The sequence below is a fragment of the Narcine bancroftii genome, chromosome 1 (assembly GCF_036971445.1).
Source record: "Narcine bancroftii isolate sNarBan1 chromosome 1, sNarBan1.hap1, whole genome shotgun sequence".
Classification (NCBI taxonomy): domain Eukaryota; kingdom Metazoa; phylum Chordata; class Chondrichthyes; order Torpediniformes; family Narcinidae; genus Narcine; species Narcine bancroftii.
In genome coordinates this window covers 10,410,332-10,542,051 of record NC_091469.1, presented here as the reverse complement: position 1 = coordinate 10,542,051, position 131,720 = coordinate 10,410,332, and the positions used below count along the sequence as shown (strand labels likewise).

The 131,720-nt window shown below is 42.1% G+C and overlaps 1 long non-coding RNA gene across 2 annotated transcripts; it reads right to left on the bottom strand.

Annotated features, from left to right (window-relative positions):
* Window positions 1-11,747: 11,747 nt before the first annotated feature.
* Window positions 11,748-124,146, bottom strand: LOC138763230 (uncharacterized). Of its 2 annotated transcripts, XR_011357433.1 has the most exons (4): window positions 123,916-124,146; window positions 122,783-122,890; window positions 16,174-16,271; window positions 11,748-12,010 (listed from the first exon to the last, which is right to left on the bottom strand). It is a non-coding gene; the product is annotated as an uncharacterized lncRNA (long non-coding RNA). The 2 variants fall into 2 exon arrangements; XR_011357455.1 differs by lacking the exons at window positions 11,748-12,010; window positions 16,174-16,271 and adding an exon at window positions 119,658-120,008.
* Window positions 124,147-131,720: the final 7,574 nt, after the last annotated feature.

Sequence of the window (131,720 nt, the reverse complement as noted above, 5' to 3'; positions counted from 1 at the left end):
ACTTCATAGGCATCTTGGGAGTGTCACGTGCTCTATCACAGTAAAAAGAAAGTAGTGTCCTAGTTTTGCAGAGTCACACAGAGTGAAAACAGGCACCTCGGCCCAACTTCCGCATGCCGACCAAAATGTTCCACCTATACTTTTCTCTCCGGCTTGTGTTTAGGTGATATCCCTCTGAATCCATCCTATCCATGTATTCATTACCATTTTTCTTAAGCGTTGCAAGACTATCTGCCTGAACTACCTTTTCCATACACTCACTACCCTCTATGTAAACAAGGTGGGGTGGGGATCTATCAGGAGTGTACAATGGCCTGGGCCAACTCTTCTGCTTCTCTGGGTAATGAAGACATGGATTGTGACAAGGCTTCTTTCCTACTCTCACCCCAGTTGATCAGGTTGCGTCCTCCTCTATTTCAGATTGAGCACCCCACAGCAGACAGTGGAGGCGTCTCTGCCTGCCATATATGTGCTGCATGCACCGCCCTCCTGGACTGATGCAGGGCACCGTCAGTGGTGAGGCTGAGTCTCCACATTATTTTCATTGTAGGATCACTGAATGAATGAATTATGATGAGAACAGCCGCCCCAGTGAGATGGTGCAGTTCATTTTGTATTAAGATGGCCTCATTCTTAAGTGGGCAACTATTTAAATTGGCCAACATTTCAAATGAATCACTGCATTGTTGAAAGAAGAGCATTGTTTTATTAAAATAGAATGATGTTTGGAAGTCAGGGTATTATCTTTGTTTGTAAACGTGAAAAACCACAGGGACTTTTATGTACAGTAGAAAATGGACAATGTTGGAAAAACTCAGCAGGTCAGTAAACATCTGTAGAAAGAGGTAAACAATAAAACCTCCAAATGATGCAGTTACACAAAAGTGCAGGAGAAACTCAGCAGGTCACACAGGATCCATCTGCCTGATTGGTCAGCATTCCCAACGAAGGGCCCAGTCCCAAAATATGACTGTCTTTTCCTTCCTGTGGTTGCTGTGTGACCTGCTGAGTTTCTCCAGTGCTTGTGGGTGCTGCATTCAATCCCAGCATGTGCAGATTTTCTTGCTTATTCTTTCCACAGATGTTGCACGACCAGCTGAGTTTCTCCAGCTCTTTAGTGGACTGCACAATATCATTTTTGTACTTTCTTGAGACATGGCATTTTATTCATTCCACCCCTTTACGCTCCTGATTACTTGGTTCAGAGTTTCTGTCCTGGGAATGTTACCGAAAACATAAGGGTTTTTTTTTTGATGATCTCTTGATCACTTTTCTTGACAGCAGATTTTTAATGATAAGTTTAAATTCACAAACCAACATAGTGCAGTAATGAGACATGATCATTAAACCTTCAGCACAACTTTTGTGATGCAATCATCTAAATTTCACATCAAACCTGGAGACAATGTTAAATTTCCTTCAAAGCAAGAAACAGGACATGCAGATACTACAGTATTGAGCAGGTTAGGCAGCAAACCAAGGTGAAGGGAAAGCAAGAGTTAATAGCCCACACCAATTCCCTGACTGTCAATCTGACAGAAAGTCATCATCTTGGAGTATCTTCTCTCTCGGTGGTTGCTCTCTCACCCACGCAGTATTTTCAGCATTTCTGTCATTTTAATTTGTCCGTGGTGAGTTAGCAGTGTTATGTTTGATAAATGAAGAGTAATTAGACATGCCATGAAACACAGTTTTAGGCTATTATTTTAACCTTGACTGCACAAGTTTATGGCACTTTGCATGGTTCCATTTCAAGGCAGGTAAACAATAGTTGGGTTGATCTTACTCATTCGCTAAGAGTAGACAAAAATGGATTTATTCAATGCATTCTATTTTTAATTTCTGTGATTCTTCAACAATAAACATGGAGGAAAACCCTAAAATGAAGTAAGGATTCTCTCAGTGCCGATCAAAGACAGGGGTGTGTGCTGAATAGTTGGGAAAAGCAGACTAATATTTTCCCAGTGATATGTCAGCATGTTAAAGATGTGTGTGTCTGTGTGTATGAGAGAGAAAGAGACTGTGTGGGTGTATGTGTGTGTGGGCATAGGTTGCTCTGTGTGTGTGTGTGTGTGTGTGTGTGTGTGTGTGTGTGTGTGTATGATGTATGTGTGTTTGTGAGAGAGTGTGTGGTTGTGTGTGTGCGTGAGAGAGAGAGAAACTGCTTGTGCATGTCGGTGAGACTGTGTGGCTATGTGTGTATGGGTGTGTGTGTTACTGTGTGTGGGTGTAGGTCACTGTGTGTGAGAGAGAGAGAGAGACTATGTGGCTGTGTGTGCGTTGCTATATGGGCGTAGGTCGCTCTGTGTGTGTGTGTGTGTGTGTATGATGTGTGCGTTTGTGTTTGTGTGTGAGAGAAAGACTATGGCTCTCTGTGTGACTGTGACCATGGGTGTGTGTGTGTTGTCTTATATGGTGTGTTTCACACACCATTTATAAACACGGTATTTTAAATTTTCTCCAGAGTTCTCGTGAATCAGACAACCAGCAACAGAAGAGGCTGGATTGTTGGTCTCCTCTAATACACTGTGCTACATTTTCAAACTTCTTCCATGATCAATGTCCTTCATGAGGCAAGAAAACATGATCAGTAGGATTGTGGCTGACACCAAAATTGATGCTGTCATGGATAATGAGGAAGGTTATCTCAGGTTATAACAGTTTATATACATCGGCTTAAAAAGTAGTGAGAAGAAGAGAAGATGGAATTGAACTAAGACAAGTGTGATAGATTTTGGGAAGTTAAACTGGGACAAGATATAATCAGGGGTGTTTTAGAACAGAGGGACCAGGGGGTAAAGTTGCATAGTTCTTGAAAGCGGGGGACACAGGTAGACAGGGTGGATAAGAATACATGGACACAGTTAGCTTTGTTGTAAGGGGCATTAAGTATAGGGACTAGAACATCATGTTGCAGCTATACAAGTGAAACTGCACTTGAAGTCCTGTGTGCTGTTCTGATTATTCGACAAAAAGAAGGAAGTCATTAGCCAGAATGGGTGAAGAAAAATAATTCACAAGGATGCCTCTGGGTCTTGTAGAGAATGCTGTGAGGTGAGGTTGGACGGGTTGAAACATTTTTGTGGGAGTGAGGAAGGCTGCTATAGGCAGGAACAGCTCTTCAGACTTCAGACCAGGCTGGGGTTTGTGAGGTATCTCAACATTGTGATAGGTGTGTCCTCTCCCAGAGAGCAGACAATACGAGAGAACAGTCATTTCCTACTGGACAAACAAAGGTGAATCAGCCCATTGGTAGTTTATTCTGGGTTGTGTATTTACACCATTCTCCACTTTGTCCTCTTGTTTAAACATAATACATTAGTACTATATTAAACAGTATTGTGCCTTAATCATGACCATCTTTAAGAAAGCATACAAGTTTAATTCTGCTAATTACAAGTGAGTTTCTCTCTTGCCTGCCACAGTGGATGAGGAGCTCCTCCCAGGGTTGGAATATGGGCAACGTGATGAACATGACCTTCATAGTGACAGATGTCCAGGCACTCACCACTGCACACAAATTCCTCAAACTCACAAAAGGCAGGGATCCTTTACAAATCTGACTTCCTCAAAAGTCCATCATAATCCTCTCTCCGTCAACAAACTGGCTGTAATCCTAACTGATGGGGCTGGCTCTGCACTAATGCAGACAGGGATTTGGTGACATTATGTCAGCTAGTATCGGCTCAGTTTTGGAATCCTTCCTCTTCTTCGTGATCCAGTAACTGATCTTCCTGTAAGATACCATAGTTCTGCAGTGTCATAGATCTTGTCACCCATCCTAGAAAGCATCCTCAATGAATCCAAAGGCCTCGCTTAAACTCTTTCCAATGCCTGACATCTTTCCCCACGCTCAGAAATAGACACAAAACTCTGTGCAGCTTCACTAATTTTTTTTGAATATTTTATTTAAGTTTTCCATAGATGTATTTATGTCAAAATATAACCATGTCTAATCCATTATACATGATGGTTTATATTCTTCTTTCTTTGGCTTGGCTTCGCGGAGGAAGATTTATGGAGGGGTATGTCCATGTCTGCTGCAGGCTTGTTGGTGACTGACAAGTCCGATGCAGGACAGGCAGGCACGGGTGCAGCGGTTGTAAGGGAAAATTGGTTGGTTGGTGTTGGGTTTTTCCTCCTTTGTCTTTTGTCAGTGAGGTGGGCTCTGCGGTCTTTTTCAAAGGAGATTGCAGCCCTCCGAACTGTGAGGTGCCAAGATGCACGGTTGGAGGCGATATCAGCCCACTGGCAGTGGTCAATGTGGCAGGCACCAAGAGATTTCTTTAAGCAGTCCTTGTACCTCTTCTTTGGTGCACCTCTGTCTCGGTGGCCAGTGGAGAGCTTGCCATATAACACGATCTTGGGAAGGCGATGGTCCTCCATTCTGGAGATGTGACCCACCCAGCGCAGTTGGGTCTTCAGCAGCATGGATTTATATACCCTCCCAAAAAACCCATCAGCAGCCTCCCTCAAAATAATGACACCATGAAAAACAGAAGAAGAAAGGAAGAAAGAAAGAAAAGAGATTAGTAAGAAAAGTAAAAGAAACAGACATGGCTGCCAAGATATCACCACCAACCACTCAATTCTAGCCTTTTCAGCTTTTGTTTATTTATTTATTTATTCCAAGGCATTAGTGAGGTTTCACAAGGTTTAGGGAAAAACCATTTATAAATTTATACCTAAAATGTGCAAATATAGGCACTAAATATTTTTAAAAGTGTCATATTTATTCCTTAAATTATATGTCGTCTTCTCAAGAGGTATACAACTATGTATTTCTGTGTGCCTTCTTTCCGAACCTAAAAATGAATCCAATTTCCACATCACTGCTATACATTTTCTTGCAACTGCTAATGCAATTTTCACAAATACTTTTTGATATAAATTCAATTTCAATTTGGGTCTTATCACTGAAATATTACCCAATAAAAACAACATTGGATCCTGTAGAAATTTAACTCACGTGACCTGTTCCAAAAAATTTCCTAATTCTATCCAAAATGATCTTTATTTTTGACATGACCATGTTGTATGTAAAAATATTCCCAGTCTCTTGATTACATCTAAAATATTTATTTGAAGATTTGACTTCAATCTATTAAATTTTTGTGGGCTAAGATATAATTGAATTAAAACGTTATACTGAACCAATTGAACATTTATTGTATTTGTTATACTATCATAGCATTCTAACCAATTTTCCTCCCCAATAAAAATATTTATATCTGTTTCCCATCTCTTTCTAGATCTATGGAATTCATAGCGTTCCCTTTTGCAATAATATATACATGGGTGAGATAAATTTCTTAATAAATCTATTTCAAATCAAGGTTTCCATTTCAATCCTTTTAGATAATAATATTGTTGGACCCAGTTTATCTCATAAATATGTTTTTATTTGATAATAACAAAATATAGTATCATTTTGTGTTCCATAATAATTTTTTTATTGATCAAATGACATTAAATTTCCTCCTTCATAACAGTCTGCTATGTTTCTAATTCTCTTAGATAACCAAACATTCAAAAGTTGATTATTCATTGTAAATGAAATAAGTCTATTTTGCTTCAAAAGCATTTTAGATAATACCATATTCCTCATTCCCATTTCAGTATTTATTTTATTACATATATTAATCAAATGCTTCAACAGTGGAGTTTCCCTGTCACCAGATATTAATCTCAACTCCCATTTATATATAAACTCCTCTGGTGTCTTCAATCCTATCTTTTCCATCTATTTTAATAATTCTTAAAATTTGGAAGTTGTAGATCTTCTCATTTAAATTTCCTTCCAAAGAAATTTTCTTGCTTCTTTGTTTAATTCCTGAAATAAATTTTGTGGCAAGGATATAGGCAATGTTTGAAAAAGGCATTAAACTTAGGAAATATGTTCATCTTAATGCAATTAACAGTAATGTTATTGGCAATTCCATCCTTTTTGTTTTAAAAGTCTTCATCAATTTTCTTAAAGGGGTATAGTTCACTTTAAATATTTACATTGTTATCTACCCATATCACTAAATATTTTATTCCATTTATTGGCCATTTAAATTGGGTATCTCTTTGATACTGAGTAGACAAGAGGCATAATTTCACTTTTATCCCAATTTACCTTTTAACCAGATACTATTCCCTATTCTTTTCATCTTAAATATAGTTTACATAATGATGCTTCTGGTTCTGTCAAATAAATTAATACATCATCTGCAAATAAATTAATCTAATATTCCACTCTGTCAAATTTAAAACCTTTAATATCAGAGTCAGATCAAATCAATTCTGCAAGTGGTTCTATTGCTAAAATAAATAATGCTGGAGATAATGGACACACTTGCCTACAAAACCTAGTTAAATGGAAAGACACCGATATTTGTCCATTTGTTACAACCTTAGCTTTTGGTCTATTAATCAAATTTGCAAATGATTATCCAACCCAAATTTTTCAAGCGCTTTGAAAAAAAAATCCCATTTTAATCTAACAAATGCTTTTTCCACATCTAAAGCCACTGCTACTCTTTTGTGCCAAATGTATTATACTCAATAGTCTCATTACATTATCTGCTGATTTTTTTTAACACATCCAGTCTGATCTATCATTATTAACTTGATAATCTGCATTTATTAATGAAATAGGTCTATATGATGATGGCTTTAAAGGGTCCCTATCTTTTTTTTAATTAATGTTATTATTGCTATATTAAAAGATTCTGGTAAGGTATGTGTTTTTGCCACCTGTGCTAGTACCTCCATAAAAGGGGAATTAATAAATCCTTAAACTCTATAAAATTCAAGTAGGAAACCATCTTCTCCCATAGACTTATTACTTTGTAATGAGCTCAGTGCTTTCCTGACCTCTAGTGGGGTGAATGGGGCATTCAGTTCTCTTTGATCTTCCAAATTTAATTTAGGTAAATTTATTTGTGACAGAAAATTATCTATTTTATTCTTTTCATTTAGAGACTCTGTTATAGTTTTGTATAAAATTGATGGAAATTTTAATTCATTCCTTGAAGTTTATAAGTAATTAAACTAAAATCATTTTAGTTCCAATAATCATTCTTAATATTTATTCTCTTTTTAACTACTATGCAAGAACCTTATGTGCTGTTTCACCTAATTCATAATGCCTCTGTTAGTTCTCATTATCGCTTTCTCTGTTCTATATGTTTGAAAGTATTATATTGACATTTCTCATTAGTAAATCATCTCCACTTCTCCTCATTAACTTGTCTCCGTAAATCTTTTTCTAAATTTGTTATCTCTATCTCCTATTGTTCCACCTTCTTCATATAGTCCTTCTTAGTTTTACAGTAAAACTTATTATTTGACCTTGTAAGTATGCTTTCATCTCATTCCACAATATAAATTTATTATTAACCAAATTAGAGATAGTTTCAAAAAAGGATATAATCTTCTAATAAAATAACAAATTCCTTTTCTTTTTAATAGCATAGTGTTAAATTTCCATCTATAAACTGATTCTTCTTTATCCAACATTATTGCCGACAACAACAAAGGAGAATGACCAGATAAAATTATTGCCTTATAATCAGCTTGTTGGATTCTACCCTGAAATAATGCAGATATTAAAAAACAAATCTATTCTAGAATAAGAATCATGTATGTTTGAATGAAAGGAATAGTCTATTTCTCTTGGATGAATTTTTCTCCATGTATCTATTAAATTTAAATTGTTCATCAACAACAATGTGGATTTAGCTGCTTTTGTCCTTGTTACTGGTCTTGTTGATCAATTTAAAACTGTATCTAAACAAAAATTAAAATCCCCACCTATTAATATGTAGTCATGTGCATTTGCTAATTTAAGAAATGTTTCTTGTATAAATTTTCCATCGTCTACATTTGGTGCATATATATTCATAAGTGTCCAAAGTTCTGAAATTATTTGACATTTAACTAGAAGAGTCTTATTTATTAAAATTGCTACTCCCTTTGCTTTTGAATTAAATGAAGAAGCTGCAACATATCCTACCCAATCTCTTTTTAGTTTCTGATGCTCTCTTTCAATTAAATGAGTTTATTGCAAAAATGCTATATCTACTTTCATTTTCTTATTATGTGCCAATATCCTTTTACTTTTCATTGGGTTACTATTAAAATAAAATATTCAATATTTTACTAGTTGATTTTTTTTTCAGTCAACTTCAACACTATCTTCCCTTCCACCTCTCTCCTCACAACTCCTTGGCATTTCAAACCAATCTATTGTGCCAAGACATGTCCATCTCATCATTCCAGGTAAAAAAAAAGAAAAGTAGAATAAAAATAACAACAACAAAAAAAACCTATTGATGTTGTTTAAATAGTACACAACATTACCCTTCTTTACATGTTATGGCCCAAGCCACAAATACACACATGATTCGATAGAAGTCAGTCCATATCCCTCCAGTCCTTCTGGATGTTCATCATAATTCTAAATCCATTTTCATTTCAAGAAGTAAAGTAAATGTAAATCACTCTTTATGATTCAAGAAAATAAATTTCATGTGCCAGCCCCTGGATAGTTGTTAACATATCTGCATATTCTTGTGCATGAACAGAGAGTTGGTAAAGAACTTATTCGGTCCTCCTTGCACAAAGATCTTGAGAGTTGCAGGATGGCATAGGATAAATTTATAGCCTTTTTTCCACAAAGTATTCTTTACCAGATTAAATTCCTTTCTTCAACAGTTCAAAACTTATATCAGTATAAAAGAAAATATTATTTCCATGAGATTTCATTGGACTCTTTCTCTCTTTAGCTCATTTTGCTGCTAATTCTAATATTTTTTTCTCTGACCTGGTAGCGAAGAAACTTTATTAGTATAGACTGTTGTTTCTGATCTGGCAATTGTTGTGGTTTTAGTGATCTATACACTCTTTATATTTTAACAACACCTTCAGATTCATTTTGTCCAAGAACTTCAGAAACCCAACATCAAAGAAGGCTATTATATTGTCCCCTTTTTCACTTTCTTTCATATCAACTATTTTGATATTGTTTCTTCTTGTAAAATTCTCCAACAGGTCTACTTTCTCACACAGTTATTTATTTACGGCAGCAAGTGCATCAGTTGAATTTTCCATTTTATCCATTCTGTCTTGAGCCATTTCCACACCAAATTCCACATTTTTAAACTCTTTCCTCCATATCTTTAAATTTTTTTTGTATTCTATTCACTATTTCATAATAATTCTTTGTTTTTCATCTGATATTTTTAATATCAAATCTTACTTGCTTCAACTCTCTGATTAACATATATGCTTGTGTAATTGATCCCTATGGTTTTAAGTTTACGACCTTCTTTAGTAGCCATGGCTTGAATAATTTCTTCTTCTTCTTGATTCTCATCTTCATCACCTTCATCACTGGCCTGAAGTTCAGTCTCATATTCTGCTTCTGTAGGTAGCGTTTCAAAAAGGCTACTTTCTCCAGCAACATCTTCATACTCTTTTGTTCTGCGCATGCGTAACTGCTCATCCATGTGCAGTAACACACTTCTTCTTCCTCATCAACATCTCTCTGTAACTGAAGCTGGGCTGGTGCTGCAGATCATACCCTAGGAACCCTCATCGTTCATCGAGGAGCTTGTACCACAGAGCCAGGATCCACCTCTGTGGTAGGCCTTCTTCTTGTCCTTGTCCTTTTCCTTGTTGCGTTCCCGACGGGCCAGTGAATGTTTCTCACCCTCTGAGGTGACATCGAAAAAATACTTCCTGTTTGTCGTTAAACAGTTTCCAATACTCTGGTTTCGGTCTTTTTGCCAATTTTACACTTTTTTTTACCAATCCCTGGGAGAACCGGATTTTTACTTCCTGACTAACTCATTTAAAAAAAATATTTCATTATGAGAATTTTCAATCAACATGCAGTCAAAATGAAGAATAATAAAAAATCAATATCCATAATGTTAATAAAATTATACAAATATTGATCCGATATTTGAAAATTTTAAAATGAGATAAAAGAGTCAACATGTGATTCATTTATTATAAAGAAAGAAAAATTACAATAATCCTACAAAAATGCCAATTCAACGTCCATGTTGAACTAAAGGGACAAAAAGATAATAGAGAGAAAAAAATACAAAATAAGAGGAACCCTCCCTCACCCAAAACAAGAAGAAAGAAGAAAAGAAGAAAAAGTAAGAAAAGAGAAAGAATAAGAAAAAGAAAAGATTGGCTTCACCACCAACCCCACTCCCATCAAGGGACAAGTAACATGACTCATCTAGGGTCCTTGGCACTGTGATCACCGGGGGGAAGAGATGGGGGAGGGGGGGAACCGTTTAAAGATTTACCCGATATACCTTAGGTTTGAATTCCATATCCTTGAAAATACATCATACCTGTTTCTGAGGTTCTAGGTGAACTTCTCCAGGCAAACACGATGATGCATTTTTATCTTCCAGCAGGATAAACCTAGTTTTGAATCAGATTTCCAAATAACTGCTATGCATTTCCTGGCCATTGGTAAAGCAAGCTTAACACATTTTAATTGATATTTTAACAGCCACATTTCACTTTTTGTGTCTTCTAAATTCCCCAATAAAAATAATTCAGGTACCTGAGGGTATCGAATTCCAGTCATTTTTTTTTCCAGAAGATTACCCAAATCTTCCCAGAAAGGCCTCACTTTAGGGCATGACCAGGTTGAATGCAAGGAAGTACCTATTTCTTGGCCACATCAAAAACATTGGCCTGATATTTCCAATTTTAATTTCTATAACTTTTGTGGAGTAAGGTATGCAAGAAATTGCATTGCTCCAGCCACTACCTTCATTTAATCATGTTAATCATGATGTCCCAACATAAGTCGGACCAGCAAAATGGATCAATTTCTATTCCCAAATCTGATTTGCACCTTTGTCTTGAATTATCAAGCCCTCGTTTAGGGGTTCCTGTCTGAAGGAAGGAATACATTTTTGAAATTTTTTTTGCTCCCCTTTCGAACCAGAGTCTCTATTTTGCTGCACCGTGGTAAGGTCAGTGCTGGACCTAATTTTTCCCTTAAATAAGATCTTAACTGAAGATAACAGAAAAAATATATTTTTAAAACTCCATATTTATTCCTAATTTATTCAATTATCATAAAAAATTATCCCTGCTCATTACAATCTTCAATACACTTGACTCCTCTCTGGGACCAAGTGTCCAGGATTTTATTATTAATTGTCAATGGAATTAACAGATTTTGAGCCAGGGGTGTTTTAGGTGAAAGGCCTCCCTTGACCCCAATTTGACCATTAATTTTATTCCATATTGTAATTACATGCTTTAATAGAGTCAGATAATAATTTAGAATTCCATTTATATTTTAAATTTTCTTCTATCCTCTCACCAATGTTATACAACTCCAATTTTACCCATGAAGACTTGTCTCCTCCATCAAAGAGGGAGGGGGCAAACTTCAATTGGGTTGCCCAAAAAAAAAAAATTTGAAATCTGGGAGCATTAATCCTCTCAATTCATAATTCCAAGTTAATTTATCAATAAAGGCTCTGGAAGACTTACCTTTCCACAGAAACTTCCTGATGCCTTTATTAAGGTTTTGAAAGAACCTCTGGGGTATAGGAACAGGCAAACTTTGAAAAAGAAATTGTGCACCTGACTCTACCTGATCACGTGACAGCCTCCGCTTCACTAATAAAGATCTTGACACAAGTGTTCGCTTTGAAATGAACCTCCAGAGCCATTAGTTCTCACTCACATTCCGTCAAAGAATTTATTTGTATACAGATTTGCAATGTGGTTTTTGGTTAGAAGCTTGAAATGGAAATTGAGTCCAAATAAATTATTGCACTGAGCTGGAAATTATTTCTGTTCTCTAGTGGATCAGGAAACATTCTACACAGACTAGTCTTGAAGCCCAGTCAACAGTGCACGCATCCTTGGGTGCGGTCTTCAATTAATTTTCAATCTGTGCTTCCATGAGTGGACTTTTAATAATGTACCCAGGCCTTGAGGTCATTCTCATTAACATATGAATAGCCTAGCACTGGAAAAGAGGAATGAGACATGAATGTCAGGGCAAAAATGTTAATAACTTGGATGCAAGAACAAAAAAAAGAGCTGGCTATTATCATTGTCATTTTGAACTTGTTAATCATTTCCTACATTTGAAGGAAAAGCATTAATTAAAATGTCATTGCAGCTTTTAAATACTAATAATTGCTGAGTGTATAAATGGAGGTTCCTCCAACACTCGCAATAATTCTGATCCTGGGCGAATGTATCCTTTATACTGATCACAGCAAGAGTCAAGACCAAGATAATACAAGTCAAATTGTTGATAGTTTAAAAAAAATGATAGGTGGCTGCTTACAACTCCCTCTCTCTACAACAAGCCCTGTCAAACCTCACTTTGGGATTGACCGCTTTCCTCATCGACTCTGCCACAATTACAAATCGGAGTTCAGAACACTCCTTATAGTGGTTTAAAGTTCAAACTGTTGACATACCGCTCAACCCCAAACATGAGTTTATATAAAATAAACGACATTGTGACACACATGAGCAAGGATGACATCCATCAATGTGGTATGGATTTTGATTTGACCCAAATATGGGAAACTTGAGCTTGTACTCAAAAATTATTCTGGTTTTAAGAAGGAGTTTTGCTCAAGCATTCTGCAAACCTAAAGCTTTTCCTGACAAAGCACAATTAGGCAGAGCTTTATAATGGCATGAAATTTTTAATTTGCTCTCAAAAATATTTGATGATAAAACAAAAAAATAGTGGCTATAATTTTATTAATTGAGCTTAAAATTAAGTTTCGGCCAAAAAATTCCACTTCACCAATGTGAAATATGATTTTAAGTATCTAAAAACAGTGAGCAAAATCCACATCTTTCAGTGATAGTGAGATGAAGTAAGTTGTTTCTTAGCATTTTTTTTTAAATTCAGGAGATTTTAAAATGTTCTTAACAGTATCTTTGTCTGCAAATAGTAGAAGCCGATTCTGGCCATTGAGACCTGTGCTGCCCCAATTACAACCAATTAAGTATGTTTTGGAGGGTGGGAGGAAACCGGAGCACCCAGGATAAACCCACGGCAGTCACGGGAAAAATTTTACAAGGAGTGCCAGATTCGAAACTGCGTTGCTGGCATTGCAATTAGTGTCGCGCTAACGACTAATTTAAACTGGATTTGAGGTCAGTTTTGTGCGTGGACACAACTTTTGGGGTGATGTGTCTCAAACAACTGCAAGATATTGTGGAAATTAGGTCTACACTGAACATAACTTGTACTTCAAGTGATCATCGTTTGTGTAGGTTTTGTGAATTTTGGGTAGATGATGTTGAAATAAACAGTGCATCTGTGTAGAAATGCCAGGAAAGACTCCACATCCATTTGTCATTGACCTTTCCAATTGAATCATTTATGTTCAAGAAGGTAATTGTCCTAGACTTCTTATTAAAACATAATATGTTACTTGTGCTAATAACTCATGGTCAGACATGACACTATCTGCTTTATATGCAGATTTCATAATGGCACTAAAATAAAGTCATAACAGAACTGGTTTTAGAGCAATGTTTTAGTGAATGTTGTTCATGAGAACTTGTCTGAAACAGTACAGTAAGTAAATTCAAAGTAGCTCACCAGTGTGAATCAATTATGTACCTTTTACAAAGTTTTATTACTGTCTTCATGTACGGTGTGATATTTTCACTGTAAATGACTGTTCTTCATGTCTGATTTCCTGCTTTATGTTCACCTGTACTGGTAACTTGCTTTGTGTAAGATGCTTTCTGTCATGCTTTTGTTTCTTCTTGCCATGTTTATTATTGCATTCATGTATGATATGTTCACTGTAAATGGCTGTTGTTCTTGTCTGATTTATCATTTTTTTTTCCATCTCTACTGGTAGCTTGTTTTTCTAAAATGTTTCTGCTATAGCTAAGCTCCTTTTATTTTCTCTTGTAAATTACAGCAGTATTATTATTAAAAAGATTTTTCCTGTTATCCTAGTTGCATGCTTAGTCCAAGATTTTTTTTCTGCTATACTGTAGCTACATTTCAACAAAATTAAATGCTTTTCTGTAAATACACTAAAAAAAAACTTTTCTCAATAGTCCCTACTGAAATGGGGGGTGGGGGGTGGCGGGTTGTATGCCTATGGGTCTTATAGGCCATCAAATACAGTACTTTAAAATATATTCTGGAGGGCCGTGGGAAGATGGGAAAGAAATGAATTGCTCCTCTGTGTTGGGAGCAGTGTGCTCCTAGAAAAAAAGCTGGAGCTCCTGGAAACCTGATTTGAAGACAGAAAATGATGCAAACTCTCAGCAGGTCAGGCAACATGTGTACAGAGAATTGGAGTCAACGTTCCAGGTCGAAGACCCTTTGTCAAAATCCTATTTTTTTTCTTTCCTTTATGCGTGCCCTTTTTTTGCCTTCCTGTGCCACCCAACTACTCCAATGAACCTACAAGCCCCTGTATGTCTTTAGAATTTGGAAGGAAACTGGAACACCCAGAGGAAACCCAAACAGACAGGGAGAATGCAAAAACTCCATGCAGACAGTGACAGACTCAAAATCCGGACAGTGGTGCAGTAATAACATTGTGCTTACCACTACTGTGATGTTATTTCAGAAAAAAACACCTCTCGACACAGAATTTTGTTCACAGGCAATGCACCTCAACACTATTTGGTCTGTCTTACTCCTGATCTGATTATCAGACCAGTTTTATGTTTTTACATTTTAAAAACAGACAGTTAAACTGCAATATTTTGCACGCATTATAGTAAATTGTATATTTACAGGGCATCAAAGGCTTGGGGAGAAGGATGGGTAGTGGTGCTGAGTGACAAAATGGATCAGCTCATGATTAAATGATGGGACAGACTTGATGGGCTGAATAGCCTATTTCTACACCTACATCCTTTGGTCTTATGGTCAAAAAGTGATGAATTGTTTTCAGTATGCAAGATGATGTGTCTGCATCTTTGTACAGCCAGTTATGGAGGCAATTGCATGTCAAAACTTCAGATCTAATCCACAATTTTTGACTGGCAAGTACAGTTGGTGGTATTTATCAATTTGCAATTATGACATATTGTCAGCAACATTATGTTGGAGTATAGTTCTTCAGTTTATCCTTTGCTTATCCTTCAAGTGAATCTGTACTTAGCAGCAGAGGACCTCCTCTCCTGGACCCACTTAAAAAGAGCCTTCAACTACACAGTTGGTGCTGATTGATTACTCCCAGCTGGGCGCACAATTCACCAAAGATCATTGCTTGCTCATGTTCTTTAAAGTTGTTAAAGTCTCTTGAGTGTGGCAGGCCAAGTGCTGAAGAATGTTGCCCTGACTTCAATACATTTGCTCAAGCGTTCCCTTTGGTATATAAAAAAAAATCAACAGAAGCTGCTAGAAGAGAATGGAGGAGGAGGATTTTCTGCAAGAGACCATTTCTGTCCAAGGTTCACTTCTCTTATCTGAAGCCTCCCTGGTGCAAGAGCTGAAATGTTCACAGTTGTGGCCTGGTCCTATTTTTCCCCAGACTGGCTGGGAGAGATAATATTTCAAAATTGGGCAGCTGTCTCAATTTATGCCAGAAACATAATTTGGAACAAAGGAAAAATAAAACACAGAAAATACACATTGGGTCAGGCAGCATTGTGGAGTGAGAAACAGAGGTAGGTCAATAAGGCCCTTCACAAGTCGATTTACCCTAATTGTTCTTTCAAGCAATGGAGGATGATGAGGGGATAGACAGCCAGCACCATTTTCCCAGTGTGGCAATGGCCAATACCAGAAGACATCTGTTTAAGGTGACCGGATTTTTTTTTACATAGAGTGTGCTGGGTGGATGGAATGATTTGCTGGGGCTGGTGGTGGAAACTGGTACAATAGGGACATTTTGATAGGAACATGGATGCAAGAGAAATGTGAGGTTATGGGCTGTGAGGAAGGGAAGTGTTAGATTGAGTTGGGGTAGGTTTATGGGGTTTGGCCCAATATTGTGGGCTGAAAAGCCTCTACTCTGCTGGACTATTCTATGTCCTATGTTCATTCTGGTTCTCTGTCTGATCTACTGATGGTATCCTGACATATTCTACCTTTGTTTCTGATCTCAGCAGGTTTTTGCTTCAATGACTTCACATGGTAAATGATACATGTTTTCTGGAGCATTAATTATACTCACACACCATTGGCCTGGATATTTCTGAAGTGAATCTAATGAAGTCCATTCTTAAAAGATTGAGTGCAGATCTCTACTGCCTTTATAAGTCATGGTGGAAGCTATCTGAAATAAAATAATTCAAAATAAATGTCATAGGTACGGATTCCATGCTCACAAAGTATAAATATTTGAAATATTAGAGCAATCCATGCCTGGGGGCAGTAGGATTGGATAAGCATGATCTGATAACTGGAGAAACACAAGCTCTGTGGATGCTAGAATCTTGAGCAGATAAGGGAGAAGCTGAAGGAACTCCACGGGTTAGTCAGCTTCCATGGAAAGAAATGGATAAAGCAAGGGTCCTGACCTGACATGTTGACTGTACAGTGATGCTGAGTCCCTCCAGCTTCTCTTTGACTGCTTAAGATCTGATAATTGGCACCTTGTATCCTTAATGAAGGTGAGAGATCTCAACAAGAGCCAGGCCTTCTTCAGTAAGGGGTTCTCTCACCACCTCGCCAATATTGTTACTGTCAATATTGCTGGGGTGACTCTTGATCACAAACTCACTGGTCCAATCAGATAAACAATTCAGCTACAAGAGCAGGCTGGGGACTGATGGTCTATGATAAGTAGCTCACCTCCTTGCAAACTGTTCCACCCTCAATCAGGCACAGTTATGATTGAACTCTCCATTTGACAAAATGAATGCAACTCCAGGTTAGTTCGAGTTCAAGTTAATTCTCTTCTGACTGTTTATATATAACCAGATGAAACAGGGTCTCACCAAACAATGGTGTAAACACATTCACACACAATACACAGCACATTAATAATAACAAACATACTTAAAGATATTTTACAAAATAAATAGGAATATTTTTGAATAATTTATTTGTTTCATTTATAAGATACCTAAGATTACTAGTTACCATCCATCAATCTCACAGCCTGTGGAAGAAGTTATTTCCCAGCCTGACAGTCCTGATGGTAGTAGGGATCCTCAATAATTATTTGAGGCTTATTTAAGCCATGCTCCTGTTAATGTCATCAATAGAGGAAAGGGAAATCCCAGTGATATTCTTGGGTGTTTTGATGATTCTTTGCAGCTACTAGTCCACACAATGATGGAACCAGAAAGGACACTCACAATTGCCTCCACTGCCTCATACTTCCAGTGAGCTAGGTTGAATCCTGACCTTTAGTAATGTCTATGTGGAGTTTCCTTGGGTGCTCCAGTTCTCTCCCCCACCCCCCCCCCCCCCCACACACACACACACCCCAACATCCTTTGAGTTCTGACTGTATAGGTGAGCAGTAGAAAGTAAAACCTAGGAGGGAGATAGAGGGAGCAGGTGACAAGGCTCGCAATGATGCACTTGTTTCTGCACTTGTGTCTCTATGACTCCAGACACTACCATATAATCTGAAGAGAAATAATTGGCTTGATTCAACATTGTAAACATTTACACCCTTCACTACCACTGCTCCATGACTCCAGTAGGCACCATCCCCAAAATGCACTGTAGATCCTTGACTAAAATTTTCCAATGGCACCCTGATGCCTCTGTCCTCTGTCACCAAGCAAGTCCAGAGATACATCATCACTTGTAAATGGCAATACACAAAGGTGGTGGTGAAACTCAGCAGGCCACGCAGCATCCATAGGAATTAAAGGGTAACCCATGTTTTGGTTCTGGAGTCTTTGTCAAGGTATGAGTCAAAACAGGCATATACCTGAATAAAAGATGAAGATTACGGGGAGGAGGAGAGGATGAAGAAACGTGTAGAGGGAGGATCACAGGCTGACAGGTGAGAGGTAATGCGGATACAGCTGGGAGGGTAGAAGAGAAAAAAAGCTGGAAAGTGATAGAGGAGAGAGTAGTTCTCTGATAGATGAGGGAACCAGGAGGAAAGGAGACAGAGGGATTGGGGAAGAGAGACTCTGTGGAGGGCATTAACCGAAATTGGATGTCAATGGCGATGCCTTCTGGTTGGAGGCTGCCCAGACAGAATATAAGGTGTTGTTTGATCTTGTAAACCCACCCCCCCACCCAACAAATTATGCACCTTCCAAACCTGTACACATTTCTTTCCTGTTCCTTCATTGCTTCTTGTTTAAAATTCACCTCGGAGCAACGGATCAAAGTGTATCTCTCCACTTTCCTTCTCAATGACAGATACAAGCAGAAAATAAATGCCTGATCGTGAATTTGGAGAAAAATCAACACAAATACACATTGCAACTTTTACTGCATATTTAAGCTCAGTAAAGAACATTTCTCCTTGGAGTATTGTTTGACATTTTTAAGCAGCTTAGATTTAATTAAATTAGGTGGAAGGAAAGGGTTTCATTTGTGAAAAAAATACTTTGCTGAAGATGTTATTTTACCTGCCCCCTATGGAGAATCTACCCCTCAGGGTTTTAAGCAACTGACATTAGAGAGTGACTTCTTGCTGTGTCTTAAAAGCTAAAGTGGAAAGTCTCCCAGAGGAAAGGTAATTAAACCCAAATTCCAGATTACATACACTCTCCAACTCAGCTACTGTAATTATCATAGAGTGGTGATAAACTTGTGTCTATTTTTGTTAATACAAAAATGTGCTGGAGAAATTTAGCAGGTGTCACAGTGTCCAACAGAGGCAAAGATATATAACCAATGGTTTAGGCCTGAGCCCTTTGTCAAGGTGTGAGCAAAATGGTTGGGTGAGGAGGGAAGAAGGGTCAAAGGAAGGAGCATAGGCCAACAGACAAGAGACCATAGTGGACATGGGTAGGACGGCAGCAGAGAAGTGCTGAGAGTGGGTTAGCTTTGTGAATGCAGAGCTGGAGGAAAAGAGATGTAGGGAGAGAGAGAGATGGTGGGGCGGGTAGGGGGTTAACGGAAACCAGAGAAGTTGATGATAATGACATCTGGTTGGAGGGTGCCCAGACAAAATATGAAGATATTTCTCCAGTTTGTGGATGGTCTCAGTTTGGTAGTGCAAGAGATCATGGACAGACATGTTGGAATGGGGATGATTTTAACATTCCAAATGTTGACATTGCTCAAGACACACCAGAAAGATTATGTGTCAGAGAAAATCTTTAGATTTGATTCTTTACAAAAGATAAATTTCTCTTTTCTCTCAGCTGTGCCAATTGAAAATACCTCCTAGAAATTTGGGCATGTACAGCATTCAATTAACCAAAGAGTATACTGGCTGAAAATGACTCTCAAATGCTCAGCAAGTGTGTAAAGTCAAGGGTGACCCACTAAAATGAATAGTGGTGCTTCTGGAGTTGCTGTAACAGCAGCGCCACCACTGGTGTGGATCTGGGAGAGCGGGGAGCGGAAACACAGTGCTGCTCCGCAGGATTCTACTGCCTGTTCCTGATGCCAATAGCTCAGTACAGGCGATAAAAGACCTGTTACAGGAGCTAACTCTTTTTGGGCTCAAGATGGCAGTGCCTGTGCTGGACATGTTACCATGAGGGGTGCAGACACCGGGGATGCAGTGGACTGGTGCAAGGCACCAGAAATGGGGAGACCACACCGCTGTTGTGAAGGAGAAGCAGAGTCGATGGCTACAGGACAGAGACCTATGAGGGGCTCAATGGCTGAAGGTCCCACACAAGTTGCTGGAGAATGTATTATTGGGAACCAGGTATTGGAACCAGGATTTAAGAGGGTGCTGAGGTTGTGAAGGGCTCCTGAATGCCCTGAAGACTTCCTGACTGTATCAGAGTTTTGGACCTGGAGCTCGAATTTTCCGATGCTTTAAACAAGAGCAATGGTTTTCAAACTGCCCCCCTAAACTCACATTACACCTTAAGCAATTCCTGGGTCATAATTGCTCTGAGATTAGTAAGGGATTACTTAAGGTGGTAAGTGAATGAAAAGAAAACTTTTGAAAACCACTGTTTTAATTGGACTTAATTGTCTTTTTATGTGCACGGTTTCATAACTCCAAAGGAAATGGGCCAATGATAATTTTTCTCAAGCAAAATATCTCAGTAACAATTGGGTCTAGAGCAGTGATTCTCAGCCTTCCCTTCCCACTCATATACCACCATAAGCAATCCCTTACCAATCGCAGAGCAGTTTTGGCATAGGGATTGCTTTAAATGGAATGTGGGGTTAGGGGGGCAGTTAGAAAACTACTGAACTAGAATCAGTGTGGCTGCCGAAGATGTGGGAATGCTGGAGTGTCTCTGAAGGGAGTCTCTTTTGCTTTTCTTTCTCCTATTGTTAGAGGTACCAGGCAATGCTTATGGTGACTCTTTGTTTGCCTTACAGTTGCAGTAGTTCATGCATACAAGTATTACATTTTTAATGTATCATCATGTGCAATAAAGGAACCTTTGAACCTTTAATCTGTGTTGGCCCTACTTTCTTGCTGGAAAATGTGTTCTAAGCTTTGTGTGAGTGTGTCTGAGTGCAAATGCATGTGTGCGTGCGTGTGTATATGCGTGAGTGTGTGTATATACATTTGTGATAACAATAATAATAATAACAAGAGCATATTGTCATACATGTAAACACAATGTGTAGATGAGCTGATACTCTTAATTGCGGGAGCCACATATGTACATAGGTACATACCAATTACAGTGATATAAATGAAATTATCACAAAATGCCAAGACAGAAAAAGAGATAATAAATATAAAACAATAAATAGATAAATATTCACAGTTACAGTAGCTCAAGGAAAAACAAATGTAATGTTTCAGTAGTGTAGAGAGTAGTTTACATTTGGAATAATTAGCTAAGGTTCAAAAGCCTGATAGGTGTTGGATAAAAACCTTCTTGAACTGAAAGATGCTGAAGTTCAGGCTTTTCCATTTGCGGCATGAAGATGGCAAATGAGAAGAGGAATGGTTATGGTGCTTTATGATGTTGGCTGCCTTTCTGAGGCAGTTCCTCACATAGATACCTTCAATGGATGGGAGGTAAATGTCTGTGTTGAACTTAACTAGGTTTGGCACTTTCTGCAGCCTTCAGTGATCGTCAACATTTGAGTGTCTAAACCAGCCAACCTGTATCTGCCTGGGTTTTCCCCAGGGGCTCCAGTTTCCTCCCACCATTCAAAAGCGTACCAGGGGTGTAGGTCAATTGGTCTGCATGGACTCAAAGGGTAAAATGGTCTGTAACCATGCTATAAATCTCTCTCTCTCTCTCTCTCACTCAATAAATATAAATAAATAATTAAACAAACAGACAAACAATACCTAACACCATAGATGCATTGCGTTGTGGAGTTTGGAAACAGGCCCTTCAGCCCAACCTGTGAAAACCAACCAAAATGTCTCACCCATTGTCCATCTTGAACAGATAAAATAGTTTGGTCTCACCTGCTTTCTTTAGTTGAGAATTCCATAGGCTATTGGGAAAATAATTTCTCCATCATCTCCACTCTAAGTGACTCGCCTATAAACCTGAGTGAACCCTGATCTTGGGCATCATGAACATCCTTTGTGCATCAAATCTGTCCAGTCCTATTAGAATATTGTGGTTTCCATGTGATTCCCATTCATCCTTATATACTTTGGCAATATAAGCCTTAAAACATGGTAGCTTACATTTTAAGTTCTGGGCATTGACAAAGAAATTGTACCCATTATCTTCTTCCACAAAGACAATCTGATCCAACATTGACATCTGAACTTGCAACTCTTTAGAAAGAATGGATGGCTGGAACCTTTTCACTGATAGCTTCACCAAAATTAAATTTGACAAAGCTATATAATTAGGTGCTTTAAAAATAGAGGCATGTTTTCTGTCAACATTTCCATGAACAATTCTCCATATCTTAATCCCACACTGTCCACAGAAATCTGTGAGAAATGGAGGAACATCCCACCACTCCAACATATCTCCCACTAAGTATAAGGAATAATTAGAAAATGCATCAGAAATTCAACCCCAAAGCAATTCCAGGGGAGTGCATGCTGGAACATACCACATTTACATTCTCTTATAAAATTCCTCACTCAGAACCTTGGATCCAGAAATACATCTAACAGGGGTCAGTAATTGTTTGTAACCGGAGAGATGATCTCATGGACTGACCCCAGCTGGGTGAATCTGAGGAGATGATCAACATCTTGGTCAAGTAGAGCAGTAAAATAAAAGAAACATCACAACAATCTGAGCCATCCACTATCATCAGAAGTCAAAATTCAAAGTTCAAATTTCAGATTTATTGTGAGAGAACACACATGACATCACATACAACCCTGAGAATCTTTTTCCAGCGGGCCAGGCAGAATTTCTACTTAACGGTAGTGTAAAAAAACTCTACTCAAGTAAAGATACATATTCAAAAGAGAGAAATATAAACAAAGAAAAAATGTAAACTGTCTGTGCAATAATGAAATTAATATTCAATAATAAATAATATGCAATTTATTTATATTATTAGAATGACTCTCTGATTGTTGTTTAAGAATCTAATGGTGAAGGGGTAGCAACTGTTCCTGAACCCTGGTGGAACACATCTTTCCTGATGGCAGAGTGCATCCTTGGTGGTGTGGATCCTTGGTAATTGCGGCTGCTCTCTAACAGCATCATACCATGTAGGTTTTCTTGATGGCGTAGAGAATTTTGTCTGTCATGTACTGTGGTGTGTCTACTACCTTTTGCAAGGCTTTCCACTCAGAGGTATTGGTGCTCCCATACAAAGCCATGATGCAGCCAATCAGCATACTTGCCATTACACATCTATAGAACTTCGCCAAGGTTTTCCTGTTATACCCAACCTCTGCAAACTCCAAAGAAAGCAAAAGTGCTGATGAGCTTTTCTTCATGATGATATTCATGTGTTGGGTCTAGGAAAAGTCCTCTGAGATAGAGACTCCTAGGAATTTAAATTTGTTCACCCCGTCCACCTCTGATCCTCCAATGCTCACTGGATCGTACACTCTAGTTTTCCTTTACTAAAGTCTACAATCAGCTCCTTGGTTTTGGTGGCATTGAGTGAGAGGTTGTGGTTAATACAGCATCCAACCAAGTTTTCAATCGCCCTCTTGTATGCTCACCTCTTTTTTGTACAATCTGCTACTGTGTTATGGTCATCAAATTGGTAGAGGGTGTTATTGTTGCACCAAGCCACATAGTCAAAGAGCCGGGAGCTAAGAATGCAGATTTACAAAGATTGTTGGTAAGTGTAGGGCAGTGAATGTTGTCTGCATGAACATGAGTAAGTCATTTGACAAGTTCCTCCACTGTAGGCTGATTCGGGAGATGCTGGTATATGGGATCCAGAGTGAGTTGAAATTGGTTTACTCATATAAGACAGAAGGTAGTGATGGAAGTTTGTTATTTGGATTGGATGCCTGTGACCAAGGGTGTTCCCCAGTGTTGGGATCCCTATTGTCTGTGATATACAAAAATAACTTTGATGTAAAAGTGTGTCGGTAGGTAAGCACATTTGCAAATGGTAGAAAGATTGGTGGAGTTGTGGGCAGTCTAGAGGGCTATCAAAGAATATAACAAGATGTAGGCCAGTTTCTGAAATGGGCAGAAAAATAACAGAATGCCATACATAAAAGTGCTGGTGAAACTCAGCAGGTTATGCAGCATCCATAGGAAGCAAAGGGATATAACCAACATTTAAGGCTGAAACCTTCATTGAGGTATGAGCAAAAAGCTGGCAGATGCCTGAATAAAAAGGTGAGAGGAGAAGAGGAGAGGATGGATCAAGGGGCAGGGTGGAGAGCTCAGGCCAACAGCTAAGAGGTTTCAGGTGGATACTGGTGATAGGGTAGAAGAGAAAAATAATGATAGTAGTTGGGGGAAGGGGTAGCTCTCTAAATGAAGAGGGAAGGGGATAGGGAGCTGAAGGAGAGAAAACAGATGGAGATGAGTATCTGATGTAATTTAATCCAGACAAGTGTGAAGAGTTGCATTTTGGGAGTCAAATGTAAAGTTATCAACAGGGCTTTTAAAAGCATTGATGTGCAGAAGGATCTGGGAGTGTAGGTCCAAAGCTCACTGAAAGTGGCCATACAAGTGGAAACTGATCAGATTGTTGGGACGTGAACTGGTAGAAAGATTGGTGGAGTTGTGGGCAGTCTAGAGGGCTATCAAAGAATATAACAAGAGGAAGATGAGGCAGCATCAATGGATAAAGTGAGCTCCTCCTTGGTGATGACAGCTGAAGGACTTCCATCATACCAGCTTCAGCAACCACTTCAGCCGACTTCGTGAACAGACTTTGAGAACAGAGGTCAAGAAAATGGGATGGGGGCTATGTACGGGGACTGGAGCTTGGTGTTGGTGGTGGCAGAGGCTGAATGATTCTTAACCACTCGTTGTCTCTGAAGGGACTTTCTTTCCTTGGAGTTATGCGGTCATACAGTAGGTGCTTCAGACCAAGTTATCCATGCTGATCACAGTGGTGTTCTGGCTGAGTCCCATTTTCCTGGATTAAATCCATCTCTTCAATCATTCTGATCCATATATCTGCTCAAATGTCTTCAGAACATGATGTGGACCAATAAGCTTAATATTTTAATTGTCAACTTTTTCAGTTATTTTCATCAACGTTCTCTTTAATAATTGTGGCAATAACCAGATTACCCAAGTTTTCTTCATTCCGTATCATAGCTCCCATTAATTCACCAAACCAGAAATAGATGAACTGTGCCTATTGGATAATGCCAAAAGTCTCAGCAGAGGTCCGCAGGAGGTATATTCTTCACGGGTGCCTACAGTGAGCACCCAAGTAGGGCTAAGTACTGGTGTCCTTCAACAATCTGTAACAGTTTTTTATTTTTGCAGGCTAAATATTTGCTGAACAGAACAAACAAAACTGCCAGTGGATGAAAGCCAGGATGTTGGAATTAAGATGTATCATTAGGCATGTTTACCAAACCAAGTCATCTAATCTGTGAAGGTGTCCATGTCTATACAGCTGGAAACAATGTTCTCATCTCTCCATTGTATTCATTGACTGCTGGGTAATATCTGGCAGGAAGAGATATTTCCTATTCAATCCTTACATACAAAATAAAGTTCACCAGTTCTAATTACTGAGCTGAGAAAGGATGTATCGTAATTACCAAGCTGTCTGACAGTGATGGTTATAGATCCAAGCCGCCGGTCAGAAATGCAATAAAGGAATAAATTATGCCAACAGCACATATTCTGAATCAGAAAGTTGACGCATCTGGCATTATCAAGGCATTTCCTACTGCCACTTCATCATTCACACCTCACTGGGCGTCATGGAAATGGTCAATAAGCCACTACGAGTACAAATAGGCTTACTGAGATAGTATTAATGTGCATTTTGATATAATAACAATTTCTGTCAAACTGATCTATTGAAAATGATTAAGGAATGTCATGGTCAGAATAGCTGTACATTTGCAATGGCTGAGTGCACACTGATTAGTTTCTTAGGTGGAGCCCTTAACGAGCTGGACAAAAACACCAAAGTCTAGAAAGATTTGGATTGAAGGAAATAATCAGACAAGTATTCAATACCTCTTTGTAGTATAACGAAAACTCAAAGCTAATTTGCTTGAACCGAGAACATAGAACATTACAGATTATTCAGTCCATAATGTTATGCCAACCTAAATAAATTTATTTTTAAAAAAACCTTCCCTACCTCATAACCTATTTTAATTTTTTCCATGCACCCGTCCAAGACATTTTCAAAAGTCATGATTGCACCAGGGCTCTACCACCACTCCTGGCAACACACTCCAGGCACTCGCTATTCTATTTGGTAAAAAATTACCCCTGACTTCTCCCCTAAACTTTCCTCCCTGAATTTGTACTGATATTCTCTGGTGCTTGCTATATGCCATATAAAGGTGGTGGCTGTCCACCCTAACTTAATCTTGAAGATAATCTTGAAGATCTCTGTTAAGTCACCTGCCATCTTTCTTTGCTCTGCTAACTTTGCTTCATCAGACACGTTCTCAATTGAAGCAACATCTCGGTAAATCTCCTCTGCATCCTCTCCAAGCTTCCACATCCTTTCGTAATGATGCAACCAGAATTGAACATAATATTCCAAGCTTTCATAAAGGTGAAACGTTTAATCTTGACTCTTGAACTCAATCCTTGACTAATGAAGGCATACCATAAGCCTTCTTAACTAACCTATCAACCTGCCTGGCAGCATTAAGATATCTATGGATTTAGACCCCAAGTTCCCAAAGTTCTTTCACATTCTGCCATTAACCATGTACTCTGCCTTCAAATTTGACCTTCCAAAATGCATCACTTCACACTTATTCAGTTTGAACTCCATCTGCCACTTTTACGCCTAACTCCACATCCTGTCTGTATCTACAACAACCTTCAACACTATCCACAACACCTCCAATCTTTGTGTCATCTGCAAACTTACTGACCCACCCCTCTACTACTTTGTTCAGGTCATTTATAAAGATCACAAAGAACAGGGGTTCCAGAACAGATCCTTGTGGAACACCATTAGTCATGGATCTCCAGGCAGAATATGTTCCATCCATTACTACTCTCTGCTACTGCAGGGAAGCCAAATCTGAATCCACCAACCATGTTTCCATGGATCTTATGCCTCATGACTTTCTGAACGAGTCTACCACTTGGGGCCTTGTCAAATCCACCCTACCTTCAACATTTTTTATTTACATAGAACAGAGGACATAGGAAATGGAACATTATAGCACAGTGAAAGCCATCGGCCCATGATGTTGTGCCAACACATATATACATAGCAAAAAATATGGAATCCCCCTACCTAATAACGTTCTATTTTTATTTTATCCACGTGCCTGTCTAAGAGCCTCTTAAATGCTCCCATTGTTCTACCCTACACCACCATCCATGGCATTGCGTTCCTGGCACCCACAACTCTCTGTAAAAAAATTACCTCTAATGTTTCCCCTAATCTTTTCTCCCTTTACTCTATGCAGATATCCTCTGATATTTGCTACTCACATCATAGGAAAAAGTGCTGATTGTCTACTTCATCTATGCTTCTCATAATCTTGTAGACCTCTATGAAGTCACCTCTCATCCTTCTTCTCTCCAAAGAGAAAACCCCTAGCTCTGCTAACCTTGTCTCATAAGACATATTTTCCAATTCCGGGAACATCCTGGTAAATCTCTGGATCCTCTCCACAGCTTCCACGTACTTCCTATAATGGCGTGACCAGGACTGAACACAATATTCTAAGTGTGGTCTCACCAGAGATTTATCGAGCTGCAGCGTTACCTCATGACTCCTGAACTCAATCTCCCAATTAATGAAGCCCAGCATGTTATAGGAGTTCTTAACTGTCCTATCAACCTGCATGCCTTGTGGCTTTCTGAACGAGGCTCCCATGGGAACATTATCAAAAGGCTTTGTAATATTCATGCACACCACAACTATTCCTTTACCTTTATCAATTTATTTTGTTACTTCCTCAAAAAACTCAATTAGCCTTGTGAGGCACAACCTTTCCCTCACAAAGACATGCTATCACGAAGAAGACTGTTCTTCTCTAAATGCTCTTAATTCCTGATCTTAATAATCCTCTCCAATATTTTGCCTGCCACTGATGTTAAGACTCAATGGTCTCTAATTCCCTGGATTCTTCCTTAAACAAGAGGATCACATTTACCAGTCTCCAATCCTCCCATGTCCAAGCAGATGTAAAGATCATCGTCAATGCCCCTGCAATTTCTTCCCTTCCTTTTCAATGCAACCTGAGGTATATCTCATCCAGTCCTGGAAATGCACCAATCCTAATGTTTTTTTAACAAGATCCAACACTTCCTCTTTCTTAACCTCAATATGCTATTGCTCATCTGTTTGTCCTATTTTGACCTCACCTTGACCAAGGTCACTGTTTCTGGTGAACACTGAAGCAAAATATTAATTTAGGACCTCCTCACCCTTCCTTGTTTCCAGACAGATGTTGCCTCCTTTTTCTTTAAGCGGCTCTACCTTCACACTCATCCTTCTGTTCTTCATGTATGCATAGAATGTCTTAAGGTTATCCTTAATCCTACAGGCCAAAGGTTTCCCATGACCCCTTTCTAACACTCCTAAGTCCTTTTTTACTGTTCCTATCTGGGCTACAATATAATTCTCCTGATCCCCTCCTGTCCTTGGCTTTCTAAATCTTATCTATGCATTTTATATCCTCCTAACTAGCTACCTCAGTTGTTTTGTAAACCACGGTTTCCTTACTTACCATCTTTTCACTGCCTCAGTGGGACAAACCTATCAAGAATCCCACACAGTGGAATCTAAACATCCTTCACATATTATGTGTGCTTTTCCCAGAGAACATCTGTTCCCAATTTAATTTCCCCAGATCCCATCGTAATTAGCCTTTCTCCCAATTAAACATTTAACATTTTGTCTCCTCTTATCCTTATCCATAGCTCTGCTAAAGGTCAGAGAGTTGTGGTCACTTTCACCAAAATGCTCCCCTACTGAGTGGTCTGTCACCTGACCAGGTTCATTACCCAGTACTAGATCCAGTATGACCTTTAATTTGGCTTGTCCACATACTATCTCAGAAATACTTCTTGGACACACCTGATGAATTTTGCCCTATCTATCTCTCTTGCAGTAAAGAGGTGCCAGGTCAATATATGGGCAGATGAAGTTTACCACGACAACAACGCTATAATTTATGCACCATTCCAAAATCTGCCTAGCTATCTGTTCCTCAGGATCCCAAGGGCTATTTGGGGGCCTATAGACTACTCTCAATGGAGTGATCACTCCCTTCCACTATTTGAATTCCACTCACATCGACACCGTAGGCAATTCCTCTATAGTGTCCTCCATTTCTGCAAGTGAGATATAATATCCCTGACCAGTAATGGTACCCCAACCCCTCTTTTACCTCCCATCCTATCTCTTTTAAAACATCTAAACTCCGGTAGCTGCATTAACCGATCCTGTCCTTGTGTCAGCCAAGTCTCTTCAATGGCCACAACACCTCAATTCCACGTACCGATCCTTGCTCTAAGTTAGGGATGGCAAACCTTTTTGATTGTGGGCCATATACAGAAAAATAATCACAAGCCAAAAAATATCAAGGCTGGCTGTTTTCAAAAAAAATGGTGTTTTTAGATGAGAAAAAGCCTGTGCCATTGAAAATCAATTTTATATCAAAATAACTATACAACACCATTGAACAGTTTTATTAATGTGCTCACACTTTAGAGTAGAGTTTTCTGTATCTGCTGCTCTTAAATTTAATTTAAATGAATGCAATGTAAATGTTTTAAACTCTCTTTCAAAAATTAGTCAAAATAAAAAGCTGAATGAAAAATAAGAGCAGGAGAAAAAAATCAAGTAAGGGGCAAGATCCCTCCACATCTCTCAGTGAATATAGTTCATGGCCCAAGTGCCCACCTTAATGATTGTGATGCAATTTGTATACCTGTAGATAGGTTATTAAAGATAGGATATTAAAGTTAACAGATACCTTGAAAATCAAACAAACACACTTCTCCTTAACTTATGAAATTTTTGGAACTCCTTTGTTATTTTCTGTCTTCTTGGTTCTGTCAAGTTTAATCAACTGAAGTAAAAATTTTCATCAATGAATAACAATGGCAGCAACATCTAGTACTGAAACTAAGATTGGCACTGTACATACAGTGCAATTTGGAGACTATGTTCTAACAGGCCATATGCAATTTTATTTTTAAAATTCACCCTGGGCCACTTAGAAATGGGCAATAGACTACATTTGGCCCAGGGGCCAGTTTGGTTCATCTTCGAGTTTATCTTCCTTGTTCCAAATTACCTAGTTCACAATGTTTATTAAATAAGAACAAAGAAAATATTGCTTGTAGCAGTTATTCATTATATTCATTATAATTTGGGCAATATATAATTTAAAAATATTTATTCCTGGAAACTAGAGAAATATTCAATGTATTATGAACATGGTCTTTGTCTTCAAAATGTTGAACTGCATGGATCATACAGAGGAGCTGTCTGTTGTATATATGTTTGGGTCTACCATGTGGTTTTCCATTATAATTCCATTGGTGAATAAAGTTCTGATGAAAATTTAATGAACAAACACTTAGTTTTCTTCTGGGAACTTTATGCTGAAGGGCAGAAATGGGCAAGGAAGGAAAGACATTGGCAGAGAGTTGTGGAAGTAAAGAGGCAATGTAGAGGATATTTACCAGGTTGATTCCGGAGAGAAAAGATACGATGGAGTCACTTGGAGATTTACTTGCTGGAATTCAGAAGAATGAGAGGGATTTTATGGAAACATAAAATTCTGAAAGTAATTGAAGCAGGCAAGTTTGTACTATTAGGTGAGACCAGAACTGGGGGACATAGCATCAAGATTCAGGGGGAGTTGGGATTCTAAGAGTATTAAAGTGGTGGATGATTGTTTAGAAGATAGAAAGTTTCTTTCCTTTACTAGACTTAGGGAGAAGTTTGGGATACCGTCTAATTCCTTATTTGTATATTATCAGGTGCGAGCTTTAGTGATAGATAATTTTGGAAGAGAAATGTTGCTACCTCAGTTAACTTAAGTTTGAGACTTTAATTTCAGATGCATCAAAAAGGGATTTATTTCAGAAATATTTGTTACAAGATAAGATGAGTAAACCAGATTTAAGTAAATCTAGAATTAAATGGGAGAAAGATTTATCTTTTGATATATCCCAGGAGGAATGGGAAGTTATGTGTCAAGAGAATGAGACTAAATTGATTAATGTAAGATATAGCTTAGTCAATTATAATTTTTTACACCAGTTATATTTGACTTCTGAAAAGTTAAAAAAAAATATGGTTTTAGTAATTTAGACTTGTGTTTTAGATGTGGGATTCACACTGGAACATTTTTACATGCAGTTTGGTCTTGTGACAAAGTTCAATCATTTTGGATAAAAAATTAAAAACTTTTTGGAAGAGTGATTTAAAATTAAATTACCATTGGATCCATTAATTTTTTTGTTGGGTTATACTGTATCTTTAACTTCTGGTTTAAAGTTGGATAAGTTTGAGATGGCATTCGTTTGTCTGGTATTGGCGGTAGCGCAGAAATGTATTGCGATTACATGGAAAGATAATGTGGAATTGAATATGGTTCATTGGCATAATGAGTTAAGATCCTGCATTATTTTGGAGAAGGTAATGTATAACTTGTATAATAATGACTCTTTCTTTGTTAAGATGTGGTCACCTTATTTGAAATTTATGGATTTGGAAATAACTTAATTTTTTTAAAATCTGGTATTGCTAGTTTGACATGTCACGCAGCATATGTAATTAACTGAGGGGTTAGTTGGGGTTGGTGTGGGGGGGAGGGTATAGTGGGGTTAATTGTTTTTTTATGTATGTATCTTAAATCTATCTATTTATTTATTTATTTCAAAACTTTATTTATTAATTTTAACATATGAAGAAAGTAAGTAATTCACGTACAGAAAAAATACAAAATAAAGTAATAAAAGTACAAAGTAACATAGTTAATACAATATCAATCTCGGCATCTCCCCCTAACAACTAAAAACTAAGACTAAAGTATCTTAAATTTATAAATAAAGTTTTCAAAAAAAAAGATTCAGGGGGAGTAGATGATGAGGAGGAATAGCTGGAATTTTCTACCCAAAGAAGCAGTAAAAGCTGTCTCATTAAGTTATATTTAAGGCACGGTAATATATAGCTTTGCATCGTAGAAGAATGAAGGTTTATGGGGAAAAGGCAGGAGGTTTAGCTGAGTCCATGCCCAGATTACCTAATGAATGGCAGATCAGGCGTAACAGACCAGATGGCTGTAGAAAAAAGTCCACTTTTAATAAAAATATAAATAAGGCTGGTCCTGAAAAGACAACGGAATTACTCTGTAGATAAGCTGAAACATTAAAGATGAAAATAAATCCCAGAGTTTAATTCACCCCATCAATGAATTTTCATTTAATTGGTTCTGAAACAAGTGGATGCCTGTCTGCTTTGGAATATAGGGAGACAGTTATAAGTACAATTATAAACTGCATGCAATGATATTGGAAAATTGAAGGAATAGCAGCTCTTCTCTGGCAGCACACTATATTATTACAAATGTAACTTTGAGTTTGACCACTGGAGATAATAGCATTTCCAGATTTATTTTTAGATTTCCACCCTCTGCAAATATTTGGGTTTGATTGGTCCGTGTGTTATGATGTTGGGTTATGGGCAAGGGAGGTGAAATGAGGTGAATATGTTTCCAGGAAGGCAGACATTTTCAATTGAAAAAAGCCAGCTCTAATTTGGGGGAAAATATAAAACTGCCTCTCATGATGAGATATGAAAAGGATAAACATGAAATAGGTCAGAATGCATATTTTCTGAGCCATTATTTTCCAACATTACATTTTCAAGGCAAGTATTATTGAAGCATTGCACAGCCTTTGACCATTTTTGAATGGATTCAACACTAGAAGGCTTTCCAGCACATACTGAAATCCCAACACAAGGCTCCCCCAAATTGCACCTTCTTTCATTTCAAAAATAAACCATTTATAAAATGGATACAATAAATTAAAAAAAAAACAGTGTGTGGTTTCTTTGCATCCATAGTGTTGCTCAGTCTGATATGTTTGGCCTTTTGAAATGTTGTTGACATTGACTTGATGTAGGGTCTTGACTTGAAGTCTCGATGATTCTTTCCCTCCACCCACCCCCACAAATGCTTCTTGACCTGTTGAGTTCTTCTAGCAGATGCTTTGCTGCTCTAGATTCCAACTTCTGCTGTTTCCTGCATTCCCTTGCAATCAACACACCTGCAGTCTCAATTTGTTTTGAGATAGAAGAATTCAAGTCAATGACCTCTCGTCAGACTTCAAGATATTTGCATTAACAATTAAACAGAAAAAACAAGGCAAAAAGCCATGAAAACAATAAAAAGAAGGCAGAAAGAGGGAATGGAATGTAAAGAGCAAGCCAACGTGGTGATTTAAGTTAACATTGAGATACAGCATCGGAACAGGACGTTCCAGCCCCCAACCCCGCTTCACCCAAATACACCCATGTGACCAGTTAACCTTTTAACTGCCACATTTCTTTGGAATGTAGGAGGAAACAGGAGCACCTGGAGGAAGCCCACATTGTCATGAGGAGAACCTACAAAATCCTTACCAACAGCAGTGGATTTGAACAATGTACATCCACTCTAACAACCATTACAACTGTAATGGTCGTGCTCTAGATGGTAAAAGTCTGGGACCACAAGAACAGATGAAGGATTAACTTAATAATGCAGCTCCCATGTTTGGGAATGTGTCTGATAAAAGCAGGAATGTGGAATAGTATTGTCTGCAGAAAAATGTGGCTTACTCATAGATCTTCTGAAGGTGCACATATGATCCATTCAGTCCAATATTGGTTTGATCTGAAGTACTTGATTTATTCTTCTTTCCTCTTTCTCTCCTTTAAATATTTTTCCACTGAGTTTAACATATAAACTTACGTACAAAATTTTAAGTAAAACACATAACAAGTCAACTTCTACACATAAAAATACAAAATAAAATGGATGAAATTACATTAGACAGTTCCTTGATCCACATAAGAAACAAGTTATTGAATTAATCTATGATCACCCTGTTAAACCTATATTTTCCAAATTAATCCAAATAAAAATTGATAAAAAGAAAAAAAAACCCTAAAAACTAAATCTAATTTACCTCCTCCCTCTAATCAAGGTAACCTTTGTAAAAGAAAGGGGAAATTATGGATCTGATGGCAACCTCCAGACATTGGACAGAGAACCTGTGGAACATTCAAAATTCTTAATTCTGCCAATCATGATAGAATCCTATGAATGGGCCCCATTTCCTTACAAATTGAAACTTTCTATCTTTAATATTATATATAATTTTCTCCAAGCTTAAATAGGACATTAAATTATGGAACCACTGTGTATGTGTAGATGAAGAGTCATCTTCTTCTTTCCTTTAATCAGAATTTATGAGCAATTAACTTTCAACTTCATCAAACATTTTAAAATGCCTCATCTCAGATTATCAGAGAAAAAGAGACTCTTAACCGCATAAGAAAGCAGAGCATTCGACCAAAAGTGCAGTCAGAATGGTGGATGTTAGCGTTTAGAGATTACCTTATTGCTATGTGAAAAGCTGAGTTTTGCCTGCTATCCAGGGTTCATAACAAAGGCGCAAGCTAACACCATTTTGCATTTTAAAATTCACATAAGACATAGTAAATTAACAAGCATGATTTATCCACTTGTTCTGCATAACCCTTAATTCCCCCATTATTCAAAAATCTATCTCTCTGTGTCTCATGTACATTTGAAGAGGCAGCCTCCATTGCTTCCTTGGGCAGAGAATTCCACAAAGGAGCTGATGTTATCCCTTTGGTTGATGTTGCCAAAGGTGAGATGAGAAATCTACAGGGCAAGCAAGGGTATATCTTCAGGACACTACAGGGGGATAAGGATTGATCTATGGCATACCAGAGATGACTTTAGAATAATTGAGCGAGTCAGGCCCTTTGGCCCAACTAGTTTACATTGACTGAGTTGGCATTCTGGGATAGTCCCATTTGGTTCATAATTTTCAAATCCATTCCTATCCATAAATAGTTCCAAAGTCTTTTGAACATTCATTTGGACCTGCTTTTACAATGTACATCAACTCTAACAATGGTTCCATAAGACTATTAGACCATAAGACAGAGGAGCAGAAATAGGCTATTCATCCCATCAAGCCTGCCCCACCATTTTCCCACCCAGCCCCACTGCCCAGCTTTCTTGTCATAACTTTTAAAGCTCTGGCTAATCAGGAACCACTGTAGATAATCAAGAATCAAGTTCCACCATGAACATTCACTTTACCAATGCTCCTCCTGATTATAAAATCATTTGTAAAGTTACTCCCTGCCTCCTTTGCTCTGGGAAATAAAAACCCACCCTGCTTCACCTCTCCCTATGACTTAAGTCTTGCCAACATCCCGGTGAATCTCCTCTGCACCCCTTCTAATTCAATAATGTTCATCCTAAAGCTGGGCAGCAGGAACGGCACACAGTTCTCCAAGAGTGATCTCATCAAAGCCTTGTAAAACTGAATCATGAGGTCCCAACTTTTGTTCTTTGTACACCACCCAATGAAGATAAACATGCCCAATGCTTTCTTCCCCATCATTTTCACCTGAGCTCAGATTTCCGATTTATTATCAGGGTACATACATGACATCAGATACAGCCCTAAGATTCCTTTTTCCCTGAGGGCGAGGCAGAATTACCACTAACTGGTAGTGCAAAAAATAAACTGTACACAGTGTAAACATGAAAACAAATAAAAGAAATGTAAGCAGATCATGAATGTAAACAAACTGACTACAATCCAGAGAGAATAAAGAAAATCAATAAAGTGCACAAGTAGAGTCCTTAAATGTCTCTCTGATTGACTTTGTCACTGAGCATTCTGATGGTGGAGGGGTAGCAGCTGTTCCTGAACCTGGTGGTGTGAGTCTTGTGGCACATATGCCTCTTTGCCGATGGCAGCAGAGAGGTCAGACCATGTGCTGGGCGGTGAGGGTCTTTGATGATTGCTGTTACACTCTGATGATTGCATTCCGTGTAGATATACTCAATAGTGGGAGGGATTTAAATGTGATGTCCTGGCCCGTGTCCACTATCTTTTGGAGGGCTTTACATTCAGGGATATTGGTGATCCCATAACAGACTGTGATGCAGCCAGTCAGCGCACTTTCCACCACACTTTCGCAGAAATTTGCCAGGGATTCTGGTGTCATACTAAACTCTGCAAACTCCTGAGCAAGTAGAAGTGTTGACGTGCTTTCTTCATGATGCCATTGGTGTGTTGGGTCCACAAAAGTTCCTCTGAGATAGTGACTCCCAAGAACATAAATTTACTCACCCTCCCCACCTCTGATGCCCCAAATATCACTGGATTGTAAATCTCGGGCTTTTCTTTCCTGAGGTCAACAATCAGCTCCTTAGTTTTGGTGACATTGAAAGGTTGTTGTTGGTTCAACATTCAGCCAAGTTTTCACTCTCCATCCTCTATGCAGACTCACCCCCTTCCTTTATACAGTCCATGATCATAGTATCATTGGAAAATTTGTAGATGGCGCTATTGTCATACCAAGCTACACAATCATAGGTATAAAGTACAAAGAGCAGGGGGTTAAGAACACATGATGGAGATTGTGGAGGAGAAGTTCTTACCAATCTTCACTGATTGTGGTCTGGAGGTGAAGAAATACATGATCCAATTACACAGTGGGATGTAACTCCCAGGTCTTTGAGTTTTCAGGTCAGTTTTGAGGGGATGATGGTATAAAAGCTCTCACAACTGGAGGGAAAACACATGCTTTTATTAGCTTATAACAAGGGTCTTGCAATGGTCTTCAGTAGGGCTCCTGGTTTAGGCAGGAAACCTGGGTTAAATAGGCGGATCCTGGGGGAGGAGCCAGCTATCTTCAAATCCATCACCAGTAAATCTCAGTTCACTGCATTCACCACCAATTAGGGCTTGTGGATGAAGACAGAGAACACAGACTCATTAAAAAAAAACAAATCAGAATATATACAATTATTTAAAGATTTAAATAATCCAGGGGTCTGGAAATCTTGGAGTGCCTCAGCACTGGTGGGCCTTGGGATCCTTGGGTTTCCTGGTCTCCTCATAGGGGAGGTACAGTTTGTGGTAGGGTCTCTGGTCTGGTTCTATGATGGAGGGGGATGACTCTTCCTCCTGAACCAAATCTCCTGAGGCCCTGATTGGAGGTGGTGAGGAAGGGTTCTGGAACTTGTGGGTCACCTGAGGCAACGGATTCTCTGTTCTGGTGGGTGTCAAGTACCTGATAGAGACAATGTCTTCCCTGCCATCCGGGTATTCCTCATAGGTGGACGAGGGATTGGCAAGGAGTAGTCTCACCCTCTCCACCAGGGCATTAGTTTTGCTTCTCCTCACATGCTTTCTTAGAAGGACCCAACCTGGAGTGGTGAGCCAGGTTGGGAATGTGGTTCCTGATGCTGATCTTCGCTCAAAATTGAATAAAAGCTCATGAGGAGTCAGATTGGTCACTGTACAGAGTAGGAACCAAATGGAGTGAAGCGCCATGGGTAGGACATCCTGCCAGTATGAGTCTGGAAGGCCTCTTGACTTGAGGGCCAATTTGACAGCTTTCCAGACCGTGGTGTTTTCTTTTCCAACTTACCCATTCCCCCGGGGGTTGTAGCTAGTAGTCCTGCTGGATGTGATGCCCCTTGCCAGCAGGTACTGACATAGCTCCTCACTCATAAATGATGATCCCCAGACACAATGGATATAGTCGGGATACCGGAACAGGATGAAAATAGAATCTAAGGCCTTGATAACCAAGGAGGTGGAGGTGTCTAGACATAGGATAGCAAACGGGAAGCAGGAGTACTTATCAATGATGGAGAAAAAGAATGTGTTACTGTACGTGGAGGGGAGAGGTTCCTTAAAATTGACATTGAGCCTTTCGAAGGGCCGGGATGACTTTATTCGGTGTGCCTTTGCAGAATGATAGAAATGCAGCTTGCACTCCGCGCAGATCTGGCAAGACCTGGTCATTTCCCTGATATCTTCCATTGAGTGGGGCAGATTGCATGCCTTGACAAAGTGAGCCATGCGGTTAACCCCTGAATGGCAGAGCTCATTATGCAGAGGCACAACTACCTCTGGATAAGGCATCTGGATACCTGGCTGATAGGCAATGTCATAATTGTAGATGGAGAGTTCGATCCTCCACCTGCAATTTTGTCATTTTTAATTTTGCCATTCTTGACGTTATTGAACATAAATGTGACTGGTCAGCGAGGAGCGTAAGTTTCCTACCAGCCAGATAGTGCCTCCAGTGCCTGATGTCCTCTACAACACTTGAGCCTCTTTCTCCACAGAGGGATTCCAAAGCTCATGGCCTTGCAGGGTCTGGGAGAAAAATACAGCTGGACTATCCGCCTGGTTAAGGGTAGTGGCCAGAGCCATGTCTGAAGCATCGCTTTCCACTTAGAAAGGTACATTCTCGTCCACCATGTGCATGGTGGCTTTCACAATGTGGCTTTGGACATAGGTAAAAGCCACTTGGGCTTCAGGTGAAAGGGGAAAAGTAGAGGGGGTGAACTTTATTGGTTTATTGAGGGACCCATTGGGTGTAATATGAGAAAAACCACAGGCATCTCCTAAAAGCTTTCATGGTCCTTGGAATAGGGAGCTCTAACAAGGGCCGCATTCTATATGGGTCAGGGCCAATTATACCTGAAGTGCCAGTTGATGAAGTCAACTGATCAAACAATAATGAAAGACAATAGATGCATATACAGTTATATCCAAGGGGAGTGTCCTTATCAGTAGAGATAATGCACAGCCAATGTAGTACAGTAAGGCTCGCAAGAGGGGGGAGACAGGCAGCTTGGAAGACATTCACCAGTTTCCCCCTGGCAGAAGAAGGGTTAAAATCAAAAGGACAGCTGCTAGGAAGGACTGAAGCAAGCAATACATGGATACCATGTTTGGCCTTGAGATACTCTAACAGCCAAAGTACGCCAGTATCTAGCAAGCAATTGAAATATAATGAGATGTTTTATGAATATGTCAGCCTATCAGGTTGTTTATGAATTCTTGTGCTTCGTCTCAAAACAGGTGGCTCCTTTGCAACCTTGGGAACTGGTACAGGTCCTAGGTCTGTAGGACCTGCACCAGAATCGCCAACGTGAGGCAGTGGAGCCTCAGCATGGCCATCTGAAAGCTGACCAGGGGTTACAGGCCGGGGGGGGTTGAGTCCAACCTTTCAGGCTCACTCTGAGTAGGGGTGTGAGGAAGGGCAGAACCAGGCAAGGACAGATCTCTTAGGGGTACAGTGTCAGTACTCCCATTTGGGAATCTAACATGTGTGTAGTTGGGGTTAGTGTGCAGTAGCTGAACTGGTTGGACTAGGGTGTCTGTTTTACGCTCCCGAGCGTGGCTCTTCAGCAGCACGGTTCCGGGTTCAGATAAACAGGCTGGCCAGCCAGCCCATCACAGTTCCTGATTTCCTAGGAAAGGCAAACATATATTCATGAAGTGTTTGATTTGTTGCAGTACACAATAAAGACCTAATAGAATGTAGTGCCTCAGGCAGCACCTCCTGCCACCGGATTATAGGGTAACCATGTGTTTTTAAAGCAAGATTAATAGTCTTCCAGACTGTAACATTAGCCCTTTCAACCTGCCCATTGCTCTGCGGGTTGTAGCTTGTGGTACGGCTGGTGGCAATTCCTTTTCGTAGCAGGGCTCACCGCAGTTCAGTGTTCATGAATGCTGAGCTTCTATCGGTATGAATGTAATTGGGAAAACCAAAAATGCTGAAAATTCTGTCAAGTGATTTAATGACAGACGCTGACGAGACGTCAGGGCAGGGTATCGCAAAGGGAAACCTGGAATATTCATCAATTACAGTAAGGAAATATATATTTTTGTTGTTGGAAAGTAAAGGCCCTTTAAAATCTAAGCTAATCCTCTCAAAAGGTCGGGTTGCCTTGATGAGAGTGGCCTTTGGAGCTCTGAAGTATTGCGGTTTGGATTCTGCGCAAACAGAACAGCTTTTAGTCAGTTTCCTGACTTCTAGAGAGTAAGGAAGGTTGTTAGCCCTTATGTAGTGGAAGAATCTCATGACTCCTGGGTGGCACAGTCTGCTATGGATCTCTTATAGCCCCTCCAGCTGAGCACCAGCTGCAGATCGTGGTTCCATAATGTACAATGCGTCAGAGGGATCATTTAACCTGCCCGGTCTTTACTGGATCTCATAATTATAAGTTGAGAGTTCTATTTGCCAGCGTGCCATCTTATCATTCTTGATTTTACTTTTGTTATAGTACTAAACATGTAGGCTACAGATTTCTGATCAGTGACAAGAGTAAATTTTCTGCCGGCTAGAAAGTGTCTCTAGTAGCGAACAGCTTCAATAATAGCCTGGGCTTCTTTATCAATGGCAGGATGTTTAAGTTCAGTTCCACGTAATGTGCTGGAGAAGAATGCCACAGATCTGCCCTTTTGATTAAGGGTTCCTGCCAAGGCACAGTTTGAGGCATCAGTTTCCACTTGGAATGGGACATCCTCTTCAATGGACAAGAGTGCAGCTTTGGCAATATCAGCTTTAATTCTCTCAAAAGCCTTCAAGGCCATTGGAGAGAGAGGAAAAAATTTAGTGTCAAACAGAGGGCGTGCCTTTGTGGCGTAGTTCCGAACCCATTTGCAGTAGAAGGAAAGGAATCCCTCCCATACAACTTTTAAGGGCTTTTGCTGAGTTTGGGGGTGGTAACTTCTTAAGGGGGGCCATTCTTTCTGGGTCAGGGCGGATTTTGCTCTTGCGGACAATGTAGCCCAGAATGGGTAGCTCTGTCGCATTGAACACACATTTGCCCTCGTTAAATGTAAGGTTGAGTTCTTTAGCTGTTGCTAAAAATTTCTTTAAGTTGTTGTCATGCTCAGCCTGTGTTTTCCCACAGATAGTGACATTATCCAGATAGGGAAACGTACCCTGTAACTCATACGTCCTAACAATCTTATCCATTTTCCTCTGAAACACTGAGACACTATTAGTGACTCCAAAAGGTACCCTTTTAAACTGGTATAGTCCCCCATCAGCCTCAAAAGCTGTATAGGGTCGTTCCTTTTTTTTAATGGGGATTCGGTGATAAGCTGAATCAATAGTGGAGGTCAATAGTGGAGTACACTTTGAATTGCGCTATCTGATTAACCATTTCATTGATGTGTGGCAAGGGGTAGGCATCTAGGTTAGTCTAACGGTTGATTGTCTGGCTGTAGTCAATAGCCAGTCATTTCTTAGAGTGAGTTTTCACAACTACCACCTGGGCTCGCCACAGACTCTTACTGGGTTCAATTACTCCCTCTTTAAGCAATCCCTGGGTCTCAGCTTTGATAAACTTATTATCCTTTTTGCTGTAAGAACGGCTCTTAGTGGTAAACAGCCGACACTCGGGGGATAAATCACTGAAAAGGGAGGGAGCTTTGATCTTTAATGTGGACAGACCGTAGTAACTAGCACAGGGGATGGTAAGTGTATGTAGTGGCCCACCAAAATTTAACACTACACTGTTCATCTGAGATTGAATATCTAACCCCAGTTCCACAGGGGCGTAGAGCTCTGGCATAATAAAGAGCCACACATCAGCCAGGCAATGTCCCTGCAAATTTAAAGTAACTTTACACTTGTCCCATACAATTTTTGTAAGTTCACTACAAGCCATCGATATCTTTCGGTTCACTGGATATCTCCGCAAATTTAAGGCTCTGGCAACTCTCTCGTGGATGTAGCTGTCAGCACTCCCCGAGTCCATTAGACAATCAAGAGTCTCACCATTCACTTCCCCCTTCATAGTCGACCGTTCCAGTCCGAAACATCCCCCAAGCTTTGTAGTCAATTGAGCTATCACAGTGGATCTCACCTCGCCATCACTTGAAGTCGATTCAGCCTGCTCATCTGAAGATTCTCCCTTTTCACATTTGTCTTCCATTCCTGCAGCTCCAGAACACATTTTCTTGGTGCTTCTCTTCCTCTTCTTATCAGTGGGAGTACTTTTCACCTTACATGTTTAGCAAAGTGACCGAGTTTCCCACAATAGCTGCAGGTAGCAAATCGAGCCGGGCACTTCTGTCTGGGGTGCCAGCTCTTATCACAGAAGTAGCATTTTTATGGAGTTCGCCCTTTTCTTTCCTTCGGGATTCCAGCACTCCTGGATGTTTCCTTTTCGGTTTCTAGCATTTCACTGGAACGCATGGCACTTCTCAGTGTTTTGGCTAGAATGACTGCCCGGACATAGGTTAAGGGCTCTGTCACCAGCAGCCTCTGTCGGATGTAACTGGAGTCAATCCCGTTGACTAAAGCATCCAGCTTCAAGGCATTGCAGTGTTGTTGCACATTGACTGCCCTGACATCACATTCATTTGCCAGTGAGTCGAGAGCCAGTGCAGAGGAAGCATTACTTTCCCCGGGTTTCTGGCATCTAGTTAGCAACTGGTGTCGAGCAAGAACCACATTCCGTGGCGTTGCACAGTAAGTAGTCAGATGTTCCCGGGCTATAGCCAGAATGGTAGCTCCTTGCGTTATGACGAAAGGGACCTCACCCAGCAGAGAGTTCAGGTGGCCCCACTGTATCGCCTCATCGACCACGTTGTTTCGAGACACGTAGTAATCAAAACAAACAATCCAGTGATTGAAAATTTCTCTGGCCCTCGGGGCAGACTGGTCTATTATCAGTCGTTCTGGCTTGAGGGCTGCATCCATTTCTGCTAATAAAATTGAAGTGCTAGTTGATGAAGTAGACAAAGACGATGTGGTCAAACAATAATCATGGCTTTTATTAGCAGAAACTCATGGTACAATAATGAAAGACAATAGATGCATATACAGTTATATCCAAGGGGAGAGTCCTTAACAGTAGAGATAATGCACAGCCAATGTTAGTACAGCAAGGCTCGCCAGAGTGGGGAGACAGGCAGCTTGGCAGATATTCACCACAATATCGTTCTCCACCATATAGCCAAGGATAGCCAGTCGTTTAGTCCTGAACACACACTTGTTTGAGTTATAAGTGAGATTCAGGATTTTTGCCGCATGGAGAAAGCTTTGAAGGTTGGCATTATGACCCTCTAAGGTATTGCCGCAGATGGTGACATTATCGAGATAAGAGAAGGTAGCTGTCAACCTGTACTCGTCCACCATTCTGTCCATCTGTCTCTAGAAGATAGAAATCCCACTGGTAATACTGAAAGGGACCCTATGGAACTGATAGAGACAACTGTTTGCCTCAAAAGCAGTATAGGGACAGTCGTTGGAATGGATTGGCAGCTGATGATAGGCAGTCTTCGGGTCAATGGTCGAATAGACCTGATACTGCGCAATATCATTCATCATGTCTGAAATTCGAGGAAGGGGCATGCGTCCAGGAGTGTGAAACAATTAATTGTTTGGCTTTAATCAATTACTAGCCTAGAGTTATTTTCCCTTTTTACTACCACCACTTATGCTCTCCATGGGCTAGTGCTAGGTTCGATGATTTTGTTATTGAGCAGGAGTTGAGTCTCTGATTTTATGAACTCCTGGTCAGCAGCACTGTGCCACCTGCTCTTTGTAGCAATCGGCTTGCAGTCCGGAGACAGGCTGGTGGGGGGGGGGGGGTGGCGGTCAATATTAAGTGTGGAAAGGTTGCATGTGGGTTCCAATTTTAATGGCCCTCCGTTCCAAGCTGTAATAGGAGGGTGGGGACCAGAATACTCCAAGGTCACGCTTTTAAGATGTCACAAGAAGTCAAGACCAGAACGTACAAATTATTAAGCACATGAAACTGGGGTTTACAAAATTCACCCCTTCAAAAGACAAATGTACAGGACAATGTTCCTGGATAAGAGTAGAGTGCGAATGAGATGCTAGAAATATACGGTAATTGGAAGAATACTATTTAAGTTTGTATTCCCAAACAGTCTGAGAGACTATGAAACTTTCTGTAGAGCCAGTTTCAATTAAAGCATCTAGTTGTGTATCCATTTATCTTGACAGTCACGATAGAGTTGCTGAGTTGATGTGGTTTGTCTTGGTCCAGAACCATCGATGCTAGGACTCCGGAGACTCTGTAGACCTCCTCGCTCAAGTAGCCCCTCCTTCCTGATGAGCTGGCAGACAAGATGGCGTCGACCTCATGGCATGGAAAGATGGCTGCCCTTCTTCCTCGTCTAACGATGATGGTGCTAAATTCGAATCGCGGCAAGATGGCCACTGAAGCTTTTCACGCCGTTTTCCCACTGCCACCTTCCTTTGGTGAGTAGGCTCTGGTGAGTTTGGAGCTAAGGGTGATGGTTTGCAGCTGGAGTCAGAGTTGGGAGCTGTGCAGGCTGTGGATTTCCCAGGGGTTCCCTTCTCGTGGTAGACCAGTGTCCCCTCTTTACCACAGCTGGAGCAGACAGAGTCTTTCACTGGCTTCTACTGCAGAAGAAGCACTCCCTAGCATGGGGATACTCCCTAGCACGGGAGGCGGCTGCCGTTAGGGCAGGGGTAGCGGGAACTGCCGGTCCTGGGAAGGATTCGCTGGGGAGAATGTTATCATTGTCTTTGAGATCTTTGGTCTCGAGCTGGGCTTGTTCAAGGGACTTGGCCAGTTGAACGTAGCTGGCTAAGTCTTTCTTACCTGACTCAAGTAGTTGCTACATCTCGTTTCTTGAGCAGACCCTCGCGACTAGGGTGTCCCAAATCTGCTCTTCCTCACGAACACGGCCAGCAACTGTTGCATACTGCCTCTTCTTGGAAAAAGTCCACAGGTCAAGCAGATAGTGGTCGATGGTCTCTCCAGGCCATTGCTGACGTAGAGCATGTTGATGCCTCGCTAGGACCTCAGTTTGTGACTTCTGGTACGGAGTCTTCAAATTCTTAATGGCAGCATCACAGGTTGCACAGTCCCAAATGACTGCATACCCCTTAGTCCCTACCCTGAAAACGAGGGCTGACCTGTTTAGTTCATCCGTGTTGAACACGTCCCTAGTAGTGTTCATGTAAGCCAGGAAGTAGTCCCGTCAGTAAGCAAACTTCTTGGCAGCATCTGGAGACTGAGGGTCGATACACAACTTGAGCAGCGCTTCCATCTTCTTGTTATTAAGCTAATAAAATTGTAGTGTGAATAAAAGCTCTCACGACTGGAGGGAGAACACACACTTTTATTAGCTTATAACAAAGGGTAGGATCTTATAATGGCCTTCAGTAAGGCTCAGGGTTTAGGTGGGAAATCTGGGTTATACATGGGTAGATGGGGGCGGAATCTGAGGGAGGAGCCAACCATCAGCTCAACCCATCACCAGTGAATCTCAGTTCACTGCAGATGGTGCATGCAATGACTTTGTGGAAGTAGGACATATATTGGTTCTTGTGGTTCCCAGTTTAAGACCGAACAGATAAAAACAGAATCAGGCAGGTGCCAACATTTTTATTTTTTTTAAATTTAGACATACAGCATGGTAACAGGCCATTTCAGTCCACAAGTCTTTACTGCCCAATTTACATCCAATTAACCTACCCCTCCAGTATGTTTCGAGCAGATTCGAGCATGTTGACGCAATCATGAAGAAGGCCCATCAATACTTTGTGAGGTGCTTGAGGAGGTTTGGTACATCACCAAAGACTCTTGAAAACTTCTACAGGTGTCCCGTGGAGAGGATTCTGGCTGGTTGCATCACTGTCTGGTATGGAGGTCCTAAGTCTCAGGACAAGAAAAAACTCCAGAGGGTTGGTAACTCAGCCTGCGACATCACAGGCACCAGACTTCACTCCATCGAGGACATCCACATGATGCGGTGTTTTAAAAAGACAGCATCTCTCCTCAAAGACCCATCATCACCCAGGCCATGGCCTCTTCATTCTGCTATCATTGGGAAGGATGTACAGGAGCCGAAAGATGAGCACTCAGTGACACAAGGACAGCGTCTTCCTCACTGCCATCAGACCCCTGAATAATCAAAGACACTGCCTTACTTTCTGTGCACTATTTTTATTTTCATTTTTCTTATATATTATTGTTGTAAGCTGCTTCATAGTATAAATGTTTGCACTGTAACGCTGCCGCAAAACACCAAATTTCATGACTTGTTCATGACAATAAAATCTGATTCTGATTCTGATTCCAGGAATTGGCATTAATTCTGCCAACAAATTACTTTTTTAGGTGTGTAGACAGAGGAGCAGGCCACAATGTGATAGCTTTCCAATTATTATTAACATCGATCCCTCATCTAGGGCTCCAAAATGGCATTTACAGCTAAATGAACATGTCTCTGCGATGATCTTGCCAAGGTCATTAAAATGATGGTGTTTGAACTTAATTTTGATTTGATAGCAGGCTGCACTTGTTCACAACATGCATTTGATCTCTTTAAACAAATTCCACTGTGATGCCATTCTCTTTCAGATGTGCTCAGAAAGAAAATAAAATAGAATTCATTGATTACAAGATTGAATTCTAGATGGCAATTTCTGACCTTGTTGCTATCTCTATTTTCTGCTACAATGACTTTGTGAAAGGCTTCGCGTATTTTCCGCTTACAATGCCGCACAGTCACACTCATTAAATAGTGAGCAGGCCACAATTCAAGCAACGGCATAAATGTCAATGGGCAACAAAATGCTTTCAGCATTGAGCAACATGCTGCTGAGCTCAGACTCTGAAATACTCTGCAAATAAATCAGACCATAGTTATTGCCCACTGAAAGTTAGGGCTCTGCAACTTCTGCACATTGAGTCTGCAGCTCCAGGGGAACAAATGTCAGTCACCCTCACTCGAGAGGAAATACTTGGAGCTGAATGACATCTTGACAAGCTGGCAGATCTGCTGGGTTCATGAAAAATGTGGGCACCATCACTCAAACAACACCATGCTTAAAAATGTCAAAATATGATTGACTGGGAAAAGAAATGGTTTTTACATATGGCAATATGTAAATATCTGCATTGGTTGAAGCTGTAAATGCGAGACACAACAAAAATTTGTAACGTGTTTATTTTATGAAGTGCAAAATATTCAATATTTCTTTGGGTCATTGAATCCATCCATGAATTATCCTAACTGTATTAAAGATCCAATTGTAAGTATTTCAGCACCAAATTTGCCCACATATCCTTGCTGACATTTTGCCCATCCACATAAAACACATTTGCCCACATTAAGACACTCTCCTTCTGTACCTTGCCCATTTAAACATCTGTCAAATTACCTCTGAAATTTGGTGATTTTATCTTATTCCCCCATCTCCTCTGGCAGCAAAATTCCAGATAACATCCACTCTGTAAAAGAGCTTTCCCATCAAATCTTCTTTAAATCTCCTTCTTCTCTGCTTATATCTATCCCGTGCCTGTTTTGGTACCACAACCATGGAAAAATGAGTCTGACTATCCATCCTGTCAATATCTTTCACCATCTTGTGTACCTCTGTCGGTTTCCCTTCCGCCTCCTTTGTTCCAGGGAAAACAAACCCAGTCTAACTCATTTAAATCTAAAGTCCTGCAATCCTGGCAACATCCTGGTGAACTTTGTTTGGATACACTCTACAGCTCAATCAGATAATTCCTAGAATTTGGATAGTGCAAAAAAAAATTCAACTGCACTGGACTCCAGCATCTACAGGTTTTCTTGTTTACCTCCATTTGTGGTCTAAACAGTATTCCAGCTGTGACTGGGGTTCATGGTAGGAGTTCGGTGGGGCGAACCATTGGCCTATATGATTTTATCCTTTTGACATGCTTATTTACTTCTTGCAATCCCGCTGAGCCAGCTTATGTTGGTTAAAACTATAACAGAAAAATATAAAAGTAGGAGCCCATTCCGTTTTTCACATTTCTACATCATTCAGAACTATCAAGGCTGATCCAACATCAGTTACAGTAAAAATACAAAAATCTGGATGCCAGAAATATGGACCACCCAAGTATCCAGACTTTTAGAAAACTCTCAAGTTTAAACAAATAATTAACGGGCTTTTGTGTCCGAGTGTGCATGCATAAGTGCCACAGATGCACAACGGCATTTATATTTTTCTTTAGAACTGCTCGTTTTGATAAATGAAGCATGCTGAATTTTCTAATGAATAAACTATTAAAATTTACCTGTTCACCTCTTCTTTATTTCCTCCTTAAATCTGAATTTTAAAAGTACTCCGAAGAATCTAGAAAATCCAAAAATCCGGACCCACCCTAGCCCCGAGAAGTCTGGATTTTCGGACTTCTACTGCTCGCTCTTCCTGCTTTGCATCCATACCCCTTGATCCCCATAGCCATAGCTATATATGACTCCCTTTTAATATATCTAATAAATCAGCCTCAACAACTTTCTGTGCCAGGAAGTTGAACAAGTTCACAACTCTCTAAGTGAAGAAGTTTCTTCTCATCTCATTCCTAAATGATTTCCCCCTTTTTCTGGGCTTTCCCAACATTGGGAACATTCTTCGTTCATCTAAACTATCTTGGCCTGTCAGATATGAGATGGTCTCTTCCAAAGATTAGCAGCATCAAAGCACAGCATCCATGCATAATGGCATCTGGTGGCTCAGTGGTAAACTAACACTATCTTAAGGTATTTCAATAGTTTACCTTTCATCATTCAGATGCCTTGCCATTCAGCGTGGGCTATCATCTCTCTCCATCCATCATGATCCTCCGAACTGTAGTTGTTGCCTCCCTTTTTCCTCCATTGGTGAAGGCTGCTTCTTTGAGCTGAGACCATAGTCGATGTTGAGTTCATGATTATACTTTGGAAAAATACTGAAGTGGTTTGTGTTACCTTCTTCAGTTGCAGTGTCCATACTGGACTGGTAACCCTGGCTATTGATCTGCAGATTCATCTGCTCAGCATTTTTTGTTTTTGTGTGAATTGACAGCTGCATCACCTAACCTGCAGTTGTCCTCATGGTCTGCATACCCATCACTGAAACACTGTTCAGGTTGTGCACTGAGCTGTTGGCCATTGCACTCTGCACTCTCTTCTCTGCTGCTCAGGCTAGGGCTTCTGAACCTGAGAGAAGGATTGGGCGACCTGCCTGATGAAGAAAGGTTGACCAAGCTCAAGCTTTTCTCTTTGGATTGATGAAAGATGAGAGGAACAAAAGATTATGAAAGGCTTAGATAGAGTAGTCATCCAGCACATTTTTCTTGGGATGAATCTAGCAAATACTAGAGGAACTAAAGTGAGTGGAGGAAGGTTTAGGAGAGATGTCAGAGGTAGGTTTTTTTTTATACAGAGAGTGGTAGGTGCTTAGAATGCATTGCCAGGGGTGGTGGTGAAGACTGGTACAATAGGAACATTCAAAAGACTTTGATAGGCAGACAGGTGCAAGAAAAATGGGTGTGGGGTCAGGAAAAATTAGATTTTCATGCTGTAATGTTCAATGTTTTAAGTTCTATCTAGAATCTTGAAGTGACAGCATTGGAAGTAGTGCATTAGAGGTGCTTCTTTGCAACTCAATGAGGCAGCATTGCATGGGGCAGGTGGGTATTCTGTATGAAAATCTATAACATTTTATTATTTAATATCTGCAGGTGGCCATTTCCAATATTGTTCATTTCTTAGAAGAAAATAATAGGAAGCCCAGACAAGACGTGCATTGAGTATGATGTAATTGGACTGTCAGGAGAACTCTGATAAATTGCCACAACAGATTGTATCATCTTTAGGGTTTAAGTAGCAGACAGAGTAAGAGGACAATGACTGGAAAAGAAAATCAGAGAGTGAGTTGAATTAATTTTGTCAAACTGACATAATATGAGATGATATATCTCATTATGGTTTTGTACAGTCACACTTTGAATTTGGAAAGTGGAGATATCACATCAGAGTTTCATTTATCTAATTTAAAATTCACCAGGAAGAAGGGCAAGGTGTAGGTGTGGAAATGAGAGAAAGTACCTGCACTTGTCTGGTCATACTGAAGGTGTAGCGTGCGTGTTGTGCGAAGTGTGGAGTAGGAACGACACACACCAGTTGAATCGAGGTCGAAGACTGATTTATTGCACAGCCAGCTCTGTTTATATTCACTCCTGGGCGCTGATGACAGGATCGGCATCACTATAGTGCCGGCCTTCGACTGGCTGGTGTTCCCGCCATTGCCCCTGTTTCCCACTGTGTGGGAAGTCACATGGGATGGCGGCCGTCAGTCCCTGTGGGCCCTCGTGATTGCTGTGTTCATTGGCTATTTTGTGAGCTGGGTTGTGCCTCGATTAGTGAGTCACTACAATGGCATGATATTTTTAGATTTAAATTTTATATTTAGACATACAGCATGGTAACAGGCCATTCCGGCTCACGAGCCCATGGTGTCTAATTACATTCAAATAACCTACAGCCCGTACATTTTGAAGGGGTGGGTGGAAACTGGAGGGCCCAGAGGAAACCCACTCCATGATGGGGAAAACATACAAATTCCTTACAGACGCTGGATGCAAACACAGATTGTTAGCGCTGTAAGAACATTGCGCTAACTGCTACGCTAACTGTGCTGCCCAACATTCTTAGGATTCATTTCATCATGGTCCTGTGTGAATCTGATAGGATCTGGCATCTCTGAAAGGCCATCAAAGTCCAGTTATTTCTTGTCTCCTGCTGTGAAACTGACATTGGATGGAACGGAGTGTATTGCTGGCACCCTCTCACTCAAGATGTCAGAAAGGAAGAGAGCCCAAGGTACATGAAAGCATGCTGAGAAATCTTTACTGTGTCAATCTCCTGTGAACAGTGTTGGGCTAAAATTGAGCATGAAAAGTCATGTCCTACCCAAGTTGTGACTTCCATTTTCCTTACATTTAGAGAGAAGCTATTGATCAAGAGATTAAATGAGGTTTTTGATCTGAAAGATCATTGTTTAAATTGTGAAGTGCTCCTTTTCATTGACTGATAGATTAACGATGATTAATTTGTTTTATTCATATTTTGAATCTCAATGAAGTGTCTTCACCCAAAATGTTCGCTGTCCATTTCTCCCTACGGATGGTGCCTGACCCATCTCTCCAGCAGCTCACTGCTTGCTCAAGTATCTGCTTTACTTGTGTTTCTCTTCATTTTGTTGTTTGTCCTTTCTTGCTGCATCTGAAACATGTTGATTTTATGAGGGCACTCCCAGAATCATGAGTCTTGACTTCATTATATTCTTAAATACACTGAGAAATCTCAAAGTCATAATGATCAGAGGACTAAAAACATTCACTGATCAAATGGAAGATTCATGTCAACTTAGAGTTTGAGGCAGATGTTCCATTAAGAGTACAGTGCTTGAAACAATCTGTATGGGGTTATGACAGAGTGCCACCTGTCTCAGATGGAAGGAGAACAGGCCTGGCCTTCTTAGAAGATATTCATCTGAAGGAAATATGGACAGAGATGGTTGCAGGCTTGAGCAAAGAAACATTTACAGCTTCAAAAAAGGTTGGCAAAATAGAAGAATTTAGTCTTGGTAAAAATGAAATGACCTGATGTGTGGGTGGATTTGTCCTCAAGACCATTAAATAATGTGGAGGAAAGTGAAGAATATTTTAAAAGGTGAAATAACAATAGTATTCATCTAAAGCTGGATGTTAATTATTCTAAATGTACAATAGACTAGGATCGCGAAGAGAAGGAATTCCCGAAATATACACACAGAAATATGTTTCAAGCTCAATTAAATTAGACAAAATCAGAATCAGAATCAGAATTTATTGTCGGGAAATTCGGTGTTTTGTGGCAGCATCAATGTGCAAACATTCATGTTATAACCATCTTACAGCAATTATTATAAAAATAAAATAATAGTGTATGAAAAGTAAGGCAGCATCTTTGGTTCATTGATTATTCAGGAATCTGATGGCAGCTGGAAAAAGCTGTCCTTGTGTCGGTGAGTGCTTGTCTTGATTCTCCTTTTCCCTGATGGCAGCAGAGCGAAGAGGGCATGGCCTGGGTGGTGGGGGTCTTTGAGGATAGAAGCTGCTTTTTTAAGACACCGATGGAGTGGTCTGGTGCCTGTGATGTCACTGGCTGAGTTAACAACCCTCTGGGATTTATTCTTTTCCTGATAGTTGGTGCCTCCATACCAGGTAGTGATGCTCTCCACGGTACACTTGTAGAGGTTTATGAGAGTCTTCAGTGACGTACGGGTACATGATCCTTTATCTAGAACCCTTGGGAGAGAGTGTGTTCCGAATTTTGGATTTTTACGGATTTCGGAAAGCCAGATTTAAGCCAATCTGAATTGTGCTGCAGTATCCACCCCCACCCTTTCTAGTCACTCTACCGTCTCCCCCCCTCGCCTGCCCGACTCGCACTGCTGGTCTCCCCTCCTCGCCCGCCCGACTCACGCTGCTGGTGTTACACCCCTGGCCCGCCCGACTCACGCTCTCAGTCTTCCCCCCCACCCATCTGACTCGCGTTGCAGGTCTTCCCTCCTCCCCCAGCCCACCTGATTCACGCTGCCGGTCTTACACCCCTTGCCCGCCCAACTTGCGCTGCTGGTCTTCCCCCCCACCCACCCAAGTCACACTGCTGGTCTCTCACCCGCCCGAGTCGCGCTGCCGTTCTCTCCCCCCTTGTCCCCCTGACTCATGTTGCTGGTCTCACCCCCCACCCACCCAAGTCATGCTGCCGGTCTCTCGCCCGCCTGCCCGAGTCACGCTGCCGATCTCTCCCCCTCACCCCCCCCAACTCGCGCAACCAATCTGTCCCCCTCCCCCCCCCCGCCGACTTGCACTGCCATCTCTCTCCCCACTTGCCGGATTTTGGAGCTTTCCGGATTTTAGATGTTCGGATAAAGGATAGTGTACCTGTACTAAATCTCCTCAAACACCTCATAAAGTACAGCCGCTGGCGAGCCTTCTTTGTGATTGTATCAACTTGGAGGCTCCAGGACAGATCCTCGGAGGTGTGACACCCAAGAATTTGAAGTTCTTGACCCTCTCCACTAGTGGACCCTCGATGTTGACTGGGTCATTTTCCCCTGTCTTCTTCCTGTCCCATTATAGTCATACTCATAACAATTGAGAAATGTGGTGGGGAGGGGTTGGGGGGGAGCAGTTGGCTCATTGAGTTCACACCAGCTCCCAGGAAAACAGTCCTACTTGCCCTAATCCTTTGTAGCCCCCTCCCCTAATTCATTCTCCCTCATAAATGCTCCTCATTCCCCCTTATCCTTTGATATTATTTATTATTGAATTGCAGTAGATAGGAAATAGTCAATGTCCTCTCCAAATGGCATTCTCCCCTTGAGTCAGCCACAAGCTCTATGGTCACTGTCATATGCAGCCAAATCCCATCACCTTGAAAGGGATCTAGCAACTGATCCCCTTATTCTGTTCATGCCCCATTCCACTCACCCTTGGCCTCACTTCCCCATGAGTTCTCGGATCTTCCTTCAACCTGGGACTTATCACGAATCTCTTGCGCACTCCACAGCTTGTGGAGGAAAGATCACCCGTTTGCAAAGCTGATTCACTCAGGCGCATCTAAAATGGGATGTGCAGTATGATCAACTCAACACTGCCGAGCTGACAAATTTCAAATCGCAGAATATTTCAACGAGGGACTACAGACACGCATTTTCACCAGCGTGCTGTTTGTTGTTCTTGCTTGCGCTTCTGCCAGTTATCTTTTTAACCAAAAATAGACTTTATTCACGATAAATTAATTACTAAAGGAAAACTATTCAAAATCTTTTCCACCCTTGTTTTCGTATCCATACATTTCCATCACTGTACATTGATTGTTAAACTCATTTCTATTGAGCAGCATTGCCACCGCTTGTTATTCCTCAATCTGTTGTTTGAGGGATTTCCCCTCAGTCTCACCCCTCCAGTGCTCAGTCACGGAAGGACTCTAAACTATTCCAAGCCTCAATGCATCCCTCAGCATGTATTACTGGAGCCTGAAATGTGCCAGTTGGTATCATTCCTGCACTGACGTCATGAAAGACCAACAGTTTTCAGGCAGACCAAAGTGCGTCTTTCACCATAGTGATGATCTTTCGGCAGTTCTGGATGTCTGTCTCCATGCCATCCCCGGGAACAGCCCCTAAATCAGAGAGTCTTCTGCCATGCTGCTGCTGGGAATGAACCATGACAAGTACCCTTGCATCCTTCTCCAGACAACTTCTTAGCGAATCTGCATTTTGCAGAGAGGTAGGCGACTGTTTCCTCTCCACTGCAGTCATCTAAGAGACAACACACATTGTGGGTGACGTTCCATTTGTACAGGAAGGATCTGACTGTGAGGGCTACTCTCACCATTAAATCCTAATATTTGGTTACGAGCACTGATGATGATGGATCCCTTCAGATGACCTGGATGGTCTCATAATTTGATTCCAATGTCCAACTGGATGTGGCCACACAAAATGAGAGCCATGTTAGGTACACCCTTGCCCCTGTTGTTTGGCAACTTGTACATGGTGACCATTCGGACCCTTTCCATCTTGGATCGCCCTAGGAACTGGAAGACTGCTCTGGTGACCATTTGGGCAGAGGTGGAGTGGATGGGCCACACCTACATCCTGTTCAGTAGTACCAGGACATCTTGCACCTTATGGCCAGGTTCTTCCTGTTATTGAGAGTGGGTGACACACCCTCCTTCTGTCAGTGATCTTTTTTCCCAAAAATTCACTTTATTCACGATAAATTCATAATAAATTATATACAATACAGGAAAGAAACTGTTCAAGGATTTACCGGCCCATTCACTGATTCCATCATTTCGCCTAAATTATTTACAATACAAGAAAAAGGAACTGTTCAAATATATTTTACATGGTGATAACCATCTCATCACAGTATGTTTATATTTTACTTTCTTCCTAATGCTCTGTTACCACCCCTGTGGAACCTTGTTGTTCCTCCCCCTCTCTGTTGGTTTAAGGAGCTTTCCCTCAGTGTCAGCCCCTCAGAGCCCAGTAATGGGTGGGGGGGGGGGTGGTGGTTCTAAACTGTATTCCTTCCCCACAGTGCCCCAGCATTGGCTATACCAACCCTTAGCCCATCCCTCAGCATGTAGTCCTGCAGCCTGGAATGTGCCAGTTGGCAGCATTCCCGGACCGACATCTCAGTGTGCTGAATGACCAACAGGTTTCAGGCTGACCAGAGGGTGTCATTCACTGAGTTGATGGTCTTCCAGCAGTTGTGGATGTTGGACTCAGAGTGTGACCCCCAGAACAGTCTCTAAATCAAAAAGTCCTCTATCACTCTGCCGCTGGGGATGAACTGCAACAGAGCCCCCTGCATCCCTCTCCACATCTTCCTTGCAAACTGCATTTGGCAAAGAGATGGGTGACGGTCTCCACCCCACCGCAGCCATCCTGAGGACAGTGTGTGTTGAGGGTGTGGGATGGCTCCTCTCACTGCCAACCAGGCCAAATCCTGATGCTTGTTTGTGAGCCCTGGCGAGGAGGCATTCCACCAGATAACCTGGATGTTCTGCTCAGGGAAACCATCCCACTGGATCCATCAAGTCCTCCTCTCTCAGTTTCTGCAGGATGTTCCTTGACTAATCCCTAATGGCCTTGTGGTTGAAGGTGTCATCCTGGAAAAACTTTTCCACAAAGGATAGGTAGCGCGGCAAAGTCCAATTAGCTGGGACATTGTGCAGCAATGGGGCCAGGCCTATCCTTCGTAACACCTGGGATAGTTAGAACCTCAGCATGTAGTGGCAATTGGTGTCCCTGTACCTTGGTTCCACGTACAGCTTAATGCAGCCACACATGAAAGTAGTCATCAGGATGAGCATCATGTTGGGTACACCTAGTCCTTAACTTCTGGTGACTTGTGCATGGTGCACCTTCTGACACTATCCATTTTGGAACCCCAAATGAATCTGAACACTGTTCTGGTGACTGCCAAGGCACAGGTGTGGGGGATGGGCCACAGCTGTGCCATGTACAGCAGCACTGAGAGCACCTCACACCTGATGATCAAATTCTTCCCTATTATCAAGAGGGTGTGCCTCACCCAGAGACCCAATTTTTGGTGCACCTTAGTGATCCGCTCCAACCAATGTTTGGTACACACCTCCAAACCAGATCCCCAGTACCTTCAGGTAGCTATATCTGACTGTGAAGGGAATGGTGGACTGGTTGGGTCAGTTACTGAAGAGCATTGCCTCGCTTGTCTTTTGGTTAACCCTGGTGCTTGATGTAGACTCAAATTGCCCTCATATGCTGGTCAGTCTCCAGGCTGATACTGTATCTGAACAGAAGACTGTGATGTCATCCATGCACAGGGAGGCCTTGACCCTGCCACCTCCTCTGCCTGGCAAGGTCACTCCTCTTATGCCCTCAACTTTCCTGCTGGCTTCAGCAAGGGCTCTATACAACACACAAATAAGACGAGAAACAGAGGGCTGCCTTGCCTAACTCCAGTCTTGAAGGCAAAGCTATCTGTTTCTTATCCTTTAATTTGGACTGCACTACATATTTCTGTATAGACCAGTTTAATCCAATTCCGAATTCCCTCCCCAAAGCCCATTTTGGAGAGTACATCCATCATGTATGTGTATGAAATCCAGTCAAAAGCCTTCTCTTAGTTTAAACTGACCAGGCAGGCATCCACCTACTTGTCCTGCATGTAGGCAGTGGTATCCCTCAGCAGTGTGAGGCTGTCAGAAACCTTCCTGCCTGAAACCATGCAGGTTTGGCCAGGGTGGATTTCTAGAGCAGGCTTGACTTGATTGGTGATGGCTCTGGACAGAATTTTGTAGTCTACATGTAGCAATGAAATAGGTCTCCAGCTCCTGACATCCTCCTCCTACCCCTTTTTTTGTAGATGAGGGTGATGTTGCCTTTCTTCCTTGAGTCTGACATGCTTTCTGACAAGAGAATAGCATTGTATACTTCCAGCAGGTCTGGGTCCACCAAGTCACACGGAGCCATGTTCAACTCAGCCGGTAGGCCGTTGCTTCTGGGAGTCTTACCCAACTCAAAGGAACGGATGGAGCCCGTCAGCTCCTCCAGAGTAATTAGCTGATCCAGATATTTCTGCTTGCTGGCATCTAAGACTTTCATGATAGAGGATAGGAAGCTTTTGGAGGTCATTCTGTATATAGACTTCATGTCATACAGGCTGGCACTAAAGGATCTGCTGATATTCTGAATGCCCATCTGTGAGAATGTGACTGAGCTGTCCTCATCTTTAAGGCTGTGGATCACAGAGCTTACTCTGTGAATCTTTTGGAAGAAGAAACGTGAGCACGTCTCATCCTGCTCCACTGTATGGACTCTGGATCTGAAGATGACCTTGGAGGACTCTAAGGTGAATAGCATGGCTTGCTGGCTCTTTACCTATTGAAGTTCCTCCCTCACATCTAACCTTCTTGACTGCAATAGGAGGAGTTGCTGCAGGCCATTCTGGAGATGGCTCAGCTCCTTCTGTCTGTCTTGCTCTCCGTATACCTTTGAGGATAAAGAACCTCTTGATATTCTCCTTGGACGCTTCCCACCAGGACAATGGGGAATCAAAGAAGGGTTGCACGGTTCTCCAACCAGTGTACTCCTTCTTTAGCTTGTCTATGCTCTCTGGGGATAGCAACTTCACATTGAGCTTCCACGCCCCCCTGTCTACCTTCTGATCCTCCTGTAGGTGGCAAGAGGTGTGAAGGAGGCAATGGTTGGAGAAGAACACCAGCATTTTATGTTTGTGGCTCTGACCATGATCGCCTTTGATATGAAGACGAAGACTATCAGGGAATGGCTTGAGCCATCTGATCTTGACCAGGTAGGCTGTGGAGCAGGGTTGCAGAAAGCGTCACACAACTGTGCATCATTTACTGTCTCCATCAGGAGTCTGGAAGAGCTGTTTAGTCTGCTGTCAGCACTGTCAGATTGTCCAGCTGCATCTGTTATGCAGTTGGAGTCACTGGCCAGACGACCGACCTGGATGTCACTAGCAATGGTAGGAGCTCCTGGAAGATGAACAGCCTCTCGCTCCACATGGGCGAGGAGTACATATTGATCAACCAGATCAGGGTTGCAGGTCCACCATGAGGAGATTTCCCCCAACCACCTCTTTCACCTCAGAGATTGTGAAGTGCCTCCCCACAGTAAAATCCCCAGAAAGAAAGTGCAGCAATTATTCCTCCTTGACCACACGAACAACCATGGGGCCACCATTGTGACCACCTTCAATAGTTTCAGAGACATGGCAGCCCACTCTCCTGTAAGAACATGACATCCTCTTTCACTTTGCCCAAGTATTGTAACACATTTACACAGCACATAGTGTGTTTACTGCTACGCATGTTTAGGGTACCAAATTTAATGTCCATTTAATTTGTTTGAATCCATTGTCCATAATGATTTTAGTTCAAACAGTGTCCATTGGCCTGAGTCCACATACCCACTGATTGGGTGAACTTCAGTACTGACTGTGGGCTCAGGAGCATTGTCTGATCCTCCTCTTCTGGGGAGCGGACTCTCCTTAGGCAATGCTGGTGGTGTCACCAGGGGAGGTCTGACTGGGCTCCTGCTCTTCCATCTCTTGGTTCGTCAATGTTCTTTTCCCATAGCTGGGGGGGGGGGGCATGGCATCTGGGCTGCTCCTGGTCTCCCAGAGCAGGGAGCAACTGCCCCTGTGCTGCTCCCAGTCTCCCGGGCCAGGGTCTGCCGGCCTCAGCCTTGCTCCTGGCTTCCCTGGGCTGGGTGCCGCTGGGTATTGTATCTCTCCCGGACAGCCTTGGTAGTAATCATGGATGTTCCTTTTTTTCCTCTGCTTCCTTACACTTCCTCTGTCTGCGTCCAGTGCTTGTGTTGGCTTCCTCCTCAGATGGTGAGAGGCTGCTGGCTTTGGCCTGCACTTTTGCCCTTCCACCCGCTTGTGGTTTCTTTTGCCTGTTTCTTTCATGAGGGTTCCTTTTTCCTTTCCTCCCCCATCTGCCATTCCCCTGCCACCTCCCATCTCGTTCTCCCCCCCCCAAGCTCCCTCCTCCATTGCTTCTGACCTCACGAGGGGCCTCCACACTTGCGTATGAGGTTGGAAGATAGATGTGTCTGGGGGTGGGGGGGGGTCTCATCTCCTCCCCTGCTCTCAGACTCTGGCACTGTCTCTGAAACTCTTGTGAGTCTCGGTCTCAGTTGCGGTTGAGGGGGTGATGACCTCGTTTTGGGGGTGGGGGTGATGTTGGCCATTTTCCCCCTTAGTGCTTGAGCGCAAGTGGCTACATATTTTGGCCAGGCCTTGTAGAGGTGGCCTGCTTCACCACACAGATAGCAGCACTTTCTCTCTCCACAGTCCTTGGTCTGGTGGCCCTCCTTCTTGCAGTTTCTACTGCCCTTAATACAAGGTGACCTGCTGTAAACCTGTACTTGCCTCTTTTGTCAGTAACACCAGCTGTAACTTGGAGCATGATCTACCTCTAGTTAGTACTGCAGAGCACAATGAAAAAAAGCATGAATGTAGCTTTTCCACTGTAGCATTCTCATTAAGATATATTTTGATTCTTATCATTAAAATTGGCCTTTGCAGAACCACCAACAGCTCACACAAAATGCAAACTGTTTGTAAATATGCTATTTTCATAATTACACCTCATTTCACTTTTATTGGAAGGAGGGCTGTAAAATCAACAAGTGCAGGAAACCCACAATGTTTCTAGATTTACAAGCTGCAGGAGGTTTATTTGTTTGAATATGTTATCCAGTTTTGGAATGCAATTGTCATGGCGTTATTATCTAATTGGCATCTCATCAAGTCCCTAAATATCTCCCTCTTCCAGCATCATTGCAGCTGAGAATATAATCCAAGGTTCTTTTGTTATCATGGATGTAAATGCACATTTGTCAATTTTGTTACCATAAAGTCACACAGAGTGTTCACACTAGCATTGCCCAGCACACCAACCAATAGGAGAAAGAGAAGCAAAAGAGAGTCTGTTCAGAGACACCAAGTGCCCATGGATTAATCTCCTGCATTTCTGCAGCCTCTGCAGCTGCACGGCCTCCTGTCCTCTCCAGCTGTGAATCCGAGCTCCCAGTTTCAAACTCCGGATACAGTCAGGAAGTCGTCAGTGCCCGAGGCCATTTAAGAGCCCTGCTCGTCATTGGCACCCTCGTAGAATCCAGTCCTATTGCCTAGTTCCCCATGAGCCTGTCTCCACAGCCCACTGAGCCTCACTAGTTTGCTGCTGTTGTCTCCCATCCAATAGTGTCCTTTCTCATCCTTCCCCTTCTCAACACCCTCTGATGGTCCACTGGTAATCTGAGCCCGAATCCCTTGTGGTTGTTGAACATGGGTCCTAGCATCTTGGAGATGGACCTCCATGGGTTCTATGATGTTAAAAAAAAAACCCCACCACTAGCCCCATTAACAGGCTGTTTACACCTGAGTTACTATCAAAGTCCACAAAAAAAATGACAAAGGGACCAGTGGTCAGGATCCAACTTGGGCCTCAGGTGCTTTGAGTCAGGAGCTCCACCATCTGTGCCTCCGTGTTTCCCTTGATAGCTCTTCCACAATTCATGAACTCCATCATTAGAAGGGCATGGGGATACCAAGTTCCTTTATCAGCCTCCACATGGATCAAACTCACCATCTCTTCATTAATGTGGTCGGTTATGAACCTGGGTTTCTGGCTCCATAATGGCATCAAGTTAGCCTCTATGCTATCTGTGCTGCCCCTAAGATGCTAAAAGTGGAGGGGGATCCGTGTGCAGTGATGGAATCTCACTGGAATATTCCCTGCTGTCGGCACTTTTCAGTGAGCACCCTGGTTTTCTTACTTTACATCTAGTTTCTCCCCTTGCATGATAAGCAGAAGCAAATGCATGTTCACTTTAATTCTGCTGTTTATATTGGCAGGTAAAATACCACAATGTGCTTTTCAGCAAAGACTTGCTTGTACCTTGCTTCTGAGATGAGCGAGGTGAACAGCTGACAACCCAGTTGAAACACACTCTCTGTTTTACTGACCTCATTTGTCTGGAATGATTTCTAAGCTTTGTAAACTCGCATTTAGTCTGCACCAACAACAATGAGTGGCCAGAAGCTCCTCCTTCAATTCCACAAATAACACAAGGGGGTGGTCATTTTAAACTGTTCTTTTCTTCACCACTGAAAGTTCAATTGTTTGGCTGCAGCATTCCCTGTTGAGTGGTACTTTGGTTAGGTTTCTTCCAAGTCCTTTAAAAATCCAAATGGTGTCACAAAGGAGAGTTTCCAACAGTCCAACAAAAGCCATGTTGCTCATCCTAGCTAACAATGGTGCTGCACTGGGGAGTGAGAATGCTTCAGGTCAAAGTGCAGTGATCTTCTCCACCATCAATGAATAAATTTCATGGTCTTAATTTTGTGTTTGAAGATGGTGACGCCAATTGGACTTTCTGCAATGACTGTGTAAAAAAGAGAGCAACTTCCAACAACTACAAGACCTCACTTATGTAAAGTTGTGATGCTGTTCAATGAAATGATGCCCCTCTACAAGCTACGCCATGTAACCGTGTTCCCGTGAGACCTGACGTCCTCAAGGACATAGCAGGTTGTGTTCCTGTGACAGGTGCCAACTCCTACATAACAGTTACAGCTTGCAGCTGAAATTTTAACAGCCTGATGTATCTTGGTTACTGTTAAACATTCTAATCAGCACTGAGGAGATTCTTACCCTCCCTACTTACGTCTCAGTGATAAATATGCAGATGTTGGGTTGAGATGTGGAGCAAGCTGCATGAAGGAGGAGCATTTAACAAGCACCTGAATTTGAAAGGCATAGAGGGCTATGGGCTAAACGATGGCAAGTGGATGATGGGCTGAAGGTCCTGTTGTGCAGTGTTTGACTAATTTACCATCCCATTCTGACCTCTGGGTCAGTGGCCTTGTGTACTGTTACAAGACACAACACAGTCTCTTCTTCTCATCTTCCATCTGGCAGACTTGATAATCCAGCATCCTGCCATCTATATCACAACAATTTATCCCATCCATCTCTTTTTCTTTTTATCTCTCTATGTACAGTCGAGCCTGCTGGGCATGTTCTACATGAACAACATATTGCCGTCATGGTAGCTTAAACATAACTCCCCCCCCCCCCCGCCCCCCTCCCCCCAGCTCAGGGTTAGACCTGCAATCCGAGTGCACTGAGAATTGATGAATTTTCTTGGTATAATTTACCTTTTTCTACACCCAGATTGTTTTATTTCCCTCCTTTTCAGTTCTGACGATGGGGCTTTCAGTTGAAAATGTAACTGGCTCCTTTTCAACAGGTGCAGTGCCCAAAAGCAATAGAGACATTCTGCAGGTCATGTGCTGACTGGCTGCATCACGATCTGGTATAGGGGCACAAATACCCCTGAGCTCAAAGCCCTGCAAATGGTAGTGGACACACCCCAAGAAATCAAAGACAAAATCTCCCCACTATCGAGAACATCTACCGTCGAGGGCAGCGGCAATTACCAAGGATCCACACCACCCAGCGCACAATCTGTTCTCGCTGCTGCCATCAGGAAAGAGGTATAAGTGCCAAAAGACTTGGACCTCCATGTTCAAGAACAGCTGTTACCACTCCACCATTAAACTCCTCAACAACAAACTCAATTGGGGATTCTTATTTTGCAGTTTATTAATTTCATTTCTCTCTGTGTATTGCATGGTCAATTTGTTTACATTTTTTTTCTGTTTATGTTGAGTACAGTTTTTTTTTTGCACTACCAGTAAGGTAGTAATTCTGCCTCACCCACAGGAAAAATATACACTGCACTGTATATGATGTTGTGTATGTTTTTAAAAAAAAATAGACATATAGCTCTGTAACAGTCCAGTTGGGCCCTACAAGTCCGGGCCACCCAATTTACACTCCATTAACCTAAACCCCCGGTACTTTTTTTTTAAAGGGTGGGAAAAATCCGGAGCCTCCAGAGAAAACCCATGCAGACACAGAGAGAACGTACAAACTTCTTGCAGACAGCGTGGGATTCGATCCCAGATCGGGCACTGTACAGGTATTGCTCTAACCACTACGGAATCTGAGCATCCATTGTAAATAAACGGCAGTCAGCTGACTGCAATCACTCCTGATGAAGGGCTCAGGCTCATAATGAAGATGGCCTTTTAATTCCGATGGGTGTTGTGTGCCCTGCTGTGATTTTCCAGCACTCTTGTGCATTGCACTTGATCCTAGCATCTGCAAGTTTTCGTGTTTACCTCTTTCCACAGATGTTGCCTGACCTGCTGAGTTTCTCCAGCTTTTCCATTTTCTACTTTACACAAAAGTGCCATTTGCCAGATGGCTGAAGAAAAAGGTGGATGGTTAGGGGGTGGGGAAGGGGAAAGGGAAGGGAGAGGAGCACAGGCCAACAACTAAGAGCTAATAGGTTGATACAGTTGGAGAGTAGAAGCAAATGAAGCTGATGGGGAGGTGGGGGGGGGGGGGTGGGGGGTGGTGAGAGGCCAGAGGGTTAAGAAAAATAGCCCTCTGAACAGGAAAGGCAGGAATGGGGTGATAGAGGAATGAAGGAATGAGACGGGAGAGAGTTTTAATTAAAAATGGAAAATTCAGTGTTGATATCGTCTGCTTGGAGCTGCAAGGTAGAATATAGGGTGTTGTTTTCTGCTTTTTTTGTAATTTTGCTGTTTTTTATTGTACTTGTTAAGTCTAGTCTCTCACCACCTAATCATTAATAACTCAATAAATATTAGCCATTGAGCCATGTTTTTACTCTCCCTGTTACCTCCCCCCCCTTCTTCTTTCCTAGTGAAAACTAGTATTCATATCTCTCCTTTGAAGATCTAAGAAAATGTTTCAGATCAAAACTTTGTCTATTTCTCTCACTACTGACCGGCTGAAAGAAACTGCCCCTCTCATACATGTTAATCTTCTTCCTGTCAGAAGGTGGGGAGGAGAGAATGTGACCAGGGTGGCAGGTGTCCCATAACATGTTGACTGCATTCCCGAAGCAGCAGGGTGAAAGTGGAATCAATGGGGCGGGGGGGGGGGGGGGGGGGCGGGGGGAGGGGATGGATGGTGTAGCGTGCCTTGTGCAATGGCCTGAGCTGTCTTCACAACTCTCTGCAGTTTCTTGTAGTCTTGAGTAGACCGATTCCTGTACCAAGCTGTCACAGGATATGGTACATCTATAAAAATTGGTTGGTAACATTGGAAACACCCGAGTTTCCTTAGACTTCTGAGGAGGTACGGGCATCAGTGGACTTTCTTGGTTGTCGGGCTTCCTTTGAATTAATGAATTGAAATAGGGTAGCACGGTTAGTGTAGTGGTTAGCCAACACTATTGCAGTGCAGCAGTTTGGGTTAGAATCCGGAGCAGTCTGTAAGGAGCTTCCACATTCTCCCTGTTTCTGCATGTTTTCCTACAGGTGATCTGGTTTCCTCCCACTTTTCAAAGCATATAGGGTTGTAGGTTAATTGGTGTATTTTGGGGGCAGAGGCTCATGAGTTGGAAGGGCTTGTTACCGTGCTATATTGTATGTCTAAATTTAAATCAGTTGAAAGTGGTGCCACACCAAAAGCTCACATCAGATTTTGAGCAAGACTCCCTAGGAGTGTAAAGTTACCACATGCGAGGTCAAGGCAATATCATCTTATATAAGAACATCAGAAGATAAGAAATAAGGAGCAGGAATTCTCCATCTGGCCCATCAAACAATTCAAAAAGATCATGGCTGGTCTGGCTCCACCAACCTGCCTGTTTTCTATAACCCTTAATTTCCCTTCAAACCAAAACCCTACCTGTTACTTAAATATATTCAATGAGGCAGCCTCTATTGCTTCTCCATAGCAGACAATTCCACAGTTACACTGCTCCCTGGGAGAAGCAGTTCTCCTCATCTTCATTCTAAATCTCCTCCCAAGCTTGAGGCTACGCAGGGTCAGTGTCAGAACAAGTCTAATCGGGGGGGGGGGGGGGGGGGAATTATGGTAACAGCAGGGGATACAATTTGCCATTTGCAAACTTGCTCAGCCCTGGGGTAAACTATCATGAACAACCTCCATGTGCCTCTGATATCACATTTCCCCCTCCCTCCTTTGTAACAGGTCAAATGTGCTGCTTATATCGTGTGGAGGCCAGTGATGCTAGTGACGCTAGTGATGCTAGTGATGCATTGACACCTAAACACCAGTGACTCTAGTGACTTAGTGATGATAGTGACTCTTGTGACACTAGTGATGCTAGAGATGCTAGTGATGCTTGTGATGCCAGTGATGCTAGTGACTAGTGAGATAAGTGATGCTTGTGCCACCAGTGATGCTAGAGATGCTAGTGATGCTAGTGACACTAGTGATGCCAGTGATGCATTGACACCTAAACACCAGTGACTCTAGTGACTTAGTGATGATAGTGACTCTTGTGACACTAGTGATGCTAGAGATGCTTGTGTTGCTAGCGATGCCAGTGATGCTAGTGACTAGTGAGATAAGTGATGCTTGTGCCACCAGTGATGCTAGTGATGCTAGTGAGATAAGTGATGCTTGTGCCACCAGTGATGCTAGTGATGCTAGTGACATTATGATGCTTGTTACTCTAGTGACACTAATGATGCCAGTGAAGCTTGTAATGCTTGTGACGCAAGTAATGCAAGAAATGCTAATGACATTAGTGATGCTAGTTATGCTAGTGATGCTTGTGCCACGAGCGATGCTAGTGATGCTAGTGATGCTATGATGCTTGTGAATCTAGTGACACTAATGATGCCAGTGAAGCCTGTAATGCTTGTGACACAAGTGATGCAATAAAGACTAATGACATTAGTGATGCTAGTTATGCTAGTGATGCAAGTGATGCAAGTGATGGTAGTGACTCTCATGATGGTAGTGACTCTCGTGATGCTAGTGACGCTAGTGATGCTAGTGACGCTAGTGATGCATGTGACACTAGTGATGCTTGTGACTAGTTATGCTAGTGACATTAGTGACACTAGTGATGCTAGTGATTCTACTGATGCCAGTGATGCTAGTGATGCTAGTGACACTAGTGATGCTTGTGATGCTAGTGACACTAGTGACACTAGTGATGCTAGTGATTCTACTGATGCCAGTGATGCTAGTGATGCTAGTGACACTAGTGATGCTTGTGATGCTAGTGACACTAGTGACACTAGTGATGCTTGTGATGCTAGTGACACTAGTGACACTAGTGATGCTACTGATGCTAGTGACTCTAGTGATATTAGTGACACTAGTGACTCTAGTGATGCCTTTGATGCTAGTGATGCTTGTGATGCCAGTAATGCTTGTGATGCTAGTGATGCTTGTGACTCTAGTGACGATAGTGATGCTAGTGACTCTAGTGACATCAGTGACACTAGTGACTCTAATGATTCCTGTGATATTAGTGACACTAGTGACTCTAGTGATGCCTTTGATGCTAGTGATGCTTGTGACTCTAGTGACTCTAGTGATGCCTTTGATGCTAGTGATGCTTGTGACTCTAGTGATGATAGTGACTCTAGTGTCATTAGTGACTCTAGTGACTCTAGTGATACCTCTGATGCTAGTGACACGAGTGATGCTAGTGATGCTAGAGATGCTAGTGATGCTAGTGACTCTTGTGATATAAATGACACCAGTGACTCTAGTGTTACCTGTGATGCTAGTGACACTAGTTATGCGAGTAACACTTGTGTTGCTAGTGACGCTAGTGATGCTAGTGACTCTAGTGATGCCTTTGATGCTAGTGATGCTTGTGACTCTAGTGATGATAGTGACTCTAGTGACATTAGTGACACTAGTGACTCTAGTGATGCCTTTGATGCTAGTGATGCTAGTGACACTAGTGACGCTAGTGATGCTTGTGATGCTAGTGACACTAGTAATGCTATTCATGCTAGTGACACTAGTGATGCTAGTGATGCTAGTGATGCTAGTGATGCTAGTGATACCAGTGATGCTTGTGACTCTAGTGATGCTATTGACTAGTGACACTAGTGACGTTAGTGATGCTAGTGACACTATTGATGCTAGTGACTCTAGTGACATTAGTGATACTATTGACTCTAGTGATACCTGTGATGCTAGTGACGCTAGTGATGCTAGTCACTCTAGTGACATGAGTGATGCTAGTGATGCTAGTGATGCTAGTGACACTAGTGATGATAGTGACTCTAGTGTCATTAGTGACTCTAGTGACTCTAGTGATACCTGTGATGCTAGTGACGCTAGTGATGCTAGTCACTCTAGTGACATTAGTGACACTAGTGACTCTAGTGATGCCTTTGATGCTAGTGATGCTAGTGACACTAGTGACGCTAGTGATGCTTGTGATGCTAGTGACACTAGTAATGCTATTCATGCTAGTGACACTAGTGATGCTAGTAAGGCTAGTGATGCTAGTGATGCTAGTGATACCAGTGATGCTTGTGACTCTGGTGATGCTATTGACTAGTGACGCTAGTGATGTTAGTGATGCTAGTGACACTATTGATGCTAGTGACTCTAGTGACATTAGTGATACTATTGACTCTAGTGATACCTGTGATGCTAGTGACGCTAGTGATGCTAGTGACGCTAGTGATGCTAGTGATGCTAGTGAATCTTGTGACATTAGTAACACTAGTGACTCAAATGATACCTGTGATGTTAGTGACACTAGTGATGTTAGTGATGTTAGTGACTCTAGTGTGACTTTAGTGACACTAGTGACTCTAGTGATGCCTTTGATGCTACAGACACTAGTGATGTTAATGATGCTAGTGATGCTAGTGACATTTGTGACACTAGTGAAACTAAGGACGCTAGTGATTTTAGTGATGCTAGTGATGCTCGTGATGCTAGTGATGCTAGTGATGCTAGTGATACTAGTGACACTAGTCACGCTAGTGACACTAGTGATGCTAGTGATGCTAGTGTCTCTAGTGATGCTAGTGATGCTTGTGATGCTAGTGATGCTTGTAACACTAGTGATGCTATTGACTAGTGATGCTTGTGAATCTAGTGACACTCATGACGTTAGTGATGCTAGTGATGCTTTTGATACTAGTGATGCTATTGACTAGTGATGCTAGTGATGCCAGTGTTGCTAGTGACACTAGTGATTCTTGTGACTAGATATGCTAGTGATGTTGGTGACTCAGGTGGTTATTGTCACTAGTGATGCTAGTGATACTTTTGATGCTAGTGATGCTAGTGATGCTTGTGACTCTAGTGACACTAATGATGTTAGTGACGCTATTGATGCTTGTGACACTAGTGATTCTATTGACTAATGACGCTAGTGATGCAAGTGATGCTAGTGATCCTTATGAGTTGTGATGCTAGTGATGCTAGTGACTCTAATGACATTAGTGACACTAGTGATGCTAGTGATAATAGTGATGCTAGTGACACTAGTAACACTAGTGATGCCTTTGATGCTAGTGACACTAGTGATGTCAGTGATGCTAGTAACGTTAGTGACACTAGTGATTCTAGTGACACTAGAGACGGTTGTGATGCTTGTGACTCTAGTGATGCTAGTTACACTTTTGATGCTAGTGATGCTAGTGACTAGTGACTTTAGTGACACTAGTGGTCCTAGAAATGCCAGTGATGCTAGTGATGCTAGTGATGCTAGTGACATTAGTGACACTAGTGACTCTAGTGATACCTCTGATACTAGTGACACTAGTGATGCTAGTGATGCTAGAGATGCTAGTGAAGCTAGTGATGCTGGTGACTCTTGTGACATTAATGGCACAAGTGACTCTAGTGATACCTGTGATGCTAGTGACACTAGTGATGTGAGTAATGCTAGTGATGCTAGTGATGCTAGTGACTCTAGTGACATTAGTGACACTAGTGACTCTAGTGATGCCTTTGATGCTAGTGACACTAGTAATGCTAGTGACGCTAGTGATGCTAGTGACTCTAGTGACATTAGTGACACTAGTGAGTCTAATGATTCCTGTGATCCTAGTGACACTAGTGACACTAGTGATGCTTGATGCTAGTGACACTCGTGATGCTAGTGATGCTAGTGACATTAGTGAGTCTAGTGATACCTGTGATGCTAGTGACACTACTGATGCTAGTGACGCTAGTAATGCTAGTGATGTTAGTGATTCTAGTGACATTAGTGACACTAGTGACTCTAGTGATGCCTTTGATGCTAGTGACACTAGTGATGTTAATGATGCTGGTGATGCTAGTGACACTAGTGATGCTTGTGACACTAGTGATTCTATTGCCTGGTGATGCTAGTGATGCCAGTGATGCTTGTGACACTAGTGATCCTTGTGACTAGTGATGCTAGGGATGCTAGTGATGTTATCGACACTAGTGACGCTAGTGACACTAGTGATGCTAGTGACTCTAGTGAAATTAGTGACACTAGTGACTAAGGTGATGCCTTTGATGCTAGTGACACTAGTGATGCTAGTGACGCTAGTGACACTTGTGATGCTAGTGATGCAAGTTATCCTAGTGATGCTTGTGACTCTTGTGCTGTGTGTGTCACTTGTGATTCTTGTGATGCTTGTGACACTAGTGACGGTAGTGATGCTATAGATGCTAGTGATGGGGGGTGGGGGAAATGTCCGTGAATGTCCCCCCGGCACCAACCACATTCCTGCCTCTATCTTATCTATCCCTTTTCATAATATTTTTTCTATAAAATCCCTTTTCATTCTTCAAAATTCCAGTGAGTATAGTCCAAGGCAACTTAATCTCTCCTCAAAGTCTGGACCCTGATATCTGGTGTCAACCTGGTTGGCACCACCTCTGAAACCAGTGTATCCTTTCTCAAGTCAGGAGACCAGAATTTCTGTGCTTTGTTTACACAGAACTCTTTCTTTTAGTATTTCCAATAAGCTGAAGCTGTCTGAGGAAATGAATATGAGAGGTCATTGAGCCAGTTATAATGTTCAGAAGACATTTGGACAGATACATAGGTATGATTTGGACCAAAAGCAGGCAAATGGACTAGCCCAAAATGCCAACTTAGTCAGTATGGATGAGTTTGGTCGAAGGGTCTGCTCCATCATTCAACTCCATCATTTAAAATGGGTTCAGCCTTTAGTGGGACATATGATCAGTGAGCAAGGATGTTGGATGTGAGGTGGGCAGGGAGTCCAGGAATGAACACTAGGTTACTTGAAGCCTGTGAGGTAATGCAAGTCTTAGAGTCATCACCAGTGAATCCAGGTAATATCAAGTCCTCTTAGTCAATGCCAAAGCAGGTCTGAATGGTTGGTTTAAGTTCTTTGGAGGGAATGGCTGGCACAATCTTCTAAGAATATATTTTGAGGAAGTGAGTGTATGGTACAGCCACTTGATGTCATTGAAAATGTGCAAATAGTTTCATGAATTTTTATGTCAGGCTCAGAGAAAACAACAAGCACAATTCTATACTCACTCAGGAAATATTTATAGATTCCTATAGCTCAGTCTTACATGACCTGATAATATTCCTAGACTATTTTTCCATGTAAAACCACCATCAAACTAAAGCATCTATTCCTCAGATATTGCTCTGACCTTTTATCATTTAATTCAGAGAAATACCATGGAAACAGGCTTTTCTAGCCCATGAGTCCATGCTGCCCAAATACTTTGCCTACTAACCCTGAACATTGGGAGGGTGGGAGGAAATCAGAGCACCTGGAGGAAACCCACGGAGACATGGAGAGAATGCATAAACTCCTTGCACGTTGTTGTATTTGAACCAGGGTCACTGGCGCAGTAATAGCGTGGCGCTAACTGCAGCATTAAACTCAGTATTCTTCTGCTTGTAATCTTTTCTCACCTTTGGTATTTTTTTTCTGAAATGTTTATTTTTACCCCAGTGAGTCCACAATCTTATAATTTGGGAGCCATAACAGTTCATTGTCTGACCAAAAGTTAAAACTCCATTGCACCTTGACTCTATCCCTTTGGAATTTAATTTGAGTGTATTTTTTAATGACTCCCTTCGCCCGTTTTGATACTTTGAGTGATTTGTCTATCTAAAATTCTGAATTTCCCCCATTACTTTATTTTAATCTAAACTTTTATTAACCACCAACATATGTCCATTAGATTTTTCCTTCCAAATACCACCAGTTCAGACTTAAAAATGTTGAGGTTAATTTGATAAATATAAAATCATTCTGTAGATTATTAATTTTGTTCCCTTCCTTGATTTTCCTTTATATGAACCTATAATCTAATTTGTCATCATCCACAGTTTATGTACCTCTGATTTAGAGCCCTAAAGTAGATAATTCTGAATTCTGTGATAACGTCTCCCATTGGAACACAATTTTCCGGTTTGATGTTGAAAGTTAACTATGCTAAAAAAAAATGTCAAAGGGCTTATTTTGTCTTTTGACTTTAATGGGCAATATGATCTTGAACAATTTGAGGGCAGTGTGCAGGCAAGTTTCCATGAAAAATGACAATAACAGGTGAAGGTTTTAAGTTATTGCATATTGTTTTACAAGCTTGACAGTTAAATCTACTGCATCTGGTACTCTCGTTGTGGCCTTCTCGACATCAGAGTGACTGGATTCAGACTGTGAGATCATTTCATTGAGCACCTTCAATTTGTCCTCTGCAATCGTGGGGACTTGTCCATTGCCAACCATTTCAATTCCACAACCCATTTTCACACCAACATGTCTGTCTATGGCCTCATGCACTGCCAAACCAAAGTCACCTGCAAATTGGAGGAACAACATCTAATATTCCATCTGGGCCCTTTCCAGACAGATGGCATTAACATCGACTTCTCCAATTTTTATTAGTCGCCTCTCCTGTGACTCTCTCTTTCCCTGTCCCTCTGTCACCTTTCCTTCCGCTTGCCACCCCTTTCCCTCTCCATTCTCCTATTTCCTCCCCCTATCACTTCTCAGCTTTTTCTCATAACTTGACGAAGGGCTTAGGCCCGAAACATTGGTCATATATCTTTGTTTCCTATTTTGGGGCTTATAGAACTACTCCAGATTGAGTGATCATTCTCTTCCAGTTTCTGACTTCCACCAATACTGACCCAGAGACAGTCCGTCCACAATGTCCTCCTTTTCTGTGACTGTTTCTATTCCTGATTAGTAATGCTACTGCCCCCCTCCCCCTTCCCCCTCCCCCCTCCACTTTTTTTTAGCTCCCTTCCTATCCTTTTGGAAACATCTTGATCCCCATACCTCCATCAACCAATCCTGTCCTTCCATCAACATCGTCTCTGAAACAGCCACATCATCATAATTCCAGGCACTGATCCATGCTCTAAGTTAATCTTCCTTATTCTTAATACTTTTTGCATTGAAGTAAACACATTTCAATCCCTCCACTCAATGACCTTCCTCAGAATCTCACTCCACATTGCATCAACCTTTCCACCATCTGTTCTATTCTCATTTTATGCTACACCCCCCACCCCCTGCCAAATTAGCTTAAACACTTCCCAGCAACTCTAGCAAACCTTTCCATCAGGATATCGGTCCCTTTCTATTTCCAGGTGTGAACCATCATCTTTGTACTGAGTGTACTTTCCCCAGAAGAGATCCCAATGATGTAGAAATCTGAAACCCTGGTCTCTGCACCAATTATTTCACCATGCATTCATCTGCCACATCATCCTATTTTTACCCTCACTGGTGCATGGCACAGTCGGCAATCCTGAGATTACTCCCACTGAGATCCTGTCTTTCATCTTCCCAACTAAGTCCCTGTATCCTCCCTTCAGGACGTCATCTTTTATTCCTACTTATTTCGTTGCTACCAAGATGTACCATGACTTCAGGCTGCTCACCCTCCCTTCTCTAGATTCCCTGGACCTGATCTGAGAAGTTCCTGTCCATGGAACCTAGGAGGAAACAAATCATTCAGGTGTCTCTTTTGTGTCTGTAGAATCTCTTATCTGCCCTTCTAAGCTATTGATTTCCTTATAATTTCTGCTCTCCTTTACTCCCTCCTTCCCTTTTGAGCCATGGGGCCAGGCTCAGAGCCTGAGACCCAGTCAATGTGGCTTTTCCCTAGTAGGGCATCACCCCCAACAGTATCCTTTGGGGTATTTATTACTGAGGGGAACAGCCACAGGGTTATCCTGACTACCTCCTGGCAGCTCCCATCTAAGAAATTCTTATCCTCCTGTACAAGATGAAGATGAACTCCTTCACCATGGCTTTGCATACAACTGGCCTCTCACCATGAGGCCATAGTCATGGTGTGTCTTGCAGTAGAGTTCAGAGCAGACAGAAGCCATCAAGACTCTTGAGCTTGTGCAACAGTTATCCGGACCATGCCGAATCAGGTACTTTAGTCATCCACTGAGCATTGTCTTTGATCTTCATCCATATCCGGTGGGCACAATTTCACAGCCATATATACCTCAGTCAGATCCCTTTATAGTATCAGAACCATAGAACACTACATAGAAACAGGCCCTTCAGCCCATCTAGTTCATGATGAACTTTTATTCTGTCTCATCCCATTGACCTGCACAAGGGTCATAGGCCTCCAATCCCCTCCCATCCATGTACCTATCCACAGATTGCTTAAAGGTCAAAATCGAGCCCACATTCATCACTTCAGCTGGCAGCTCGTCCCACACTCTCAGGACTCTCTGCTTGAAGTTGTCCTTCATGTTCACTTTAAGTATTTCACCTTTTACTTATGTCCTCTTATTCTTGTCTCACCTACACTCTGCAGTTAAAGGAGGAAAACACAACCTGCTGGAGTTTTTCCCAAGATTCCAACACCTGTAGACTTTTGAGTATCTGCAATATTATTCAGTTGTTCTCTTAACTTAATTCTTGAAACCCTTTTATTCTGCTAGTCAATCTGCATAGAGATGCTCAGTTAAAAACTGCTATAGAATATATGTTCAGAATCTCCTGCTCCAGTGGTTCTCAACCTTCATCTTTCTTCAATCCCGGAACTTTTTGTAAGATGGGAGGAAACAGAGTCCCCGGGGAAAATCCACACAGAAACAGGGAGAACTTACAAACTCCTTACCGACAGCACCGGATTCAAACCCCAGTCCCAATTGCTGGCGCTGTAAAGGTGTTGCGCTAACCACTACATCAACTGTACTGCCCCTATGCCATAGGTGCTCTGTGGTTAGTATGTGAGTAGAAAAATAATGGTTGAGAATCACTGCCCTTGGTCATCGATCCTAAAAAGCCCTGTTATCTAGAATCCAAGTAACCAGCAGCCTCAAGCAAACAGCAAAAAAATTACAGAAAATAAATAAGTAAAACATACAGAAATTTTAAATGGGCGCATCTCGCCATTGGTTCACTAATCATGTAACACGTAATCTCAAGCAACCGGAAAGTTCACTTATTTGGCATCTCCAAATCCCCATAGGTGCCGGATACCAAGGGTTTTTACTGTATCTTGTCCAGGTTTACAATAGGCATTCAATGCCAGGTATGCATGTGCCAATGTTTTTTCCGATGGCAGGAAAAGAGTATTATTGCATTCCATATTTCTGATAATACACTACCATCAGACGAGTAACATCTGAGATTTTCCTTTTGCTGCCTTGTTTGTGTTCCAGTCCTGCATCAATATCACCAAGATTCTGTGCATTCTGTGACAGCTCAGAAACTTCAAGATTGAAAGTGGGAGATTTTTATTGGAGTTAAACAAGAAAGTCTGCAGAAGCTGGCGTGGAGTCCAACGCACAGATGTGCTGGAGGAACTAGACTGGCCATGCAGCATTCATGGGAGGTAAAGGGTAAGCACTGTATTGTGTCTGCGGCCCTTGGTCAGGTAGAGTTGTTTGTTTAATGGGGTCCTCCATTTGTTCCCCAGAGATCAGCAATTGGAGGAAGGCCAAGACCTGCCCAACAGCAGTGCAGAGTGAGCTCCTCCCTCATCAGTTCTCAATCATTTTGATTTCCAACGATTATATCCACTTTGGTCCAGTCGTTGATTTCTGTTGTCAGCCATCTCTCCACACACGCTGAACGGTTTGGATCAGTCGTTTTCAAACTGCTCCCTATACTCACATTCCACCTTCAGCGATCCCTGTGCCATAAGTGCTCTGTGATTAGTAAAGGATTGCTGAAGGTGGTATGTGAGTGGAATGAAAAAGGTTTGAAAACCACTGTTTTAATCGTACTTAATTGACTCGTATTGTGCGGTTTCATAACTCCAAAGAAAATGGGGCATTTTTCTCTCAAGCAAAATATTTCAGTAACAATTGGGTCTAGAGCAGTGATTCTCAACCTTCCCTTCCCACTCACATACAACCTTCTGCAATCCTTTACAAATCACAGAGCACTGATGGCATAGGAATTGCTTAAGGTGGAATGTGAGTATAGGGGCAATTTGAAAACCACTAGATTAGATTTACTGTTTTAACTCAGATTCCAAGCCATTTGTCTAATTTTTATTCAGTTTTGAAGGAAGGGTCTGTTCTTCACCTGCTGGGTGAATTGAGTGGAACTGACTGCTGATCATAAACTTCTCAGATCCACTGGAGCAGCGCACAACTCAAGGGGTCAGGCAGTGTCTGTGGAAGGCAATAGACAGCTACTGATTCGGACTGGCAAGAAAGAGGGTAAAAGCTCGAATAAAGGGTGGAGGAGGGGAAGGAGCATGGGCTGGCAGGTGTTGATTGGATACAGGTGGAAGGGGGAAGAAGATGAATGGAGAAAAACATGGGAGTGATAGGAGACGGAGGGCTGAGGAAGACACAGTAAATCATGGAATGATGGAAAGGAGATGAAGAGCCAGAAGAGGGAAGGTATGGGTTATGGGCAGGTCCAGAGGGTGGGAAAGAAAAGGAAAAAGAGGAATCGAGCCAGAAGGATCAGGAAAAACAAGGGAGGATACAAAACAAGTACGGGGGTGTGTTACTGGAAACTGGAGGTTAATGTTGCTTCCTCTCTAATTCATTGTAAGTAATGAATTGGCCCTTGGATTTTAACTTCTCTGACCCAGCTCGAGGAAAGCCTTGTGCTCCACTTATAATTGTCAGTCATACAGTTTCATACAAATCTCAGCAGGAGGTCTGAGGAACCCGGGCATTATGTTACCAAGACCTGCGGAGAAGGTCTGGAGCATTTTTAACCTTGCAGTTTCCTTCATAAATCTTCAATTACCAGCTGGGAGCAAGAAAATATGGTTGGATATAAATAATGCCCTTTTGCCCAAAGGAGGACAATAATTTTTTTACTCAGTGTTCCCTTGGGACCCATTGCCTCCAGCATGACTGCTCCATGCTGGTCACCTTCAACTCTTGGTGATCAGAAACCATTTGATATCACATCTGCTGCACCGATACATACCCTTCTCACATTTACAGCTGTAAGCCAGGTCTCTTTGAGCAGTGGAACCTGACAACTCTTTTAATCTTTGTGCAACAGGATTTCTATAGATTGGAGGGAGAAACTTGGCTCCCAATTTTGAATGGGTGGGGTGTGAGCACAAGAGCAGAGAGGGCTGAGATTTCACCTGTGCTTATGGTGCAATAAAAACACAGAAGTGCTGAAGAAACTAAACAGGTCTCGCAGCATGAACATTTTTGGCCTAAGCCCTTCATCAAGTTATGAGGAAAAATCAGACAGGTGTCTGAATAAAAAGGCTGTGGAGAAGGGAAGGAAGGGCTGAGGAGGGGCACAGACCAGCTCACAAAATGTGATAATTGAGTATGGGAGAAAGGGTGAGAATTGATTAGGGAAAGGGGAGGCTTTGAATGCAGAGCTGGATGAAAGGATTAGGGCAGTGGTTCTCAACCTTTTCCTTTCCACTCACATATCACTTTAAGTTATTCCCTATGCATTCTACTTGGTTACGTGAGATGGTGAGACCTTTTTGGTATAAAATTAAGCAACGTTTAGAAGCTATTTTCAAATTTAAAATTCCACTTGATCCTTTGGTATTTTTTATTGGGCTATATTAAGAAATTGAACTTGGAGTTAAAATTGAATAAATTTCAAATTGCTTTTTTGAGATTGGTTTGAGCTGTGGCTAGAAAATGTTTGGCAATTACTTGGAAAAATTAGACTAATTCGAGTATTCAACGATAACATTTGGAAATGAGATCTTGTATCTCGTTGGAAAAGGTAACATATAATTTACATTATAATTGTTCATTTTTTGGTTAAAATTTGTAGCCCATATATAGAATATATGCTGCTGAATGATTAATTTTTTTTTCCCATGCATTGGTGGTTGTACCCCAAACCATGGCAAATAATTGATGGGTGTCATGTTAATTTATCTCCTCCTTTTGCTTTCTTCTTTTCTTTCTTTGGGGTAGTTAGAAGGGGGTTTGGAGGGTGGGCGGGTTAAGGTAGGGGATGGGGGGTTGTAAAGGGTTAAAATGTTATGTATTTGTCTGTAATTTTATTGTATGATTTATTATGATTATGAAATAAATTTCTCAAAAATAAAAGTATTCCCTATGCCATTGGTGCTCTGTGATTAGTAAGGGCTTGCTTAAGGTGGTATGTGGGTGGAAAGAAAATGTTTGAAAACCACTGTTTTAATCATACCTAATTGACTCGTTATGTGCATGGTTTCATAACTCCAAACCACTGACAATGTTTCTCAAGCAATATATTTCAGTAACAATTGGGTCTAGAGCTAGGATTCTCAACCTTCCTTCCCACCCACATACCACCTTAAGCAATCCCTTACTAATCACAGAGCACTGATGGCATAGATATTACTTAAAGTGGTATGTGAGTGGAAAAGAAAGGTTGAGAACCATTGGATTAGAGGGAAAGGGAAAGAAAGAGAGAGCTAGAGGAAAAGAGAAATAGGGATAGGGGAAGGGGAGATAGAACATGGCCTAAGGAAACCAGAGAAGTAGATGTTAGTGTTGGAGGGTGCCCAGACAGAATATGGGTTGTTGTTACTCCAATTTGAGGGTGGTCTCAGTCTGGCAGTGCATAAGACCATGTACAGACATATTTGCATGGGAATGAGGTGGGAATTGAAATGGTTTGCCACTGGGAGATCCCTCTTATTGCGGAAGATAGAGCTAAGGTGTTGAATGAAGTGATTTCCCAGTCTGTATTCATTCTCTCCAATATAGAGGAGAGCACAACGGTAGCACCGGATGGAGTAGATGACCCCTGTAGATTCACGTGAAGTGTTGATTCCCTTGAAAATTCTGTTTGAGTCCCCATGTGTTGGTGAGAGAAGGAGGTGTGGGTGCAAGTGTAGCACTTCCTGCAGTCACAGGATTAGGGACCAAGGGGGCTATTGGTAGTGAGGGATGAAGGAGTCATGGAGGGAGAGGTCCTTATATAAAGTGGAGAGGGGAAGATGTACCTGGTGGTTAGATCACATATTAGGTGGAGGAAATGGCAAAGGCTATTGCTATGGTAATTGAGGACAAGGGGAAGTCGGTCTTCACTGAGTGTGAGGGTGGAGGGAGTGAGGGCAAACGTGGGAGTAATGGCAGATATGCAGTTGATGGTATTAAAGGGGAAGCCACATTATATTGGAGAAGGAGGACATCTCTGGTGATCTGGCATGGAAAACCTCATCGTGGAAGCAGATGCAACAGAGGTGGAAGAATTGCGAGAAAAGAATGGAGATGAGGAGAAGTTTCTTCACCCAGATGGTGGTGAATCTGTGGAATTCATTGACATAGAGAGCTCTGGAGGCAGTGTCATTGGGTAGTTTTAAAGCAAAGGTTAATAGGTTATTGATTAGAAAAGGTGTCAAAGGTTATTAAGAGAAGGCAGGAGAATGGGGTTGAGAGGAAAATATATATCAGCATAGCAGACTCGAAGGGTTGAATGGCCTTATTCTGCTCCTATATCTTTTGGCATTTTGTTCTAAGATGCATCTCAATTTGCCATACACCCACCTACTAATGACCTTCTCCAATCAAACCTTTTACCTACCATTTAACCAAAGAAGCACAATATTTAAATTCAAATACAGGTGTATGTGAAAGACATGAAATCCCAGATGCTGGAATCTGGAGCAGCTGACAATCTGCTTTGAGCTCAGCAGGAGTATCAATGGGAGATAAAGAGTGACCAAGGTTTCAGGCCAGAACCCTAAGCCAGGATGTTTCGACCTAAAACATCTATTATTCTTTCTCTCCCACTCTGGCAGATTGTGTTTGGCTTCAAATATGTGACTATTGATTTAATGAATCTCTTTAGTTGCATGTACAGGTATTTTATTGCCATTGGGAGATCTGAGGTTGTTTTCTCACCCTTGTGTTTGGCAGAAATTTGCCTAACAGTGAACAAGGGAAACTATTGCCCATCTCTCCATTGCCTTTGTGGTGAGGCTACAGCAATGTTCATTGGACCCCAGAATTGGAGAGAGGCTTCAGAAATGGGGAGATCATCCCCCATTGAGAAGGATAAGCATGGAAAATGATGCTACAGGGGTGTGAGTACAGCAGTGTACCATGAGGGGTTGCAGGTTCCATGGAAATAGCAGACTGGCACCACCAACAGGGAGTACACCCCCTGTTGAGAAGGAGAAGCATGGCAGATGACTTTACAGGGAAGGTGACCATGGCAGCAGACCAGCAAGGAGTTCAACAGCTGAAAGACCCATAAAAGGCTGTGGGCATTTGGTGACTTTCAGTTGAAGGACTCCCACAGGCTGCAGGCTGCTGGAAACTTCAGATTGAAGGACCCACACAAGCTGTGATCTGCTGGCAACTGGCTCATGGGAATCAGATTGTGATTCAATAGGGTGTTGAGAGCAAGAAGGCTCCAGAAGACCCTCAGGTGCTGAAGGCTTTCTGATTGTACTGGAAGTTTAGACTTGGAGCTCTGGTTGCCAATGGATTGAACAGGAGTCTGTGTGGCTGCAGAGGCTGTAAGAGTCCTGGTGGAAAGTCCACAGACACTCAGTGTCTCTGAAGGGTCTCTCTTTTGCTTCTGTTTCTCTTATTGCTAGGGGTGCCGGCCAATACTCATGGTGAATCTTTGTCTTACAGGAGACATAAGTATAAATAAATCATGTATATTACTTTTTTATCTATTATTACGCGACAATAAAAACATCCGTGAAATGGAAATCAGGTTTATGAAAATTAACACAATTTCTTTTGTTGGGCTAATTTTTATCTTCATGTATACTGATATTTATTGTAATGTCTAATATGAATCAGAATTTCTTGTCATGAACAGATCATGAAATTCAGGGCTTAGCGGCATCACTTCAGGTGCAAAAATTGCATTAAATTACATTTTTAAAATATATAAATTAGTGCAAAAGAGGAGAAAGTGAGGTAATGCCTGTAGTTCATTGTCCGTTCAGAAATCAGATGGTAGAGGGAAAAAGGTTGCTTTTATATCATTGGGTTTTCATCTTCAGGCTCCTGTACCTCCTTCCTCATGGTAGCAGTGTAAGGAGGGCATGGCCTGGTAGTGAAGGTCCTTGAGGATAGAGGCTGCTTTCTTAAGAGATGTTCTTCATGGAGTGAAATATAATAATGATGAATCATTTATAGAAAGCTAATACATTTCCAAAGAGAAAGGGTTGAGGTTAAAATGATAATTACTATATACTGTATCCTCATAATATACAGTATATTCAAGATTCTTCTCTCATCTTTTTCTTTGCAACATTTTCTTTTAAGCCATTGAATTTTAACAACTGGAAGAAATGTTTCAGTTAAAATAAAGTTGAGCTGCAAACGCTTCTTGTGTGAAGACAAACATGGGCTGCAGCAGAACTTTGTCAAATTCTGGCTAAATACCTACACTTGCACTTACAATGGGGTTGTGCATCCAGGGGTCTTGTAATTGTCTCTCATTGCCAACTTCTCTGCCCCTCTCTTTACTTTCCAGAGACTCTCCAAATCCAAACATCTGTATACCTCTGCTTGCCAAATGTCCTTTAATTTATTTAAAAGTGCATCCATGAAAGCAAGTACAGTAAAACTCCAGAAAAACACTAACAGATGCCGGAATCTTGAGCAACCATAATTACTGCATGAATTCAACAGGTCAGGAGCATCAGTGGGTGGAAATGGTCAGTCAACATTTCAGGTCTGAACCCTTTATCAAGACTAAGATAGAACAGGTTATATTACATTTTAAAGGGGGAAAGAAGCTAGGGGAGGGGCCCAGTGTAGGACAGAAGAGGTGCGAGGTGTCAAAACAGTGGAAAGCATGTACAGTAAAATGTCAATGGTCTGGTACCTGCCACTTTGGTGGTGCAAACCAGCATGTTTCCTGAATCACTCCTGTTAATAAACCAACACATTTAACCAGTAAACCAACTCAGTTTAAATGGACCACAGCAACTGGGACCACCGAATTTAAAAGGAGCTTTGACTAATTTAGCTTGAGGTGTCTATTACTGACCCATGTACTGAGATACAGTGAAAATCTTTCTTTTGCGCCAATTTCATAGGCTGGTCAAGAATTTCACAAGAAAGACTGCAGACCCTCGCCTCAAATACAATACACAAAAGTGCAGGAGAAACTCGGCAGGTCATGCAGCATCCATAGGAAGTAAAGGACAACCAATGTTTTGGGTCCAGGCCCTTTGTAGGGTCTATACATTTGTGTATGATGAAGAGTTACTATATTCTGGCACTATTCTGCAACAAAAAATTCTTGGTGTGTAGGAACCAGAACCCTGGTGATTTTAAATAGAGCTTGAGATGGGAACAAGTTAAAAATGAATCTTGATAAGTGAACCAAGTGAGTCAGTTGCTGAACCACCAGGACTTTTGAAATATTTGATACCAGGTCATTGGAATTTTACTGTATTATGTGTTGTTAAATTTCCCATAAAATCAGGAACCATTCTTTCTCTCATTTTTGAGCCCAAGGATATTTTTGCACACCAGAAGGCACAAAATTTAAAATAAATGCTGTGGAAACGATGAACAAAATAAAGAAAATCCATGGTTTAAGAAATAGTCTCATTATTGTTTCTTAGCATTGAAAAACATTTTTCAGAGCAACGGAGAAAGGGGAAATGAAGAGAACACTGCAAAGAATTAAATGCATAATGAAATGTAACTTTTGTCGCAACTTCCCGAATGAGATTACATATGCAGTGGATTACTCAGCTTTGTGAGAAACTGAATTCGCAGTCTCAAAATCTCTGGAGATTGTGTTCCAAACATTGCTTGGGGTGTTAATTAAATTCAATGCAAGTTATTTGCACTTAAAGAAGAAAATATTAATTCCACCTCAAGAAATCGTCTCCTCAGCAGAAATATACGGTTACATCAAAACTAAATTCATTCTTTTCTTCATATTACAATTCCCTTCAATACTGAAAAATATCTCTGCCTCCAGCTCTGCATTCACTTGGTTGATTCCAGAGACATTCATCTCCCAGGCAGCAGAGTTCAGGAGCTGATGCCTTGTGTCAGAACAGATTGCAAAATATCGACAAACTCAGTCATAAATTCCATGCATTCTTTCCAATACAAAAGCAAAAAAAAACCCTTAGAATCTCTCATTTCCCATTCAACCTAGAAATCATTAATTAAAATGATATTTGCAGAAAGGGTATTAAATACCTCAAATTAAATGCAATAGTTATTTTTAAGGGTTTAAGAGGCTTTATCATTGCATTACCTGCTGTACTGATGAATGTTGACTTGCCAAGATAGCACACAAAAGAAAGCTTTGTCACTATATGTTGATACATGTGACAATAAACAATTTGATTATGCATGATTAAATGCTAATCTTTAATATATGCTTACTTGCTGGTTCATGATTGTGGATGAAGACAACATTTTGGATTTTTTGAGACAAACTACACAGAGGTATAAGGGCAGCAATTAGGCTTTAACTGGGCACTGGGGTCTCTTGGCATGGTCTGGTTATGAAGCTGTTTGCTAATTCCTCTCACAGCTTGAATTTTGGGCTCACTGGCTAGTTTAGAGTTACTTTAAGCACATGACACCATTTGTAAAAGTTACAGGAAGCCAGGGATATTTGCATATCCAAGCTTGCATGGTGGGCTGCTGGGAGGGAACAGGTGGTTGGAAATACTGTGGTGTTTACTTCTCCCAGCATTCCCTGCCCAGGTGGTATGAAGTTTCTTTTATTGTAATAAAGAAACTTGGGTTCCTTTAAAACAACTATACTTTATTATCTATAGAACTCATTCAGGACCACATGGAGGCATCCATCTTGAATCCAACTGAAGCTGCAACAAACTAGTCTCTGTCTCCCTCTAGTGGCCAGGAGAATTACTAGCACTCTATCATTATATCTTCTTTCCTTGAGATGTTTAATCTAACAACATAACACACTAATACAGGATTCATTTCAATTTAAAGTTCACCACAAACATAAACTCAATATCAGCAGTTCAAACTTATTAAGTGTGCATTTCTTTTTCTTGTAGAAATTCAGCCTGTCACATGGTTTGATAACGCATGTGGATCTTTTTAACATAGGTGCTTATGTCAGCTCTGTTGGCCCACTACTGGTGGTCTTTCCTCTATTGTTGTGTGGGTTAGATCTTCTGCATTTGCCCGTTTCTGCAGTTTCTCTTGCGTTTTCAGCAGGCTCTTTTGATTCCTCATCAGTATTTGACCAACTTCTGTTCTGACAGTGTCAGATCTTGGATTTACTTCCTCCAGAACAGTGGCCTTTTTATCCCAAGTGTGGGAATCTCTGAGTCTCGCTGTGTCATGTGGCGCCAGTGGCCCTAAGCTTTTTGCTGACTTGTCATAGATTGCTTTTTGTCTCCATTGCAGACACTTTTATTTCCATTAGACTGCTCTGTTCTTGTTTGAGTCTGCAGATTAGGGAAGTGTGGTGCATAGTCTACGACCCATCAGAAGCTCAGTGGGTGACATGCCATCAGTTGAGGATTAACTATTAGGCTGAGCAGGTTGAAGCCTAGGGGCCTGGAAGGTAAGGAGGCCTGTCACAACCACTGGCAGAGTCAGTATCAGAAGAAATTTAACAGGGTGGGGCATTATGGTAACTGCTGGGGGGGGGGGGGCTGTGGCACAAACTGCTGTTCAAGAATCCACTCAGCAGAAACAGGGTCGGGAGCAGGTGCCATACCTGCCTTGGACCTCTTCTGTCCACCGCGCCATAACACTTACCCCTCCCTCCAGCATTTCAGACTGTAGACAGACAGCGGAGGAAGACCTGGGTGGTCCCGCAAGGCTAATTTTACTATTTCTCTCTTGCTCCTGGAGGCTTCCTGTGATTTCTCATTTGTCTTTTCATCCATTATACTTGTGGGGGTGGGGGGGGGGAGGTGTATTGGCTCTCAGTGCATTAAAGTGGACCATATGAGTGTACAGACTGTTGAGCAACGAGCTATTTTCTCACAAAACACATCAAGATTTTGTTTTCAACGTGAATGCATGTTGTGAGATTTTGGGACTGGGAGCCTCAGGCCAGGGTCTGAACCCTGCGGATTGATTAAAGCGATAATGTTAATTCAAAGCAACAGTTCTGTACAGATGAGAAGATTTTCATTATGTGAGATGGGGTGACCGTGGGGAAACTCATGAATGAATGTGGAAGTTCTATAACAATTACCAATATATTGTTTCAGTGCCCTGCTTAAAACAAAACAATTTTCTTTGTGTGTGTGCATGAACGCGGTTAATGTGCAGAAGAATGATTTCCACAGATCATCTATTGGGTGCACTGCACTTTGATACATGTTAGTGTAGGATTTCACTGCACAATCTGTGGACCTGATCAATCATGTAATTAAATCAGGACACCTGGTAACAGATGATATTTATCTGCTGATTGAAATACGAATCTTTATCTTGCAAAATATGATGTCCTTCAGCATATTTCAGATTAAGAGACCCCAGTGACACTAGTGCATCCACTGGTACACCATTGTAACCACTTATCAATATGGGCTCCGTTAGTCCTGGGTCCACTTGTTAATCAAGGCTCGCAGAAGTACCGCATTCACCTGTCAATTAGCATCAGGGTCTCGGTCCCATCTATCAATTCGGGCTCCGCTTATCCCAATGCTACCTGTCAATGAATGCTTGAGCTTTTATGCGGGTGTGAGTCTGAGGTGTGCCTCCTACAACAGAGCTTGGCTCATGCAACGTCACTCATGGGAGGTTTACTTTTTTTTAAAAAAAGACTCTCCTTTCTCCTGTGTTATTATGTATTGAGACTGTTTTTAAGAACTGATTTTATTTATCCTTTTGACACTAACAGACTTTTCAAATTATTCGGAGCTAGCAGACGGCTTCTGTAAGGTAAAGTTTTGTTTGATTTTAATGAAGTTTTTCCTCCCCTCCTCCAACCAAACACCAACTGGTGTATTCCCAACACATACCCGGCAGATAAACTTAAGAATATGTGAGGGCATCATGCCCATCGGCTAATAAATAGAACAATTTCACTTTATTCCATTCAACAAATGGTGGGGACTGTGGGGCAGAGAGGCAAGGAGAGGGGTAAGGTCAGGGGGGCCTTACTAAAGCTCAGCCTAGTGTCCGGGTGGTATTTAATCTGCTATTGCATGCCATGTTCAAGTGGCAAAGCTCTTTAACTCAATAGAATCTAAGCCACTATCTAGTGCTTTCTTGAGCAACTGTTTAACTATGTGAACTCCTTTCTCTGCTTTACCGTTTGACTGGGGATGCAGAGGACTTGAAGTCATATGTCGAAAATCATACTCTTTTGCAAAGTTCTGGAATTCTCTACAGCTGTAGCATGGTTCATTGGCACTGTAGACAATTTGAGGAATTCCATGTCTTGCAAAAATTGATTTCATATATTTGATCACACAAGAGTGCAGTCTCTGGATAGTTCAATAGATAATAAATGACCAGCAAGTAATTCTTTCCATCCATGTGAAACAGATCAGTCCCAACTTTCTGTCATGGTTCTTCTGGTACGTCAGTTATGATTATGGATTCCTTTGTCTATTTACATGATGTTTCAAACAGGTCTCACAGCTGGAATCCATTCTGTCCATGTCAGCATTTATCCCTGGCCAATAAACAGCAGTTCCAGGCCTCCTTTTGCATTTTTCTATTCCATGGTGCCTCTCCTATACCCTTTTCAGCATCTCTTGTAACAGTGATTGAGGAATGATAATTCTGCTCTGTCTGAGTAGAAGCTCATTGATAACACTAAGCTCAGCACTGATGTAGTATGACAGTCATTCACCTCTAGGCAATTCTTCCTTCAGATCCTTATGACCTTCTGTAGAACTATGTCCTTTTCTGTTTCAGCTGTGATCTGCTTGGATTTCATGTTGGATACGGGAAAATATTTAGTGATCAGATTCATGTGGAGATTCGCATCTGTCTCTGTGGAACTCTCATTGTGTGCTTCACTCTGTGTCATTGCCCTGGATAACGCATCAGCTAACACAACAAGTTTCCCTGGTGTGTATTCCAATTCAAAGTTATAATGTTGTAGCTTCAACATCAGTCTTTGGATTCGCGGTGACATTTCACTGAGATTTTTATTGATTATATCTATTAATGACTTGTGGTCTGTCTCTGCCATGAATGTTGGTAGACCATACACATAAATGTGGAATTTCTTGAGTCCCTAGACCAGATCTAGACACTCTTTCTCGATCTGTACTCATCAGCATTTAGATGTTTTCATCTCCCACAGTCTGAAGTAGTACAGCAGCTATCCCATCTTTTGAAGTAACTGTAGATTTATTCATCCTTCAGAATGCATCAAAGAATGTCAGAAGTACTGGTTTTGTAGTTAGAATGGACCAGTTGTCCCTATTCTTTCTCGTGGTTGGCTGTCCACTTGAATTCACATTTGTCCTAAAACAACATTGTTTTGAAGACAGGTTTGGTCTGAATTTACCAATGAAATTTATTATTCTCAGCACTCTCAATATGTCTTTTTTGTCAGTGGGTCTGGCTTCTCTAAAATTGCTTTCACCTTGCTCTTATCTGGCTCCACACCTGCCTCTGACAGTTTATTTCCCTGAAAGGTCATTTCCGTTACACTAAACTGACATTTTGCTCTGTTTAACTTTAATCCCTATTTCTGGAAACATCGTAGCACTTTGATGAGCTTTTCATATTTGTTCTTGTGTGGATCCCCATAGGATCGTATGCACACATATCCCATTTATGCCTTCTATGATGTGCTCCATTATCCTGTGGAACACTTCCAGAGCTAAGGAAATTCCAAAAGGCATCCTCAGACAGGGGTATCGGCCAAATGGTGTATTAAATGTATTTTGTACTATCTTCATTAAGATTTATATGCCAGCAGCTCTGGGATGTATCCAATTTGGTGAAAAACTTTGTATCATCCACCTCACTTGTAATTTCATCCCTGGTTGGAATCTGATAATGGTATTCAAGTCTTTATATTGACATTCGAGTATTTTGGGTCCATGCACACCTGTAGGTCAGTCTTCATTTTTTTGACACATACCACTGAATTCACCCATTCTGTGGGCTCCTCCACTTTCTTTATGAACCCTAGTGACGTTACTCGGTCGAGTTCCTGCTTGAGCATTTCTTTTAGTGGCTTTGGGGCATGCACTACCGGCTGTGAGCCCTCCTTTAATGCATCTTATAGGTGAATGGGAGAACTCCAAACCCATTGAAGATGTCTGAAAATTGATCCAGTATTTCCTCTGTGCTGATATTGTGGTACACCCTCTTGACTAGGCTAAAGTTTTCACATGCTTTTTTGTCACCCAGCCATGATTCATGTTCATCTGGGACTACTGTGAACCTGACCTGGTGCTCTTTATCTTTAACTTTCACCTTGAGTTTACATGTACCTTTCACGTTGATGCTTTGTCCATTGTCCACTTTGAATTTGCATGGATGTATAGCTTTATCTTCATTTCCCAGATGACAAGCTCACAGATCAAATTTACCTTTGCCCCTGTGTCCAGTTTGAATGGAATATTAGTTCCATTTGTATGAAATGACACAGTCCACTTGTCCTGCTCGACTCTGTTCAAACTTGGCTGTTCAGTGGCTATTGGTTTAGAATCTTTCTGCACTAGCTTGCCAACAAAATGTTTATCACTGAGAGCAGTTTCTTTAATAGTGTGTACAGTGTGCAGCAGAGTTATTTTACAGGTGTGGCGTATCTTCGCAGCTCCAGTTAAGGTAAGCTCTGTCTCTCGCAGCAACCTCACTCTCACTTTCTTATCAATAAGCCCAAACACAATTCGACCATGGATCATTGAATTTTGCAATGATCCAAAATTACACTTTCTTGGTTTTAATCTCAAATTCATTAAAAAAGTATCAAAGCTCTCTCCCTACAGATGAGTGCACGAGCAAAGCACATATCTCTATAATGTTTCACTTTTCTTTGGTGAACTATGATCTTCAAACATCTTGATAACCTTGTCGAACTTGTCCTGGTCTTCCTGCTTCAGCAAAAAAACAAATGTATTGTAAACCTCTAGTGCTTGAGGTCCCAACATGGTAAGTAGCAGTGCAATATTCTATCAATCAATTTTGCTATGAATTCAATGGCTTGCAGGTGCAGCATGAATCTTTGTTTGAACAACTTCCACTTTTGGTCGACATTTCCAGTCCAATTTACAGCATCAGGTTCCTTCACATTTTCTATTTATCTGCTGCTAACTATTAATACACACTTCTGGTACAATGTACACTCCTGGTACCATGATGTTTCTTTTATTGTAATGAAGAAACTTGGGTTCTTTGAAAACAGCTATACTTTATTAGCTATAGAACTCATTCAAGACCGTATGGAGACATCCACCTTGAATCCAACTGAAGCTGCAACAACTAGCCTCTGACCCCCCCCTTTAATGGTCAGGAGGATCACTAGCACTCTATCATTAAAGGTGGAATTTCCAGGATGCCTCATCGGGGCTTGGCTCCACTCACCACACATTCATTTAGGCCCCTCATTGACAGACAAAGTGGATTGAATGCCAGAGACACTTGAAAAAAATCACCATGATCAGCACCTTAAAGACATTGGAGCATAATAAAACCCACAGATGGTGAAAAACTGAATTCTCAATTTCACCACCTCCATTGTACCTGCTCTGATGAGGAAACATTGGGTTTAAGATGGCTTCCTTTCATTTTAATCAGAATTCCACTCTCCATAGCTGGCATTCAATTCTTTTCCACTTCCCGTACTTCTGGTCTTATCTGCTCTCTTCCAACTAGGACACAAATGAACTCATTTCCCATCTGCACATTCAATGGTGCACCCTCCTGAACTTCCAGGTGTCCTACTGGTACACTATCACCTAATGTGCCATCCTTATGCTCTTCAAACTCAAAGGCACAACTCCCTCTATCACTCATGGTCCACTCTTCCATTTACTTCCCTTCCTGGGACACTTCTTCACATAACCATAAAGATGCATGACTTTTCCTTTTGCCTTTATCCTCCTCAGTATCTTAGGCCCAAACTCTGCACCTGGTGAAGCAGAGATTCATTTGCCCTTGTGTGATAGAGTATATGGTTATGTTTTTGGGAGATAAATTGGGAAAAGGTTTGTTAGAGTAGGTTACATACAAACACTTTAAAACAGATATTATTTAAAATACTGTAGCTCTGCCCCATGCTAGACATATCAGGGGTTCAGAGCTTTTGCAAGAGCTTTGAAGAATGCTCAAGTGACTTCACTAATGAAATGTTGTTTTCAAAAGGTAACAGATGAAAGATCTTGTCGGAGCTGCAGACAGTCTGAAGGAGAACTTGCTGTTTGAAGAGGTTCATGTGGTTTTGCAAGCAGAAAGAGTCAAACAGGCTTTCTTTCAGAGAGTGAGAGAGAGTGGGAGACACAGAAATCACTTGTACAGTGTAACAGCCAGCAGACAGCAGCTGGAATGGCCTGATCAAAGCCCTTGTGGTTCATGCAAGAGGAGAGGACTGGCTGTCTAATGTTTCAATTGGAATAAGAAAAACAAGAAGGAACCCTGTGGTGACCTGAAAGAAAGAGGTTATCATTTGGAGAACCCTGACAGGGCAAGTTTCTTTGGCAAGATACTGAATTTCTCTCTGAAAACCGACAAGAAGATTTTTGAGCAGTAACCATTGACCTTTCAAGCGCCAAAGCCTGGTGAACTTTATGTTAAATTCTGTGCACAGTATAATTGTGTGCCACCAGTGAACTTGGGAGGAATGAGAAGTGAGATTGGACTGTGAACCAAAGAACTTTTCTGAACTTACACACACATTACATACATCTGTGCTTAGAATTAGAAGGGGTTTACGTTAGGTTAAGTAAGTTAATAGTGATAATTTATAGTTTGATTCTATTTTCATGTTTAAAGATAATTAAAAGCAACTTTTGTTTAAGTAACCATTTGCCTTGGTGAATATCTATTGCTGCCAGAGTTTGGGGTCCTCTGGGCTCATTACACTTGTCTCAATTGAGGTTATTGAATTTGTCACTCATGACATGGCTGCCAGTGTGTTGGAGAACCCAGACACAGATTTGGTGAGCACTTTTCTGAACCCTAATGTTGTGGCTCCTGGTCATCTGTCACTCTGATTTCTGTCTCTCTCCCTCTTGGACCTCTCTGCCTTGCACATGTAATACTGAGGCACACGCCTCATCTTCCATCCATGCACATTGGTCCCTCAGAACACCAGATGGATTCATTTCATGTAACAACAAGAGTTTTTTGGCTTTTATTTCCTTTCTCCACAGACACATCTACCTCTCTGCTTTGAGAATTTTCTTTTTTGTTTTAACTCTGCTTGCTGGCATCTGCAAAGCATTGGGTCGGAGATCAATACAGAGGATCATCAAAAAAGACCAAGGCTGCAGGGCTGCTGGTGACTGTGGTCAAGACTCGGTGATGGGATACCAGGAGCCTCCCTTTCATCTGTTGATGACATTCACTGGGAATGTTGCTTAAATAGGACTCAAAGAATTATTGAGGACCCTTTCCATCCAGGACACAGTTTCTTTGACCAATTACCATCAGGAAGGAGGTACAGGAGCATCAAAATCAGGACTGCCAGGTTGTCGAATAGTTTCTTCCCACAGGCTGTGAGAATGATAAACGGTACCTTGTAACTGTCTAAATCATTTCAAAATATATATTTATATTTATTTTAAAACATATCTGTGTGTATATACAGTATGTGATTATCATGTACTGTATATTGTGTTTGTGCACTGTGGTCCAGAGAAATGCTGTTTTGTCTGGTTGTATGCGTGCAGTCAGATGATAATAAACTTGAACTGGAACTTTGGTTTGCAGCCCATCAGAGTTGTACCCTTTAACCATATAACCATTTATGGAGCGGAAACAGGCCATATTGGCCTTTCGAGTCCACACCGCTTCACTTCTTTTTTTTTCTTTCTTCTTCCTTTTCCAAGTATTTTCTGTATTTATTACCCATTTCTGAATGTCAGCCCACATTTCATCTTAAAATTAAGCATACTATTTGAGAAACACTTGCCAACATATTCACAATCCTTTACTTGATGATTCAGCACAAACTTTAGAACCTTTCCACTTTTGATGAAGGGTCCTGGGCCTGAAATGTTGACTCTGTTTCCTTCCTCACAGATGCTGCTCAACCTCTTGAGTCAATCCAGCATTTTCTGCTATCCTTATAGACACAGTTTGAATGAGGATATTTGTCTTTGAAATTGGCCTTCATTTTATTAATTTTGGATCACCAAGCAGGTGCAATAAACTCCATCCTATTTTAATTTCTATGTTAAATTGTAGAACTTCATCATATCCAATGCAATTCTTCTCTCGATACCTTGCAACAAAGTGTTCATTACCTCCAACCACCAATATTCTTGTTTTCTGATAAGCCACAAGTGTAAAATTTGCATGCTGTGCAAGATCATCAATTTGTCTCGCTGCTAATGTTCAGGTGAAAGTTATAACCATCGGTATGAACATTGTTCACATTAAATGTATCAGTTTTGCACTGGATGGAACTCCTGAGAGTCTTTGAAAGCCAGTCATTTATTTAACTTAAATAAAGCATTGAAGTTATGTTGTAAACAACTGCAGCACATAAGCATGCAGTATAAAAGCATCTGCTGAACTCAAGAATCAGATTACATCTTCTATCAGCGAAATACTGCAGATGCTGGAAATCTGAATTAAAAGCATGAAGGTTCTGGAACTATTCACCAGGTTATGCTGTATCTGTGAACAAATAAAGCTGTAACATTAGCTCCAGTTTCTTCAAGTTCACGTTTATTATCATCTAACTGTACTGAATCAACCAGACAAAACAGCATTTGCCTGGACCACGGGATACACATGTACACAATACACAGATATCTGAATCAGAATTCACTGTCATGAATATGTGTCATAAAATTACAGCATTACAGTGAAAATAGTGCTATAAATTGCATTTTTTAAAAATAAATAAATTAGTGCAATAATAAGAGAACGTAAGGTGAGGTCCATGAGATAATCGCATATACACAAAGATATAATTTGAAATAAATAAATAGATACATTTTGGGATGATTTACTCAATTACAGGATACTGAAATTGACCCATGGGTTCCACCATCCCGGTCCTACTGCCAATGGCTTCGTACAGGCTTTAAACAGTCTGCTAAAGGAGCCAACAATGGTTTATTTTAACATCTTGCACCTGTGGGATCTGAGCCCAAGATGGCAGTGCTTCTGTTCGGCATTGGACTCAAGGGGTTGCAGACACTGAGGAAGCAGAGGACTGGGGCAGGGCACCAGAAAATGGGAAGACCACCCACCGTTTAAGAAGGAGGACATGGCCCTACTGGATGATAGTGGACCAGTGAATAGCTCAGTGGCTGAAGAACACACAGGCAGTGTGCCATTGGTAACTTGATGTGAGGAACCCACGCAGGCTGCAGGGCTGCTGGTGACTGCGGTCAAGACTCGCTGATGGGATACCAGGTTACAGAATAGGGATGCGAGAGCTTGCTGAGGGCTCTGAGGGCTTTTTAATCATGTCAGAGGTTTGGATCTGGAGCTCAGATTGCTAATGGTTTGGACTGAAGGCTGTGTGGTTGCAGAGGCTGTGAGAGCACTGGAGCCAAATCCATGGGCATTTAATGACTCTGGGGGGTCTCTCTTTTTCTTCTCTTTGACTGTGAAAGGCACTGGACAATTTCTGCTGATGGCGAATACAGCAGAATAAAGGATATTTTTGTAATATTACATTTTCTGTTTTATTATATGACAATAAAAAATATTGAATCTTGAAATGACAGGATCAGCTTCATTCTGACCTCTACATTCAGATGTCACAGCTGACAAGGAATTTCAGAACTATCTATCAATATCTGGGCAGCAGAAAAACTGGCTGTTGGAGTATTCAGTAATAGTGTTGCGGTGCTAGGAATTTATACCTCCTCCCCGTGGGTTTCCTCCGGGTACTCTACTTTCCTTGCACATTCCAAAAAGCGTACAGGGTTGGCAGGTTAATTGGGTGTAATTGGGTGGCACAGGTTTCATGAGCTGGAAGGGCCTTCGATCATGTTGTATCATTAAAATTAAAAATGGCTTCAAGCAGCGTTTGTGGGAGTAAAGGCACGGTCTTGTTTCTGGTCAAGACCCTGAGTTGGGACTGGCAGACCATGTTAGAAGCTTAGCTGCTGATCCAAATACTGACTCAACTCTTTCTCTCATCTGCTTCCTGCATATTTGTTTCCTTTCACTTATCTCACATATAAATTCTGTTTGTTCAGAGAACACAAGTACCCTCTTCACAACCCTTGTGATGAGCAACAGTCCTTCCAGTTCTATTATCTCAATGAAAATCTGTCTCCCAGCCAACTTCGATATTGCTCCCAGCACTTGTTTTCTTGATGTTAGGATCCTTTCGTAATTTATCTCAGAGGGGATGCAGCCCTGTCACTCCAAAACACCAGAGCTCGTTTTTAAAAACAAAATTAATAAAAATATGAGAACTATGAACCAAACATAAAAGACACAAAAACCTCAAGCTATAATTGTTTATTAATAGGACATAGGATATGCAGCACAGTTCAGCCCCTTCAGCCCATGATGTTGTGCCGACTTATTCAAATCTATTCCACGTCAAACTTAAATGTTTAAAATTTAGACATACAGCTGAGTAACAGGGCCATTTAGGCCCATGAGCCCCTGCTGCCCAATTACACCCAATTATCCTACAATCCCCAGTACATTTTGAATGGTGGGAGGAAACTGGGGCCCCTGGAGAAAACCCATGCAGACATAGGAGAACATACCAACTCCTTAGAGACAGTACGGGATTTGAACCCAAGATCCAATCACTGGCACTGAAACAGCATTGTGCCATCCTTCCCTGCCTCACACCAATACCTTACAACCATGTGCCTATCTGAGAATCTTTTGAATATCCCTGTTTTACCAACCTCCACCACCAAGCCTGACAATGCATTTCAAGCATCCACTACTCATTGAGTGAAGAATTTTCCTCTGACGTCTCCACTATTCTCTCACCTCAAACTGTGACTGCTTTAAAATAAAGTGCTTACAGAAAATAGTATTCATAACACAGGAAAGTGTCACTGAACTCTTCAAGCATTCAACTGGAACGTTGTTGAGAATGAAAGGAAAAGAAGGAGTGGACCATCAGCCCCTTGCACCACTCCTGCACTCAGAAAGGTCAGAGCTGAGGCCAAACACCCTCTGCCAGAGGAACTCAAAAGGTCGAGCAGCATCAGTGAGAGAAAACCAATGGTCTATGTTTTGAGCCAGAACATCTTTGACTTTAACACCAAATGTATATCCTTTAATTATTTTCATGACCCTATAATCAGTCCTAGTACCCTCAGTCATTCAGCCTCTCTCGCTCTCTTGCACTGATCACTATCCACCTGATGTCTATTGAAGAACATAATGTTTAGTTCTTCAAGATGGAAAGGGTTCAGAGAAGATTTACAAGGATGTTGCTGGGACTCCTTTGAGTGCACAAGGATGAGGAATAATCTTGCAGAGGTGTACAGAACCATGAGAGGAATAGATTGGATAAACGCAGAGTCTTTTGCTCAGAGTAGGAGCATCAGGAATCAAAGGACATAGGTTAAAGTTAAGGGAAGGGGTGGGAGTGGGTAAGAGATTTAACCAGAACCTGAGGGGTAATTTTTTTACACAGAGTGCAGTGCATGTATGGTACAGGCTACCGGAGGAGGTGGTTGAGGCAGGACTATTGCAATATTTAAGAAATATTTGGATGGATACACAGATAGAATGGGTTTAGAGGGATTTAGGCCAAACCCAGGCAGGTGTGATGACGTAGATGGGAAATTTTTGGATTTCAGATTCAGATTTCAGGTTTATTGTCAGAGTACATACATGACATCACATGCATCCTAGGACATTTTTTGTGCAGGCAAGGCAGATTAGTATTGCAAAAAATGTACATGAAAACAAATAGAGAACTGTAAGTAGATAATGAATATAAACAAATTGACTGCAATATGGAGATAATAAAAAAATCCAATAAATTGCACATGTAAGAGTCTTTAAATTAGTCCCTGATTGAGTTTGTTGTTGAGGAGTCTGAAGGTGGAGGGGTAGCAGCTGTTCCTGAACCTGATGGCCTGAGCCTTTTGGGATCCATACCTCTTTCCTGATGGCAGAAGTGAGAACAGAGAATGTGCTGGGTGATGTGGATCCTTGATGATTGCTGCTGCTCTCTGACAGCAGTGTTCCCTGCATATGTTCTCAGTAGTGGGGAGGGCTTTGTCTGTGGTGTCCTGGGTATTGGTGTCCCCATACCACACTGTGATGCAGCTGGTCACCACACTTTCCACCACACATTTGTAGGAAATTTCCAGGGTTTCTGGTGTCATACCAAACCTCTGCAAACCTGTGTGTTGGGTCCAGGAAAGATCCCCCAAGATAGTGTCTCCCAAGTACTTAAATTTGCTCACCCTTGATGCTTCTGATCCATTAATGATCACTGGATTGTACATCTCAGGCTTTCCCTTCCTGAAGTCAACAATCAGCTCCTTAGTTTTGGAGACATTTGAGTACAAGGTTGTTGTTGGTGCACCATTCAGCTAATTTTTCAATTTCCCTTCTCTATGCTGACTCGTCACCTTTCTTTATACAACCCACCATCATGGTATTGTCAGCAAATTTGTAGATGGTCTTATTGTCATACCAATCCACACAGTTGTAGGTGTAAAGTAAGTAAGCAAGGGGCTCTGGTACTGATGGAGATTGTAGAAGAGAAGTTCTTACCAATCTTCACGGATTGTGGTCTGGAGCCTTTGGTTACCTGGAAGGCTCAGCTCTTCTTTCTCTCCCTTATAAACTAAATGAGTAAATTATTCCAAAGTATTTATATGTATTTTTAATTTTTTTTACTATATTTGTAGGTACATATGTATTGTGTGTGTATGAGTATGCACCATGGTCTGGAAAAATACTATTTTTTCTGGTTGACAGTAAACTTGAACTTGAAATTGATGCTGCCTGCCCCACAAAGTTCCTCAAGCACATCATGTGTTGCTTCAATTAAACAGAATAGTTTGTGCCCCAAGTTCCCCATGGATGGTCTGTTGTGGAAGTAGAAAATGAAATTAAAGGGTTCTTATAAATTAAGTTTACAATCTAACCTTCACAACTGATTAAGACTTTATCATTTCAAGCTGGTGCTGTGAATATTTGCAGAAATTAATGGTCTGTGAAACTGAATATTACCCGAACTAATATTATAGCTTAAATTAACAGAAATTCTTCAAACAACTTACATTTTTGTCATGGTTCATCACATTTTCAGGTGCCCTGATGTGAGTCATTACATAAACCATATTAATTCTGGTGTAGCTTGTTAACACAGACACATGTACCTCAATTCCTTTTTGTCTCCTCAGTTTCATTGACCCACTTTTGGGACATTTCTCACTTTGTGCTTGCAATTCGCAGCACTAAGCTAGCCACTTTCACCTAGCCAATAGCTCACAGCAGGGTCTGGACTCCAAGCAGTGTGCTGATCTTGTGCATTGTCGCCTTTAGAGTTTTACTTGGTGGGTGAAAATTGCTATCAGACATGAATAACTGTAAAAAAAACCTCTCAACATCAGCTTCATTCAAAATACAAAACCACAAAGAAATAATGATAAATCTTAAAATAACTAAAAAAGGTCAAGCATTTACATTTTGCTCCCCGCTCCCCACCCCCCACCCCCCCACCTCCCCCCCCCCCCCCCACTCCCACAGGGCTGTTGAATGAGGCCACTGTTCAAATAGCATTCCCTCCTGGTGTGACACTAATGGTTTGTGAAAAGTGCATCCAGACTCTCTCTTCAGGAGTTGAGAAGCTCACTGGTGCAGGAAGACAGCAAACCTGAAGCTCAAATCAGTTGTAGCCAGTGTTTCCCTCTGGAATCACTGGCTCACAGGGAGTAAAATCCTACACTCTGTTGCAATCATGCAGTTTCCCCATTCTAAATCATTCACTGAAGAAGAAACCAGCTGGTGTGTTGTGGTTCACAGTGTGAAGACTTCTCTACTTCACTGGATGCTTCACTGCGCAATGCATTCAGAATCTATGTGACTTTAACTACTGCATCCAATACTCCCGTTGTGGCCTCCTCTACATCGGAGAGACTGAACCCAGACTGAGAGATAGTTTTGATCAGCACCTTGGCTCTGTCCACCACAATAGGAGGGAACTTCCTGTGACAAACAATTTCAATCCCCCCACCCCATTTCCATGCCAACATGTACACTTATGGACTCATGCACTGCCAGACAGAGTGTTCTACAAATTGGAGGAATAATACCTCATATTCTGACTGGGTACCATCCAATTAGATGGCATTACATTGACTTCCCTGGTTTCTGTTACTGCCCTCTCCACGCCCTTCCCTCCCCACCCACCTTCCATCTTCTTCCCCTTTCCTCTTAGCTCTGTCTCTCTCCCTCTTTCCTGTTCACTGTCTCCTTTTCTCTTGCTCCACATTCACAAACCCATGCCCTCCTCTGATCATTTCTTGCCTTTCCACTCCTATCCTCCTGTCCATGTCAAATTATCCATATCAAATTATCTATGTCCATTTATCACCTTTTGTCTGTTGGTCCACACTCTTCCCTCTGCTTTTTCTTTCCTTCTCTCCAGGCTTTTAGTTGAAGCACCGGCCTGCTTTTTACTCATACCTTTAAGAAGGGCTCAGGCCTAAAATGCCCACTATATTTCTTTACCTCTTATGGACGCTGCAAGACCTGCTGAGTTCCTTTAGTATTTCTGTGATTTTACTACTCATGATTTGAACACACTCTGCTCAAGGAATCATGGATTTATAACTCCATTCACAGAACTCACAATCTCTTGTGGAAGTAAGTTTACACAAAGCTAGTTAGACTTAACATCATAACCAGTGAACCATCATCATCTCAGAATGCCCAATAGTGTCATATGGGCGATTACAGTATCCATTCACCATTCACTGAGCTGAATATGAACTGCAAATATTTACACTGTAAATTTTGCAAATAGTACATATATTGTGTTCAAATTTTCACCATTTAAAAAGAGAGGAATAAAATTGGTTGTAATTACATGCAGTTGTTCATGATTACTTGAAATTTTGAGAAAATATTGCTGTGCCCTTTATTTTGTAGGACATTCAGTTCTGCTCCCATATCCTGAGAGCAGGGTCCAAGGTATTCTTGCCAATATTTAGTTCTCAATTATCATTATGGAGCATATTATCTGATTGTCTTCACCGTGTTACAAGAATTTGCTTTTCATCAGCTTAAAACAGACATTTCTTCATTGTGTGACCGACAGTCAAGCATCACCTCGTGATCAATATTTTGAAGTAACAAATATCTCAGCAGAAATGGGCTGGCATTGGAGCCTGAGCAGAGCACAAAGTGAGGCCACTTGTGGTGCAATCACCTCACAGCTCTGGATCAAAGAAATGTGGCAAATATATATTTCAGGTATAGCGAGATTTCAACTGCATCAAATATTAATGGAATATTAGTTAATGCAACAACATTTAACAACATTACAATATAATGAATACAGCACTTTCATTATCCAGCTGGAAACTGCCAAATTATTAGGTAAGTGGTAGAGCATAACTACATTTTAATGTCATTTGAATTCTGTGACATAAGTGCCACATCAAGTTAATATTAGTGTCATAATCAAAGGTTCTTGTGCCATTATTTGAGATTTTGTATGAATCCAAATGCTAGGGTTTGTCTAGTTGGCAGCAAGCAACAGTTGGAGGCAACCAGGCAACTGCAGATTCTGAAAGCTAGAGGAAGACACTGTCTCCTGGAGGAACTCAGCAGGTCAAGCAGAACCAGTGGGAGAAAAAGAATGGTCAGAGAATTGGATTGGAATACTTCATCAAGCACTGAGATTGCAGAGAAGAGGTAGGTGAGGACGGGATGGGAAGGGTGTGGATATTGGTGAACCAAGGACAGGTGAAGGATAATGGACAGAAGCAGCTGACTGGCAGGTGCCAGACAAAGGGAGAGAAAGGCAAGGGAAAACAAGGGACAATGGCTGATTTACTGTTGGTGGGGACACAGAATAATGTAGGCAAGCAGTGTTCATGTCATTTAGTCCAATGGCAACACGGATAGCATGGCAGTTAGCACAGCGCTGTTACAGCACCAGTGATTGAGACCAGGGTTTGAATCTCACGCTGTCTGTATTTTCTCCCCGTGTCTGCGTGGGTTTTCCCGGGGGGTGCTTCCAGTTTCCTCCCACCCTTCAAAACATACCAGGGGTTGTAGGTTAATTGGGTGTAAATTGGGTGGTACTGACTCATGGGCCGAAATGGTCTGCTACTGTGCTGCATGTCTAAATTTATTTTTAAAAATTACATTTAAATTTAAAAATGGGACAAGATTTTTCCCACCCCAGCCCCTAATTTTCACCATGGTACACTCATTTTCGAGTGTCACTTGTTCCCTGAAGATAATTTGCTTTTATTGACTGGTTGAGAAGTGACAATTGGTGGCAGAGGTCTGAAAAAATGAGGACTTTATACGTTGCTGTGTATGAGGTTTCTATTATATATGACTAGTGTATCAGAATGAAGACAAACACATCCATCATAGAAACAACCCAAAACCTATTCCAAAAAATAAATGGTAATCAACATTCAGTGATTACCACCCTGATTTTTATGACATGTTGTCATTAAATGTGCTGAGACAATGAATATTCACAAATTATTCCATTTTGCCTTGATTTTTAGCAGCATGGTACCAGCTGTGTAGATAATATTTTTTTTCCTTTATTAAATTAAGTTTCATTTGAATGCAAGTTTAAGATGTACCTTTCTGAAACAATTCTGCACAGATTAGGGTCTTTTCATATTGGAATGCCTGACCCCTGTGCGTCAGCTTCCTTGCTATGCATTATGCATAGCTGGGCGAAACCTCTGTGACCAGAACAAGCTTCTCAATGGAGGGATCCTGCTCATCTCATCATCCAAGCCCGAGCCTCAAAACACAAGTGATTCAATTCATCCAAAGCTGGTTGGACATGAAAACCATTTAACTCCATAGATGTTGGAAATCTGAGATCAAGTCAGATTGCATGTCAACAAGAAGTATGCAGAGGATGGTGAAAAAGCACAATGTACTGGAGGAACTGAGCAAGTCAGGCAGCATCCATGGGAAGCAATGGACAGTCGATTCTTCAGGCCTGAGCCCTTCTTCCTCCTTCCTTCGCAGCCGGAGTGCTGGCACCACCCTGTGGTCCATTGGCCCTGAAGACCATCAGCTGAGCCTGGATTGCTGTCACTGGAGGTCACATATGAGGCAGACACTAAGAGATTTCCTTTGCCAATGGTACAGTGAGGAACTCATCCTCCTCAGAGTGTGGTGGTCAGGAAGTCACTGATTTGACATTTACAATGTGACTCTGGCCACCTTCTGACCAGAAAAGAAAATGCGTACGAACAGTTACATTCCAGCCTTATTTCTCAACTGCTTTTTCTTTACTCATGTCACTCATGTCACCTGTCCAAACTGGAGCAAAGTCACTGTCATCTCTGAAAAGGTCAAACTGGCACCAGTGTTAAGCTCTATTTACTTCTATTTCCTCTAAAAACATGTAAGTGCCAAGTTCCTAGAATAAAATGTTTTTTTTTCCTATGTGCAAACAGGACTCAAAATATATTGTTGTTGTGTCCTCTGTAACCTGACTCAACCTGTGCCAGAGCTGGGAAAGAGGCAATGGAGTTGGAAGGGAAGGGAGAGGAGACCATGTCAGGACTACCTTTTAGGGGCTCGCACCAGGCTGCGAACTGCTGAATTCTGACTGGAAACTGGCTGAAGTGGTACCAAGTATCGGAACCGGGATGCTGGGGTTGTGAAGGTTTCCTGATCGTGTCAAAGCTTGGATGTGGAGCTCAGGTTGCTGATAGTCTGGACTGAAGGCTGTGCGGCTGCAGAGGCTGCGGGAGCGCTGGAGACGAATCCATGGTCGCTCAGTGATTCTGGGGAGACTCTTGCTTCTCTTTTTCAATAGGGGCAGAGAGCAATTTCTGCTAATGGTGAATTTTTGCCTTAGGAAATTATTATATGACAATAAAAGACTCTTGATTATTGAATCTAGGCCAAGTTTTTAGGGAGTGATTAATAATGCTAAATTTGCAAGGAACAGAATCCAAGTTCCATTCTTACCATGTTAGAAACATCTGGACAACATGGGTGGCATGGTTAGGGAAGTGGTTAGCGCAGCTGCTATTTCACCACCGGTAACCCATGTTTGAGTCCAGTGGTGTCTGTAAGGAGTTTGTACATTCTCTCTGTGTGAACTGCATGGGTTTCCACTGGGAACTTCAGTTTCCTCCTATGCTCTAAAAATATATGGAGTTGGTAGGTTAATTGGCCAGCACAGGCTTCATAAAAATGAAGGGCCTTCCAATAAATAAAGTTAAACATTCTGGCATGGGGTGATACATAGCAAGTGTGACATAAGACACACAGTAGCTAAGCAGTTGTCACACTGATCAACAAGCACTTACCTATCCAGCATTCATGATTTCCCCCATTTTCAAGATCTTTGGATCAGTATTGACCAAATACTCACCTGAACCATCCAGAAAGATACAGTTTCTCCAAGAACATTTCAGTGATTAATGACTCACCAAAATATGTGTATCATTTGAAGGCACAGTAACAGCATCATGGAAAAGCTTCCCACTTCTCTGTCCAATGTTATTTTCCTAACATCAGCCCGATGTCATTTGGGATGAAGGTAATATTTGATTAACATGTGATTCGCCCCAAAAATTTACAAGGCTCCATGTGTATGCACATGGTGTGATAATGGGATTATTGTCATACACATTGTACAATGTACGTATGCACTGAAATTCTTACTTGCTTCAGCTGAACAGGGTAGTTGATTAAAGTAACTCGTCTGATCCATTCAGGAGCTCAGGTGAAATGAAGAATGGCATGGATCGTGTTGAGGCTCGGCAGGGTTGAATGGGAGAGCTGACGTCCAGGTCCAGGGTTCCACACAGTTTAGATCCCAGAACTCTCCCTCAACTGCCACTTTCTCCTTCAATATTTATCATTAAAAATGCTTGCACTGAAAGCTTTTGCTTGCCTCAAATCTTCTCAGGCATAATACATCAGATGCTTTTAAATCCCAGATCCCAGGAGGTCTAATGACATGCCTGCTTAAACTCCTTGGTGGATTTGAAGAATTAATATTCTTTGTGCTCTGCTATCTGATGCAAGATACCTGAATTTTAAAACCTGCATCTGCAAACAAAGCCCTGGGAGAAAAAAAAATGAGGGGCTCTATCTGCAGTCGCAGTACATGCTTTCAAATCAACCTTTGTCCAACAGACTGTAACAAAACACTGAAGAGTGGTGAAAATGACAAGTATGGTTCCGAGATTGATCTTAATAACATTATTTGTTCAGATATTATGGTCATTACCAATCCTGGGGGTCTCATTACTGATCTGAGTGAATGCACAGCTCAGGACCATGGTGCATTTTAAAATGAGGTTGATACGACATTACACCACAAATGAATGAGAGATGTAAGACATGTCTATCAAATATCCTTTATCTTAAAAGCATGAAATATCATGAGTTACAAAGGTGGAAGGGAGCTGTGTTCTCAGAAAATGGTCTGATCATTTTTTTGAACATTTACATTCCAGTGGATTACTTACCAATTTAACAGCTATTTGAAATGAACATTGCAGCACAGTACAGTACAGGCCTTCAGCCCATGATGTTATGCTGACCTACATAACCTTATTCCATACCAGTCTAATCTTTCCCTACCATAACCCTCCATTTTTCTCACATTCATATGCCTATCTATGAGTCTTTTAAATGTCCCTGTTGTGCCCGTAAATCAAGAAATGAAGAATACTTTTGCTTTGGGCAAGAAAAATGTGCAAGAATTCTTGTCGGGTTTTCAGCCTTGGGTATCCCAAAGAGTTCTACAAGTAAAGAAGTGCCTCTTCTTTGGCTTGGCTTCGCGGACGAAGATTTATGGAGGGGGTAAAAAGTCCACGTCAGCTGCAGGCTCGTTTGTGGCTGACAAGTCCGATGCGGGACAGGCAGACACGGTTGCAGCGGTTGCAGGGGAAAATGGGTTGGTTGGGGTTGGGTGTTGGGTTTTTCCTCCTTTGCCTTTTGTCAGTGAGGTGGGCTCTGCGGTCTTCTTCAAAGGAGACCGCCGAACTGTGAGGCGCCAAGATGCACGGTTTGAGGCGTTATCAGCCCACTGGCGGTGGTCAATGCGGCAGGCACCAAGAGATTTCTTTAGGCAGTCCTTGTACCTCTTCTTTGGTGCACCTCTGTCACGGTGGCCAGTGGAGAGCTCGCCATATAACAGGATCTTGGGAAGGCGATGGTCCTCCATTCTGGAGACGTGATCCATCCAGCGCCTACTTCTTTACTAACTGGCAGAAACTTTCCTCACTGCAAGATCCCTCAAACAATAGTGAGAAACCAGCAGCACAGACTTTACGTTGAAGCATCAGAAGTAAGAGATTGCCTCTTGGGTAATGTTCCTGGGCAGCTGGAGTCGTTATCTTGGAAGATCTTTCCTGGATCCAACACACTAATGGCATCATGAAGAAAACACCTCAGTGCCTCTCCTTCCTCAGGATTTTGCAGCGGTTTGGTACGACACCAGAAATCTTGGCAAATTTCTAGAGGTGTGGTGGAAAGTGTGCTGACCGGCTGCATTACAATCTTGTATGTGAACACCAATGCCCTTGAGCGTAAGTTCTCCAAAAGATAATGGACACTACCTAGGACATCACAGACAAAACCCTCCCCACCATTGAGAACATCTAAGGGAATACTGCCATCAGAGAGCAGCCACAATCAGGAAGCATCCACACCACCCAGCACATGCTCTGTTCTTGCTGCTGCCATCAGGAAAGAGGTAGAGGTGCCAAAGACTCGCACCACCAGGTTCAGGAACAGCTGCTACCCCTCCATCAGATTCCTCAACAACAAACTCAATCAGGGATTCATTGAAGGATTCTTACTTGTGCACTTTATTGATTTTTTTTATTCTCTCTGTATTGCACAGTTTGTTTACATCCATTATCTGTTTACAATTCTTTATTTGTTTACATATATATGCAGTGTACATTTTTTTCATTTGCACTACCAATAAGTGGTAATTCTGCCTTGCCCACAGATAAAGAATCTCAGTTGTATATGATGTCATGTATGAACTCTGACAAGAAATCTGAAATCTGGCTGTGAAAGAGATAAAATTACAAAAGATTTATTGTCTCCTGTTTGCCTTCAGTTTATTGATGCTCTGATCATCTGTGATGTAAAATCTCTGTCTTGTTTTAAAATAGATTGATGGGTTACATTTCTCTGACTGAAATGATTGAAAAGTCACAGCAATATGACCAGATCTGAACTTGTGAAGAAACCACGCATTGTTGAGGTACTGGTCGTCCGTTGTGGCATTTACTGCATATCCCTGGCTTCAGGCCAAGCCCTATGAAGGGAATGAACACACTCTGATGGTGGAACTCAGTGGGTCGAACAGCATCAGTGGGAGAGAAAGTCCCGATTAAAGGCTTTGGCTCAAATCATTAAAAATATATTTTCTCACTGATGCTAATAGTAATATGTTTAAGGTAGGGGGGGGACTGGGTGGGAGATACTGATCAGGAACTTAACGGATAATGTTTTTATGCAGATAGTGGGGGTATGTTGTTGATCAGGTAATATTGCAATGTTTAAGGAAAATATTGACAGTTTTATGGATAGGATAAGTTGAGAGGGACATGGGTCAAAATGCAGACAGGTAGGATTAGTGTGGGTGGGTCATTTTAGACAGCATGGATAAGTTGGGCCAAAGGGTCTGTTTCCATTCTCTATGACTCCATGACTCTATGACTGATTACCAGCCACCATAGCTGAGCACCATAGACACGGACCGTATGAAACCTGGGCAGCAGAGTAGATGCTGCCAAATGGCTTTTCAAAGCGAGAGAGCACAGTGTGTACAAGGCAGGATGGGACCTTAAATACTCATCACCCTGGGCCTCATACCCATACAGCATAGTGAGCAGAAGGACAGAGTCCTGCTGCAAGGATGCTCAAATTCAAGAAGAACAGAGCGGGGGCTGGTAGGGGAGAGGAGAGGAGGAAAGAGTGACAGAAGGAGATGCAGGAAAATCAACAACTGGAGTCATGATGAGAGGAGTCCATCAGATATTATGGAAGGGATGTCCTTCTTCTATATCCTCTGCCCTGGCCACAACAGATTTAACAGCATCTTCTTTGCTTACAGCCCTTGGCTCGACTCACCTCTCTGGTATGAAGGAGAATTCTACAAAGTCAATATAAAATTAAATTTTTGCAGATTACTTCCAGTAATGTGATAAATTACATAGAACACGACAACACAGTACAGGCCATTTAGCCCTCGATGTTGTGCTGACCTATATTTTCCTTAAAAATGTAATAAACCCTCCCTACCCCATAACACTCATTTCTTTTAAATGCACCATTCCTAGCCAGGCATTCCAGGCACCCACAACTCTCTGTATAAACCCGAGATCCCCACCAAAACCCCCAGTTCAGTCCAAAGACCATGTGTGCTATTCTTACTGAATAAAAACCAGTTGTACTTTCTCTTGTCTTGACTGATCTCGGTTGCACAATAATTTTATTCAGTAAAATAAAGGATGGAAGCCCTATTGAAGCTCCTAATCAACCCTCTGTCTCCAGAGGCCCAGAAGGTTTCACATATTGGCTGGAGTGCTTCCAAATGTACCTGTCAGCCACACAAATGATCCACTCAACAGATGAGCTCAAGAGGTTGGCGCTCCTCTCCCATGTCAGGCCTAAAGGATTGCCGATCATCAGGGACTGAATAACTTATGCGGCGGCATTCAAAAGGCTGAAGGCTCACTACATGAGGCCCAAGAATGTCATCCTAGTGAGGCATCAGCTCTTGCAATGGAAGCAGCGGCCTGGTGAGTCCATTGAAGATTTTGTCCTCATCCTACAAACACTCACAAGGAACTGCGGGTATGGCACGGCCCGAGAACAGGAAGATGTTCAGATCTAGGATGCTCTTGTCTCTGGCATGAGGTCCAAGTACATAAGGCAGTGGTTGCTGGAGCAAGGCAGCATGGCGGTGTCTGACAACGTGCAACTGGCCAAGTCGCTGGAGATGGCCCAACTGGGAGCTGATAACTTGGAAGGTGGCAGCAGGACCCTCCAGGAGGATCTTGTCCCCGGTGCGGCTCCACACACTGCATCTGCCCTGACTGCAGCAGTCTCTGGTGCTAAGGGATGCTTTTTCTGCAGTTGGCAACAACACCCAAGAACGCAATGGCCTGCTAAAGACTCCATCTGCTCCAGTTGTGGTAAGAAGGGGCACTGGGTGAATGTCTGCAGGGCGAGGCAGAGAGCTAAGTTCCAACGCATGCATGACCCCCAACAGCTGACTGAGGTGAGCCCAAAACACAAATCCATAGCCTCCCACTGCCAGTATTGTATTCCATATCCTTCTTGCATGGCTGCGTGGTGAAAGCAGTGAGATGTGAAACTCCAGTAGCCGTCCTGCCACGTTTTGAAACTGGCCCCACCTTCATCAGACAAGGATGGAGGGCAGCCACCTTGCTGCACTGCGTGATGTCTGCCACCATTCTGGTTTTCAAAATTGGCACCATCTTCGAAGGAAGAAGGAGGAGGAGGGCGGCCATCTTGTTGAGCCTGGTGGCCCCCGCCATCTTAGGATCTGAAAGGGGGGAGTTACTCCAGCGAGGGGAACTATGGTGTCTCCGGAGTCCTGGCTGCGATGGTGCTGGACCAGGAGATACCATACTAACTGAACAATTCCACAATGAAGATGTGAGTTAACGGGCATGAAGTGTTTAATTGAATCTGGCTCAACTGAGAACTTTATAGATGCAGAGACAGTCCAAAAACTCAATCTGAAAGTGTATCCTTCTAATTATTGTAATTGTAACTATTCAAAAACATTGTATGGTTCATTTATCTTTGAAAGAGGGGGGAATTCTGTAAGTTCAGAATGTATGTACTTGAGAATTTGTGTGCGCCGGTTCTATTAGGTCTTGACTTCTTGTGTAACTTTAAAAATGTGACCCTGGAATATTCTGGTCCTCTCCCTCCCATTACAATTCGGAATGGAAGGTCCCAAAACTCTGATGCTATTTGATGTCTCTCCACACTGAATATAGATTCACCTCTGCTGTTCCCAATCTGAGCGCAGATTGCAGACCAATTGTTATGCAAAGCAGGTGCTACAGCGCAGAGGACAGGGCTGAGACACAATGACTGCTCGATGAGAATATTATCGAACACAGTACCAGCCCATGGAGAGCACAGGTGGTAGTGGTAAAGGGGGAAGAAAAGTCTAGGCTAGTAAATTAACTATAGCCAAACTATTAACCGTTTTACATCCTGGACACATATCCCGTCCCTCGTATTTCAGACATAGTGAACGAAATTGCGCAGTATAAGGTTTATTCGACCATTGACCTTAAAGCGGCTTACCACTATTTGCAAATCCATTCCGAGGACCATCCCTACACTGCTTTTGAGTCTAACAGGAGACTCTATCAGTTCTGGAGGGTTCCCTTTGGTACCACAAATTGGGTCTCAATCTTCCAGAGACAGATGGACAAAATGGTGGACGAATTTAAGATGAAAGCCATTTTCCCCAACCTCAACAACGTTATGATTTGTGGCCACTCTCTGGAGGACCATGATGCCAATCTGCAGAATTTCCTCCATGCATGTAAGGCCTGGAATCTCACTTACACCTATAAGTGTGTGTTCAGGGCTAAACGCTTAGCTTTCTTGGGCTTGACCCCAACAGGATGTGCCCCTGTTAGTACTCCCAATCCTGAAGACCATGAAAGCTTTAAGGAGGAGCCTGGGCTTCCTCTCATATTACGCTTAGTGGGTCCCTCAATATGCAGACAAGATTGGACCCCTCTTAAAAACCACTTCCTTCCCACTGACAGCTGAAGCTCAAATGGCATTCAACTACATCAGAAACCATATTGTGAAGGCCACAATGCATGAGGTGGATGAGAATGTACTTTCCAGATGGAAAGTGATGCTTCAGATGTAACCCTGGCTGCAAATTTTAATTAGGCAGGTCGGCTGGTTGTATTTTTTCCAGGACCCTGTAAGGCCATGAACTTTGGAATCCATCAGTGGAGAAAGAGGCTCAAGCCATTGTGGAGGCCATCAGACACTGGAGGCACTAACTGAAGGGCAGGAAATTCACACTCCTCACAGACCAGTGACTAGAGGCATTTATGTTCAACAATACAAAATGTAGTAAAAAAAAATGATAAAATCGCTCAGTGGAGGATCGAACTCTCCACCTACAATAACGCATAGTCTACTGACTTGGTTCCCTCAATGAGCCTCTAGATGCCATGTCCAGAGGTAACCGTGCCTCTGCACATACCGGCCAGTTGTGGTCACTGTACATTGAGCTCTGCCTCCCAGGCATCACTCAAATAGCTCATTTTGTCAAGGCATGCAATTTACCCAACTCAATTAAAGATATCAGGGAAATGACCAGGTCCTGTCAGGTGTGCGCTGAGTGCAAGCCACACTTCTACTGCCCTGTTAAAGGCTTCCGGGCCCTTTGAACGACTCAGTGTCGATTTCAAGAGACCCCTCCCCTCCATACATGGGAATGTGTACTTTCTCACTGTCATTGACGAATATTCTCACTTCCCGTTCGCAATTCCCTGCCCAGATATGTCCATGCCATCCACCATTAAGGCCCTAAACTCCATTTTCACCCTGTTTGGGTATCCTGGCTATATTCATAGCGACTGGGACTCATCATTTATGAGTGAGGAGTTACATCAGTTCCTACTGGTAAGGAGCATCGCATCCAACAGGACGATCAGCTACAACCCCTGGGAGATCTGACAGGTTGAGAAAGAAAATGCTATGGTTTGGAAGGCTGTAAAATTGGCCCTCTGGTCCAAAAGACTTCCAGACTCACAGGACCTCATCAAAGTCCTTTTGCTAAAATCCATGTTGATAACATCCAAGGCTTTTCGTTCATCAACTTTCCCGGTAACCTCCTCAAAAAACTCTTTACTCTGTATGAAGCCATTGTGAATATCCCAAATCTGTCCTTGACTATCTGGGTATTTCTCAGTTCACTGCATTTACCCCTTCCTTCAGAATGAAGCCTGCAGGTGAAACCAAGAACATAGAATAGTGAAAAAAATATTTACAATATTTACAAATTCAACCAGAATGTCCTACCCATGATGCTCCAATCCATTCTACTCTGCACTGTGACCAATGAAACTCCTCATGAGCTAATGTTTTTGTTCAACAGAAAGTCAGTGTCGGGGCAACCCTCCCAGCTTGGCTTACAGCACCAGGACCAGTGCTGCTTCAAAAGCATGTGAGGAGGAACAAAACTGACCCCTGGTCGAGAAGGTATGCCTATGTGGCATACTCAGATGGCAGGGAGGACACTGTCTCAATTAGGGACCTGGCACCCGCTGGAACTGAGGGTCCACCATCTCAAGGGAGTCAGGACCTGCTCAAGGTTCCCTGATGAACACTAAGGGGCTCAGGTGAGACGTCTCAGGAAATGGCTCCAGCCACCCTTCAATCAGAGCCGGATTACCAATGCCCTGGAAGCACAGGAGGATCAGGAAGTCCAATGCCCGCCTACGGTACAGCAATCTGTCCGCAGTTCCAGACTTTCTAACAGGTTGAATTTGTAAATATTGTAAATATTTTTTTCACTATTCTATGTTCTTGGTTTCACCTGCAGGCTTCATTCTGAAGGAAGGGGTAAATGCAGTGAACTGAGAAATACCCAGATAGTCAAGGACTGATTTGGGATATTCACAATGGCTTCATACAGAGTAAAGAGTTTTTTGAGGAGGTTACCGGGAAAGTTGATGAACGAAAAGCCTTGGATGTTATCAACATGGATTTTACCAAAGGACTTTGATGAGGTCCTGCATGGGGGGTTAGTCTGAAAGGTTCAGTCACATGGTGAGGTAGTAAATCAGATTAGACATTGGCTTTACAGGAGAAGCCAGAGAGTGGAGTTGATGATTGCTCCTCTGACTGGAGGCCTGTGACTAGTGGTGCTCCTTGAGAATCAGAGCTGGGTCCACTTTTCTTTGTTATCCATATCAATGTTCTGGTGATAATGTGGTAAATTGAAACAACAAGTTTGTCAATGACACAAAGACTGGAAGTGCAGTAGACAGTGAGGAAGGTTTTCAAAACCTGCAGATGGATCTTACCAACTGGAAAAATGAGCTACAAAATGGCAGATGGAATTTAATGCAGACAAATGTGAGGTGTTTGTGGTGCGCTGTTAGCCAGAATCAGACACACACAAAGATAAAGACTGTACAACAGGCTTTAATCCACAAAGACTTCCACAGAGCCAGGCTGGCTGTAGCTGCAGTAACTCTGAGTGAGCTTCGGGAGGCCGGCGCAGGTTTATATCTTGGAAGGTGATTGACACCCGACCGGGTGGGGCTTGATCCCTTCAGGCCGACTGATTGACAGCTGGCCTGGTGTTGTCCTGTCCCATTACACTCCTGTACGTACAGAGGTTGCCCCCTGCAGTAGGCCGGCAGTACACTCCTACAGGTACAGGTGTTGCCTCTTGCAGTAGGCCTGTGGTGTACCACCACAGTGTTGCACTTACACTGGTATCTCATTGGCGGCGACATCACTGCGATGTCTCCTACAGTTGCTCCGATGTCTCCACAACGTCTCCGGCAGTTGCTGCGATGTCTCCTCAGTTTCTTTGGTCTCCAGCAGGTCTCCCCAGTTGCAGACAAAATTAGTCTCTGCGACATCGCCGCAACTAAAGGAGACATCACGGAGACGTCTCCGAGACTTGCTGGAGACTGGAAAAAATCGAACATGCTTGAATTTCCCGCGACTCCTCGGAGACCAGGCTAGTCTCCAGGAGACGTCTCTGCAACCAGCAGAGACTCGAGTCACCACCAGGTCGCCACCTAGTCTCCAGGCCAATGAGATAGGTCCTTTAGGAAGGACATACATGTCAACAGTAGGAGAGTGAAGAGTGCAAATGAAGAGGGATCTGGGAATACAGACATATTATTCTCTGAAAGTGACAAGACTGGTAGATAGGATCATCAAGAGAGCTATTGTCACATTGACCTTCATAAATCAAAGTATTGAGTATAGGAGTTGGGATGTTATGGTAGGTAAAGTTGTATAAGACATTGGTGAGGTTAATTTTAGAGAATTGTGTATAGTTTTGGTCACTTAACTGCAGGAAGGATATTGATAAGATTGGAAGAGTGCTGAAGAGATTTACACGGATGTTGCCGGGACTTGAGGAACTGATTTACAGGGAAAAATTAAACTGATTAGAACTTTATTCCCCAGAGTATAGAAGATTGAAGAGAGATGTGGTAAAGATAAGGTCTGTGTGTTGGCCTATGGGACAAGGTCCTTCAGCCCTTCCAGTCTATGCTGAAATATATTTCTGCCTTGTCCCACTGACCTGCATGTTTTAGCTTTGTACATGAAGGGCGAGAAGTTGTTATTTTTTGCAGATCAGCACAAAATAATTTTGGCACCACTCCTCCGCCCCCCACCCCACCCCATCAGCTTCCTGGCCTATAATCCCCACAATGAAAATTGTGTACTTGACTGAAGAGATGACTCAAACCTCAAAATCTATTTAAATTTTTTGCAACCTGTTAACTGATGGATAACCCAAGCTCCATGGTTGGTTTAGCATGAATTTATTAAATTGACCCTGTTGATCTGTAAAAGCGGTGTAAAAAAAAACCAGTTTCCTTCAAGGTCGAATAACATGGAAAAGAAATGCAATATGGCAAGCATGTAAATATAAAGGAAAAGTCTGAGTAATTTTAATAATAATTTTCTTTTGATAACATATATCAGTTCTCTGTGCAAAAGTATTGCATACATCATATGGCATTTCTGTATTAATGGAATGTTCATCAGCAAATGCTTGAATACTTTATTTGAATTTTAATAATATCTCACATTTCACAAGTTCCGTCTCTCTATTCAAACTCAGAATATCTTAAACTATGCGATGCTTCTTCAAAAATGAAAACTCTAGTGACACATTTAATTAATAATTTTCAATTTGACTTTGAATACATTCAATTACATTTTGAATTCTTTTTGTATGAAAACTGGGGTTCTAAGTAACAAAGTATTAACAATGTGAATGAATTACTATGGTTTTCTCAGAAACCATTACCACAACATGGCTGCAAGGAGTTAGGATTGGAAATTAAATAAATCAATCCGGATAAGTGTAAAGTGATACATTTTGGAAGACTGAACAAAGGTGAAATACGTAGTTAATAGAAGGATTCTTAACAGTGTGGAAAAGAGAGGTTTCTTAGGGTCCAGGTTCATACATCCCTCAAAGTTATTGCGTGAGTTGATGGGGTAGTCAAGAAGGCATTTGGTTTGTTGGGTGTGTTGGCCTTTATTAGTCATAGTATCGAGTTCAAGAGCCATGAGTTGATGTTTCAGCTCTATGCAATTCTGGTCAGCCCACACTTGGAGTATTGCATTCATTTCTTATCACCTCATTACAGGAAGGATGTAGATGCTTTGGAGAAAGTGCAGAGGAGATTTACCAAGATGTTGCTTGCTTTGGAGATCATATCATATGAAACAGGGTTAACAGAGCTAGGGCTTTTCTCTTTGGAGAGGCGAAAGTTGAGCAGAGACTTAATGGAGGTATATAAGATTTATGAGGTGCTTAGATAAGGTGGACAGCCCACACATATTTCCTTGGGTGACATTACCCAAAATCAGAGGACATCTCTTTCAGGTGAGTGGAGGAAAATTTCAGGGAGATGTCAAAGGTAAGTTTCATACTCAGTGAATGGTTGGTACCTGGAATTGATTGCTGGAGATGGTGGTGAAAGATGATACAACAGGGACATTCAAAAGATTCTTGGATAGGCACATGGGAGTGAGAAAAATAGAAAGTTATTGGTGTGATGAAGGGAAAAGTTAGATTGTTGTGAAGTAGATTTACATAGGTTGGCAAAACATCATGGGCTTAATGACCTGTAATGTGCTGGAATGTTCTTTGTTCTAGTTTACAAAAAAAGATGAGGGAAATTAGTAGCAGGAATGGAGTGCTGCTGGAAGATCATGAACTCGGTGAAAGAAACACTCCGTCAGTGACTTGTTGATGTTCCGAGAATCACATTTATGCAGTACGGAAATAGGCCCTTCAGTCCATCTCGTCCCTCCCATTTTCCTGTGTGCAGCCCATAACCCTCTAAACCACACATGTCAAACTCTGGCCCGCGGGCCAAATTTGGCCCGCGATATAATTATATTTGGCCCGCAAGATTATTAGAGTTTATTAGATTATTAGCCGCGCCAGTATAGCGCATGCACACTGAAGGTGAAAATGAAGACGCCGGAGGTGTGGAAGGATCTCAGAGTCCCGAATCCCGTGGACCGGAGCGCCGCACTCAGCCCGCCCGGCTCCCGGACACACAGACGCGGCTGGAGTTGGGGACCATCCTCGCTGGGTCTGCGCTTCAGTGGCGATGCCGGACCGAACGTCTCGTTGGCAATGCCTTCCCCCTCGCTCCGTGCGCGGCGGACCCTGCCTCTCAGTGCTGTGAGATCGCAGTTTAATCCCTCTCCAACCATGGGAGGGGGGTGGGAGCAATGCGCTCTTCTCAGCCAATTCCTCCACCGCCCCGGACGCCGGCGTTTCAACGGGGGGTTTGGGTACCTTCGTCAGGCGACCGACCTGTTGGTCCAAGACAAGGGGAGAGCGTACAAACTCCACACAGACAGCATCTGAACTCGGGTGAACGTGGAGCTGCGACCCCACATTCCACATCAGGACTGTGTGTAAGATTGGGAGCAGTGAGACGGAAGCTTATTTTGTTCCTGTGATTTAAGCCTTTCTTGGGGTGGGGGGGGGGGGATCCTTCTCTGACCACTTGCCTAACAATTAACCTAATCAGATGTGGAGTTACCACAATACAACAGTTCTCAACCTTTTTCTTTCCACTCGCGTCCCTGTGCCATTGGTGCTCTGTGATTAGTAAGGGATTGCTTAAGGTGGTCTGTGGGTGGAAAGAAAAAGTTTGAAGACCACTGCTTTAATCATCCTTCATTGACTCGTCATGTGCACGGTTTCAGAACGCTAAAGGAAACGGGCCAATGACAATGACAATGAAAGAGTTTAACCAAAACTATTATTAAACATTTATTTTAATAAGAAAAAGTTTAACATTACATATGTTGAAAGAAGAGAAAACATGCAGATGTTGTTGAAAATTTTCAATAAATATTTAGTTCGGCCCTCGACTTAGTCCAAGTTTTTAATTTTGGCCCTCCGTGAATTTGAGTTTGACACCCCTGCTCTAAACCTTTCTTTTCCATCCTTCCCAGTAAAGTGAGATGCTCAGAAGAAAAGAGTAGCTTCAGTGGTTGAGGATAAATTATTTCTGGTGAGATGCAAGTATATAAGGCTGTACAGGCAATGAACTCCCAACAAAATCTTGTTTGCTGCACATTTTAAAATCTAAAATATAGGTTTCATTGGAAGACACAGATGAGACTACAGATGCTGAAATCTGAAGTCAAACACAATCTGCTGGAGGAACATCTTGTGAGTTCCTGCTGCAGATTGCATTTAGATGCAGGCTTCCTTGTTTCTAGAACATATATAATCTGCTGTTGCAATAAAACCAACATAGATACATTCAGAAGAATAGATCACTTTCTACCGTCATCTACGTGATGGAAATGGTTCTCCTTTAAAATTGCTCTTGTTTGTAAGCTAGATTGGGTGTTTTGCACAAGCTCATTATTAAGATGCGAGGTGGAATTTTACTCGTGTGCATCAAAAAACAATAGCTCTAGTGGTGAATTTACAGGAGATAGTCCCCTTCCATCACTTCCACTCAGTGTTGTGTGCATGAAATCTTCTACTTGAAAAAAAAGTTTCCTTAATTTCAATGGGGTGGGTTTCAGACATGACGTGAATGACGTTTCACACATTCACCGGAAATGTGCCCAGAAGTCAAGACACAAAGTTGAAATGGAAAACGGAAAAGATGTTCAGATGCTGACAATGCAACTCTGCAGGGCTGTAGCACAGCAGGCAAGTATTTTGACCATTGCTGTCAGGTGCATCAGTTGAAGAGCAGCAGGGTGTAAACGCTGAACAATTTAAGAGATGGCCAGAAGAGAACGACGAAGATAGGCAGGCTGAGCTTGTCATATGGAGATGTAGGCAGCTGGCTTATGTATGCTTCTTTCAATGCACGATTTTAAACAAGAGTGAGGAGGAAGATAGATAGAACACAGGGGCCAGTACTGTGGGGGAACGTCATCCAAATTTGATGATGTGGAGTGGTGGACGCATTTCAGAATGTTAAAGAGCTCTATCACCTTCATATGTGATCTCCTCGAGCCAGATTTGAGGTGTCAGGTGATAAATTTCAGAAGATCTCTGGAGCCTTGCGTCCGACTTGTCATTGCCTTGTGGTGGTATGCCACCTCATGTGAATAACGCAACATCAGTGTTGGTTTATCCAGTGTGTGAATGGTTGTGACAGAGGTGACTCACACATTGAGGTGGACCCTCATGAAGCATTTAATTCAGCTACCAAGTGGGACAACCTGTGGAGGCTATAAATGGGTTTGCAGATAAAGAATATCCAATGTGCACTGGGGTTATTGATTGCACACATGGCCCCACAAGAATCATCCTACTACAACCTTAAGGGGGGGACACTCTATAATTCTACAAGTTGTTGTGGAGCACCAGGGACTTTAAGGGAATTCTGTGCTCTTTAATAATTGTTTCCCTGCAGAATTAAGAGCCCACAGGTTGTCACTTATTGTGTTTCGCTGTTTGCTTTCAGCTTCACAGACTTGTTTGTGGGATGGCCCCACAAATGCTCGGTGTTAGCCATCTCACCCCTTTCTAGGAAGGCTGAGGATGCAGGCGGATATCTGTTCCCACAGGAACCAAGTTATTAAACCACAATGGATGCGTGTGCATGGTTGAAACAAATTAATTAATTCACCATGACACATTTGCACAGAGTGGATGTTAAATGTGTGCGTGCATTAAACTATGGACAAGCTATATGCGATACTCACACCTTACAGGTATTCATGCAAGTTGACAACATTGAAATTCCAGCACATCTGCTCGGGGACCCTGCCTATCCCCTCAGGAATTGGTTTATGAAGGGGTTCACACAGCATCATTCTCTTAGCTACCAGAAGCGGAAATACAACCATTGTCTGAGCTCATCTGTGATCATGGTGGAGAATGCCTTTGGTTGGCTTTTAAGCAAATGGATGGACATCAGTATGTCTTTCATTTCCAGCGTTGTTATTGCCTGCTGTATCCTGCGAAATATATGTGAGATTAACAAGGATCACCACCTGCCTCAGTGGAACATCACTGCAGAGCAGGCGCTCCCTCAGCCAGAGAGAACTCCTTTGCGTGGTTCCACAGCGCGTGTTGCCTATGCTATCCATGACGCTATTGTGTCAACTATGTAAACTTCGGGGAGGCTGGACAATGTAGACTGCGACATGATGTCAACGTTCAACTTTATTGAATTACATAACAAGGCAGGTAGTGGAAAGTTAAAATTTTGCAAAGTAGACCATCGCTCAACACATGTGCCAACACATTGGAGAATGTTAAATATCAACCAGTGCAAATTTACAATTATGAAGTGGCTCTCTTCATTTACTGTGGGTTACTTGCTACGTGTATTAGTACCATCTATTGTAAACATCCAAAGCTAAACATCCTTTAAGTGTGCTTCAATGTAAGATCTCAAATAAAAAAAGGGCAGAGAACAGAATTTACAGAGCACACACAAATTACAATGGACAAACACTACCGAATATAAAATGTGAAGGACACTAGCATTGAATGCTGCTCATCTTCGCATTGTTCACATGTTCTGCCTCCATCGTTGGTGTGCTGGGACCGCACAGACTGTCCTGGGCATGTCTACTCACGATGGCACATGCTCCAAGCTCCTCACGCTGTTATGCGCCTGGCTGCTGGGGTCCTCCTCTAGGGTGTCCTTCATCTCACTTCCACCAGCCTGAGCACTTGGGTTGGAAGGGGACACAATCGCCCTGGGGGCTGGATGCCTCTATGGGACCTTCCAGCGGGGTACATGCCTCACTGACATGTGGGCTATTAACAGTTGCTGGGCTATCCAAGTTGGCCATCAAGGATAAAAGGGTTGCAGACAGGCTAACACCCCAGATCTGAAATGCCCGCTGATTGTAAGGCAAGTCCAAGTGCCCTTTGCTACTCTGACTCTTGTGGTCGGTGACCTGCAGAAATCTCTTCCACAAGTTTTTCAGTTTGTTTATTATCTGCGCTTTTATCTGCCTCCCTCAGCCTCAGCCAAATGAGGTCATACATACAATCATTTTTCACAGTATGAGATAAAAGTTTATATACATTAGGATCTCCCCTTATGGAGAGAAGTTCTCTGACCTTAGCTTCCAACCATATACCAGTCATTACTCAAATTGCTGATTGAGGGTGTTCTCTTTAAATATCACAACTGATACTGGCAAAACTCTGCTTGAATTTCTCTTTTCCTGTACAAATCCACTCAGGTCTCTAAATGGGTGAGAAGTGCAAGATGATCTGCAGTCAGTACTCTGGCAGCACAGACTGCAAGTTTAAAGGCTGGAATCGGATCCTTTTCTCTAAATAAGCACACAGTGTGATCACACAGTGCACACTTTAGCTGACCATCACTATAGATGAAATTAACTAAAAATTCAGCACCTAAAAATTCATTACAAATATGATTCTACCACATTTTAAACAATCTGTTAATTGACCTGCACTGCAGACTTTCCCCTCTACATTCAAACTTCGCATCAACGTGCTGCTGAGGTGACGCACTCACGCAACAGCTGATGCCACCAGAGTAAGTGGATCGGCCATGAAGGAGACACGGGTAAGTTTTACTGGGTTTCCTGACCATCTCTGAGGTAGGTCAGGGGCCTGGTTGGGTTCTGACTGGGTTTGACCAGTTGGACCCTTTCAAATTGCCACGTAACTGAGGCGCAAATTGTCCACTTAACCCCATTTCACATAGCACTTTGAAAGAACCTAGTGTGTGTGCATTCCCATGCATAATTTTTTATTGGAACACCAAAGGACCATTTTCTACCTCTCATCCTTGGCCTGAATCCAAGGAGGTGGAAAATTTCACCTCCTGCTGTTCAGTCCAAGGGAGGAGAGAAAAATCTGAATGCACAAATGATATAGGGAGTCAGGGCCATGTGGTAGAGGAAAGAATGGCACTAAAACATCACATCAAGGAAGAGCAGCAATAAAAACAGTGAGTGCTGGAGATATGCGAGTATGCTGACAAGAGTAATGGCTGAACAGTATGGTTAACATCGTGATTAGTGAACAATATTACAACGCCAGGCACCCATGTTCAAATTTGGATTCAGTGCTGTCTGCAAGGAGCTTATACAACCTCTCCATGACCTGTGTGGCGTTTCCCTGAATGCTCTGGTTTCCTCCCACCTTCTGCAAATGTTCCAGGGGTTCGTAAATTAATTGGGTGGCACAGGTTTCAATGGCTAGAATTACGTTATAAATTAAAAAAATCCAATAGTTCACGCAGCCGCTATGGAAAAAGGAACCATGTTAACATTTAAGGTTAAGAACCCTTGATTAGAACTGGCAAATGAAAATACAAGCAGACTGAGAGGGAGATGTGTGGACAGTACAAGGAGGTGAGCATTATCAAGAAGAAATCAAGATTGTCAACAAGGGACACTGAACGTGGTGGAAAGCTGGAGAACTGCACAAAATGCTGGATGAAATCAGCAGGTCAGACAACATCTATGGAAGCAAAAGATATTTGACATTTCAGTCATAAACCCTTAATCAGGAATGATGCTGGCTCAAAATATTGACTGCGTATTGCTTTTCATGAATGCTGCCTGAACCTGCTGAGTTCCTCCCACGCTTTGTGTACTTTATCAAGGTCGTGACACAAAGGCTGACGGTGCAGCCTATCTGGAGGATTGTAGCGAGGGGAAGCTGAAAGAGGGGAGATGGAAGGCGCCAAAGCAAACAACAACATGCTTGAATTGTGAGATGCTATGAATTGAACGAGAGAGAATGCTGGAAATACTATGCAGATTGGATAGGACCTGTGGAGAGAGAAAAGCTGAAATAATGACAGTTTTAAATTTGTAATTTTTTTTAAATTTGGAGATTCATCATGGTGACAGGCCCCTCGGGCCCATGAACCAAATACACCAATCAACCCATAAACCCTGTATATTTTTGGAGGGTAGGAGGAAACCGGAGTACCCCAGGTCACAGGGAGAACATACAAACTCCTTGCCGACAGTGGCAGAATTGAACCAAGTCACTGGCACTGAAATCGCATTGCACAAACCGCTGCTCCAACCATGCTAATCTAGTTCATGTTACATCAGAGCTGGCTGGTTTTATTACAGTCTGAAAGTGTTGGCTTCTGAAGTTGCCGAGTGTCTGTCTCCACCGAAATTGCCTGAATTGCTGTGCATCTCTAACTTTTTATGATTTTATTTCAGATTTCTGGCATTTGCTGTTTTTTTGTTGATTCTCCTTTCATTGTGAGGCATTTTCCATAGTCCAGGGATATCCCTGGATGCTTCACTTCCTACCAAGTGGTCCTCTCCATAAATGTTCACACACAGATTAAAGACTGATCGAGCCTGACTTCATACACTAACCCCAAGATGTCTATTAACTAATGTTAGGTCTGCTTTGTTCATGAATGAGTGAGACAAACACCAGGCTGAGTCGAAATCAGGGTTCTTTGTTCTTTATTACCGGATTGTAACACTTGCGACTAAACATGTTAGTCGGAGAATGCATTCTGCCGTTATCAGCAAAATGGTGTTTTTTTATACCTCAGGATACGTACTTAGTAAATGATCATACCATGACATTGTCCAATGAATAAACTGTTGCTACCCTTCTCTGTTAGTCTGCTGCTCATCATTCTTGTTAGTGCAAAGCTTATCTTGAGTGTACAAGGTCACATCTGCATTCTGTTACTCCTTAGTACTGGGTGACTCCTTCTCCGGTCCCATCTCATGATGTTTTTACCTTACACTAAACACAGCAAATAAAGAATCTTTTGAAGTGCAACCTCTGTCATGAATACAAACAAATGTTTCTTGCAGCGTGCAGGCAATGAACTGTCATAGAACTGAGTGAACCAAGAGAAGCTGAAAGAACTCAACAGGTCAGACAGCAGCCATGGAGTGAAATGGTCAGGCAACGGTTCTAGGAAAATGCCCTGACCCGAAATGTTTACTGTCCATTGCTGCCTGACCCATTGAGTCCCTCCAACCTCTCATTGTTTGCACTAGTGTGGTCATTCTGCTTAAATGTTGGAATAATGGAGCCTAAAGCACTTTCAAACATTCCAACATCATTGTATAGGTCGTTTTGTGTATTTGGTATCATATTGTGTCTACTTTTGAGACATAATCACTTCTAATCTACCATTATTTTGCCTGTATGCTGGAAAGATAAAGCATGTACTAATTCACCCTTTGAAACTTGGTCAGGGGCAGAAGGGGAAGATCAAAGTGGAGGATGGAGTTGTTATTTCTTCCACAGTGTATTCCATGATAATGAAATTGGAGAGCTTGCAGTGTTGCCAGAGCTGTTCTCATGTCAGTGCTGGCGCTGATGTGGTTCAGGGAGAGCAGGGAGTAGAAACACAACACTGCTGGAGATCTGTGCCGAAGAAGGCAGAGCCTGTGCTGGGGAGCATACGATGAAGGGTTGCGATCTCCGGGGGAGCAGCAGAAGGGTACAGGGCACCAAAAAAAGATGGCAGAGCTGCCAAAACTGGGGCGGACCTGTGGAAAGGCTGGGAGTGGAGATACAGGGCTCTCACAGGCATTAAAGGAGCCAATGGTAGTTTTATTTAAGATCCCGCGACCGCAGGGTCTGAGCCCAAGATGGCAGCGCCTATGAACGGCAGCAGCCATGAGGGGTTGCAGATTCTGGGGAAGTGGAGGATTAGTGCAAGACACCCAAAAATGGGGAGACCACCTGCTGTTTGAGAAGGAGAAGAAGAAGAGATGACCTATGGGATGGTGATCATGGCAGTGGACCAGTGAAGGGTTCTGCAGCTGAAGGAATCACACAGATGGAAGGCCGCTGATGACTCGAGGTAAAGAACCCACGGAGGCTGTGGATTGCTTGATACTGCAGTCAAGGGATTCACACCAGGCTGCAGACCGCTGGAGATAGGCTCGAAACTGGCTGAAGAGGTACCAGGTATCAGAACCAGGATGCGAGAAGTTGCCGAAGGTGCTGAATGTTTCCTAATTGTATTGGAGGTTCGGATTGGGAGCTCAGGTTGCCAGTGGTTTGGACTGGACTCTGTGAGGATGCTGTGAAAGTTCTGGAGACAAATTCACAGACACTCAGTGATGGGGTGGGGCAGGGGGTGGGAGGGAAAGGAAGCATCATTTGTTTTCTTTCTCTGACTGAAAGAGGCACTTCAGGCAATTTCAGCTGATGGTAAATTTTCGGCCTTACAGCAGACAAAAGCAATTTTGTGTAAAATGACACCGTTTTTATTACATGACAATAAATTGAATCTTGAATCTTGAAATGGGGGGAATAACCTTGTTGAGAAGGAGAAGCCTAGGATAAGCCCTAGAGGGAAAGTGAGCACGGCAGGGACCAATGAGTGGTTCTGCTGAAAGACCCACACAGGCTACACGCAGTTGGCGACTTGAGGTCGAAGGACCCACACAGGCTGTGGGCTATTGGACACTGGCTCCTGGGAACCAGGTATGGAGCCAAAATTCAAGAAGGTGTTGAGGGCAAGAAGGGCTCCCAAAGGCTCTTGGGTGCTAAAGGCTTCCTGATCATATCAGAGATTTGGACCTGGAGCTCAGTTTGTTGATGGTTTTTAAACGGGAATCTGAGCAGCTGCAGGAGTGCAGGAGGCTAATCCATGGACACTCGGTGTCTGTGAAGGGATTCCGCTTTGTTTCTTTTATTCCTATCGTTAGCGATGCTACTCAGGGTGATTATGTTTGTCTTATAGTAGACAAAGGTTGAACTATATCATGTATATTACATTTTTAATGTGTTCATATGTGACAATGAAAGGAACATTTGAACCATTAAACTCAGTTGATTTCCCATTCAGGTAGTAAAACACCCCATGGTGGTTATAAACGATTCCAAAATTGTGAGCAGGCATGCTGTGTGACATAATTTACATTGGCCCTCTCGTAGGATATGTCAAAGACATTGCATATGAATATGAGGCTATAATTTGAATACAGTGTTTTATAAAACCCACAATCAATTCATAGAAATGCATGGACGTAAGGTAAAGAGTTTCTGTAATTTTTTTTTAAGGACAAATAAAGGTTAATTATAAAAAAAATGCTTCAAGAAAATGACCACAAGCACCCATGGATTTGGAACAAGTGCTTGATTGTCTGAATATTGCAGCCATAGTTAACAATTAATCATGGGCTTTTAGTGAACTGAACTGAAAATGTTGTGGCCAGTGATGAACTGATGTCTCACCAGGGGTTTAATAATTGTCAACTATTTCTATACATCTTCTCCATGCCAGTTCCTGCTACGAACAATTAAGTAATCGTAGATCTGGATCTTTCTGTAATCACCCATCTTAACACCCTGTTGCTTGTTCGACACTAATTACAACAATTACGAGCTGATAATACTAAAATTATCTCTCCACTCCATGCAAATGTGACAGATCCTTGTGAGCTGTTTGATAAGTCATTTTCTTATTCATTTGGAACAAGTTATTAAGTCATTAATAATTTGTTAGCATGGTCATAAAAGCAACAATGCTGCTTTATTGTTGGGCTACTTACAGATTGTTTTCTTAAAATATAAATATCTTGGATACCAGGGTATTATGTTATCCTTTGGAAGCAATGGAATAGCCAAGGCAGAGTTTCAGCAATCTCAGAGCGTTCTGTCTAGATAAATATTCAAAATTTTAGTGCGACAAATATTTTAAAAAAATCATTAGTTTATATCAATATTTTCATGATATAAAACTTATATTGTGATTATTCATATTGGAGAATTGAGAATCAAAAGAAGGTATAGACAAGGAAAGCTGGGGAGAGAGTGAGAATGAACAATTCAAGGTTATATTTCAAAGGAACAAACGCCCACCAAGGTTAATAAGTTCCCAAAGTTGCTTCCGTTGCAGCAAAATCCTCTCATTATGAAAAAAAAGTGAACTTTGTCGGATCTGAAAACAGCACTGGTAACTGTTCCATTGAAATATAATGAGAAAAAAAATTGTCATAACTTATCATTTCTGTATCTTCCAGAGTTTGTAATATCTCAGCCTTTGGCATGATGCTCAATTATTGAATGTCATTGTACATGATGAATGAACTCTTTGTGGAGATATCCGATCTTAGGGCAGCATGTTGAAAATAAAATGCAGTGGATCTTCTCATGGACCACATTTCATCGCAACTCCTCTTATTTTCTCTCCTGGACTCAGAAAAAAACCCAAACAATTTGATATGAACACACAGACTGGCAATTATCTCTATTGATCATTTGTAGCACAGTTCCACTCTGTTGTGCGGGTAAAACCAGTTCGGCGGGTCCCAAGAAAAACGAATCTGAACACAGGCTGGTTGAACAGTGGTTTTTATTTTCACACATAGTCAAGTCGCCACAGGGATAAAAGACACACACATATTCACACTTGCTGGATTAAACAACACTGTAGCAACCACTCAAAGATAGAAAGCTTTCCAATCAAGTTACAACATATGATACCCACCACCCCTTGATATCTCTAGCAGGCATAGCTCTTAAATAAACTAAACAAGGACAGTAATTTCTAGACACACAATACTACAGCTCCCAACCCTTTGTCTGTGATCACCTTATCAACAACTCTCCAGCATTGCCCACAGTTCCCAAACTGGAGCAGAGCTAGGGTTCATCCCAGAAGAAAAAGAGGTAGACGGCTCACATGTAATAGGCTTTATAATGCCATCAGCTGAAGAGACCAGCCCAGGTATCGATGAGGCAATTAAAGGGACTGTGGAGGACTGAGTGGCCATACAGCTGGACAGGCAGAATCGCCGCACCGAGTGGCCGGCGCAGAATGATGCGGACTCCCCTTCTTTTCCGAGGAAAACCCTGCATTTGCAAATCTGTGGGGGTTGGCAGCTTGCCAGAGAGTCTGACTCTGCAGTGTACTAAATTCACTCCCCTTTGTGAGGCGCGCTGACATCACTCCCCTTTGTGAGGCATGCGACTGAAAGCTGGGTTTCTTGAGCTCTGTAGTTAGTCCCACTAAATTGATGACCCTAATTGGTGCTCAACACCTTCTGAGTCTCAACATTGAAACATAATGAGAAAGCCTGCAGAATGGATGCCACTACTGCGCTGCACGCGGTGGCTTTGAATCTGCTCACCTTCTGGCCTCACAGACCACGTCCATGGTTCCAGTAGGGTGAGGCTCAGTTCCACATTAGGAACATAACAGATGAAGCCACCAAATTCTTTCATGTGGTCGCCTCATTAGATGAAGATTCTGTTGTCAAGGTAGATGATTTTTATCAACAACCCGCCCAAAGACGATCAATAGAGTTATCTTAAGGCACACCTCCTCGTGACTTTTGGCATGTCTGACCTGGAAAGAGGCACACACTTACTCCACCTCGACAATTTGGGGGACAGAAGGCCGTCAGAACTGATGAATGAAATGCATGCATTAGCAGATTGTCATTTCAACTGCTTAATGTTCAAGGCAGCCTTCTTGGAACAGCTCCCTCATGACATCGTCCTGCTGCTCTCTTCTGCTTGACTTCTCCAAACCAAGGGAGGCAGACAGACTTCACAGGGTTCTGCAGCTTCCCATGGCAAAGTTTCAACAGGTCGATCAATGCAGCTGCTAGTTCTACGGCACTCCACAAGCTACTGAGGAAGAAAAAGCCATTGGAGACCAGTGAGTGATGTTTCTACCACAGAAAGTAGGGCAGGAATGCATGCCTCTGTGTGCCAACGTACAGTTACATGGTTGACTCCCAAGGAAATAACAATGCCAACCGCCTCTGATGTCCTCGACGGTTGGCGACCAGACCAGCCTGTTATATGCCATGGATCAGCACAAAGGATGCAAACTGCTAGTCGATCCTGAAGCTCAACTCAGTATCTACCCGCCATCTGCTTATGAGTGGGAATCTCGAGTGCCTCAAGCTGACTTGCGGGCTGCCAATAGCACTATGGTCAGCAGTTATGGTACCAAGTCGATACAACTAGAATTAGGCGACAGACCTTACCACTGGACTTTCATACTAGTGGCCGTAGGACTGCCCATTTTGGGAGTGGACTTCCTGAGAGTATATGACCTGTTGGTTGACATGAAAGGGCACCATTTGGTCCATGCCACCACATTCTACACATGCCCATTTTCTTCAGGTCATCGCTGGCAACACTGCTACGTGTGCAAACACTCACCACTGATGATTTTGCAAACTTTTTAGCAGAGTTTCCTGAACTACTTACACCAAATTCCATTTAGTCTCTCCCTGTCATGGAGTTCAGCACTACATAACCACCACTGGCCCTCCCCTACATTCCTAGGCAAGCAGACTTCCCCCTGACTGGCTACTACAGGCTAAAAAAGAGTTCAAAACTATGGAGGAACTAGGCATCACCTGAAGGTCCGATAATCCTTGGGCATTGCCACTCTATATGGTGCCCAAAGCATTCAGTGGCCTAAGACCTTGTGGAGATTACCAACACATCAATGGTGCAACTGTGCCGGATGGGTATCCAGTACCACACATTCAAGATTTTGCTGCCAACCTCCATGGCAAATGTATCTTCTCGAAGGTAGACAGTAAAAGGTTATCACCAAATCCCTGTCCACCCGAGGACATCCCTAAAATGGCCATTATTACTCCATTTGATCTATTTGAGTTTCAGAGGATGCCTTTCAGCCTTAAGAACGCAGCTCAGACATTCAATATTTAATGGATGCTGTCACAAGAGATTTGCCTTTCCTTTTCATCTACCTAGATGACATCTTAGTGGTCAGCAAGTCAACACAAGAGCACAGACAACACCTGCGACAATTGTTCCAGAGGCTTCAGGAATTCAGCCTTTCTATCAACCATGTGAAGGGTACATTTGGCAAACACACAATTGACTTTTTGGGACACAGGAGTTTGAACAAGGGCACAACCCTGCTTCCAGACGAAGTATCAGCCATTTGGGCCTTCCCAAAGCCCACCACAGTTAAAGGGCTACAAGAATTCCTGGGATTGGTTAACTTTTATAACAGGTTAATTCCAGCAGCTGCCGGGATCACGAAACCCTTGTTCCACGTCCTCACCGTCAAATCTAAAAATCTACTCTGGACTACAAAGGCCACAGAAGCATTTTCAAAGGTAACCATGTTCGCCCACCCCCATGTGCATGCCCCGCTTGTGCTCACCTCCGACATCACTGTGGGGGTAGTCTTTGAACAGAAAATCAGTGGCAACCCCTGGCATTTTTCAGTTGCCACCTATGCCCACCCAAATTAAAGTACAGCTTTTTCGACGGGGAGTTACTAGCATTTATTTTATCTGGCCATCAAACATTTTAGATATTTTCGTGAGGGCATGCATATTACTGTGTCTACTGACCATAAGCCTCTAATGTTTGCCCTTCCCAAGATTACGGATCCTTGGTCAGCACGTCAACTGAGGCATCTAGCCTATATTTTTGAATTTACCTCTGATATGCGGCATTTGTCCGGTAAAGACAATGTTGTACTTGATCCCTTGTCCAGGACAGAGGTCAATGCGATTGCAGGAGGGCTGGATCTCTGAGCTCTCGCAATAGCCCAACAAGAGGACCAGGAGGTACAAGCTTTCCGTACAGCTATTACAGACCTGCTCTTAGCCAACGTTCCATTAGGCCCCGACCAGATGAACATACTTTCTGATACTTCAACCAGCCAGCCACAACCAATCATCCCACTGTCTTGGCAGAGGAAACATTTCAACCTCATTCACAGCCTGTCCCATCTATCTGTTTGCACAACTGTCAAGCTTATGTCCTCAAAATATATCTTGAGGAAGCAGGTCACTCACTGGGCACAAACATACCTCTCCTGCCAGGCTGCTAAGGTCCAACGGCACACCCAAGCACTGCTTCAACAATTTCCACCTATGACTCAAAGGTTTCAGGATGTACACATAGACGTGGGCCCACTGCCTACGACCAGAGGTCAATGGTATATACTAACAATGGTTGACCATTTTACCCATTGGCCGGAAGCTACACAAATGATGGACATCAGGGCTGAAACATGTGCTCAGACTTTTCTCTCGATTTGGGTTGCTCGATTTAGAGTACCAATCCATCTAACCTCTGATAGATGAACTCAGTTTACTTCATCCTTGTGGGCAAACCTAGCGATTCTTTGTGGTATGCAATTACACCATACTACGGCAAGTAATGGGCTAGTGGAATGTTTCAACTGGCAAACAAGCCTTGCGGGCAAGACTTAACGGGCCTTAGTGGGCAGATGAGTTACTGTGGGTGCTCTTTGGTATTAGAACAGCACCAAAAGATGACCTGGAGGCCTCTTCAGCAGAATTATTTTATGGCACTTCACTCCTAGTACCGGCAGACATCATTCCTTTTCCAACCAAAGATAGATCCTCGGTTACAGAGGAATTACAAGAACTAAGAAACAAGATGGGTTGCCTGACTCCAGTTCCAGCGACTCTTCATGGATCACCACCTACACACGTTCCTGCGCCTCTCGACTTTACTTCTTGTGTCTTTGTTCAACATCCATCCCACGCTACACTCCTGCAGCAATCTTATGAGGGGCCTCATAGTGCTGCAGCACAATGGATCTCTGGTGCTATTGGACATTGGTGATTGACCAGACCTTTTTACATGAGACAGACTGAAACCTGCACACATGGACATTGCTGAATCAGTGTATGTCTCACCTCCCAAGTGCCGGGGACACCCTCCTAAAATACCCAAAGTTGTGACAATTCTGGGGGGCGGGAGGGGGTGATGTGGCAGACTGAGCAGCTGCACAGCTGGACAGGCAGAATGGCTGCACTGAGCATCTGGCACAGAATGGTGCAGGCTCCCCTTCTTTGCCCAGGAGAAACCCACGTTTGCAGACCTACATGGGTTTACGGAACATGTTGCTTCCCTGCTAGCATGTCGCTAGAGGCTGAATCTGCAGCCCGTTGATGTCCATCCCCTTTGTGAGGTGTGCTGACGTCCCTCCCCTTTGTGAAGTGCACTGATATCACTCTTGTTATGAGTTCAGAGGAGCCCAAAACCCAGCAGCAATAGATATAGGTTACTTAAACAAACGTTGCTTTTAATTACCTTTAAACATGAAAATAAAATCACACTTTAACTTATCGCTATTGACATAACTAACCTAACTTAACCCCCTTCTAATTATAAGTGCACATGTATGTAATGTGTATGTAAGTTCAGAAAAGTTCTTTGGTTCACAGTCCAATCTCCTTCTCATTCCTCCAAGTTCACTGGTTGCAGGCAATTCTTATACTGTGCACAGAATTTAACATTTATAAAGTTCACCAGGCTTTGGTGCTTGTAAGGTAAATGGTTACCACTCAGGAAGGTTCTTGTTGGTTTTCAGAGAGAGCTTTGTTGTTCCAGGACATCCACAATTGATGTATTTCTATCAGCCACTCCAGCGTCTTGCTGATTAAACTTGCCCCTTCAGGATTCTCCAGATGATACCCTCTTTCTTTCAGGTCACCAGAGTGCCTTTTAGTTTCTCTTATTCCATGTGAATCAGTCCTCTCCTCTTGCATGAACCACAAAGGCTTTGACCAGACTGTCTTACAAATTGGCTTTCTATAAGCTTTCCAGCTTGTCCTGTTCTAGTCCCAGTTGTTTCTGCTGGTTGTAACACTGTACAAGTGTAGAGCTCGTCGAAAGAATCAAAGACTTGTTGATCCAAACCAAGGCTTTTATTAGCAAAAGACAGGAGCTCTTCACAGGTGGCCAACCAGTCCGGAATGATCCGACCTGGCTAGGGACACAACCCTTTAAGGCCCAGACAGTAGGCGTGGCTAAGCTCTCAGCCAATCACTGTAAGCACAGTCTAGATACTGTAACTATATACACTATATACATTGGTGATAGATCTGTACTATCACAACAAGTAATATCTGTTTCTCTCTCTCTGAGAGAAAGCCCATTTGACTCTCTCTACTTGAAAAACCACATGACCCTCTTAGAACAGCAAGTTTTCAAACTGTCTGCGGCTCCAGCAAGATCTTTCATTTGTTGCCTTTTGTAAACAACAATCCATTAGTGAAATCTCTTGAGGAGTCGTCAAAGTTTTGCAAAAGCTCTGAGGCCCTGATATGTAGCAGAGCTCCAGTATTTTAAATAAGATCTGTTTTGAAGTGCTTGTATGTGACCTACTCTAACAAACCTTTCCCAATTTATCTCCCAAAATCATATCTATATAGTCTGTCACACTCCCCTTTGTGAAGCTCGCTAACATCACTCCCCTCTGCGAAATGCGCTGACGTCACTCCCCTCTGCGAAATGCGCTGACGTCACTCGCCCCTGCGAAGTGCACTGACATCACTCCCCTCTACAAAGTGCGCTGACATTACTCCCCTCTTGAGCCCTGCAGTTAGTACCACTAAAGCAACCAGTGACCAGGTGTGCACTGACTTGTGGGCAGGGCTTGACCATGATTAGCAGGTGAAGTGATTTCTGACTAGGTTTCAGGTAGAGAGGCCACATGCTTCCTCCCCCCACAATTCCATCAGGTTCCAGATGGAGAGGTTATATGACCCTCCACAATTCACACTACACGCTCCTTACTGTGACAGATAGACTTGTTTAGTCCATTGTTCTTGTTCATCAGCTAAATACATTGTTTACTCGTGCAGCCAAACAATTGATTCATTGCTTGAAATAAATGCAAACCCGTTCAGAACTTTAGTCTCAAATGTTTCTGCACGTACTTCAATGCATCACGATCAAAGTATGCTTAATTATCCTGGCAGTGTCTATTCAGCTCAAAAAAGGACCACCAAACACAAGCAGTTTCATAACACCTAATTCCCACAGTAAAGGGAAATCCACCTGAAGACTGGATGAATTACAACTAAGAATGGATGCAATCAGCACAAAGACTTGATGTCCATTTTCTTTTGGAGTTAAATAAGAAAATTTGCAGATGATGGGGTTGAGAGTGAAACACAAAAGTGCTAAAGAAACTTTAGCAAAAGTGCTAAAGAAACTGCTAAAGATGCAGCATCCATCAGAAGTAACAAGTACCTCCTCAAGTCTTCAATGGTTCTACGAGCGTCTCTCTTACTGCTCCCTCTGTTATCCTCGCTGCTCTTAAGCTCCATGATCATGCAATGACCCAGACTCACTTCCACAGTCATGTGACCTTCTTGAAGTAAAACACAAAAGACTGTAGAAATTGTGGTTGAAATAAAAACACAATGCTGGAGAAACTTGGCAGGTCATAGCAAAGATTATGATACATATCCAACATTGTGGGCTTGAGCCCTTCATCAAGGTAATCACCACTTGAACTTGACTGTCCCGAATACTTGTCTCTACCAAAAGATTTCTGATGAGCTCAGGTCCGAAACATTGGTAACCCTTTACTTCCTCTGGGTGCTGCGTGACTTGCTGTGTTTCTCCAGCACTTTTGTGTCTGACCATTTCCTTAGCCAGATGCAGTTCTAGTGACTGCCTACACTCTAGAACCTCAACGACTTTGCACTTATGATACACCTTTCCTAATTTTCACTCTCAATCACTTTGAGAATGACGGCAGGTACCGTCGGCTGTTACTCCCCAATATCCAGCTTGGAATTTGTTGGGAATATTTGATCAAATGGAACAGGAACAAGCCATAGTAAAACTGGTTGTTGCCTCTTGCACTCAGGAAAGTCGAGGTCAACCGGCCTGCTTTGATGCATCATTGCAGGAATTTCTTGGAGTACTGCTTGAGCGCAGCCACCAGTAACTATTTCATCATTGAACATCTCTCCTCCCCATCATATTTGGCAAAATCGTTGACTCTCAATTCCATTCACTCCTCCTTAGCAAATCCCATTCATCCTGTCTTGCAGCTCCGTTCTTGGAACAACCTCATCTTTCCATTGATCAGAATCAGAATTTATTGTCAAGAATAAATCATTACACTCGTTGTTTTGCAGCAGCATCACAGGGACAACGTATAAACCACCTTACAAATAAAAAAAATAGCGCATGAAAGGTAAGGCAGTGTCTTTGGTTCATTACTTATTCGTGAATCCGATGGTAGCAGAGATAAAGCTGCCCTTGAGCCACGGAGTTCCCATCTTCAGGCTCCTGTACTTTTTTCCCCCATGGTAGCAGAAAGAAGAGACCATGGCCAAGGTGCTGGGGGTCCTTGAGGATAAAGGCTTAAGACATCCTTGATGGAGTGGAGACTGGTGCCTGTTATGTCACAGGTCGAGTTAACAACCATCTGGAATTTTTTTCTTGTCCTAAGCGTAGGCACCTCCATACCAGGCAATGATGCAACCAGCCAGAATGCTCTCCATGGTACACCTATAGAAGTTTTCAAAGATCTCTGTTGACGTACCGAATCTCCTCAAGCATCTCTCAAAGTATAGCCTTTTCATGATTGCTTCAACATGGAGGCTCCAGGACAGATCCTCAGAGATGTTGACACAGGAACCTGAAGTTCTTGACCATCTCCACTATTGAGCCCTCAATGAGGACTGGGTCATGTTCTTCTGACTT